We start from the raw sequence: 142514 nt of genomic DNA on the forward strand, positions 1-142514 counted from the left end.
TCAGCTCCGTGCCAATCCGTTCCTTCCACAAATAGTGGCTGCGCGTGCTAGTCAGTGTTCTAAAAGTGAAACATATGTTTTCCAATGTGCCCTATCTGTGACTATAAAAAGATGCCTGTTATAAAACTTGGGATGATTCATATTTTAGGGAGTAAGATGTAGGATTCGATAATGCATAAAAATGTATGGTGGGGCCAGAAAGCTGAGTTGCATCTTTGGCTCAGTGGGTTGCAGACTGGGTTGGTCTGTGGTGGAGCCTGTTGTGCAGAAAGAAGCCACAGTGCGGGGTGAGTGGGCAAGAACTCTCCCAGTTCCCAAGAAGTAGGTGCAGAAAGGGTCACAACTCTCTATTTGCAAACTGAAAGCACAATCTAAGTGATGAAATGTCCCTGTCAGAAACATTATTTAATATATATTATATATAATCTCATGTTTGGACATTTTTTTGTGCTGTTAGAAAAGGTAGCAGGGAATAAAGAGCCTCCTTTTCAACTCCCAGGGGATGTGGATTACCCCACTTCTAGAATTAAAAAACTTGGACTTGAATGTCACCTCCTCTGGCACGCTTCCTAATCATTGAAGATCTCGCTTCCTCCTCACCTTCTTTTAGCTGAGTTATTTTTTTTTCTAAAAATGCAAAAAACTTACAATCTGTAGGGAAAGAACCAATCCTTTTATATCTCCTTCACACCCAAAGAACCTTGAACCCCAAGAGGACACAACATGATACCCCACTTAACATCTCCCCCTTTCTTGCGTATATATACACACATACACTTTTGGGGGGCTCTAATGATGTCACACTTAGCTGTAATATTTTCTTTTAAAATCAGTTATAACTTAGACATGGTGACTCGCCTGTAAGTCTAGCATTTGCGATGTTGATGCTGCCTCACCAGTGTGAGTTTGAGGTCAACTTGGCTACATAATGAATTCAAAGCAAACTGCATCTGAGGTGAGACCCTGTTTCAAAGAACTAAAACCAAACTAAACTAAACTAAAGCAAAACAACAACAAAAAATACCCCACTCATTTACTGAGGTACAATTTAGGTGTAACTAAACATCTATTTGAGTTTGTGTAGAGCCTGATCAGTTTCAATAAACACCCATCTTGTGAAAGTAGCACCCCAACCGAGCCACCTCCACCCCATCTCCAGGCAGACATAATTCATTTTTTTGTCACCACTTTTTTTATTATTTTATTTTGGTTTTCTTCAAGACAGGGTTTCTCTGTGCAGCCCTATCTGTCCTGGAACTCACTCTGTGGGCATACACACACCTTTAATCTCAGCACTTGGGAGACAGAGGCAGGCAGATCTCTGAGTTAGGGGCCAGCCTGTTCTACAGAGTGAGTTTCAGGACAGTCAGGGCTACACAGAGAAACTCTGTCTCAAAAAAACCTAAAACCAAACCAACCCAAAAAAGTTGTTATCACCATTTAATTAGGCCTTTCTATAACAAAATTCATTAAATGGAATTTCATGTTGTATTATCTTCAGTATCTGATCTCTTTGGGTCACTGTAATTTTCTAGATTTGTTAGTCTTTTCATTTCTTTCTATTGTTGGACAATTGTATGGATACACCATGATTGAATATACACCCAACCCCCGTCAATGTCCCGTCAAGCTGGCTGCTGGGAATTTTTGTGTGAACTTCCATTTTCAGTTTTCTTCCTTGGAAAACTGCTGGTCAGTGGCTCACTGCACATCGGTTCTCTTTAGTGACCTTGCCGTTCTCAGCTGCCCCCAGCAGTGGCCAAGACCTGCAGCTGCTCCACATCTTTCCAAGCCCCCTTTGCTTAACTTGGTTTTTCAAAGAGGCATCCTACTGTCTCTAGCCACTGCCCCAAAGCATCGAGAACCTTTTCCTGTTCCAGAGTCAGTGAGCCATCTTGTGCTCCCGTGGCTGCTGTTAGCTAATTGGGTAGTTTTTTTTGTTTTGTCTCGTCTTGCTGTGTCACTTAAATTTGTGACACACGATAACCACATAACTGTTGTGACACTGGCTTAGGACGTCTATCTAGGGGTGTTGAGAAGTGGGTTTTCTTTGATTTTGCAACGATCGTGTGTTTTGCTTATACCGTGACCGCCTCTTTCGTGAACACAAATTCATGGGAGCAAAATGTGTTACCAAGTGCTTGCTTCTGCTTCACTTCCAAACTGATTTCTCTTAAATATGTCCACTTGTCTCCTAACTTGAAATATAAATTAAATTGTTTTTATTATAAAATCTATTCATTTATGTGTGAGTGTGTGTGTGTGTGTATGCAGTGTACCTGTGCATGTCACACTGAGCAGGTGGAGGTCAGAGAACAACTTGCAGGAATTGTGTATCTCCCTTGTGTGGGTTCCGTGAATTGAACTCAGGTCATCAGACTTGGCAGCAGGCCCCTTTGCCTGCTCAGCTACTTCATTGGCTCCTATTCTTTTATTTTAGAAGTGATTTCAAACTTCTGCGATTTAGAAACTGGGGCACAGAGTGAAAAACACCGTCAGTTCCTCATCCTCTCCTTTCACAGGACGGTTCCTTTTCCGCCCAGATTTGCATGCTTGCGAAGTGTTGGTTTTTATCTGAATTCAGTTTGCATATCTTCTGAGCCGCAATTAGAACAAGGTCTCACACAGCCCTAGCGGTGTATTAAGCCAAGCAGTCCTGCTCTTGAGGTTCAGGAGAAAATCCTCCAAGAAATTCTACACACATTATACCAGGAGGGTGGCCAGGCAAACCTCAGGATGCCCTAAAGGATAGGATGGCCAGAGCTTGTACTTGCCTTTCTCTTAAGTCTTAATTTGGTTTTCATTTTTCAGTTCAGTAATTTTTATTATTTTTGAGTAAGTAAGCCCAAAAAGTCCAACGTGAGCGTTAATTTTATCTTTTTCTTTTACTTCAATATTTTTGAACACCAGAGGCGAGCAATGCAAAGACTGATTCCCAGGCCTCCTCCCCAGACAGTCAGTTCCATGCCAATGCAAAAGGACTCGGAGGAAAAGAGGCCTCTGGAAGGGGCAAGAATGCTGCAGCCCAGGTGCAGACCAGCCACAGTTGATCACCTTTCCTTGTGATTGCCAGAGATACAGGTTCCTGACAGTGCCCCCTGGACTTCCCACTGAGAAGCAGACCCCAGCTTCTGAGAGCACGGCCCTGAGAGACGGGGGTTGGGGGCACACTCCTAGGTCCCATTGAGCTTCCTCTATGAGGACCTTCAGGTCTCCTCCTCTTCAGGGGACAATGATGGAGAGGGAGATGCCACCTCCGTGCTCAGACTGCCCCGATACTTCCGAATGGCGACATGATGGACTTTTCAAGTGTGAAAGAATACAGGTGGGCTCTGAAGCGTGCCCCTGAGAAGCTCTCTGCAGAAAGGTCATCTGTCATCTCCCTTGTCATTAGCAGTGACTTCAGCCGGTTCCTTCAGTGACTTCCATGTTCATAACTCTCTAGTTGTCATATTAAAATGACGCTTTCAACCTTCAGCAATAAAACTGTCCTAAAATTATGTCTATGCATGGGTGTTCTTGGCCTGAGAACATGGTATTTCACCTTTCTTATGGTCCAATAAAAACCCATGAGCCCAAGTGGCATCCATCCTCCTGCCTCAGGTGTGCCACAAATTCACCACACACATGCAGACTGCCTTTGTGTTCCTACGAACATTACTAGATGGGACAATCTGCAGGCTTCTCCTTCCAAACTACTGCTGTGTTACCGAAGCTTTGGTCTGATTGACATCCAGAAATCCAGGTACTCCCACCACAAAGGTGTGAGACTCTGGGGATTGAAGCTTGGAGTATCCTGGGGAACTTCACTGAGAGTTACCCCAAATTAGTCCTTCTTTCCCTGAGACAAGAGCATGTCAACAACACAGAGTAACAGCAGGGGTAGAGGTCCCTTCTGTCATGTTCTCCTCCTCATAGACAAAGCCCAGAGGTTTACTTCCATTTCTGAGCTCCATTGACCACTTACTGGAATCCTATAAAAGGTTTTCTCCAATGCGAGGCAATTCCCTGCCCCTAGACCTGATTTTAAACTCAGTATCCATTTATGAGTCCAGGATTGCAAATTTCTCACCCTGGCTAATGTCTTAGACCTGTTCATGTCAAGACCTATTGCAGTGCCTGCATTTTTCTGTAACTTATGTGCTTGAGACAATCTCTCACATTGACTGGGAGCTCAAAAGCTTGGATCCCCTTGTTGGCTCTCAGGCTTCAGTGATTTGCCTGTCTTGAGCTTCTTTTCTGGGTGAGGGCCATCTTTGTGTAGGATTTTGCACACAGCCAACCTCCGCTCTGGTAACTCTGTTGGGGCATCTCCTGCGGGACCCTCCTCTCTGGTAGCATATCCTCAGTTCCCCACGGGTGCTCTACGTGCTCTGTGTTCCTCTTTGGCTCCCTGTTGAAGTTATTTCCCTTAGATAAACTCTTTGTTGTTGTTGTTGTTGTGTCTAATAGCTCTCTTCTGCTCCATGCTCCGCTCCTCTCTTCACTGGCTAGTGTAAGAGTCTTCTCGTGACCTTATTTGCTATGGTCTTAGTTTCCTTGGCCTCTTCCTGCCCTCTCACAGTGCCAAGCCTCACCCATTCATGCCTTCAAAACCAGTACCACCTGGGTGGCTTACTCATTATTAAGTCCGGCTGCCAGCTAGAGGTATAACCTTGGCTGCCCCCGGAACATAGCTTTACTGTGCTCTCAGGAAACACTTCCCTGAAGATTTGACTTCGGTGATGCTGGTCTCTTCTTGATTAATCACCACTGATTTCTTAGCTCCCGCTGAGCAGCATCAAGTATGCCAGCAAAGCAAAGTTTCATTTCAGCAGTGTAATTATGATTTAATTCTGCGCGAGAGGGACTTTGGCAGCTGAGAGCTCAGGGCAGGTGAGGGACAGACAGACAAATATACCATACAGACAGAGCTTAGGTGAGGAATTCATGGAGAGAAGGGGAATGGGAGGGAAGAAATGGGCCTTGGGGACAGGAGTGGAGGAAGAGGAGAGAGAGAAAGAGAGAGAGAGAGGAGTGATTTTATCTTGTTTTAAAAGAGAGCGATTTTCACTCTTATGAGTGAACTTTTTAATTTTTTTTTTTTTTGTCTTTTGAGACAGAGTGTCTCTGCTGCACGGCCACAGCTGTTCTGGAATGTGCTCTCTAGGCCAGGCTGGCCTTGAACTCACAGAGATCCACCTGCCTCTGCCTCCTGGGTGCTGGGATTAAAGATATGCGCCACCATGCCCAGCTCGATCTTACCGTTTTTGAAATGGCCATTGTCAGTGTGACAGTCTCTGTGTCTCATGACACCCCCCACCCCACTCAGGGAGTTGTCTCAAGCTCACTCTTGCCCTGTTTCATTCCCCTACTATTTTTTTTTGAAGAGCGATGACCTATTCCTGTCCATAGGAAAGGAGAGGTTTGTGCCCATGCTTTGATTCTGCCTCCTTAAGAGTCTGGAGGATGTGTAAGAAGTAAGGATAATGGCATATATGTATGAAGTGCAACAACGAGCCCCATCACTTGGTGTGATAACTTGGGTGGGGGACCCAGGAAGCCGCCCACATCTCTCTAAGCCCGGCCCATACTTCAGCATACAGGCAGGTGCTTCTCATTTACCTTGGCTCATGGCTCAGCTTCCTAATAGCTCTTCTGGCTCCGCCCTTCCCCGACTGGTCTCAAGTCTCTCACACAGCTATATATCATAAAAGGAGTCTAGAGGCCCGAGTTACCAAGGCCCATTTTGGAGAAGAGGAAAGACATACTGGAAGAAACTTTGATTGTTTTGGGATCTTGCTGTCTAGCCTGACCTGGACTCAAGCTCAGATCTTCTTCCTACCTTCCCAAGTGCGAGACTATAGGCATGTACTATCAGCAGACATGTAGAGCATGTACTTTCCCCAGACATGTAGAGCATGTACTATCACCAGACATGTAGACATGTACTATCACCAGACATGTAGAGCATGTACTTTCCCCAGACATGTAGAGCATGTACTTTCCCCAGACATGTAGAGCATGTACTATCAGCAGACATGTAAACATGTACTATCAGCAGACATGTAGACACGTACTATCAGCAGACATGTAAACATGTACTATCACCAGACACATAGGCATGTACTATCAGCAGACATGTAGACATGTACTATTACCAGACATGCAGAGCCACAGTCTCCCCAAAACAGTCACTGTTAACACAGTTTGGCCTGTAGTATGACTTTGTCCCAGTATTAAATAGGGGCTGGAGGGAGGGCTCAGTGCTTAAGAGCGCTTGTTGTTCTTGCAGAGGACCAGGGTTCAGTTCCCAGCACCCACGTGGCACCTCTCAACCATCCATAATTCTGTTTCCAAGGGATCTGACACCTTCTGCCATCTGCAGGCAACAGGCATAAATGTGGCACACATGTATACATTTAGGCAAATCATTCAGACACAGTAAATAAAAATAATAAATCTAAAAATATTTTTAAATACATTTTATTTATTTTGTGTTGTGTATACATAATGCGTTCATGGGCACACATGGCTTGGTACACATGTGGACGTTGGAAGACAACTTGAAGGACTGTTTTTTCCTTCTACTATGTGGGTCCTGGGGAACATTGGAGGAGGGTAGGTCATCAGGTTTAGGGACAAACACCTACCGGCTAAGTCTTCTCCCCAACTCCAGCCAGCCAGGCATTTTACCAAGAATTTCTAGACCATGGTCCTGTCTTCAGTTAAAATTCCAGTGCTGGGGACTGAACCCAGAATATTTTGCATGGAAGATAAGCACTAAACTACACTCCCATCCCCTTGGTTGTATGTTTTATTTTTACTATTTCTTAGGTGAAACCTATCTTCATTGGGGGCTTTTACTAAAGAGAAGTTCAGGATAATAATGCAAATATATTGATCGAAAAATAACAAACGAATCATTTTCAGGTATAGTGGATCTGAGCTGGTGGTAAGCGTCCATGTCAAGGTAAATGACGACACGTTTACTTCATGTGAAAGGGGTAAAGGAGCCGAGGAAGAGCTTGGGAAAAGGCCAGATGACCTTAGGTTTCCCAAGTGATGGTGTGTGTGGGGGCGTGAATCAGCGGGCGAGAAGCTGCCCGGTGCCCTGCACCTGTATTGCTGGGTGCAGGCCAGAGAGGAAAGCTGGGTGCAGGCCAGAGAGAAAAGCAAGGAGAGCTATTGCAGCTGGTGGCTCTCACCACCCAACTAGGAGGAAGAGGAAGCTGTCCCTGTCAGTAGATAAGGAGGAAGAGTCTTCCCTGCCTCCAAGGAGGTATGATGAAATCACAACCTCCAGAAACCTTTAGACTAAACCGTAACTTTCTCCTGCTGTCGGTGGCATGCCGACCGGGACTTTCTGAATGCTATTGCCTGTTTGGGGCCTCCCTATCTAGGCCGGTAGTCTGCCTGCTGCTGATCTTGTAGGTTGCACGGTTCTCTCTGCTTGTGCTCCGTCAATGGGAGTTTGATGAACACCCGCGGGGTACTGCCCACTGTGGTTAGTGTGAGGTGGGCAGGGCAGGGTCTGGTGGCCGAGTCCTTGTGTCCTCCCTACCAAGGGTGCTGATTGTGGAGGCTGCCCTAACTCTCAGCAGAACAAAGCATTCAACGACAGCCTGTTTGTTGTGGGCTCCCTGATCTCTGGGTTGTGCGGCTAAGGCCTAGTTTCTCCTCTTTGAGCCCAGGTGGTTAGGTGTGGGAAGCAGAGTCTGCAGCTCTTCCCAGAGTCAGCTTCCTAAAAGACGGTTGAAATTGGGAGAGTGATGGCCGCCTGGGCTCCTTTCGGGAGGCGCTGAGCAGACACATTCAGGACTTAGGTACAGGAAGCAGAGCAGACAAGAGGATGGCTGGAATTTCCTCAGCAGAGTTGGTGTTAAGAAGGAGCAGAAGGAGAGAGAGCACGAGCAAGGAACTCAGGACCGCGAGGGGTGCACCCACACACTGAGACAATGGGGATGTTCTATCGGGAACTCACCAAGACCAGCTGGCCTGGGTATGGAAAAGCCTGGGATAAAACCGGACTCGCTGAACATAGGGGACAATGAGGACTACTGAGAACTCAAGAACAATGGCAATGAGTTTCTGATCCTACTGCACGCACTGGCTTTGTGGGAGCCTAAGCAGTTTGGATGCTCAACTTACTAGACCTGGATGGAGGTGGGGGTTCCTTGGACTTCCCACAGGACAGGGAACCCGGATTGCTTTTCGGGCTGGGGGGGGGGGGGGACTTAGTTGGGGGAGGGGGAGGGAAATGGGAGGCGGTGGCGGGGAAGAGACAGAAATCTTTAATAAATAAATTTAAAAAAAAGATTAAAAAAAAAAAGAAGTGAGCCGGCCCCTCTTTCAGAGCGCTGCAGCAAGGGCAAGGGAGCCTGTCTGTCTGGGCACAGAGTGGGAGTGGTCAAGGCGGAGCTGTGGTCCTCAGCCGCCCCTCATAGTCCTCCACCTCCAACTTCTCCCAGGTCACGTCGGCATCCCTTCTCTATGTCTCTTCATTTCCTTCAGAGAATGAGGCATTTGTAGAATGTTTTCTTGACTTTATAACTGGCCTGCAGCTACCTACCTCTGCTCCAGGAGTGAGGGCACAGGCGCCTTGTCGCGCTTGTCCCTCCTGGGGTAGTAGCGCCACCTCATACACACGGGTGCTCCTGTGTTCTGGAGCCAGACTTTCCTTTGCGCTGCAGGCTCTCAAATAACAACGCGGGGACTTATTATTAATTATGAAAACTTGGCCTTAACTTGGGCTTTTCCCCAACTAGCTCTTATAAATCTACCTGTTTCTACTCATCCACGTCTGCCACATGACCTGGTTACCTCTCCTCTGTACTGTGTGTCTGACTTCTTCAGTGTCTTGCTGGCCTCTGTTGCACACATAGAGTCATCCTGAGTTCGCCTTTACTCCCTATGTTACCTGGAACAGGTGACCTGGCTACTTTGTTTCAGTTCCCAATATGGAATCTTAAAGCAGTTTGATTTTGTCTACTTCATGTTCTTTTTAAAAGTGGCTTTGAGGTACAATTTACATACAACCAATGTGCCCAAATTAGACATATAATTTGATTGTTTTTGATAAATAGGTAATTCCATTGTAACTCCCCCTCCCCCATGCATGGCCCAGGGCATTCTCCCTCCTCCCAAAGTTGCCTACTTGTTTTGCAGTTTGTCTTTATGTCTTTATTCCCGGGTGTGAGGGGGGAGGCAGTTTTGCCTTTTCTGAGTTGCACAGTGAACTTTCCTGCATAGTCTAATATGTTTGACTCTGTATCACTGGCTTCACAACAATATTTCTGAGCCTTTATTAAAAATGTAGAATGTCATTAGATATGACTCTCCAGCAGCTAATTTGGCTAATTTTATTAATAAGAAGACTCCGAGGAGCAATACTAACTTAGTAGGCCTGCATATGAGACTGAACTATAAATTACTTTCACTGAAGGTGAAAAGCAATGGCTGCCATGAGACAGCCATCACCTTTGGAATTAACCCTGCGAGAACCACGGCTTCACCCTCAGCAATAATAATAATAATAGCCTTACTAGTGCTTTTAACAATATATGAATGTTGTCTGCCTTAATATGTCCTCCAAATCTCTTACCCATTTTGTTGTCTATGCAATACTGTGAATTTCAAATTTAAATATAAATTGAAATAACAATCAGAAACTTTGGCGTTACAGATCAAAATTGCTGCAAGAGGCAGTCAGAAATCTTGCCTACTTTAAGACAGAGTGTTTCTATGACTAAAGGAGCTTGTATTCCTGCTTAAAGAAGGACATGATCTGGGTCATGCCTGGGAGGGAAAAGCGAGAGCTATGCTGCTTCCTACAGGAAGTCAGAAATGATGCTAGGCACTACCTCTGGCCTGTTTTCTTTGCATAGCACTAGCGGACCCGGTTGTTCAGGAGGACGGCAGGACAATTTCCAGTTACTTGAGTGCTCTTGCAGGCTCCTTAGGGTGGAGTGGAGAGCAAAAGGAAAGCAGAGGGCAGCCCAACGACAGGAAGTCCCACAGGAGCTGGGCCTGCTTCCCAGAAGGACGGTGCACAGTGATCTACTTAGCAGCTGAAGACAAACCGGAGGAACTGTCCAAGGTCAGGGTCACATCCTCTCCTGCTCAGATGATTTCAGGTGTTCAGAGCAAGAACACAAACCGCTCACATATAGGAGTTCCCTTGAACTTCCTGTATAATAAATCATAGACTGCTGAAACTGTCGCTTTTCTAAAGCTTTGTTAAATACATGGCAGCAGCAAATGGATGTCCAGTCTACCTATAATTGCCTTTGTTTTTTTAAGGCTAAGACAACACCTAAGAACAACTCTTCTCCAGTGACCATTTTATGTTAAGCCTGGACAGGCTGCCTGCCTTTGAACTGGTCCCCAGAGCTCACCAGAGCCCCCACACACCAGATGCTTTAGAGACAGTCTGATGAAACTCATGTGCTCCAGGGCTCGTTTTACTATATACATTTTCTAGATGAGTTCTGAAATTATTCGAAGCTTTATACCACCAGGAAGACGAGAGAGGCCAGACTGTGTAGACCCAAACCATCAAAAGTCTCTGACGTTAAAAAAAAAAAGATTGTGTTGATGAGGTTTGTATCTAAATCCATACCTACATGCTATCAATCACTCTGCCTCTTCATCCATCTACCTAGCCTTATTGTAATCACAATTCCAATAAAAATCTGCATAGAAAAATAACCATCAGAAGACACACTGAGAAGTTCAAATAAAATGTCCTTAGCTTAAGGCATTACGAGTGAAATGTTGTTGTTTGTGAATCTTCTTGACTTGAGAGTTCATTCATGAACCATAGCTAGAATGGAAGGTAGAGACCCAGCTCCAAGCTGCCATCTCTAGTGGCCTGATGAGTTCTTTTTCTCATATATATGTAAAAAATATCAAGTATTGTGATGGCTAACATTATGTTTAAAGCTTAAATACTGTGCTTTAAAGATTTAGAAAGCATCTGGGGGGGGGGTTAATCCCAACACTTGAGGCAGATGGATCTCCATGAGTTCCAGGCCAACCTGGTCTACAAGGCAAGTCCCAGGACAGTTATGGCTATTAAACAGACAAATCCTATCTCAAAAACCAAAATAAAACAAACAAAACCAAAAAAATCTATAAAGCAAAAACTGTCTCGAGCCTGTAAAAGTTGTACGCATGAGAACAGGACCCTCCTAGCCAGCTTGCTTAAGAACAGAGGGCTTCCTGGAATGCCTTGGTTTTTTCTCACAATTGTCTGGTCTTGAACAATCCTAACTAAAATTGCTGTCCTGCAAGATACTGGTACAATGCTAACCATGTGTTTCCACTTCTGTAAACAAGCTTGCTTGCTCAAGATAACCAAAGACGTCTGTTTGCTAATTAAGTCCGTGCTCACACACAGGCAGGAATGCTTGCACGTGAGCAGGCTGTGTGCTGATACAGCCCCGAGAATGCAACTTTGTGGTCCTTCTTCTTTATAAGCCCCTGACAAATGTGATTTGGGACTGCATCTTGAGAACCCCTACTCTTGGGTGCAGCCATGGTGCTAATCTCAGTAAAACCTCATCTTTGCTAAACGAATTCATGGTTTAGCTGCTGAATCTCTGAATGAGCCCAGACCCATAGCAATATGAGTCTTTCCTAACAAATACAAAACCCGCGGGTCCAAGGACATTACCAGGGAAACCAGGGATACTCTGTGCAGACAAAGGCAAAGATGCTGTGGGCAATACCATTGAGCATACTGTATATGGGAGAATAACTAAAGAAAAAAGAAAAGAGAAAAACCAAAGACAAAGCATTACTGTGGGGCCCGGAAGAGCCTGGCCACACTGCTGCTGCGGCAGTCTTAATAAAGTCTTAATAAATACCAGCTGAAAAGTAGGTTTGGGTTTTGGTTTACTGGCAGACTTCACTGGGTTCCAGGAAAAAAACGGTAAGCTGACACCACCTAGGGAGGGCCAGCATCTAAAGGGAAGTACTTGACATTCCAATCCTTAGATAAGATTAGATAAAATCACCAGACGTTCCCTGAGCCCAGCATTCACTAGTCCCCTTTTGCCAAGATACTCCTAGGCAAATGTCAGCCAATCAGGGTCCTGAACCCTGGAAATTCCCTCTCTGTGGTGGTCTTTTGGGGGTCCTCACAATCTAGGCACAACACTTACTCCAACCAGCAGAACTAGATTTTCTGTCTATAGTAAATAGATTTTTACAGCCTAGTTAATATCTCTCTGCCTTCCCCCAGAAGGGGAAGAGATTGAACAAACTGAGGCCTCTAAGGTTCCTATATTTACTCTCTTGGAACAGAATTATGCTTTCTTTCCCTCGACACCCATTTCCTTCAGAGAACCTGGGAAACCTTCGGCATAGTCTTGTGGAAGGGGTGAAGGCAGTCTCTTGGCATGGTTAAGTCTGATTTCCTTAGACATGCGGTCCAGCAGCTGCTTTTCTAACTGGGTAAAAGTGCCACACAAGGCTGCTAAGATTTTAAATTAGGATTAGCTATTCCAACAAGTTGACTTCCAAAGGTCTTAAATTCCAACCAACATGGAAAGCCAGAGATCCATTTGATCTTAGCCCCACACTGTACTCAGAGTGGGATAAAATGGGGTCAAACAATGTCTTGTATTTGAGAACTAAGGAGAGGGTAAATCATAATCCAGACAGCAGTGCTTGGCATCCACAGTTATTATTCGTGTGGGAAGACACACAGAGTTATGGGTTGAGGATGAATTTCTTCCTCTGTTCCCTCGCTATTTCATGCCTGCCTGCTGAGGTCATGGGTACCAGCTTCTCTTATATCAATGCTAACTTAATTAGTTGTCTTTTTATTTATGTATTTTACAAGCTGGCTGAAGCTTTCCCCCCTGCCTCTTCTCTTTCCCCTTCAATCCCCCCCCCCCCAAGGTCCCCATGCTCCCAATTTACTCAGGAGATCTTGTCTTTTTCTACTGTCTACTTCCCATGTAGATTAGATCTATGTAAGTCTCTCTTAGTGTTCACATTGTTGTCTAAATTCTCTGGGATTGTGGTTTGTAGGCTAGCTTTCTTTGCTTTATGTTTAAAAACCACCTATGTGTGAGTACATGTGATAATTGTCTTTCTGTGCCTGGGTTGCCTCACTCAAAATAATGTTTTCTAGCTCCATCTATTTTCCTGCAAAATTCAAGCTGTCATTATTTTTTCTGCTGTGTAGTACTCCATTGTGTAAATGTACCATATTTTCCTTATCCATTCTTTGATCAAGGGGTATTTAAGTTGTTTTCAGGTTCTGACTATGGCAAAGCGGCTATGAACACATGTCCTTGTGGCACAATTGAGCCTCCTTTGGATATATACCCCAAAGTGGTATTACTGGGTCTTGAGGAAGGTTGTTTCCTAACTTTCTGAGAAATCACCACACTGACATCCAAAGGGGCTGTACCAGCTTGCATTCCCACCAGCAATGCAGAAGTGTTCCCCTTTTCTGTAACTCCTTGTTTACAAGAATGTGTAGACTTGATAATGATGGGAAGGACAGTTCGTAAACAATTTACTGGTAAAGAACCAGCAGAAATCATTATGCCACTAAATGCAAGTTGACTATTTGTTCCACACTGGTGATAAGCAGCAGGTAGTAGTATCATGCTACTTGGGATGTACAGATAATCAACTATCCTAAAGAATCCCTTTTAAGAATTTTTGAAGATACCCCCTGAGTATTATCTAAAATTACATTTTAAAATCCTATAGAGATCACTTTAATGCTTTTTTTTACAGATGGCTCTTCAAAAGGACGAGGAACTTATTTTTATATACAGATTCCATATTCTCCACAAAAAGATTAACCACCCTTGGTTGTACAGCTCAGCAGTCCAGACTGACTGAAATCAATCAGCTGTTATTAGATATTTCTCTGCCATTGAATAGTGTAACCAACTCTGCATATTGTGTTCATACTATTTCTTTTAGAAATTTCAAGACTAAACCCACTACTAATGTTATTTCACAATTATTTCTCTCCCTTCAGACATCTACATGACAACAAACTCACCTTTCTTTCATAACTCATATTTGTGCTCATTTAATCTGCCAGCATCTCATATTTTGCTCCTTTAATCTGTTAGCATCCACTAACACTTAAGCCGATGCAGCAGCCTTCTCTTGCCCTGGTACTTTCGTTTCAGACAGCGAGGAGGGGAGGATCTCATTAACTCCATCTTATTCTTCCTTCACACCACTGCCCTCTGCTGGCATAACGAATCCTTGAGGGTTAAAACTAATGCCATTTGGCAAACAGATATTACACATATCTCAGAATTTGCATGTTTAGAATATGTTCTTGTAATGATTGGTACATCTTTTTTAAAAATATGATTCTTGCTTCTGCTCACAGGGATCAAACAACCTTGGATGCCACTAATCATTTATTACTCACCTTCCCTTTGGGACTTCTATTACACTGAGAACCGATAATTGTCCTGCTTATACTAGTGAATGCTTTAAGGTGTTTTGCAATTTATGGAATATGAATCATTTTACTGATATCCCTTATGATACCAGTCTCTGGTACCAACGTCTGTCTTAGTTACTGTTCTATTGTGAAAGAGACATCATGACCATGTCAGACTATAGAAGAAAACATTTAACTCAGGACTTGCTTACAGTTTCAGAGGGTTAGTCCATGATCATCATGGCAGGGAGCATGAAGACAGGCAGGTAAGCATGTTCTTTAAGTAGCTGAGAGCTTAAATCCCAATCCACAGACGGGGAGAGTGTGACTGAACTGCTGTGTGCTTTTGAAGTCTCTAAGACTACCCCTGGTGACACACCTCTCACAAGTCCACACCAACAAGGTCGCACCTTTAGCCTTCCCAAACAGCTCTACTAACTGGGGACAAACATTCAAATAGATGAACCTATGGAGATGTTCTCATTCAAACATCTACAAACTTAAAAAGATTTTCCTATCTTTTCTGAACTTGGGAATTGGGGAGGGATTATAGAAAGACTAATGCAGTCAAGGAGATAAAGTAGGAGAATGATCAGAGGGAAGGTAGGAGAAGAATTTTTGAAAGATTATGGAGTTTGGGTGCCAATGAGGATCAGTCTCCAAGTCATTTAAAGTCTTAATTATTGCTCAGTTAGTAAATAAGGACAAAGAACAAGCTAAGCTATAACATGCTACGTATATACATTAAATTGTGTGTGATCACAGTGTGAAAGTGAATATATATATATATATATATATATATATATATATATATATATATATCCAGAAGATGCGGGAAGAGTTTAACACAGATTCTTTAACAAGTGGAGCTAAGTTATAGGCAGATTATAACACAGGAGCTTATAGATCATGAGTTTCAGCGTACACAAAGATGCTAATACATCAGGAACAATAGACAGAGAGTAATACAGATGCTGACTGATCATGAGCTTTGGCTATTCATCTGTGTAACACAGATGCATATAGGTCATGACAAGTCCAGCACTTCTACAGCAGCACAAGAGAATACACATGTACTAATATAGCACTGCCCATGGTTGAGCTGGTACTGCACATGGTTGTTCAAGTAACACAGCATCTATGTATATACTCTTAGAACACAGCAGATGCATATATTATACTACAAGAGTGGTGTACAAGGGTGTAGTAGTACAGAAGTGCAAAAAGATGCTTCTAGACAAGTGTGCATGGATGTAGTACTACTGCAGATACAAAGGTGGTAGGAAAGTGGTGCCCTTGGATGGGTTAGTATAGCAATGCACACAGATGGAATAGCAGAGCAGCTTTCATGAACAGTCTAGTACAACAGCAAACAGAAAAGAAAATTGACAGAAAGAAAGAAAGGAAAGTGGGAAGACAAAACAGGAAAAAAACAAAAGAAATGAGACAAAGGAAGAAAATAAATACTGAAATAAGGACAGCAAAATTAAGAAAGACAAAGATGGGTGGACAGAAAAATGGAAAGAAAGAAGAAAAGAAAGAAAAATTGAAGAGAGAGAAACACAGAAAAGGGGAAATGGAAGTAAAAAATAAAAAAGGAAGAGAGAAAAAAGAAAGAAATGAAGACAGAATATAAAGGACACAATTAAGGCAGTGAAAGAAAAAAACATAGAAGAAAGAAAGAAAAAGAATGAGTAAAAGACAGAAGGAAGAAACAGAGATAGAAAGAAAGACAAAGAATAGAAAGAAAAACAGAAATAAAAGTAGAAAGACACAGAAATGGAGAAACAAACAAAGGAAGACAGAATAGAGGAGATAGAAAAAAGAGGAAAAGAAAGCAAGAGAGAAAATAAAAAGGAAGAAACAAAGATGAAGAAAGAAAGAAAAAGGAAGAAATAAAGGGAATAATAGAACAGAATATGAAAGAAAATAAAATGTAAATTAAAAAGCAAAAAAAAGACCAGAAAGAAAAGAGAAAAGATAAAGAATAGAAGAGAAAGAAAGGAGAAGTTGAAAGAAAGACAGAGAAAAGGAATAAAGAAGGGAAGAAAGATTGAAATAAAGACAGAGATAAACAATGGCAGAAAGAGAGGTGACCGAAAGGAGAAGAAAGAGAGAGAGTACAGAAGAAAAAGGAGGAGAAAAAAGGAAGAAAAAACAAGGAACTAAATGATAAAGAAGAAAATAATAGAGAAAGAAAGGAAGTAAAGGATAAAACGAAAGAAAGAATAAAGACAGAAATAAAAACAGAAAGAAATGAAGGAAGACAGAAAGAAACAAAGAAATAATAAAAGAAAGGAGAAAAATGAAGACAGAAAGTAAAAAAAATTGAAGAAACAAAAGACTGAAAACAAAGAAGGGAGAAAGAAACGATGAATGAATGACAGAGAGAAAGAAAAAGAGAAATCAAAGATAACAAAAAGTAAAAAAAGGAAGAAAAGAGAGGCCTCTGTGTGTCTGGGTGTATATCTGGGACCACAATATATAAAGAACAAGAAATTGGTCATCCAAAGAACAAATAATCAAATAAAAAATGGAGTATAGATCTAAACAGAAAACTCTCAATAGAAAAATCTAAAATGAATGAAAGATACTTAGGGAAATGCTCAAACATCCTTAGTCATCAGAGAAATGCAAATCAAAACAACTCTGAGATTCTATTTTACACCTGTAAGAATGGCCAAGATCAAAAACACTCATAACAAGGACATGTGCTCAACTATGTTCATAGCAGCTTTGTTTGTCATAACCAGAACCTAAATGCCCCTTGAGCGAAGAATGGATAAGGAAAATGTGGTACATTTACACAATGGAGTACTACACAGTAGAAAAAAAACAACATCTTGAATTTTGCAGGAAAATTGATGGAGCTAGAAAACCTGCTCAAGGGTGGCAGCTCTCATAGTACCCTTGGCCCAGTCACATCAATCGCTCATCATAAAATGTCCCCACAGTCTTGACCACAGGCCAAGAGGCATGTTGATAGAGGCATCTTCTCACTTGAGGTTTTCTCTTCCCAAATGACCCAGCTTGTGTTAGGTTGATAGAAAACTAACCCTCACACCAATTTTATGATTTTTTTTGTGATTAAATACCACGAACAAAACAGTTTATATAAGAAAGGGTTTATTTTGGCTTATGGTTCCAGATAGCTGGAGTCCATCATGTCAAATGTCAGCCAATCAGGGTCCCGAGACCTGGAAATTCCCTCTCTGTGGTGGTCTAGGCACAACACTTACTCCATAATAACTAACATTTCTTTCTCTCTGATTCATGCACCCTGCTTAGGTTTACTTAGGGGGTACCTAGTTTCAGTTGTGAGGGTTTTGACATAAAAGAACATTTTATGATAACATTTAAGCCACACTGATTCTGCTGATATTTTAGGAGAATGTTTAATGCCATTTCCAGAATGCTCATACAATGAATAATTTCCTTAAAATACAAAAGCAGTCACAAAGAAACAATAAAAAATGACCACGACAATTTTAAGTGAGAAAAATTAGAACAATTTTCCTAGAAGAAGAAAAAAACAAAAATTATAAAACTATTCTAACTAAAGCAGCATAGTCTTGACAGAGCTAGACGTGTAGATTAATGGCTAAAGTATATCAACACAGCTCCAGACTATAGAAATTGAATATGCAATGTCAGTGTATATTGGATCACCTAATCTTGTAGGGAATAAAAGGTCTCTGCTACCTATTATACATGTACCACCAGCAACATCAGGAAAAAAGTATGTGTGTGTGTGTGTGTGTGTGTGTGTGTGTGTGTGTGTGTGTGTGTGCGTGCACACATGCATGTGTGTAACAAAATGAGAGCACAGGTTCAAAATTGAAGTTTGTTTTTGAGGTAACAAAACATATCAATGTTACCTACACAGCTGCTTTGTGTGCCCTGTTTGAGGAAAAAGATTCTCCCACGTGCTTAGAGATTAAGAAGGCCACAAAACTGTAATGGCAAAAGCATTGAATAAAGGTTCAGTGTCCATTATGAGATGGATTAATAAAATATGGCATACTGTTACAATAGAAGACCACAGAGTACTGTAAAATGAATAAAACAGCTACATGTTTCAACATTAATAAATTCAGGAGGTTATTAAGTATAAAAATGAAATAAAGTTTCAAAATGCTGTATGCAATATAATAAGTGTTGTGAAAAATAGAAGCAAAGCTACTCTATGATGTTTAAAGGCTGTGCGTATGTCATAACGGTAGAGAACCATGACTGAGAAAGAAAACCAGCAGAGGCAGGGCGATTTCTAAAAGAAATTGAAGAAGATATCAGCAAAAGGTTAATACTTTTGCAAAATGGTATAATGTGTCCAGGCATATTTTATATTGTTTTTATCCATTTTGAGATAGGAAAATATTTCTTCAAACATTCTAGTAATTTTAAGCTTTGTGTCTGCTAAAATTAAATCACACTTGCAGAAATTATACAGAGTAGTGAAAACTGGGAAACTAAGGGTTGGCCACACTCAGAGACAGCGAGCATCTGTTTCCCTTCTCATCGAATTGCCTTAGGATGGAAGCAAAGCTCATCTGAAGTTCAGCATCTCAAGGCTGGAGCATCTCTAAGGAACCCAAGTCCATCTCTGACAGTGTACAGAGGCAGCGCACCTATAGAGAAGGTGGAAGAGCGAAGGGCAGGAGTCTTGGGTCACCAACAGGTCCTTTCATCTTCTCTCCATTTGAGCTCCTTAGAGAGGGTAGGGGACAATGTGTTACCGGCCATGTGGAAGTGGGAAATGTCATTTGCTCATTTGGTTTTTCATTCATGTATTAATTCCACTACCATTTGTTGAATGCACACTAAGTGGCCAGTTCTCTCTCTCTCTCTCTTTCTCTCTCTCTCTCTCTCTCTCTCTCTCTCTCTCTCTCTCTCTCTCTCCTGAATCACTTATTAAAGTAATATCAGAAATGAAGCCTCTCTGTACTACATCTTACACCTCCTTCTGAGTCCTGGCCTCTCTTCCCTATGTACATACATCTTTCCCTCCACTTAGTATGTCCATTCTTTTCTATGTGTTTTATTGGTTGACATCATAGTAAAATTTAGCAACATGTGGGCAGACTCTTTGGAGTTTAGGTCTTGATTATTATTTCATTTTCATATCTTCAACCCTTACACCCAGAATCCTAAGGAACATTCTAGAAAATTTTCTGACTCCAGAATACTACACAGTGAACACAGTTGGGGAGCCTCTAAGAATTCCAAATGGTACTTAAGGAGGTTTACAATCTCCTCTTGAGGCTAGATATCATTTGTGGGAAGCTTTGAAGGCATATCCTGTGTGTTTATTCCGAAGTCCTTTACTACCCACGGCCATGACTGTGACCTCACTTTCTAAGAACTAAGGCCGATTTCAAACTCACCAGTCACAGACTCCACCGCTTATACATGTAGGTAGCTAGTGCACTCACCACCAGAAGTAACTTGAAGCATAGGAGGAAAGCCACAAAAATATGGATAGATTTTTCCGAACCTAAAATACACAGAGCAAAGGGGTCAACGAATGGGGTCATGTGAGTTGAAACGACTTATGTGATGTGGGTAGCCAGGAAGTTCTTTCTTTCTTTCTTTCTTTCTTTCTTTCTTTCTTTCTTTCTTTCTTTCTTTCTTTCTTTCTTATAGCCAGGAAGTTCTAAGTATTTCCCAACTCTCATTTCATCCTTGGGCTCACTGCTACAGTTAGCTCTCAGAAATAAGAGACCTGTGAATTACCTTGAATTTTTCCAGCAAACACTGCTTAAAGATCTGACATTCACCAATGTGCCAGCATGAATATAATTAATGCTTTGTCCCCATGGTCTAGTGGTCACTTATTGTAACCCTTGTTGTAATCTTAGAACATTGGCATTATCAGTAACATCTTATAGATGAAGAAATAGGATTTCTGAGAGATGGTTGACTGTGTTGCCTAAATTTACACAATTATAATGATTGGAAATTAATTAGAAAACAACTTATATAAATTCAAATAATAGTAATGGCTGGCATTTAGTATAGACAATCTGTCAATTATATAGACATTGTATATTAACATCTAGCCCTCAAAAGGATTCTATAAATTAGGAAACCCGATTCATACCCTATTGCAGATAAGTAGACTGGTGAATAAAGGTTATATGTTTGTGAAATAACTAGGTAGAATTAATTAATTATTATTAGAGTGGGCATAAGGCAGTCCACAGATATGACTGTTTAAGTATTATAGAATGGTGTACAGGCAGGCTTACCCCCATACTTCTGAGACTACTTTAAATCAGACTCTTAGTGACAAACATCTCATGGCCACTAGTGACAAACATCATGATCTCATAGATCAGCACTATGCTAAACTTTCTCTAGGGCATTTTCAACAAGGTTCAACTGGTAGAACATTCTCCCAATGGAAATGGAAGACCCATTCTGGGTGGTCACTCTAAAGGAAGCCACTGCCTATTCACGAAACTACAGACTGGACGAGACATCAATGAGTTTCATAATTCCTTGTCTTTCTAGTGTCTTCTGTAGTGCAATGAGCAAACCAAGGTGACCCCAATGTGCACAAGAGAAAAGAGACAAACTTACTTAGGCTCCCAACGGCTTTGGACGTGATATAGGATGGTGTAGAAAATATAATGCTGGCCTGGATGGGAGGTTGTGCCTCGTGTTCTACCTTGCAAGTGAGTACTTGATCAGGCCTCTGCATTGATGTGTTTATCGATTGCAAGATTTCCAGGGTGTAGGACCCATCCTTATTCCTCTTGGGTGTAGGTTGTTCCAGTCTCTTGAGCACATGGCAATCCACTAGCCAGGTGAGATACACATTCTGCGGATAGAATCTCTGCACATGGCAAGTAACAGTCACCAAACTGGAGAGAGCAGAAGACTGGGACACTCTCACTGCAGGAGGAACTGAGACAAAAATTCATATAAAGCAAATAATTACTGCAGGAAATCTACTGGAAGTCCTTTGAGGGTGGGGTCATCTGCTAGGACCAAACCCAGTGCCTGCCACAAACAAAGATTCAGGTATTGGTTAGCAGGTGCGTGAATGGAGAAATGCATGCTGGGATGAGAGTGGTAATGCAGGTTTGGATAGATGGATGGGAAGATGGGTTGATAAGACACATCCCAATATTTCTTCTTTTCATTTTAAGCTATAGAAAATGTATCAAACCCACTTAGCAAACTACAAATCAGTTGCCCTACTCTATGACTTGATAATCCCAAGATTTGGAGATTCACAGATACTAGGTGTTAGAGACCAAGATACTAAGATTTTTACGTAGTAAAAAAGAAATCTTTAGTTTGGAGAAGTTAAACAATTTGTCCAGTGTCTCATCTACTGCTATATTATAGTGATAACCAAACTATAAGTCTTCCGAAATTAGTATCTGATGGCTTCTAGAAGGGATTTGGTTGGAGTTTTCAGCATACGATACAATGTGTTCACAATGGCAGACAATGGACACAGGGTTGAAAACCCCATTATGATCCTTTACAGAAGTTTTCATGTGAAGTAGCAGCATGGTAGAAACAGAACACTAAGCAGAAGGCTGGGTGGTCTAGGTTCTGGGCCCTACACTGATGTCAAAGTCAACCAGATTTTATGTAAGCTGCTTTTGCTCTGCTTCTGAGATTTTGAAATTAAGACATTTTCTAAGGCCAAATCAACTCTCCGACGTCTAAATTAGGCAGATTTCAGCTCTTTATCTAGAGTAGATAATATAAGTCCTATGTATTACAACTTCAAGGAACTCAGGGTTTGAGGCCTGAAGTCCTGCTTTTAGACCTAAGACAACAGAAAACCTAGCTGGAGATATATGTGCTGTGTAAGAAAAGGTTGAAACGGTAGCTAGTTTGATAAGTAATCAGTTCATTTCTGAACATTTCTATGTTCTATGACTTTTCTTCCTTACACAATTGTACTAACTTCAGGGAATTGCGTAAAAAATACTTGGGTAAAGAGGCCTCCCTGAGAAATAGAAGAGGTTTTGTGGGTGGACTGGAGACGGGTGGGGATAGGGATATGAAGGATCAGGTGGGGTGGGATTGGGGGGAGAACTGAAAGAGCAGACTGGAAAGGGGGTCATTTCAGGGTCGGGTAGAAAACTGGTACAAGGGAAACTCCTAGGAATCTACAAGGAAGACCCCAACTAAGACTCCTAGCAAAAGAGGATATGTGGCCTGAACTGGCCACTTCCTGTGACCCTGCAAGACTATCAGTAAAGGCACTGGGACAGCAAGCCAACTACATAACCTTTGACTTACCTGTCTGGCCTATAGGATGTGTTGGGATATGGGTGATACAGAGACTGTGGGAGTAGCCAACCAATGATTGGTCCAGCCTGAGACCCATGCCACAAAAATGATCCCACCCCTGACACTGCCTGGAGAGCTGGGACCCAGAGTCTGGATGGCCTAGAGACCTAAGAGAGACCCAAACACAACTGGAGAAAATGCCAATGTAATGATGACCAATGATATTTTGCTATACTCATAGATTGGTCCCTAGCCTCATAGTCATCAGAGTTGTTCATTTAGCAACTTGTGAAAACAGATGCAGACCACAGTTAAACATAAAGACGAGATCAGGGACTTCTGCTGAAGAGAGAGAGAGAAGATTGTAGGCACCAGAGAGTCAAGGGAATCACAAAGAAACAGAATCTACTAACCTGGGCTTATAGGAGCTCAGAGACTGACCCAACAACTAGAGAGCCTGCACGGACTGACCTAGGCACTCTACATATATGTTACAGTTGTGTAGCTTGGTCTTGTTGTGGGTCTCCTAACAATGGAAGTAGGGGCTGTCTGACTCTGTTATCTGCTTTTGGGACCCTATTCCTCATACTAGGTCACTTTGCCCAGCCTTAATACAAGGCAAGGTGCTTAATCTTACTACAACTTGATACACCATGTTTTGTCGATATCAGTAGGAGGTCTGCTCTTTTCTGAATAGAAAAGGAATCGGAGTGGAATGGGGGGAGAGAGGAGAAGGTAGGAGAGAGACTGGGAGGAGAGGAGGGAGAAGAAACTGCATTTGGGATTTCAAACAAACAAACAAATAAATATTAGAGAAAAAAGAGGCCTCCCTGAACTATCTTTTCCTATTTGTCATCCAAACATACCAAGGCCGATAACACAAGCAACCTGAATACATAAATAGAGTTGGGCAGAGATCATTCATTCGCTCACCAGCTTTTCAGTACTGGGTGCTTTCATGTCTGAATCTTTAAGAATAAGACAAAGAGTAAAGATACCTGGATCAATTAAGTAAGGCAGGACCCCCCCCCCCCCCCGTGTGGGAGAATTGTCTGTATTCTGTCAATCACGTTTTAAATAAATGCTGATTGGCCAGACAGGAAGTATAGGTGGGTAAACCAGACAAGAAGTAGAACAGGAGAATGCTGGGAATGAGGAAGCCCATTCCTCCACATTCCAGCCCAGACCACAAAGAAGCAGGATATGATCTGCCCCATTGAAAAAGGTACTGAGCCACATGACTAACATAGATAAGAATAATAGGTTAATATAAGCTACAAGAGCTAATAAGAAGCCTGAGCTAATGGGCCAATCAGTTTTATAACTTATGGAGATCTCTGTGTGATTTTCTTTGGGGCTTGCCAGATGTGGGGTACCGGGTGGGACAGAAACCCCAACGAGCAGCCCCTCATGTTACACCCACCCCATAATGTGGTGCATCAGTTGTGAACTATGCTTTCTGGAGGTGGTGATATTAGTATTTTTGTTCATGTAAAATGATGGGTTGCTTCCATGATGATAGCATATTTATTCTATTGTGCAGATACAAAAAAATTAGAAGGAAATATTTTGTAAATTTTGAAAGTCTTATAGGCTTTAGATAGTTAATTTTTATTGATCAGTTTTGAGCCTTTAAATTTACTCCTAGGTATGAGACATCATGATCTCCCTGACTTTACAGATCTACCAAGCACTGGCGCATCCTGTGAAGATCAACGAAAGGAAAAATCAGACTCTCGTCCAGGTCGTAATGATCTCAGGACAACACAGTCCCCACACTTTAGAAGCTCACCAAGCCCTTCTAGTATTCTTTCTATAGAATAGCAATACTATAACCAAATCTCAGAGGGTAGACATTCTATCTGTTTTTCAGATGAAGAAAGTGATTCTGAGTTAATACAGGTAGTTACGACAACAGCAAATGCTACTTCTGCATAGTCAGTCTGAGCAGAGCATGGCATTAAGAACGTCACAGATTCTGTTTCTGGTGTCACCACCAAGTAAGGCCATTCCTCCACGAGTAAACTGACACCAAGAGCAGCCCACAGCCCATCTCAGCATTACCTTCTCCAGAAAGAGAAAAGTCTTACCACGGAGGTACTGGTCCAAGGTGATGACCTTCTGGAAAACCACAGACGATTTGTGCTCAACCCGGCAGAGAACTGAGGAGAGGATGTCATTACTCTCCAGGGGGACAAGCACACTGCTAGTCACATTATAGCCGTTTCCACTGGATAAGACGTTGGTCTGGGTTTGGAGAAGGCTGTGGTTGTTTTTGAGCCAGGTCACAGTAACCTGCCGCGTTGGTAACTCAGAGGATGTGTACTTCAGCTGGATGCTTGTCCCCGGTGAGTACCGCTGCAGGGGGCCTTCAAGGTGATTAGCGTAGTCTTTCCTTCCTGAAAGAAGAGATGCTCCACTTCACATCAAATTCCAGTGCCAACAGTTTCCTGGAACCCCCCTTGCAAAGTTCCATCACTTCCTCTTTCATGGAGATTTGGATATTTCCTGCTGGTAGGAGGATTCTGAAGCTGTTTGCAGATGGCAAACAATAAGACCAAAGAATACACAGCTCAGAAGACCAACACCACATAGAAAACACTCATAGCAAACAATGCCAGGCTCCCAGGCTCTTCCATGTAGCTCAGAAGACAACACCACATAGAAAACACTCATAGCAAACAATGCCAGGCTCCCAGGCTCTTCTAGAATTTGTCAAATCCCCCTCCCCCAGCAACTTTACATGTAGCTGTCAACATCCCCAGTTCACAAGCAAGAAAAGGGAGGCAGCAATGGATGGGAGAACAGGTCCAAGTTTGTAATTAGTGGCACAGCCAGGAGTTCAAAACCAGGTAGTCTAGTCCCAGGGTCTAGGCCTCTAACTTTATGCTCAGTCTTTCCTTCAGTCACTGCTACAGGGAAATTTTTCTTTTTTTTAATTAATTAATTTTTTTAAAAAAAAACTATCTTTTCTCATTTTGCATATCAACCCCAGTTCCCACCCCCTCCTCTCTTCCCGCTCCCTCCACCTTTCCCCCTATCCCACCCCATCCACTCCTCAGAAAGGGTAAGGCTTCCCACAGGGAGTCAACAAAACCTAGCACATTGCTTTGAGGCAGGACCAAGGCCCTCCCCTACTATATCTAGTCTGAGCATGGTATCCCTCCAAAGAAAATGGGTTCCAAAAAGCCAGTATAAGCAGTAGGGATAAATCCTGGTCCCACTGCAAGTGTTCCCACAGTCTGCCCCAGCCATACAACTGTCACCTACATTCAGAGGGCCTAATTTGGTCCTATCCTGGTTCCCTTGCTGTCAGGCTGGAGTTGATGGACTAAGGAAGATCTCTTAATGCCCATAGGCAGGCCTTAGACTTTGGGATCCAAACTACATCTGTAACACACACACACACACACACACACACACACACACGCCCCAACAACTTAACTTTTTATGCCTCTGACTCTTTAGCAAAGTGGGGTGAATCTTATTTCTTGGGATTAACAAGGAAGCTGATGTTGAATGTATGATGTTTGGTATCCACTTTAAAAGTGTCAACAACAACATCATAATCTCAAAGGACCACTGAGGGGTTGTTATTATCTTTAAAATAATAAACACAGGCTCATGCATTGGTTTTTCCCAAAGAGTCCCACAATTCTGCAAGTGGTGTTCCTACATTCTCAGGTCTAGTTCTGGGAGCAAGAATCACCCATTGGTTTGGATGCTCACCTTACTAGACCTGGATGGAGGTGGATGGTCCTTGGACTTCCGACAGGACAGGGAACCCTGATCGCTCTTTGGGCTGACGAGGGAGGGGGACTTGATTGGGGGAGTGGGAGGGAAATGGGAGGCAGTGGCTGGGAGGAGGCAGAAATCTTTAAGAAAGAAAGAAAGACTAGATGCCCTTCAATGGAAGACTAGATGCCCTTCAATGGAAGAATGGATGAAGAAAGTATGGAATATATACACACTAGAGTACTACGCTGCGGTAAAAAACAATGACTTCTCGAATTTTGCATGCAAATGGATGGAAATAGAAAACACTATCCTGAGTGAGGTATCCCAGGCCCAAAAAGACGAACATGGGATGTACTCACTCATAATTGGTTTCTAGCCATAAATAGGGTCCACGGAGTCTACAATAGGCGAATCTAAAGAAGCTAAGTAAGAAGGTGAACCCAAGGAAAAACATATAGTTATCCTCTTGGATAAGGGAAGTAGACAAAATTGCCGGGGGGAAAAGTGGGATCTTGGGGGTGGGGTGGGATGGGGGTTAGGGGAGATGGGGAGAGAAAAGGTAGAAGGGAAGGAGGGTGGACTTGGGGAAACAGGAGGATCGGGATAAAGGAAGGTTGGATAGGGGAGCACGGAACCACAATTCTTAGTCAAGGGACCCACTTTAGGGTGGGCAGGAGACTTGACCCTAGAGGGGCTCCCAGGTGCCCAAGCTGAGGTCCCCAGTTAGTTCCCTGGGCAGCTGAGGATAGGGAACCTGAAATGACCCTACCCTAGAGCAATACTGACGAATATATGGCATATCATCCTAGAACTTGCATCTGGCGATGGATGGAGATAGAGACAGAGACCCACACTGGAGCACTGGACTGAGCTCCCAAGGTCCCAATGAGGAGCAGAAGGAGTGAGAACATGAGCAAAGATGTCGGGACCACGAGGAGTGCACCCACCCACTGAGACAGTGGAGATGATCTACTGGGAGCTCACCAAGGCCAGCTGGACTGTTACCAGAAAAAGCATGGGATAAAACTGGACTCTCGGAACATGGCGAACAATGAGGGCTGATGAGACGCCAAGGACAATGGCACGCGGTTTTGATCCTATGCAATGTGCTGGCTTGGTGGGAGCCTAGCCAGTCTGGATGTTCACCTTCCTAGATATGGATGGAGGGGGGAGGACCTAGGACGTACCACAGGGCAGGGAACCCTGACAGCTCTTTGGACTGAAAAGGGAGGGGGAGAGGAGTGGGGGGAAGGGGAGAGGGGTGGGAGGAGGGGGAGAAGAGTGAGAGGAGGGGGAGAAGAGTGGGAGGAGGGGGAGGGAAATGGGAGGCTGGTGGGAGGAGGTGGAAATTTGTTTTTTTTTCTTTTCTTTATCCTCCTTTTATCAATAAAAAAATTAAAAAAAAAAAAAAAAAAAAAAAGAAAGAAAGGAAGGAAGGAAGGAAGGAAGGAAGGAAGGAAGAAAGAAAGAAAAAAAGAAAGAAAAAAAGAAAGAAAAAAAAGAATCACCCATTGGATTTTCCTGATGAGTTCCCCCAAGCCCATCTGCACACATGTAGCTCCAGAAGTACAGCTTTCGCAGTGGATCTTCCTAGTAAGCCTACTCAGAACCAAAACTAACCATTCCATCTCTGAACCCAAGTCTAGCTCTGGCCACACAGTTCTTGCACCATCCCAGCAGGAAGCAAGGAAGAATCATACTTCAGACACACAACCAGGGAAAGAAATCCACACGCCTAGGCCAATAGCAAAAACACAGCTATGAATGGCCAGGTTGGCATGCCCAGCCCCAACAATCACTAGTACTATAGAAACATTTCCCACTGAAGGATACCTAGATGAACCACGGGGAAAAACGTAAAAGAAAAATTATAAATTTCATTGAAAAATCCAGAGTTTAAAGAAGACACAGAGAGCCCAATGAACTTACAGGATATATCAGTAAATGCCTGAAAGATGCTCAAGAAAAGATAAAGTTCACATATAAGCTCCAAGAGCTGGGGATGGGGACATACAGGATAAAGCTGCAGACCTGGGCTCTCAGGCATCACTGAAGTTTAAGTACTTGGTTGTCGGAACTGAATGGCATAGACAGATGTGACATTTCCAGAGAAGTAAAAACCTTCCAATAAGATTTGAGAAATGATTTGTGACAAGCATAAGGTCTGTACTCTCAGGTGACAAAGAAGACAGCATAGGGAAACACCGCACCGAGCTTGTGATCTGACAGCTGCATTGTAAGCCTAGTGCTGCTGGCTGTGACTCATACCTTCCTCTGGCTGCAGCCTGCCAGTTCTCATGGTGTGAGCTGGGGCAGCGGGACCACTGCTATGCAGTGCCTGCTCTGTAGGTGACACAGAGGGAGAGCTCTGAGGGCTCTAAATAGAACAGGGTGTGAGTAGATGTGCCCAGGAGTCTTGTGCTGAGGACAGGGATCTGGGGTGCTTGGGAAGGGACAGCTCCAGAGATGTGTTAGTGCCTTGTATACAGCTCTCACCATAGTAATAAAATAGAAAAACTTTGTTAAAACATCATGCGACTTGCTTCCTATGAAAAAGCATTATTCTGGGGCGTGTCACCCAGATCTATATCAAACTGTGTGGATATTTTTCTTATTTCTACTGGGCAATGAAACAGGACCCAAAGAAATGTGGAGATCATTATCTTTGAGAATTCTTACAGCAACCAGAAAAGGGCTGGTTCTGCCACAGGACTAGATGGAAATCAGGGTGGAAGCCTGCTGTGAGAATGGGCTCTTTGGTTGCCTGGCATCTCCGCTTCTTCTCTGATAGCTACAATACACTGCAGAGAGCCCACGTGCACTGTAAGGAAAAGCCCGCAGGCTGCCGTCCCCTGGCTTGCCCGTGACTGACATTTTCTTGTATCTCTCCCTGACTGTGCACCTGCACTAACAGGTCTGCTTCAGAACAGCAGTCCCTTCTCCCAAGAGTATGAAGCATAGCTGGATAAAGAAACAAGAAAGCTCTGGATTGTAACAGCACAGCGCCCTCTTCTGGGAAAATAGTGTGAGTCTGCAAAGAATGACATGGGGAAGAAATAGAAGAAATCTGGAGCCCTGTGCATAGAAAGAAGGGAAAGGAGCAGAGAGAAGGGAGTGACGGGGATTCACACCCACGCTGTGTGACCCTTTCCCTTAGCTAAGGGAGTCAGTAATTCTGGAGCTCTTCAAAGTTGATTTCCAGAAACATCCAGCTGAATTCACATCCTGATTAATTGCTTTTCCCACACATTATTTGGAGCCCAGCTGTCCTTAATGCTGGCGATTTCTTGCAACCAAGGGTTAAGAAGAAAAAAACTTGCAACATGATGAGTGCAGCAAGGGAGACTCATTTCTTGGTGGAAATATCTGGAAGAAAGGGGGTGCAGGTGTGGGTGGGGTATGCCACAGCATTCTCACTAGGGAGGGCGTCCTTTCTCTACTTCTACCAAGGGTTTCCCCGAGTCTCTAGCCCTTCAGTCACAATGCCCTGAGAACACAGAGGAGACAAGGCACACACCTCTGCCCTTAGTGGGGTGCTGTGCTCCCAGGGTGATGTTGACCCACAGCGGAGGCTGGTCAGACTGGAACACCCAGCAGCTAAAGGTGCTCTCATCCGATGTGGCATCTTCCTGCAATGTGTGCTTTAGAGAGTATGTCCCGTCGGAGTTTCTGGTGGTCTGCAGGTGCTCGACAGTAAGCATCTTGTTATTATTCTTAGTCCAGGTGAGCTGTCTGATTGGGGGGTAGAAGTGATTCACGTGACAAGTCAAGGTGACTCTTTGATGCGCATGATCATGGATCTCTGGGGGTTCCTTGGTGATCTTCACTGTGGGGACAACTAGATAGGAACAAAAAGCAAACAGAGGTGACATTTTGGTGCTGTCTTATTTCCCTGTCCCAGGGTCTCTCGATCCTTTTGTTAAGATTTGATTGATTGGGTGATTGGCAGGCTCCCAAGAATTCTAAGATGACCTTGAACTCACTATGTAGCCAGGGATAATCTTGAGTTCCTGATCCTTCTGCCTCCACGAAGCCATCTCTTCAGCTCCTCTTTTCTTACATTCCAGTTAGTCTAATTCATGCGTTCTATATGCTCATGGCACTGGAGCATGCTTGACCTACCAGGGCCACAAACTTAAGGAAAACTCTCTCTCATTCTTTCAGAAAGCACAGGAGACCCACAGCTATGGGGCAGGGTCCATGAATCTCCATCTCATGCTGGAAGCCAAGTGGCCTGATCTCCTGCAATTCTCTTCCAGCTGCTGTGAGTTCCCAATGAAGAGAGTTCACGAGTTCACCCTTTTTAAATGAACAAGTTTTATATGTTTTTATATGTTTCATGTGAGTTAAGTCGGGATAAGTATTCATGAAACATAGCTGGAGGCACATGGATATGTAGTCTGGTCTGTGTTTTAAATATTCCACATTGTGACATATAATTATAGGAATTATTAAAGTGAATTGCCCCACAAGATCAGGGACTCTGTAATCACAACACCTACAGCAGTGTCTGGCACACAGAAGCTGTTCTACCCAATGCCAATGATTCCCCAGAACTTAGGATCTAATGCATAGAAGACAAGCACCCCACCACTGAAGGAGAAGCTCAGCCCTGTTTTTCACTTATTTCATTTTATTTCACTAAATTGTCTAGGCTGGACTTGAACTCAGTCTTAACCCCTACAGGTCTGGAAGTTGTTACATCTTTGCCTGTTTCCTAAGGAGCTGAGATTACATGCCTTATTGTTGGGATTAATGAGTCCTGGGATTAATGAGTCCTGGCCTTCAGTTGCTTTTCCCTCCTAGAACCTTCTAATATAAGTTACTAGAAGCTGTGCCGAGTTAGCGGATCAGAGGATCACCTGTTGACCATTGACTGCAGTGTATTTAAGTCTACATGGTGTTAATAAAGATGGGCTTTCTGAACCAGCGTTGGGAGCTGCGTGTGTCAGTCTGTCTCTGTGTCTGAATTTTCAACCTCCAGCTCCTTGCCCAAAGCTCGGTAACTGGGTAATAGCGCACCGAGCGCAGACACAGGGGCGCGGTGTGCAGCACCTTATCCCACAATCTCTCTCTAATAATAAATATTTAGAAATTTTAAACATTGGCAATGGTATGCATAGGGCAAATATATTTAGAGAGAGATGTTAGGTCCATACAGTAATAAGATCAAACACCCATAAACAACTTACCACGCATTAGACACAGTTCCTTCTTGGTGTTCTAGAAAAACAACGGCCTTAATCTTCAGAGGAAACTTACCAGAAAGGTGTTGGTTTTATTCTAATTTTTTAGGGAAACTGGGGCACGGACCATTGACCAATATTGTGTAGCCTATGAGATGGTACAGCTAAGATCAAAGCCCAGCTGACCAGCCCATGGAACCTGTACTTTTCATCCATATCCATCTGTTCAAGGCTGGCAAGGATCAATTTCTATTCCTCATTGTAAAACGGGGCTTTGGGCAAAGCCTCCGTGCTACCAGTGCGGTCCCACCGTGTATTTCACTGCTCACTCACCTAGGATCACGTGGGAAAGATTGATGGTCATTGTTAGGGGCTCATCGAGGTCCTCATGGGTGACTTCACAGGTGATCTGAGACAAGATATCTTGTTTGTCCAATAGCACCCACGCCTTGCTTGTGACGTAGAAAGAGTCATTGCTGATAGGCACCAGTTCTGGGGCTGAGGCTGGGAGTTCATTATTGTCCTTCAGCCAATTAAAACTGAGGTTCCTGGAGCTGAAAGGGCCAGCGGTGCAGTTAAAAGGGACTAAATCTGAAGTGCCTGTCTTTTTCCTCTCATCGGGGCCACTCAGAGAGATGAAAGGCTTCCCATCTGAAAAAACAAAAAACAAACAAACAACAAACTCCAGATGTGAGCACCTTCTCATTGTTAGAATTACCAATAATACACAAGAGTATGTAAGCCCTAACAAGGCCCGTCTCATGAGTAATAAAAATTATCCCTTTTCCTGAGGTTTAGAGCAATGGCTCACTCAAGTCAAAATGCATTTCCCTGCACCCATACTCAAGGGAGAATTTAGTACCTGTGCTATCTGACATTGAGGGGGATGCAAATGGGCCATAGCAAGCAAACAGCCAATAAAATATGATTTCTGTGAGGGAATGAGTGTCCCCCAGGAAGCCCAGCATGTGCAGAGAGAGAAAATGAGGAGTCACTCTACAAGGTGGTGACAAAGGACATCTTGAGCTGATAAAAGAAAAACTATAGTAACGGAGGAACAAATAAATCCATCTATGGGAGAGGACACGGCGATGCCATTGGGGCCTGAGGAGAGAGAGCACATGCTTGGACATATGCAAGAGTAATAGAGCTATGACCCCGCTGTACCACTCTTCGGCTGCCTCGGGCAGCAAGACTTTAGGAGGCTTCAGAAAACAGGTCCTTCCACAAGACTGCAACACTGCTTTCCACACGGGCAGGCCTAATTCTGTGGCTTGTGCAGTCTTTTCCTGCTGGTTCCAACAATGAATGGATAACAAAATATTTGGGATACACACACACACATACACACATATGTACACACACCACATGTTTGTGCTATTGGGCTTTGAAGAAAAACGTAGTCACAAAATCTGATGGAAAACGGATGGACTTCTAATGCATAATCTTAAGTGAGATCACAAAACCTCAGGTTGAAGAAAAGTGCATATTCCCTCTCATAGGTGGAATTGAACCAACCATATACACATATATGTAAACAAAGTAGAGAAGAGAACAAGAAAGGCTGTACGATAGGAAAAGAGAAAGAAATGAATGCAGGTAGTGGATATGACTTATGAAATGGGATACAATATTTAATTGCTTCAGTTTCGCCTCTGTTGTGGATTTTTTTTATTTTGATGGTAGGTGGATATATAAAATATATTCAGTATTGAAAGTGTAAAGTCCAATGAAGCTATACAACTTCCATTCAAAATGGACAGCCTAACTGTATAAAAATTCATTGATCAGTCTCCATGTTGGGTCTAGCTAACTTCGGTGTGTAATTTTTATAAGTTTTTATAATAAAGTTGGTTTAAATTTTTTAGATATCAAAGAATAAATAAAGAAAACAGTATAAAGAATCTACAAATCTGAGAGGTGATCCTTTGAGAAGATTGACAGACTGCTAGTCCAATTAGTTGAAAGAAAGGAGATAGATAGCTCAACAGAACCAGACATGATTAGGAAAACATTATAATAGACACCAAAGAGATCTAGAAGATTCTAAAGGAATACCTTTGGAATCTATACTCCATAAGAAAGTAAAATAAACAAATTTCTAGATTCTCCCAAACCACCAAAGATGAACCAAAAAGAGATAAGCAACTTAAATAAACCCAAAACAAATACAGAGATGGAAACAGTAATAAAAATAGAGATAACAAACCAAGCAAAACAAAGCAATCCAGGCTAGGACAGATTCATAGCAGAATGGTACAAGACTGTCAAAGATCTACTGTAGTTCAAATTCTAATTGGTCTTAATAATAAAAGAGCAGAGAAGTAAAGAAGCCACTAGTGAGACCTTTCACCTCTGCTGAATCCCCAGACCAAAGTGGGCATGATCCTGTCTTCATGAATCCTCAGACTGAATGTAATGACCTCCTGTCTCCTCCCGCCTTATATTTCTCGCTCCCTCGCCATATCCCTTCCTGTCTTCACCTCCCTAGTACTGGGATTAACTGTGTGTGAGTCAGGTACCTGGATTAAAGGTGTGAGACACCGCTACTTCATTCTGCTTCTCTTTCCAACTGGATCAATCTCATTGAAGCCCATGGTGGCCATGAACTCATAGAGATCCACCTGACTCTGCCTCTTGAGTGTTGAGATTAACGGTGTGTGTGACCACTGCCTGACCTCTATGGCTAACTAGTGACTAGCTCCATACTCTGATCTTCACGCGAGCTTTATTTGTTAAAGCACAAACAAGATACCACCACAATCTACCACAACACTCCTAAATTATTTTTTTTAAAAATAGAAAAAGAAGTAACACTTCCAATCTCTTCCTACAAAGCCAGTGTTACTCTACATACAAACCAGGCAAAGATACAACTATAAAGATAACTACAGGCCAATGTGCAAGGTGAACAGAGATGCAAAAGTTCTCAACAAACTAATTGCAAACTTAATATGGGTGTGCATTTAAAAAATCATCTACCACTATCAAGTTGGCTATCTCCTGGAAATGCAAGGATTGATAGGTACTCAATGCATTTAATAAATCATATGAATGTCAAGACAGAAATCATGTGCTCATCTCTATAGATGCCAAAAAGGTCTTTGACAAAAGGTCAATATGTGTTCATTATATAAATTGTAGAAGGACATCAGCAGCCACATGTGACAAGCCTATAGTCCACATCATCTTAGATGGAAAAGCACTTGAAGCACTCCTGCTAAAATCAGCAGTGACAAGAGCTGTTCACTCACCCCATTCTTGCCTTATAGTGCTTGGAGAACTAGCTACAGCAATAAAACAGGAGACACAATGAAGGGGGTTCAGTCAGAAAGGAAGTTGAATTATCCCCATTTCCAGAAGATATGTAATGATGAAATCCTTCTATGACTAGCATGATGGCACAATGAATTTTCTGCACCTATTGAGATGAGCACATGAGTTTTATCTGGATGTCCATTTATATTATTTATTACATTTATACATAACAGACCCCAAAGGTCCATCAGAAAGCTTCCAGAAATTCTCGTCAATGTCAACAAAGTAATAAAATACAAAATCAACTTACAAAAATCTATATATGCCTTTCTATATACCTATAACAAAAAAAATCTGCCTCCACATCTCTGATTTTTAATATTGTCTTGCTTTCAGTCCAGCTCTGGGACAAGCACCATGCAAACTTGGAATAATCACTGCAGAAGCTCAACTGTGCCCCAGTGTTCAGATACCATGCAGGAGCCAAGGGAAGGAATCCTTGGCATCTCTCACTGACAGATGAAACAAATTAAAAAGGAAATGTGTACCTGGAGTCACACAGGCATTGGCCACTCTGATGCCTTCAACGGCAAAGTTTACACATAAACTCCAAGGTGGGGAGGGAGACATGCAGAAGAGGGACAGGCATAATAAAGCTGCAGACCTGGGCTCTCAGACGTCACTGAAGTGTCAGCACTTGTTTGTGGGGGATGGGTGGCATAGACAGATGTGACATTTCAAGAAAAGCAAATATCTTCCCATAGGATTTGATGCTACAGGCAGCAACATTTTACAGTCATTATTCAGCTGTCTTTTTACGAGGGACTCATCAAAGTCAGGGGCTTTGGGTGAAGGTTTCAAACCCAAAAGCAGGTCTTTTGGCATTGTTGCTTAGTGAATAAAGTGGCTGGTTGTTGCTGTAGATTCTTCACTGTAGCTGGTTCCCCTTCTGCTACAAATTTGTGAATTAATTTCCATAGTTCAAAACTGTTCGATCATTTTCTATGCTCTTTCCTATGCTTTGGGGGTTTAGCGATTGTATTCTCCTAGCTACATGTAAGAACAGTTTCCCACTGCCAGGCCTTCGTTTCTCTCTCCTAGGTAAATCCAGAGACCTGCGTTCTTACAATGATCTTTACCAACAGTCCAAGTAAGAGCATTCCATTTCAGATATCCACAAACATCCAAGGACACAGAATTACTGCTTGCCCAAATCTGCTAATTCATATCTGCTCAGATGGATGGAAGAATAAGCAGGCCCTGGTTTTACCTCACTTATGGGTAAGAAATACAATGACCCCAAACTCACATTACATTAAAAGATCCCTAACTCCTTACGCTCACTTTCACCTCGGTTTTCTGATGATTTTACTGCTTGTGTTTAACACTCAAGGACAGCAGAAGAGATGATTAACCACAACCCAGAGAAAGACCTCCTTCCTGCTGGCACACAGACCCACAATGCCCACGATCAGAATGGCTGATAACAGCATACCTTAAAACTGATAATTTAGGGGCTGGAGAGATGGCTCAGCGGTTAAGAGCATTTCCTGCTCTTCCAAAGGTCCTGAGTTCAATTCCCAGCAACCACATGGTGGCTCACAACCATCTGTAATGAGGTCGGGTGCCCTCTTCTGGCCTGAAGGCATATATTGTATACTAAATATATATATACTGATACTTTAGAGACCTGGGTCTCCTCTTTGTTTCTATTGCTTGGAGCAATAGGTGCAAACTCCAGACCTGAAGGCCCATAGAAATTACACCATCTGGTGAATGTGTTATCAAACCAGGAGCCATAGCTTCTCCCTGATTATTTACATAGGTTTCTTGATTACCCAATACCCTGCATGAATGCTGGGACAAAAAAAGTGGTGTACTGATTTTAAAAAAAAATCCGTGCCCTATCTGTGATTTTACTGAAAGCTAAACATTTTAGTTTTTGCTCTAACAACCTAAAAATGTAGCAAAGTGCACTTACCTTCCCGTCTAGAATTCCCTGATGATTTAATCCATTTCTTAACTGTCTCCATTAAGGACGTGCACTAAGCCACTCCCACCTTTGAGCTGACAGCCACAGATCTCTGTGTGTAAAAACTCCTATCTGTTTTTTATGGGGATAAAGAATTCTAGCCATGGAAGCTGCTAGGGCTGAGGAATTGCTTGTTTATAAGGGTATATATTACTGGGAGCATTTGTAACACAAAAAGGAGGAGGGGGGGGAGAAGGAGGAGGAGGAGGAGGAGGAGGAGGAGGAGGAGGAGGAGGAGGAGGAGGAGGAGGAGGAGGAGGAGGAGGAAGAGGAAGAAGAAGAAGAAGAAGAAGAAGAAGAAGAAGAAGAAGAAGAAGAAGAAGAAGAAGAAGAAGAAGAAGAAGCAGCAGCAGCATAGATAGAAAGATTGTGTTGTGAGTAGTTTTCTTAGCTTTCAGATTTTAGCTCCATTTGCCTATTGTGTTGTCTTTATTTGAACTCTGAGAGGGATCCTTAAGAGTTCCCGACAATTTGAGAGGCATTTTGTGATAAACCTGAGGTCTTCATTCTAAGGTGGCAAAAAAGTGAAGCATACAGAAACACCGCACCGAGCTTGTGATCTGGCAGCTGCTCTGTAAGCCTAGTGCTGCAGGCTGTGACTCATACCTTCCTCTGGCTGCTGCCTGCCAGTTCTCATGGTGTGAGCTGGGGCAGCGGGACCACTGCTATGCAGTGCCTGCTCTGTGGGTGATGAGCGCTTGGTGCTCTGTAGGTGACACGGAGGGAGAGCTCTGAGGGCTCTAACCAGATAGAACAGGGTGTGAGTAGATGTGCGCAGGAGTCTGGTGCTGAGGACAGGGATCTGGGGGTGCGTGGGAAGGGACAGCTACAGAGATGTGTTAGTGCCTTGTATACAGCTCTCACCATAGTAATAAAATAGAAAAACTTTATTAAAACATCATGCGACTTGCTTCCCATGAAAAAGCATTATTCTGGGGTGTGTCACCCAGATCTATATATCAAACTGTGTGGATATTTTTCTTATTTCTACTGGGCAATGAAACAGGACCCAAAGAAATGTGAAGATCATTATCTTCTTACAGCAGCCAGAAAAGGGCTGGTTCTGCCACAGGACTAGATGGAAATCAGGGTGGAAGCCTGCTGTGAGAATGGGCTGTTTGGATGCCTGGCATCTCTGCTCCTTCTCTGATAGCTACCTGGGCTGCAATACACTGCAGAGAGCCCACGTGCACTGTAAGGAAAACCCCGCAGGCTGCCGTCCCCTGGCTTGCCCGTGACTGACATTTTCTTGTATCTTTCCCTGACTGTGCACCTGCACTAACAGGTCTGCTTCAGAACAGCAGTCCCTTCTCCCAAGAGTATGAAGCATAGCTGGATAAAGAAACAAGGAAGCTCTGGATTGTAGCGGCACAGCGCCCCCTTGTGGGAGAATAGTGTGAGTCTGCAAAGAGTGAAATGGGGAAGAAATAGAAGAAATCAGGAGCCCTGTGCATAGAAAGGAAGGAAAGGAGCAGAGAGAAGGGAGTGACGGGGATTCACACCCACGCTGTGTGACCCTTTCCCTAGCTAAGGGAGTCAGTAATTCTGGAGCTCTTCAAAGTTGATTTCCAGAAACATCCAGCTGAATTCACATCCTGATTAATTGCTTTCCCCACACGTTACTTGGAGCCCGCTGTCCTTAACTTTGGCCATTTCTTGCAACCAAGGGTTAAGAAGAAAAAAACTTGCAACATGATGAGTGCAGCAAGGGAGACTCATTTCTTGGTGGGAATATCTGGAAGAAAGGGGGTGCAGGTGGGGATGGCTATTCCACAGCATTCTCACTAGGGAGGGCGTCCTTTTTCTACTTTTACCAAGGGTTTCCCAGAGTCTAGCTCTTCAAGCACAATGTAAATAGCGGGGAAGCTTTTCTGTCCTGATGGCCTGGTCACAACTAAATACACAGAAGTGATATTAATTACGACGTGCTCAGCCAATAGTTTAGACTAATTATTAACTAGCTCTTACTTTTAAATTAACCCATTTCTATTAATCTATGCATCGCCTCATGGTCCGTGGCTTTATAGGGTTCTCTGGGCAGCCTGCTCATGCCTCTTTTAACTCTGTCCACCTTCATCCCAGTTCCCAGTTTGCTTGTCTGGCCTACCTTTATCCTGCCTTGCTATTGATCAGACAAATTTCTTATTAACCAATGAGAGTATTACATATTTACAGCATACAGAAGGATCATATCACAGCAACAATGGCCTGGCGGTAAAAGGAGACAAGACACACACCTCTGCCTTTACGGGGGGTCTGGTCTCCCAGGGTAATGCCAATCCTCAGTGGAGGCTGGTCTACCTGGTTCACCATGCAGATAAAGGTGCTCTCATCCGATATGGCACCTTCTTGCAGTGTGTGCTTTAGAGAGTATGTCCCATCGGAGTTCCTTGTGGCCTGAGAGAGCTTGAGAGTCAGGATCTTGTACTTATTCTTAATCCAGACAAGCTGCCCGACTGGGGGGTAGAAGTGGTTTACGTGGCAAGTCAGGTTCACTCTTTGATGCGCATGAACTTGGGTCTGCGGGGGCTCCGTGGTGATCTTCAGTGTAGGGATAACTAGACAGGAGCAGGAAGTAAACAGGTGAAAATTTGTTACTGTCTTAGTTCCCTGTCCCAGGGTCTCTGGATTGTTTTGTTAAGATGTGATTGGTTGGTTGGTTGGTTGGCAGTGGCCCAAGAATTCCAAGATGACCTTTAACTCACTATGTAGCTAGGAATGATCTTGAGTTCCTGAACCTTCTGCCTCACTAAACCAATCTTCAGCCCCTCTTTTCTTTTCTTTTTTAATTCCAGCTAGTATAGTTTTTGTTGTTTATATGCTCGTGGGTTTGGGACAATGGAGCGTGCTTGACCCAGCAGGGCCACACCCTTAAGGTAAACTCTCTCATTCTTTCAGAAAGCACAGGAGACCCACAGCTATGGGGCAGGGTCCATGAGACCTCCATCTCATGCTGGAAGCCAAGTGGCCTGATCTCCTGCAATTCTCTTCCAGCTGCTGTGAGTTCCCAATGAAGAGAGTTCACGAGTTCACCCTTTTTAAATGAACAAGTTTTATATGTTTTTATATGTTTCATGTAAGATAAGTAGGGACAAATATTCATGAAATAAATATTCATGAAACATAGCTGGAGACACGTGGATATGTAGTCTGGTCTGTGTTTTAAATATTCCATATTGTGACATAGAATCACTGGAATTATTAAAGTGAATTGCCCCACAAGATCAGGGACTCTATAATCACAAAACCTGCAACAGTGCCTGGCATATAGTAGATGTTCATTTTATGAGTGAATTATATTTTATACAATGTTAAGAATTCTCAGAACTCAGGATCTTATGCATAGAAGACAAGCACTCTGCCACTGAAGTACATCCTCAGGCCCATTTTTTACTTATTTTATTGTATTTTATTTCACAAAATGTCTAGGCTGTCCTTGCACTCAATCTTGACCCTTACAGGCCTGGAACTTGTTATATCTCTGCCTGTTTCCCAAGGAACTGAGATTACAAGCCTTATACCACCAGCTTCCACTAATAATAAGTATTTAGAAACATTTAACCATTAACAAGGATATAAATAGGAAAATATGTTTAGGGAAGGATGCTAGGATCCATACAATAGTAAGGTCAAACATTCGTAAATGACTTTCAGTGCACTGGGCACAATTCCTTCTTGATGTTCTAGAAGGAACAACAGGTTTAATCTTCAGAGGAAACTTACCAGAAAGGTGTTGGTTTTATTCTAAATTTTTAGGGAAACTGGGGCACAGAACATTTAAGACACATGACCAATATTGTGTAGCCTATGAGATGGTACGGCTAAGATCAAAGCCCAGCTGGCCAGCCCATGGAGCCTGTACTTTTGATCCATATCCATCTGTTCAAGGCTGGCAAGGATCAATTTCTATTCCCCATTGTAAAACGGGGCTTTGGGCAAAGCCTCCGTGCCACCAGTGCGGTCCCACCGTGTATTTCACTGCTCACTCACCTAGGATCACGTGGGAAAGATTGATGGTCATTGTTAGGGACTCATCAAGGTCCTCATGGGTGACTTCACAGGTGATCTGAGAAAAGATATCATGTTTGGCCAATGCCACGGATACCTTGCTTGTAACGTAGTAAACATCTTTGCTGATAGGCACCAGTTCTGGGGCTGAAGCTGGATGTTTATTATTGTCCTTCAGCCAGTTGACACTGAGGTTCCTGGAGCTGAAAAGGCCAGCGGTGCAGATGAAGGTCACTGGCTTTGCAGTGGTCATCCTCTGCTCTGGGCCCTCCAGAGAGATGAAAGGCTTCCCAGCTGAATAAACAACAAACAAACAAAAAACAAAAACCAGTTGTGACTATCTTCGCATTGTTGGAGAAACCAATCTACAACAGTATGTGACCACTAGCAAGGCCAGTCTCATGAGTAATGAAAATTTTCCCTTTTCCTGAGGTCACTTTTCCAGAGCTTTAGAGCAATGGCTCACTCAAGTCAAAATGCATTTCCCTGCACCCCTGCTCAAGGGAGAATATAGTCCCCGTGCTATCTGACTTTGAGGGGGATGCAAATGGACCACAGTATTGCAAACAGCCAATAGAATATGAGTGCTGGGGGGCGGGGAATGAGTGTCCCAGGAAGCCCAGCATGTGCAGAGAGAGAAAATGAGGAGTCACTCTACAGGGTGGTGACAAAGGACATCTTGAGCTGAAACAAACAAAACTGTGGTGGTAGTGGTCCGTGACTCTCTAATCCCAGCACTCGGGAGGCAGAGGGAGGCGGATCTCTGTGAGTTCGAGGCCAGCCTGGTCCACAGAGCTAGTTCCAGGACAGTCAGGGCTACACAGAGAAACCCTGTCTCAAAAGGATAATAAAAGAAAAATCACAATAACGGAGGAACGAATAAATCCATCTATGGGAGAGGACACGGCGATGCCATTGGGGCCTGAGGAGAGAGAGCACATGCTTGGACACACGCCCGAGAAATCGAGCTATGACCCCGCTGTACCACTATTCGGCTGCCTCGGGCAGCAAGACTTTAGGAGGCTTCAGAAAACAGGTCCTTCCACAAGACTGCAGCACTGCTTTCCACACGGGCAGGCCTAATTCTGTGGCTTGCGCAGTCTTTTCCTGCTGGTTCCAACAATGAATGGATAACGAAATATTTGGGATACACACCACCACCACCACCACCACCACCGCACACACTTCACATAGCCTTCTGGCCCCCTCTGCCCCTGTATTATGTCTACACTTGCAGGCATGTCTCTGGACACCTACCTCGCATACAGCCATTGCCTACTGTGCTCCCCTGACCCTCAATAACCCTGGACCATCTCCACATTCCCAGGCCTAATTACTGGAACTAGCTCTTGTAGACCAGGCTGTCCTTGAATTCACAGAGATCTGCCTGCAATGCCTTTTGAATGCTTGGATTAAAGGCATGCACCACCACCACCTGGCTTCCATACCTAATTCTTAATAAGATGATTATATACAAGATGTTCCCGGCCTGCCTCCTTTCATTCAGTTTCTGCCCTGACCCATTCCAATGCCACCTAGAATCTCACAACAGACACACAACCATAGAAAGAAGTCCACATGCTCAGGATACAGCATAAAAACACCCAAAGCATGAAAGAACAAGACAGTAGGTCTCGCTCCCCAAACCCACTGGTCCCATATACGCGTTCTCTATGGTGAATTATATAGTTAAACCCCAGAGCACAGAACTTGAAAGAACAATCATAAAATATATCAAATAAATCATGAACTATGAGGAAGACACAAAAACACAGCTCAATGAACTTAAAGAGAAAAATAATAAATGCACCAGAAATCATCTGTACCTGAATGAAACGAGGAACAAAATCCAAAATCCAATAAAGAGAGAAATATTGAAGAGAGCTTAAGGTGTAATAAAGATAGAATTGAGTAAACAGTAACACAATTAGAAAACTCAGGGGAAAAGCCTTGCAAATAGAATGGATTGAGTGGGAGATAAAAAAAATTATCATGTCAATCACCATAGAAGGACAAAACAAGATATTCCATGACAAAACCAGATTTAACCAATACCTAGCCACAAACCCATCCCTACACAAAATACTAGAGGGAAACTCCAACCCAAGGAAATTGGCTACATCAACAAAAACAGAATTGATGGTCTCATAGCAGCAAATCCCAAAGAAGGGAAAAAAACACACAAATTCACATCACCAACAATTAAAACTAAATTAACAGGAGATAGCAATCACTGGTCATTAATATCCTTTAATGTAAATGGACTCAATTCACCTATAAAAAGGCACAGGCTAACAGATTGGATATGAAAACAGAATCCATCCTTCTTCTGCATACAAGAAATACACCTCAACCTCAAAGACAGACATTGAATCGGAGTAAAGGGTTGGGGGGGATAATTCTAATCAAATGGACGTAAGAAACAAGCTGGTGTAGCTATCCTAATTGTAAGCCCCAGTGTCTGGCCTCCATCTTTGGAGGCCCCATCCCTGTGCCTGCCAAGTCTTGACCCCTTCCTGCAGGAGGGTCAAGACAAGCCCACCAAAATCTTGACCACGCCCTCAGTCTATTTAAACTGCTTCCCTGGAAAGTTTCCTCATGGTCTCTTTTTTCCTTCCCCCTGTGGTTGTGTTAGCAGCCTCCAGGTTCCCCCTCAGGGTCACCCGAGAGTGCAGGAATCCCATTAAACCTGGATATTTTTTAATTTGGCTTGTTGTGATTTGGCTTGATTTGGGATTTTTTACTTTGGCAGAGAGCTCGCGTTAGGAAAAATTCCCAACACTAATATCTAACAAAATAGACTTCAAGCTAAAAATCAATCAAAAGAGACAAAGAAGGATATTTTATATTAGTCACAGAAAAAATCCACCAAGAGGAAATTTCGATACTTAACAGCTATGCCCCAAATACAAGGGCACCCTCATATGTAAAAGAAACACTTCTAAAGCTTAAATCATACATTAAACCCCACACACTAATAGTGGGAGACTTCAACACTCCTCTCTCACCACTAAACATGTCAGTCAGACAAAAAAATGAACAGAGAAATAGGGGAACTAACAGATGTTATTACTCAAATGGGATTAACAGGCATCTATAGAATATTTCATCCAAACAGAAAAGAATACACCTTCTTCTCAGCACCTTGTGGAACCTTCTCAAAAACTGACCACATATTTGGTAACAACACAAACCTCAACAAATAAAAAAAAATTGGAATAACCCCATGTATCTTATCAGATCACCATGGCTTAAAACTAGAATTCAACAGCAATAATAATTCCAGAAAACCCACAAACACATGGAAATTAAACACTGCTCACCTAAATCATTAATGGGTCAAGGAAGAAATAAAGGGAGAAATTAAAGACTTCCTAAAATTTAATGAAAATGACCACACAACATACCCAAATTTATGGGACACAAAGAAAGAAGTGATAAGAGGAAAGTTCATAGCACTAAGTGCCTACATAAAGAAGCTGGGAAAATCCCACACTAGTGAATTAAGTGGATTAACAGAACATTTGAAAACTCTAGAACAAAAAGAAGCAAACTCACCCAAGAGAACTAGATGGCGGGAAATAATCAAATTGAGAGCAAATTAGAAACAAATAGAAACAAATAGCAAAATAGAAACCAGCAACATAGAAACAAAGAGAACAATAATACAAAGAATCAATGAGGCAAAGAGTTGGCTCCTTGAGAAAATCAACAAAATAGACAAACCTTTACCCAAACTAACCAAAAGGCAGAGAGAGAATATTCAAATTAACAAATTCAGAAATAAGAAGGGGCACATAACAACAGACATGGAGGAAATACAGAGAATCATTAGGTCATATTTCAAAAACCTGTACTCCACAAAAATGGAAAACTTAAAGGAAATGGACAACTTTCTGGATAAATATCACTTACCAAAATTAAATTAAGACCAGATAAACAAATTAAACAGACCTATAACTACTGAAGAAATAGAAATAGTCATCAAAAGTCTCCCAACCAAAAAAAAAAAAGCCCAGGACCAGATGATTTCAGCTCCAAATTCTGCAAGATTTTCAAAGAAGAATGAATACCAACACTCTTCAAATTGTTCCACACAATAGAAACAGAAGGAACATTGCCAAACTGTTTTTATGAGGCTATATTTACCCTGATACCCAAACCACACAAAGACATTATTAAGAAAGAAAATTACAGACCAATCTCACTCATGAACATTGATGCAAAAATACTAAATAAAATACTGGCAAATCAAATCCAAGAACACATCAGAATCATCATCCACCATGATAACTCGGCTTCAACCCAGAGATGCAGGGATGGTTCGACATCTGTCAACATAATCCACCATATAAACAAACTGAAAAATAAAAACCACATGATCATTTCATTAGATGCTGAAAAAGCTTTCGACAAAATACAACATCCCTTCATGAAAAAGGTCTTGGAGAGAGCAGGGATACAAGGAACATACCTAAACATAATAAAGACAATTTACAGCAAGCCAACAGCCATTATCAAACTAAATGTTGAGAAACTCCCAGCGAACCCATTGAAATCAAGAACAAGACAAAGTTTTCCACTCTCTCCATATCTATTCAATATAATTCTTTTTTTAAAAGATTTTATTTATTTATTTATTATGTATAGAAAGTCTGCCTCCATGTATGCCTGCAGGCCAAAGGGCGCCAGATCTCATTACAGATGGTTCTGAGCCACCATGTGGTTGCTGGGAATTGAACTCAGGTCCTCTGGAAGAACAGTCAGTGCTCTAACCGCTGAGCCATCTCTCCAGCCCTCAATATAATTCTTGAGGTCCTAGCTAGAGCAATAAGACACCAAAAGGAGATCAAGCAGATACAAATTGGAAAAGAAGAAGTCAAACTTTCATTATTTGCTGATGATAGTTTACATAAGCGACCCCAAAATTTCTTCCAAGGAACTTCAACAACTCATAAACACTTTCAGTAATGTAACAGAATACAAGATTAACTCAAAAAATCAGTAGCCCTCCTGTACACAGATGATAAATGAGCTGAGAAAGAAATCAGAGAAGCATCACCCTTTACAACAGCCATAAATAACATAAAATATCTCGGAGTAACTCTAACTAAACAAGTGGAAGACTTGTATGACAAGAACTTTAAATCTCTGAAGGAAAGAAATTGAAGAAGACACCAGAAAGTGGAAAAATCTCCCATGTTCTTGGGTAGGTAGAATTAACATAGTAAAAATGGCAATTCTACCAAAAGCAATCTACAGAGTCAATGCAATGCCTATCAAAATCCCAGCAAAATTCTACACAGACCTTGAAAGAATGGTACTCAACTTCATATGGAAAAGCAAAAAACCCAAGACAACCAAAACAATTCTATACAATAAAAGAACTTCTGGAGGCATCACAATCCTTGACTTCCAACTCTACTACAGAGCTACAGTACTGCAAACAGCCTGGTATTAGCATAAAAACAGACAGGAAGATCAATGAAACCAAATCAAAGACCCAGATATTAATCCACACACCTTCGAACACCTGATTTTTGATAAAGAAGCAAAAAAAAATCAAATGGATAAAAGAAAACATTTAACAAATGGTGCTGGTATAACTGGATATCAACATGTAGAAGAATGAAGATAGATCCATATCTATCAACATACACATAAGTCAAGTCCAAATGGATCAAAGACCTCAACATAAATCCAGACACACTGAACTTCATAGAAGAGAAACTGGGAAGTACACTTGAACACATTGGCACAGGGGACCACTTCCTAAATACAACCCCAGTAGCACAGATACTGAAAGAAACAATTAATAAATGTGGCCTCCTGAAACTGAAAAGCTTCTGTAATGCAAAGGACATAGTCAACAAGACAAAACAACAGCCTACAGAATGGGAAAAGATCTTCACCAACCCCACATCAGACAGAGGTCTGATCTCCAAAATATACAAAGGACTTAAGAAATTGGTCATCAAAAGAACAAATAATCCAATTTAAAAAATGGAGTGCAGATCTAAACAGAGAACTCTCAACAGAGGAATCTAAAATGGCTGAAAGACACTTAAGGAAATGTTCAACATCCTTAGTCATCAGAGAAATGCAAATCAAAACAACGCTGAGATTCCATCTTACACCTGTAAGAATGGCCAAGGTCAAAAACACTGATGACAACTTATGCTGGAGAGGTTGTGGGGAAAAGGGAACACTTCTGCATTGATGGTAGGAATGCAAGCTTACAGCCCCTTTGGATGTCAGTGTCACAATTTCTCAGAAAATTAGGAAACAACCTTCCTCAAGACCCAGTAATACCACTTTGGGGTATATATCCAAAGGATGTTCAATCATGCCACAAGGACGTGTGCTTAACAATGTTCATAGCAGCATTGTTTGTCATAGCCAGAACCTGGAAACAACCTAAATGCCCCTCGACCAAAGAATGGATAAGGAAAATATGGTACATTTACACAATGGAGTACTACACAGCAGAAAAAAATGACATCTTGAATTTTGCAGGAAAATGGATGGAGCTAGAAAACATTATTTTGAGTGAGGCAACCCAGATATAGAAAGACAATTATCACATGTACTCACTCATAGGTGGTTTTTAAACATAAAGCAAAGAAAGCCAGCCTACAAACCACAATCCCAGAGAACATAGACAACAATGCCGACACTAAGAGAGACTTATATAGTTATAATCTACATGGGAAGTGGACAGTAGAAAAAGACAAGATCTCCTGAGTAAATTGGGAACATGGGGACCTTGGGAGAGGGATGAAGGGGGAAGGGGAGAGGCAGGGAGGGGAGCAGAGAAAAATGTAGAGCTCAATAAATAACAAAAATTATCATGTCTTGGAGGTAAAGTTGAGGAATTAGAACACTCAGGCAAATAATAATTATAAAAAAATTTAAAGGGCAGGAAAGGAACATTCAGAAACTATGGAATGACATGAAAAAGATCAAATCTTCTATCTAATTATAGAAATAGTTGAAAGAGAAGTCAATGACAAAGACCACATCTTCAACAAGATCATAGGAGAAAACTTCCCCAAACTAAGGAAAGGTGCAAACACAGAGACACAAGAAACACACAGTACAGCAAGTAGACAAGACCAGAAACAAAACTCTCTGTGCGTGTTAGAGTTAAAACATTAAATATACTCGGCAAAGAGAGGGTACAAAAAGCAAAAAGAGAAAATTTCCCATTATAACAGCTGATTTCTCAGTTGAAAATTTAAAAGGCTGGGATAATGCTCTGCAACTTCTAAAAGACCACAGATGCCGATCTAGATTGGCATCTGTACCCAGCAAAACTATCTGCCATGGACAGAAAGCCTGTCCATCACACAAACAAGCTAAAAGAATTTATATCCTTCAAAACAGCCCCACAGAATACTGGAAGCAAGCCTCAGACAGAAGAGAGGGGTAAGTACCACCACGCAGCTATAGAAAGGAAACAAGTGAAGTGACAATTACCCTCTACCCCGACCAGAGTGACTGAGGTCAAGAACAGGCAACAAAGGCAGGTAAGGATATGAGGAAGGCAACCCCCCCCCCCCCTCGTCGCTATGGATGAGACTGCAAACTTTTGCTGTCCCTCTGAAAATCTGTGGAGAAAAAACCCTGGGGAATTCTCAAGAAGCTGAAAATAACTCTGCCACATGACCCAGCTATGCTGCTCTTGGGCATGTGCCCAAAGGATTCAACACCCTACCCCGCAGATCCTTGCTCAACCAGGTTCAGTTTTGCTCTATTCTCACGGTTAGAAAATGGAAACCATGTAAAAATGGGAGCACATTCCCTCCAAGGATGCTTCGTTCAGCCCCCTGCAGTTAAACTGGGGCAAAGCACTCACTGCTCCAGGGGCTCTCCCCTGGAGCAATAAAGGTTGTCCTTCTCCTGGGGACAGTTTTTGGAGATTCAGAGCGATGGTTTAATTGTGATGCTGTATGCATTTGCACCCCTACTCTGCTCAGATGGTGAGTCATGTTCTAGGGTCCCAGTGTCAAGTTGTAGTCCTGGAATTACAAAGACAGACAGATGGTAGAGAGTAGCCCAGGGGCTCTGACACCTTCCACATCGCACCTGATCAGTTATGAAACACTTCCAGGTGTAGGGAGGGGTTCATTTCACCCACAACCCAACTGTGAGAGGATAGGACTGTTGCCTCTACTTCCCGGGGGAGCGGAGACTCAGAGAGGTTTAGGAACTTGCTCAAAGTCACATAGTCTGTCAGTGACTAAGGAAGGTTTAGCAGGTTCACCTGACATTGGATTCAGGATTCATTGCTTACTCCAGGTTCTTTCTCTCTCCCTCCCTCCCTCTCTCTCTCCCTCCCTCCCTCTTTTCCTCCTTATCTTCCTCCTTTCCTCCCTTTTTGTCTCTCTAGCTCTCTCCCCCTCCCTTTTCTCTCCCTTCTCCTGCCCTACCTCCTCCCTTCCCTCTCTCTCTTTATATATATATAGTATATGTGTTTCATAGTTCTGAAACTGGCAGCCATGAAGTCCAAAGTTGACATCATAGACCCCAGATCCTTTCCTTGCCACCAGGCCTCCCAGCCCCCACCTCTGTGTCACATGCTCTTTCTCTGATCCCTGAAATCCCACTATCTCCCTGTCCCTAAAAGGTCTACAATATGAAGATGTTCAAACAGACCAGGAAAGTTCCCTGGGACTCAGTTCCTGTCTAGAACATGATTTTGCCACCCCTGAGTGCTGGCCTGCATGCTCTGAGGGTCTCCATGGCCAAGACTCACCTGCAAATGCCAGCAGAAATGTTGGCAGAAGAAGTCCCAGGCCCAGAGCCTTCCAAAATATAGTAGCCATGGTAAGAATGCCTGGGTGAAACTCGCAAGAGCCCAGGAGCCTCTGGCTGGTCTCTTCCCAACCTAGGCTGTCCTATAAATCTGCCCACACTTAACAGAGTCTGAGCAGAAGTTAGAGCCACACTGAAAGAAGTGGTCATTGTGGCTAAGGTCTCTGTCCATCCCTCAAGCCCACATCCAAAGAAAGTTTACCACGTTGTCTGGGTGATGATTTTGTGGAACCCCTAAACCAGACTAGGGATGAACCGAGCTCACCACCAGCTTCTAGCCACAGCGCTGGTATCTGATGTACCGAGCCCTAGATTCCCCTGTCCTGGAGGGACCATCACTGTCTCTCAGAGTCTACTCTATTACTGCCCGGGGACAACTTGTGGAAACATAGAATGGATGCTGAGTCCCAGAAAGGCAGCTACAGTGAAGCTTGTAAGTACAACAAGATATGATGAAGGTAGAACACAAACTTTAAAACCCAACCCTTGGTCTCCACTTTGGGTTCATAAATGTTGCTTCGGCATTTTCCTGTTGCTCAGAATCATGTAATACTCACCAAGCTACAGAAAAAATGAACCAAAGACACAGTAACCTGTTTCTCCTACCTGTTAGGAACAATCTCTCCCCTGGGTTTCTCTCTTCCTTACTCTGCTGTGTCTGACATCATGTTATTCACTTGAACATATAGGTCTGGTCTGCTGTTTTGAGGGCTTTGATTTGGTTTGTTTGTAGTATAGAAATGGATCTAATGATTTTATGCATATTAAGTAATTACGCCATTACCGAGATACAACTCCAACCTTAGCTGATATTTATCTTTTTTCCCTATAAAAAATAATTTGACACGAAAGGCGTTGCATGTCCTGAGTACATAGAAGGAATACCATATTAATGAGGCCCTTGGTGTGAGGTGTGTCCTCAGAAGTGATGATGAAGCAGGCCTGCCTTCTTTCCTTCTCTTGCCACATCCCACCTGCCCTCCCCAGTGTATCCACTCAGCTGATGTGGAGGGGACTGAGGACTCATCAGTCTGAGAGGGAAACTTCTATGGAAGTCTCTCCCTTTCTTCTAACTACCACCACTCAACTAAGCCAGGCACTCCAAGAAAGAGAACTCCAGAGACCCAGGAGCTCCCACGAGGAAGAGGTGGGTCCTCTCTCCTCTGGTATAGGTTTCCTGGACTGTAACCTCATGTCATGTTTATCAGAGGGAGAAAGGAGGAAGTGGGAAGACCCAACCTAGTGGGGAAATAAAATGGAAAGAAAACATCCTGTGTGTCCTCCAGGCAGAGGGATGGTGAGTGAGGGGGAGGGAGGTGGAGAAGCCTGAAAAAAGGAAGAACCTATTCTGGGGTCCTGGCTTTCTGCAAGAGGTCCCAGAAGCAAAGATTCAGCCATGGAGCTGAGTCAGATAACCTAATCCAGGCAGGATGACAAAGGACACAGATCCCTTAGGAATGAAGGTCTGGGTTAGTTCTCCAGGAAAAGAGCCATGATCTCCCACGGTGCTTGCTAAGGGTGGATGAAGTCCAGAATTGCAAGTAGAGCACGGCAATTATAAATATGAGCTAAGGCCACGTGATCGGTTGCAGAATCGAAGATTATAACTGACATGAGCGTTTCTGTCATATTATGTTAAGAATATATTTGTACAGATATTTGTTTTTTCTTTTAATTTTTTATCATATAATATAACATCAATTATTAGTGGTTGTTATATTAAGTTTGAGATACTAAAAAATGTCCTTCAGGAGATATTTTCCCCATTCTAAAATTTATAATGCATTAGTGATTGTATAAAGGATAGTTATATTAGGCATAATAATGACCTGCTATTATACATGGGATAGTTATACCATGTTATACATAATTATGATCTGGTTATTGTTATCATTTAGAAATAAAGCATGACATAAGGAGATAGATTGTGTATCAGTTTGACAAGGGGTGGATTTCTGGTAGCTATTCATGGTTGTCAACTTGACTACATCTGGAATTAACTAAAACCCAAGTGGCTGGGTACGCTTGTGAGGGGTTTTTCTTAATTAAATAATTTGAAGTGGAGAGATTCACTTTTAATCCAGATCTCTTGATGTGGGAAGATCCACCTTTAATCTTGGCCATACCTTCTGCTGGCAGTCTATATAAAGGATATGGAAGGAGGAAGCTCTCTTTGCCTGCTTGCTCTTGCGGGCAAGTCCATCCCTTCACTGGCATTGGAGCCTACTTCTTCAGAATTCCAGCACACAGCAAAGACCAGCTGAGACATCCAGTCTCGTGGACTGAATAATTACTGGATTCTTGAACCTTCTGTTGGTAGACAGAGTGTGTGTGTGTCATCTTTCTTTCTTTCTTTCTTTCTTTCTTTCTTTCTTTCTTTCTTTCTTTCTTTCTGCCCATGATTCGAACTATTTTATAATCTTAAAGACAAATGAATTTGATTATCTTGATTCACCAATTGTGAGAGGGACAGATTTGGTGACTCTGTATATAAAACTTTTGACAATTTGTCAAAAAAAAAAATAAAGAAAATCAACTTTCTCCAGAAAGGGAGCTCGCGATAGGCTGAAGTCACAATTGTACTAGTATCCAGTTTGGTGAACTAATGAGTTTTTATTGGAATTACTAACATGAGTACGGATGAGGATTCCTTACAAGATAATTCAAAAGCAGCTGCATCACTAGGAAGCCCACTCAACATGGGTGATGGCTCCCCAAACCCTGCAACCCCAGATCTGCTGTGCAGCTTGCAAGCTGTTCTACAGTACAAACATCTCTTAACCAGGTGTTACTGCCCTTTACACTGTTGGGGAGGGGCCTTCAAGGATCTTATGTTCAGCCACGACTGTTGTTTCTATCTTGTTTATGACTAGGGAGTCTTCCTTTCCCTCCCAGAGGAAATACTCATTTGTAGGGAAGCTGCAATTTCAGAGAATATAACATATAACATAGGCACAAGTCCCCTCACCCCCACCCCAAAGCACACTGCAACCAAGACCCAGGAACTAGACAGACATCATTCCTGTGACCCTCAAAGTTCTTAGGAAGAGTTCCTGAGTACTCTAATGTTTTTGCAAACCCGACATAGAAGTCAGGTACAGTTTCCCCTGGCCTTATTTTACACTGTTGTATTATTTTGGTACAGTCAGAATTTCGTGTAATAATTTTGGTGTCAGACCAGAAAGATGATTTCTTAACTCAGTACGAGCATTTTTGGCATCTGCCTCTATTTACAAAAGTCCTCAAGGGTGGAGGATTCCACTCTGCAGAGCAAAGCCTTCTTCTGCCTTACTTCCTGAAAGCAATAAGTGGATTAATTGATAAAGGCAAGAAAATCTTGGTTTATGAATTTTTTTTTTTTTTTACAAATTTCTAGTCCTTCCTAATACAGGTCAGAGAAGCCCATAATCAAAGGTTTCAGCTCACTTCTCTCCAGGGAGTAGAGACAGAATCTGAGTCCCCTCTTCCTCTTAGTTTTAGATTTAAAGGGCCTCTAATACTATTTTCCTTTTCCTATAGAATTTGGTTCGTCTTGAGAATGGCCCAAGTCTCTTTGGGAGTTGCTAGGGAGAGAGGAGCAAAGCGTGGTTGTGAAGGAGGAAGCAGAAGTTTTGTTGGAGGAGGCAAGGGGACAGAGGGATGGATGGCAGTGGAGGGTTGAGATGTGTTGAGTACTTCAACATTCGTCTTTACTTTTGACACGCTCTCTAAGACTTTCTTTCTGGTCTCTTGTTCCTCAAATATCTATTTTAAATCTGATACTGCTTTTGCTGTGGGATATCCACCAGAGACAACTCCTCTGATATGGGTTTAAGCCAATAGAAAGTCTTTATTAGCCAGTTGGCTACTATATTGGGTGTTTGGGATCCAAGTGTAGCCCCATACCTTTCTCGGATTGAGCTTTTAAGCACAAAAACAAGGTTCTGGGTTGACATACTTCAGTTAACAAGAAGAGTTAGCCAGAAGTGGAACTACACGTAGAGACTTTTTCAGAACTATGGACTTGGATGGATTAGGTCTTTGTTTTAGTTTTGGCGGGTGGTGCTGTCTATATGTTGAATTTTATGACCTGAATGGCTGCAGTCAGTTGTGCTAAGGGATGGGGTCTACTAAGGTCTGGGGCCCTGTCATATTTTCCAAACGTTCTCTATTTGTATTCTGCAAATTAACAGCTTTATTGTTTCTTCTTTTGGAGTAGTGGTTCTCAACCTTTCTGATGTTGTGACCCTTTAATACAGTTTCTCAAGTTGTGGTGACCCCAACCATAAATTATTTTTGTTGCTACTTCATAACTGTAATGTTGCTATTGTTATGGATTGTAATGTAAATATCTGTGTTTTCTGGTGGTCTTAGGCATCTTCTGACATCATATATATCACACACACACACACACACACACACACACACACACACACACATTGGTTTTTCGAGACAGGGTTTCCCTGAAACTCTGGTTATCCTGGAATTGCTCTGTAGACCAGGCTAACCATGAACTCACAGAGATGTTCCTGCCTCTGCCTCCTGAATGGTGGGATTAAAGGCACATGTGACCATTGCCTGACTTTTCTTCAATATCTTAAAATTTTTTCATACAAGCTTTTCACTTGCTTGGTTATAGTTACCCAAAAATATTTCATAGTTTTGAGGCTATTGTGAAATGTGCTATTTCCCTGATTTTTTTCTCAGTCCATTTGTCATTTTTGTATAGGAGGGCTTCTGATTTCTGCTTTAATTTTGTGTGTTGCTACTTCGCTGAAAGTGGTTATCAGCTGTAGGAATTACCTGGGAAAGATTTTAGGCTCACTGTACATTGTCACATAATTTGTAAGTCACAATGCTTTGATGCCTTCGTTTTTCTATTTGTATCCCCTTGATCTCCTTCAGTTGTCTTATTCCTCTAGATAAGACTTCAAGGTATGGAGAGAGTGGGTAATCATGTCTTGTTCCTGATTTCAGTGAAAATACTTTGAGTTTCTCTCCATTTAAGTTGGTGTTGGCTATAGGTTTGCTGTAAACTGCCTTTCTTATGTTTAGGTATGTCTCTTGCATTCCTAATCTCTCTAAGACTTTATTTATCATGAAAGGGTGTTGGATTCTGTTAAAGGCCTTTCTGCATTGAATGAGATGACCATGCAGATTTGTCATTTGGTTTGTTTATGTGGTAGGTTCTATTTATTTTTTTTAGGTGTATTGAATCGTGAAGTTCTGGGGTAAAGCCTACTTGATCATGGTGGATAATCTTTTAGATGTGTTCTTGGATTCGGTTTGCAAGTATTTTATTGAGAATTTTTGCATTTCTGTTCATAAGGGAAATTAGTCTGTAATTCTCTTTCCTTATGGTATATTTATGTGGTTTAAGAACCAGGGTAAATACTTAAATACCTGCAGCCTTGTAGAATGAATTAGGCAATTTTCTTTCTGTTCCTATTTTGTGGAATACTTTGGGAAATATTTGAAATAACTCTTTTTTGAAAGCCTGGTAGAAATCTGGTCTTGGTCTTTTTTTTTTTTTAATTGGAAGACTTAATTACTGCTTCTATTTTACTAGGGACTATAGGTCTGTTTAAACTGTTTTTTTTAAATCTTGATTTAACTTTGGTAGGTGTTGTACATCAAGAAAATTATTCATTTCTTTTAGATTTTCCAATTTTGTGGAGTACAAGTTTTTAAATTATTTCATTATGACTCTGGATTTTCTCCATGTTTGTTTTTATGCTTCCCTTTTTGTCTCTAATTTTGTTAATTTGGATCTTCTCTCTACCTTTTAGTTAAATTGGCTAAGGGTTTGTCAATATTATTGATTTTTTTCAAAGAACCAACTCTTTGTTTCATTTATTCTTTATGGTTTTTTTTGTTTGTTTGTTTCTATCTTATTGATTTCAACTCTGGGTTTGATTATTTCTTGCCATCTAGTTTTTGAGGTGTTATTACTTCATTTTATTCTAGAGATTTCAGGTGTGCTATTAAGTTACTAATATGAGACCTCTCCATTTTTTAGATGTAGGCATTTAGTGCTATATGAACTTGAATCTTAGAACTGCTTTCATTGTGCACCATAAGTTCGGGTACATTGATTTTTTTTTTATTTTCATTCAATTCTAGAAAGTTTTTCATTTCTTTCCTAATTTCTGTCTTGACCCATTTTTCATTCAGTAGTGATTTGTTCGGTTTCCATGAGTTTGTAGGCTTTCTGTTGTTTCTGTTTTTGTTGAAATCCAGCTTTAATGTGTGGTGATCAGATTGGATGCAGAGTGTTATTTCAATTATCTTGTATCTGTTGAGAATTGCTCTGTGGTCAAGTATGTGGTCAGTTTTGGAGAATGTTCCATGGGCTGCTGGGGACATATATTCTTTTATATTTGGGTGAATTGTTCTGAAAATATTTGTTAGGTCCATTTGATTTATGACATCATTTAGTTCCAGCATGTCTCTATTAATTTTTTGTCTGGATGACCTGTCTATTGCCAAGAGTGGGGTATTGGAGTCTCCCACTATCAGTGCGTGTGGTCAATATGTGATTTAAGCCTTAGTAGTCTGCCTTTCTTTCTTTCTTTCTTTCTTTCTTTCTTTCTTTCTGACTGACAACTGTTTTGTATTTATTCTTCATATCTTTTAAAACCTGCATCTCAATTACACTCATCTCCCACTCATAATGTTTCTTTTGTTCGATTGTTCTTATGTTTGGTGCATAGATATTAAGAATGCCATCTTGGTAGATTTTTCTCTTTAATGAGTATGTAGTATCCTTTCCTATATCTTCTGATGAGGGTTTTTTTTTTTTGAAGTTTCTTTTGTCAGATATTAAAACGGCTATACAAGCTTGCATCTCAGGTCTGTTAATTTTGATTATATTTTTTCATCCTTTTACCCTGATGTATGTCTGTGTGTTTCTTGGATACAGGCAAAAGTTTTCAAATCCATTCAGTTAGTCTGTGTCTTTTTTATTGGGAATTGAGACCATTGATGTTGAGCAGTATCAATAAGCAATGTTTGTTGGTTCTGTTATTTTGATGTGGTGGTGTGAATTTTCTCCCACTTCCTCTGATTTGCTGGTCTGGTCTTATTTATTCCTTTTGTTTTCTTGGGTGTGGTTAGCCTCTTCAGGTTGATGTTTTCCTTCTAGAACCTCCTGTAGGGCTGTAATTGTAGATAGTTACTGCTTAAATTTGGTTTTATTATGGAATGTGATTTTAAAGGAATCCACAGTTGAGAGGCTTTGAACTTTTAAAGAGATTTGGAATTTTACAAAGACTTTGGATTTTAAAAGAGACTGAATATTTTTAAAGGACTGAATTTTTAAGTGTTTGAATTTTTAAAGACTGTGGGACTTTTAAAAGTTGCGATGTTTATATTGTAATGTGGATATTCATGTGTGATCTTGGAAATTAACAAGAAAGGAAAAGCTATGACTTAACAGTGATTTGTTTGTGTGTTGAGCTGACAAAGGATCCATTGGGATGGTTAGTTTTAAGTCAACGCCATACAAACTAAGGCTATTGAAGAGGAAGAAATCTCAGTTGAGAAAACACCTCCATGAGATTGGGCTGTAGGCAAGCCTGCATGGAATTTTCTTAATTAGTGATTGATGTGGGAGGGCCCAGCCCATTGTGTGTGGGGCCACCCCTGAGCTTGTGATCCTGGTTCTGTTAGAAATCAGTCTGAGCAAGCCATGAAAAGCAAACCAATAAGCACCGCCCTTCCACAGTCCCTGCCCCCAGGTTCCTGTCCCTCTTGAGTTCCTGTCCTAACTTCCTTCAAGGTGAACAGTGATATGGAAACATAAGTCAAATAAACCCTCTCCTCCCCAAGTTGCTTTGGTCATGGTGTTTCATCACTGCAATAATAACCCTAACTAAGACAGAATTTCAGGATGGCATGTTTAGCAGTTAAAGTTTATTAAAATTCCAAAGGTGATAATAATCTATTCATGGTAACAAAAACTAACTTTAAAATTTTTTAGTTTTTTAAGAAACAGGTGTGCTGATGCACACCTCTAATCCCAACACTTTGGAGGCAAAGTCAGGTGGATCTCTGTTAGTTTAAGGCCAGCCTGGTCTACAGAGCGAATTCCAGGACAGCCAGGTTAACACAGAGAAACCCTGCCTTGAGAAATAAACAATCAAAAATGTGTTTAATGTAGATAATCACTTAAATTTTTGGTAACTTTGTTAAACTTTAACCACTTGGAAAACTGAGCCTTACCAAAGCTAGGACTTATGTGTTGAAAACTCTTCAGGTTGTTTGGTTCAGACTTCATCCAAATGCTGTACAGAGTTTACAGCAGAAGACCGTCAAAACTGCCCTTGAAAGCCTACGCCAAAAGGGATGAGGGCCAAAGAGAACATCCAATATTTTGACCCCTGAGATCCATGGTGACCCAGGACCCTGGGGACAATGAGACCCTGCTGATAAGTTGCCCATCCCAACAGGGGTCCAGCTTCAGTGGGGTTTGCACTTCCAGGGTAGGGGCGGGTAAATTAGAAATTTTAGGCAGGAAGAACAAAGATATAAAAGAAAAGGAACAGAGACAGAATAGGACCCGTAAGGCAATCAGTGAATACTGAATATGCCCACATTTATTTTCCATATGCTTATAAACCCCAATCCAAAAGAGGGTAAGAGGGCAAAAGACTACTTTAACATGATACAAAGAACAAACAGAGCTTCAATACCTGAAACATCAAGCAACTATATCCTGAGTTAAGCATTCTCTTGTTTAGGCAGGACATGCAATGACCACACCTTATATCAAACATTCTGTAGGCAGTCACTCCCTGGGTCAAACTTCCTGTCATATCCTTGAAGGAACAGGAATAGGCTTGAATTCTCTGACCTTTGGTCAAGGTAGAATGGTCCCACTTCTGTGGACCCCACAACATTTTTTTAAATATTTATTTATTTATTATGTATACAATATTCTTTCTGCATGTATGCCTGAAGGCCAGAAGAAGGCACCAGACCTCGTTACAGATGGTTGTGAGCCACCATGTGGTTGCTGGGAATTGAACTCAGGACCTTTGGAAGAGCAGGCAATGCTCTTAACTGCTGAGCCATCTCTCCAGCCCCCACAACATTCTTTTAATCAGAGAAACCATTGGGTCTACAGAGATTAAATTCTAGTCAAAGTACATCTTATAAGAAAGGAAGTCACTAGTGTCCTCAGTTTATACATGATAAAATATAGAAATTATATGGGGTCTACACCAGTGCTAAACAAGTATGTGAGGGATATGCAGCTTCATTGAAAAGGCATTATAAAAACTAGAATGTCTGTAGATGGCAGTGGGCTGGATTTTCAGATAGACCATGACCTCCCCCTTCCTCCCTGCTACTGCTGACAATGTGGGTAAAATTATCTGTCCCCTGCTATATGCGAAAGGGAAGCATTGCTGCTGCCTGGAGCAACCACAGAGCAGATGGAGAAACAGAACTGGCAACTTCCCCCCAAATGGGGGTGGAGTGGGGAGAAGAACTGGCATTTGTGACAAGCCGCATTCATTTACAGCCTATTAAGTAAGTGGGACCCCGATTACAACAAGAAATGACCGGTTGAGACTGAAAACGGGGACTACTGAACGTTTAAAGATGAAGAGAGAGCCATTCCCAAGGCCATTGCCCTGCGTTTGTTAAGCAGCTCCATTAGGGAACTCGAGCCAGCCAGGCAGTTCTAGAAGCCACGGTAGGCTGGCACTTTTATGTTCCCTGGCTTGCCGGAATCCCCAGTGAACTCGTAAACAATGTGACCCTGTGCCCGGAATAACCCCTGACAGTGACTTAGGGCTCTCTCCAAATATAGATTTTATTGATTATTGATTTTGGCTTTTAGAGACAGGGTTTCTAAACTGTGTAGCTCTGGGAGGTAAATACAGAATTTTAGAAAGCCCAATTGAAAAAAATTGTTGTTGGCTTTATAGAACTTCCCCAAATCAGGAGTCACAAATACTTGGTTGTCTTTGTACTCTCTCTGGCTAGATAAAAAGTCTCTTCTACTCATACAGAAAGTATGTACGCAGTAGTCCAACTTCTAGAACAAAGGGTCCTTAGGTTTGCAATTCCTGTTCTTACTGGGTCAGACAATGGGCCAGGACTTAGGGCAAACCTAACAATACCTTACTATATAAAGGGCATAGTGCTGATAGAGTTCGCTTTGGTTTTACTTCTACTGAGTATGCTGATTAGAATTAGATATAAAGAATCAAATGAAATTTAAAATACATGATGCTTGCATGTCAGGACATCCCCCGGATAGAACAGTGCTCCTTCCTCTCATGGGACACAAACCCCCCTGCAATAACAGTATTGCACATTACAGAATGAGAACACATTGGAAAACAAGGCTTGCCAGGACCTGTTGCTCCTGTCCCCGACTGTGCAGGCAGGGCCACCAAACCCCCTCCTTACCAACAGAAGTGAGCTACTCCTCAAGTCTCACACAACGGGGGGGGGGGGGATGGATTCGTTTGCCTATGGGGGACTTTGGAGGCAGGACCCACACTGTGAACATCTCAGGCAAGGGAGGGGCAGATGGTCGGTACCCTGTATTCATCCCACAAGCTGAACTATGGTAGTGCTACGGACACGGGCATGTTTTACCCAGTCTGCCACCAGACCGCTGGGACCTGCGCACTGGCTCATTGTCTGTACCATTTACCCCGGCCCTCCTTCTCCTCCTCTTAGCAAAGTTAAGCCCTGGAGTAAAAGGGCAACACCTGCATCCTTTGATGCCTATATTGTTCTCCAAAGTTGTACCACGCTTTTCAGCTGCAGCACTTTGAACACATTTTTCTGGCAGCACAATTACAAAGCCAACCCAGCTCCGTAAGCACGTAAAGCCAAGCTCTAACTCCTCAGAATACAGTACAGGATCCCTTGCACTGTGCTTAAAAACCCAGTGAGACCCCTGCTGGAAAGGCTTGCTTGTTTCTAAATCTTTCCCTATTATAATACATGTGGCAGAGAGGATTCCCTGGCCTCAACACAATAGAATGAAGCCAGCTGCTTGCCACTGGGAATGGATGCATTCCTGACCTGTCAACACCGTGTGAATTGACCATCCGGAGAGGCCAAGCTCTGATGCCAGAAGACCCCGTGAGACCAGAGAACCGTGAGATGTCTCCATCATTGCTCGGGCTTCTTGGGAAGCTACCTAGACTATGCACAGTGGAGGCATGGGGATTTGACTGCCCACAGCAAGAAGGAAATTATTTATTTCCTTATCCATTGCACTCCTTGACATTAGCTACATTTGTTTGTTTTTGACAGCATCAAATCATTTTTTCAAAAAAAACAGCATAACAAAACTCACAAATTTAAACCATATTTCCTAAATAACATTCAAGGAATCTACATTTGTTTTCATCTCTGCTGTAGGCCTGACTCTCTACAGCCTCAGCAAACAGGAAGCATGACAAAAAAAGCTTCTGTTGGCTCCTAGAGTGATAGCTGGGAAAAATTTATGTTGTTTGCGTTTTCCGTCTCCTAATAGTTTATGATTGCTCTCTCTGGAAGACGTTATAAAAGATGAGTAAATGTATATATATTTACTCATGTCTTATATATATACATATATATAATTCTTAAAAGCTTCTGTTAACATTCTTTAGTCTTTTTTCAGTGTTAATGACTGAGTCCCCTAAGCCAGTTACGATATCTTTTGATATACGTAAAACAGAATCTGACAAACCACGGGCTAAACTTGACTTAAAACAATGCTATGTTCAAACACACACACACACACACACACACACACACACACACACACACACACACAAAGAATTCTGCCCTCCAATACTTGGAGATTCCTGCTGAGTAAGTGGCAGCTCCTACGTTAGAAACCCTGTCCAGGTATGCTGATATAGTTATATTTCTCAAGGTATCTGGATGCCACTGGAGACGTGAGCTGATGCTATTTTGACCTTGTGCTGACTAGTCCTATTTCAACTTGATTTAAGTTAAAGTCATCTGCAAGGAGGGAATCTCAATTGAGAAAATGGCTCCATAAGGTAGGGCTGTAGGCAAGCCTGAAGGACATTTCCTAATTAGTGGTTGACAGAGGAGGGCCCAACCCATTGTGGGTGGGGCCACTCCTGGGCTGGTTGTCCTGGGTTCTATAAGAACACGGAAAAAAACAGTAAGCAGCACTCACTCCTCCATGGCCTCTATATCAGCTCTTGCCCAGGTTCCTGCCCTGAATTCCCTCTGTGACTTAGTGTGACCTAAGAGCTGTAAGATTAAAATAAACCCTTTTGGTCATGGCGTGTATCACAGTAGAACCCCTAGTTAAGACAGATTCTAAAAGGGATTGGAGCATAAAAAATGGCAGAAGGGTCTAAGAAGCTGAGGAAAATACACGCAGCAAGCTGGGTGGCGCCCTTGAGCTATACCACGTTACTCACCTCTCCCCTCTATACTATAAATGATTTGTGGCTGATTCTTCTGCTTGTGGAGACCGTCTGCTTATGGAGGAATTTAGCAAACGCTACTAAACAAGCTTAATATAGCCAATCAAAATATGTCACTCTGGGTTGCTATGCGGGGGTGAGGAAGCAGGCAAGGGGACAGGAGTGGTATAAAATGCTTTGTTTAACCGAACTGAAGCTCGGTTTGGGGGTCGATGTTGCCTAGGCCTGTTGTATTCATGCAATAAAACTGCCTCCTAGCTTTCAGCCCTGTGCCTGCCTCTTCCTTTGGTCATTTCCTGAAGCAGGAAAAGTCACACAAGAACACGAAAGCTCAAAGACTCTACAGATTGCATCATTTAAATGGAGGCCTGGGGAGTCAACCCGAACCTCAGGAGAGGAACACAGGGAAAAGGAGGTGAAAATCAATCTAATTGATAAATTGATTGAAAAATCAATCAATCAAGAGGGCCATCAGCATAGCTGAACACTAGGTCCCAAATAATTTTCCAAGGGCTCAACTTTGTTCTGTGATGCATGGTCAAAATTCCCACCCATGAATCTCTCCCGGTAGCTTTACAACAACCTCTGTGACCAATGGGTTGATCCCCCCCACCCCCTTCGCCTCTACGGTAACTAGAGCTGGAAATGGTAAATGAAAGGAAGACAGTATTAGGTCATTCCTTCCCATAACACATGAGCAGAGAGGCCCAGGAGGCAGAGCCTGGCCTACCTTTGTGGAACTAAAACCCTGGCTCAGTCCCAGTGGTACCCTTCATGGTGTCTCCTCACCATTAGGGGTGACTCTGTGCCAAGCTTTAGTCTCCCCTGCACCACAGACACATGTCCACCTGCCCACTTAAAAGTCACATCTTCCCCATCCAAAACTCACTCCTGATCATGCCTCAAGCATGACTCCCTCTTCAGGAAACACCAATAACCCTGTGGTTCTGTTGCGGAAATCAGTACCTAGAAGCCGTCCCTGTCTGTTCTCTCATCTCCCTCTCCAATATTTCTTATCCAGCATCCCCTTGGCCATCAGGTTCTATTGGTTTTATGATCCCAATGCAGCCTGACTACTTCCTGCCGTGTTCTGAGTTGCCAAGATGTCAGTTGGGATGACCCAATAATACCTTCTGTCTGGGGTCCTCTGCTGCTAATGGGTATATTTGTGTGTACATGGAAGATATCTTAGAACATTAAAAAAAATTATGTTGATTGTTTCTTACATTCACCAAGAAGAATTGGATCCGAATAGTTAAAGAGTACTGGGAATTAGGGTTCCTAAATGTCCCCTCGAATGGTCTTGGCACTTAGCAGAACTGGCCCGCTACTTTGTCAGCACTAGGCCATCCTGACTCTCTGCCTCACCTAGGGCCCTCCTGTTGATAGGTCTAACTTCCGGGCAAAGCCATCTTTTGTCAGCTAAAGCATTCTGAATGAGTGGGAGAGGAATGTCTTCCAACAACCAACAAGGCTGGGTCACCGTGGAGACTCCTCAAGGATGACACTCACCACTGCCTTATGCAACACAGACCCACGGCTGCCTGTTGGAAGGCATGCCGCAGCACCCAGTAGGCAGCGCAGCCTCGCTTCAGACCAGGGATGTTTGAACAAAAAAGAGCCATAGTCCTCCCATCGCTTTCAGAGAATAGCCAAAAGCTACATTCAAAGAACCCTGATGATAATGAATATGCTAATGTCGTTTCCACCAGGTCCCTACACACTTTCAAAGAAATGCTTCTGACCTTCCACATAGATTCAAAGCTTCCATTGAAGTCCAAGGGGGGTTGGGGCTTAAATGACATGAAAGTTTTTACATAAATGGATACAACTCGGGAGTTGTGAATTAAAAGCGAATTTCACATTGTCCCCAAAAGCTCTGACCTTGAATGAGACGCATTGGTCCTAATTGGTTGGCAGTGGACCTTCTGGCCAGACAGCTGTTACCTTTGGGTAGAATGAGCCATGGAGCATTAACTGGAGTCCTTTCTGCATGACAAGTGAGCTCTGGAAACGCGGGTTCAAATGCCAACTCCGCCACACATTAGCTGGCCGAGCTGATGGAGCGCCGCTTGCTTATGTGTGAAAGGCTTAGTGATTCCTTGGTGGCAATGTGCGGTCGAGAGGGGCTAGGCATCCACCCAATCACAGCGCATCCAAACTATGGAGACCCCCACCCCCACCCCACGCCCCAGTCTTCCCTGTTCCCACCTGTGCTCGCTTCCTCTAACACACACTGGGGAGGTACCCAGGATTCAGCTGTGAACAAACCAGCCGAATTGGAGCTGCCTCGGCAGTGGGAGGAACTGGAGCTAAACCAGGAGCAATGAAGAATCTCTAAGAGAGGTACATTGCGGAGAAGAGGAGAGAGTAAAGCCTTAGCCTTGCGACCTGCACTCTAATCCCATCTCCTGGCGTCCTGACTGCAGCTCTTAGGAGAGCCTTTTGATGACAGGATTCTCAAATGTTCAAAGAGACCCACACTGGCCATTCACTGAACAAATATTTATGAAGTTGTAACCCATGTCTGAATGCACTGCTCTGAATGCTACAACGCTCACAATGAACAAAACAAGCAAAAAAAAAATCCTTGCTCTTGGAAATTTAAATTCTAGAGAAGAGAAATAGACATTAAACAGTACGGCCTTCCCTTGGTAACCACGGGGGACTGGTTCTAGGAGTCTTAATATAGAAATCCTTCGGGGAGTGAGCCCCTTATGTAAAATGGCCTTGTGTGTGTATAACCTCCATGTGCTTTAAGTCATCTCTAGATTAATTACACAGATTAATGAAAAGACCTAATAACAATAAGTAATCACTATACTGTTTAGGGAATAATGACAAGAAAAACATAAGGCTTCTGGGAGGCCTGTCCTTTCCAAATGAATATGGGGGAGGATTGGGGGTGGGAGGATAGGGAGGTGGGGAAGATGGGGGGAACAGGGGGAGATGGGAGGGGGATCAGAATGTAAAATAAATGAAAAAAAATGTTATTTAAATAAAAACAAAACAAAAAAAAGAAAAGAAAAAAACATAAGGCTTCACTTTGCTCTATTTTTTGCTGTTGTTATCTTGAGACAGGGTTTCTCTGTGTAACAGCCTGGCTGTCCTGGAACTCATTTTGTAGACCACACTGGTCTCAAAGTCACAGTGCTCTGCCTGCTTCTACCTCTGGAGTGCTGAAATTAAAGGTGTGCACCACCACCTCCTTCTGCTTTGTGGTTTGGGGCCAGACTTCAGAAGGGACCAGAGACTCAAGACCACACACCTGAAGCAGCTAATGCTTGCCTGGCCCTGTGCAAGTGCTCAACAGAGGATAGCTTTTATTTATGACATTTTTCATTGTTATTAGTGCTCTTGTAGGCTCTTTGAATTGCCCACTTTTCTTCTTTCCTCTTTTCTGAGTGACAATAAGCAAGGCTAATCCCCAGATTCCGAGCTAGTAGGGCCCTCTGCCTCCAATCCCAGACAAAGCCAATAGGAATGGCTAATGTGTATGGTGGTGCAGTCACAGAAAGGGCATGTAACGAGTGAGTGTCGCTGGAGAATGATCAGTGTCTTGCATTCCATCCCTCTCTATGACCTTACAAATTAGATGCCTTGGAAAAGCTGTACCTTCATCCTGGGTGGTAGATAACATCTGCTAAATAGATGGGTCTTTTTAAAGAGCTGGTACCTAATAAAATTACCTGATTCTGGTTTGGGCAGGCAGAGCTGAATGGAAGGGGGCAGGCCAAAACCTGGCATCCACTCTTCCAAATTGAACCAACCTCCTCTCCCCCAGGATCCGTCCACCTACATGTTGAGTCAACCAACCTGCCTCCTAACAAGGCATGCTCTCTCAAGCTACCTCCTTTTCTTTATTCACCCCTCCCCGTGTCCTTCCACAACCCTGCTCAGACAGCAGCAGCTTCTCCCTGAGGCCTTTTCCAGCCTCCCAGAAACACAGGATTACCTCCCATAAGATCTTGCTTTACAAAGTACTTTACACATTACTTGGCTGGAGCATCCAGTTCATTTCGGTTTTATGAAGCCTACTGTTTCCTGAGATCCCTGTAACTGGAAATTGTTTAATGTTTTTATTAGCGCTTTAAGAATCTCATACAGTGTGTTTTGATCACAGTCCTCCCTCTCTCCCAACTTCTCCCAGATTCTCCCCAACATCCCTACCTATCCAACTCCATGTTCACTATGCCAACCCCAATCAAGTCCAGTTTGTGTTGACCTAGGAGTGAGGTTTGTTTCACAGTACGGCATTAAAGAAAACTGACTTTCCCTCTCCTAGAAGCAATCAAATGCAAGTAGTTCCTCAGCTAGGGGTGTGACTTTGTGCCCACCTACCCTCCTCTATAATAGCGTATGGTCTGACTTGGGCCTCTAGAGATCACAGGCTTGCTGTCTGTCATGTCTTAGGGTTTCTATTGCTGTGAAGAGACACCATGACCAGGGCAACTCTTACAAAGGAAACCATTCAATTGTGGTGGCTTACTTACACTTCAGAAATTCAGTCCATTATCATCAAGGTGGAGAGCATGGCAGAAAGCAGGCAGAGATGGTTCTGGCTACATCTTGATTGGAAGGCAACAGGAAGCAGACTGTAACGCTGAGAGTAGCTTGTGTAAATGGAGACTGTATGTTCGTTTCCTGGTCACTCAGACCTGAATAATCACACAAAACTATATTAATTGCAACACTGTTTGGCCAATGGCTCAGGAGTATTCCTAGCTAGCTCTTATATCTTAAATTAAATCATTTATATTAATCTGTGTATTGCCACGAGGCTGTGGTTTACTGGCAAAGTTCTGGCATCTTTCTCCTTAGGCAGCTATACGGTGTCTGTCTGACTTTACCTTCTTTCTTCCTGCATTGTTTAGGTTCCCCACCTACCTATATTCTGCCCTGCCGTAGGTCAAAGCAGTTTCTTTCTTAACCAATGGCAATAAAACATATTCATAGCATACAGAGGGGAATCCTGCATCAAGCTTGAGCATAGGAGACCTCAAGGCCCACCCCCACTGTGACACACTTCCTCCAACAAAGCCATACCTACTCCAACAAAGCCATACCCCCTAATAGTGCTACTCCTTTTGGGGGGCCATTCTCTTTCAAACCACCACACTGTCACAATTCTAAGTCTTTGATCAAGCTTATTAGAGTTTTGACTGATGAGACTTTGCCCAACCCCAGAAGCAGCAACCTCAGGTGCCAGGCACAGTGCTGCCACCAGAGGGTCTCATTCGTCTTTATATTTGCAGCTACTTCAGGAATGGGCATGTATGAAATTGCTGCAACTAAACTTTCAGAGCAACATTAGACCTTTTGTTTACTGCGGGAGGTTTCTGAGACCTCCACAGCCAGATGATTGGCAAGAAAGCATTTCGTTTCAACACAACCTTGAGAGTCTGACCCTAAGTGTTTATTTTAGCCATATTTAAACACAGCACAACTTGGTGGAAACTTTCCTGCTTACAATCAACTTAATCCCACATGCATAACAAAGCATACGTAAGACTCTTCGAGGAGCAAAGTAAACAAAACAAGGATTGGGCGGACTACATTGAAACTCTTTGAAAAGTACATGTGATGTCGTCCATAAAGATGGGTTCTGTAGTTTGAATGGGACAAATAAGTCTATGAGAAGGGTCTGGGGAAGTGTCCGATGTAGTCACCCACCACACCTGGCTAGAAAGCACATCTTTTCCCAGCCTTCTGGGTGGATAACAGGTGTAGCATTACTTCCCTTGAAGACATGACCCTGTATGCCGACATAGATAGTGCTTATCTATGAGCACAAGAACTTCCATGCTTCCCGCATCTCCCACTTTTTATTTTCAAGGAAAAAAAGTTGTGGGTACAGTAGAAGCCAAGGTGCTCTCCATTACCTGCATGGCTCCTCTAGCTATTACAAGCAAGCGCAACAGAATTATAAGAACAGCTATCAGAGGACCAAGGAAAGGAGAAAGTCATCTTAACCATGATGGCCATTCAGAGGTTCTCTGAGAGACTTTGTTTATCTTTTTTTGCAGATCATTAATTTGATCATCAATACTATGAGAAAAATCTGTCATATTAAAGCAACACAAGCCAGGAAATTGTTGACAATCAAGATTGTGCTTGAGCAACAAATAATCTATAGTAGTAGCTCTTGTAATGAGTCTTTTTCTGTCCCTCCAGCCAGCTCCCAAATAATGACACAGAGACTTACTAATTATGAAAGCTTGACCTATAGCTTAGCCTTGTTCTTATAATTTAAATTAACCCATTTATATTCATCTACATTCTATCATATGCCATTACCTCTCTTCCATGGCGCACCTCCTGTTTCCCCTCCATGTTTTCTGGCTTCTCCCGTACACCTAGATTTCTCCTGCTTGTCCTTTTGCTCTTGGAAATCCTTCCTATCCCTCCTGCCTAGCTATTGGCCATTCAGCTTTTCATTACATCAGTCACAGCAATATACCTTCCCAGTCTGTAAAACTGTGGTTCTCAGCTCACCCATTTCTTGGTTGATTTCTGCTTACATGTTTGTTGTAGTGTTAGTAGTGTTACTAATCGTGCAGGCCAGTTTTGAAACCGCTTTTGCATTCTAGTAATCATGTCTGGTACTGGTAATTTTAAAAAATCATAAAAACAGTCCTCAACATGGCAAAACAGCATTGTACTGTCTTCTATAAGGGCATACTGGCATTTGGAGTCTATAGTGACAAGCTGAGAATTAACATGTAATATAGTTAGTAAATATAACAGCATCATTTTGGGGTCAATAGTATTGTGTCCTGTTGTCTTTCCAAGGTCTTGGCTTGATGAGTTGAAGTCTTAATGTGTCCCTAAGTCAGTGCTATCCTGGTCAGATGTACTGTAGCTAGAGCCATCTGGGACCTCATCTTGGGAAAGACTTAAGCATAACCTCATGCTGATGTTAGAATAACTAAGTCATTTCCACGGATTAGTTTCTAGATATTTTCATTTAACAAATAATTTAGGTTGTATCTCCTTTAGCGCTAAATGTTTTGGGCAGCCAAAGAAGCAATATTCTTTAAAGTGCAAAACGTTAAAGTAAACCTGGCTAAATGTAGCGTGGTGTGTAGGGATTTAAGTGGGTGTATAAACCACCTTTTTAAAAATTTGCCATTCAAGTATTAGATGTTGTCATTCCACAATAGCTTGACCCTGTGTGTTGCAAGGGATTTCACTAACATGATTAATATTCCATATACTGCAAAATTCCTTAAAGCACCTGCTAGTGTAAGCAGGACCATTATCAGTTTTTAGTTGTAATGGAAATCCTAGAAAAGAAACAGTGTATAATAAATGATTGACGACATCTAAGATGGTCTCACCCTGTGAACAGAAGTAACAATCATATTAGAAAAAGTATCAACTGTTACATGCGCATATTTTAAATTTCAAATTTCTGAGATATCTGTTTGCCATAATGGCACTGGGTTTTAATCCTTGAGGATCAATTACGCCAGCAGAGGGCAGTGGGGTGAAAGAAGAAAAGATCAGACGTGAATGATGTGTTGTGCTTGTTCATGGGGTAAAGAGAATTGTACTTGTAGCGTTTTTCATTTTGATGAAGAAGTTCTTGAGATTGTTGAGTGGCCTTTAAGGAAAGTACTAGGGGCAAGGAGGCAGCCAGCGCCTCATCTTGAGCACTAGCAGATGCTAACAGACCTGGCAAATTAGAATGAGCAGGAATATGAATTATGAAAAAGGTTGAGTTCATTATCATATAGATATCTGAAGGGAGAGAAATAATTATGAAATAACATCAGTAGTGGGCTTGGGTTTAAGTCTTGAAGCTTCTAATAGAGAAACGGTTTGAGCACAATCCACAGAGTCAGTTACAATATTCAATGCCTGAGAAACATCTAATAAAAGCTGATTGATTTCTGTGAGGGAAGGCAACTGATGTGGGTACAATTTATTTTGTGGAGGATGTGGAATCTGTATATAAAACATAAACTCCTTGTCCTCTTGAAGAACCATCTGTAATAGCATTAAATGGGATCTCTGTAGGATTTATTAGTTGTAATTGTAGGTAATACTCATGAGGTATCTTCAAAAAATCCTAAAAGAGGGATCGTTGGGTTAATGATTATCTATAGATCCCGAGGAACATGATGATATTACCTGCCAATTATTATCAGTGTGAAACAAATAATCAACCTGCATTTTGTTTAATGGTACAATGATTTCTGTAGGTTCTTTACCACTAACTTGTTTAAGAAGTCTCCTTCCCACCATTATCAAGTGTGTAACTTCTTGTAAACAAGGAGTTGCAGATAATTATGACATGCATAAATTCTATAATACCATTACCTTGTTGGTCTATAATCCCAGTAGGTGATGAGGAGGAAGGATAGATAAGTCATAGATAAGGAAGTAAGATATCACTTTTATCAGCAACATTATTTAATAAACCAATAACTCCCTCTGCTTTCGAGTTTTATGTTTCTGATCAAGTATAACCGGCAATCTCTGGAAAGTAACATAAAGAACACAGCCAAATCTTTAGTAGTGATAGTGATAAGGACGTACCAAACTGATAATGACCCAAACATTTTTGTAAGTAACTAAAGGAAAATTGTTTGGGAAGTTCTAAGTAGAGGATGATGGAGGACTTGTTGTGTAATAACATCCTAAATAATCGTAAAGTGATTGCTTTTCATTTTATCTGGAAGTAGGTTTAAATTTGTTCCTTTTGCATTTACTGTGGATACGAAGCACTCATTTAAGGATCGATTAGATGAGCTGGAGAGCAAAGTGTCATCCATTTAATGAATGAACAGTGACTTGGGAAATCCCTTTTGATAAAACTTTCCACTGATATCAGGTCATTCGTCGGCTGTTGGTTGTTTAAAGCAGGAAGAGAGAATGCAAAGCATTCCTTATTATGATGTAAAGGAACAGAGAAAAGGCCATCTTTTAAGGCAAGTGTAACACTGAATATCTTGAGGAATCATAGCAGGAGCCAGGGGCCCTTGCTGGAGGGACCCACTGTTTTCATAGTAGCATTCACGCCCCTGATATCATGTAACAGTGAAAATTTATTCTTCTCCTTTTATGAATTACAAAAATAGGGGAATTCCAGGGACTGACTAAAGGTTCTATGCACTAGCTATAATTGTTCCTGCACTGGAAGTTGGGCCTGTTTTAATTTTTCCTATGAAGGGGCCATTGATCAGTCCACCCTGGGTCATCAGAGACCCATTGTATTTTTAAAGGCTGTATGACTGGCCCTTGATCAATGACCCCAATTAGGGGGTATACTTCCTTGTATTATAATTATCAGATGATTTGTTGTAGCAATGGTAAGCACTGCTTGCATTTGTTACAATATATCTGTTCCCCACAGATTATATGAGTGTCCTGGGACAATGTTAGGCTGCACAGTGCCAGAGGAAGACTCTTTGTCAATCTGATTTAAGACAGTACTTTTTAAAGAGTCCCATTGGCGGCCAACACCTTATAAAGGTGGGCCTCTAGACATTGGCAATGTGGGGGCTCTGCTCTTGATAATAATGGAATGACCTGCGCCAGTATCTAGAATACTTTTAATGGAATCATTTTCCATATGTAAGGTCAACATATGATGTCTATCCTCAGATAACTGTATTGTCCTTAAAGCAGAGGAAATTAATCCCATTGCACTGTCTCTGAATGACTGGAAACTGCTTTAGAGTCTGGTTCATCTTTGATTGTCTGGGTCAATTTTACCTTTGATTCTTGGGCCGGGGATTGCCCCCTTGGGAGTTTAAAGGCTTACCATCCTTGTCAAATTTGAATTGACATTCCTTAGCCCACTGTTTTCCTCTTTGACATCATGGGCACAGACAAGGGACTGGATTACTAGATTTTTTTTTTTGCACTAATTTTTTCAGTGTCCTTTATTTCCTCATTCAAAGCAAGGTCCCCTTTGAGCAGTTTTGTGAATAGCTGCAGCAGTGACTGATGCAGCCTGAGACGGCTGCCAACATCCTGAGTGACTGTCACCCACTTAGAAGAGTCACCGCGTCTTACTGGTGCTGTAGCAGCTCTAGCAAACTAGAGCTGCCTGGTCAGGATATCTGCAGCTTCCCCAGGAGTTACTTCCTCTTCCACAGCCTCTTAACTTGAACAGGAAACTCAGACCAAGGCTCACAGACCTTCTGTTTTAGTGGCCAGCGAGTCCGCAGTTTCTCTGTGATCAGGACCAATTCTCTGGGCTTGCAGAGCACAAAGGTGTGCTGGGTCAAAACACCGGGCCAAGCCATTCGTCTGTAGTAGAGCATCACTATATCGTCCCTCTCCTCAAAGCATGTAGAATTGATAGGGACGTCATTGCCATGGTTTCCTTCTGCCTGTTCATCACGTTCATCATACTATCTTGCTTTCCATATCAAGTACTGTCCTGGGCGGAAGCGTCACATACTTGCTTATTGTCCCAAGGAGTAACAATATCCCTGCTTAAATTTTCCCCGTAACGTATCAGTAAATAGAGCAGGCACGCCATTGGCGGCAACAGATTTTCTGAAATTCTTTGAGAACTCAGAAGTAAATCGGTACTGTTGACACATATTTGGGTCCTGAGGATTTAAAATCATAGGCATCGTAAGAACTGGCATGGTGAGAGGTTCAGTCCAATCATTTCCCGTTGATTATGTCCCTTATCTTGTATAAGTAGTCTCTGGAAGTGAGGCGGCATGGACTGAATTTCTGAATCAGACTGATGAGAATGAATATTTGCTGTACATGATTATAAAATTGAGGTGTTTGAAAGGGGAGGCGGCGCACGTATCTAAATCAGTCTCATTAAATGTAGGCACAGTACCCCCTGCTGAGATGTGTCCAGAGGATCTTCCTCTTTATGGTCCTCTTGGAAGGGATGCAGGCAGTACATCACTGCAGTCGAGACCGCAAAATAATATGACAGGAATTTTGTTCCCCTTTTCGTGGGTTCTTTTCACATTAGCTCCTATGCCTTTCCAGCTGGCAACATCCGTGGTTCCTTGTTCAGGAAACCAAGAATTTTACAGTCACTTGTGTAAGTCTTTGAATATTTTGCTAAAAGACATCTCAATAATTGTACAAAATGCTTTGCTCAGAGGACTGAGACGAGCCCATATTATTTCATTCTCTCCTACAGTTGAAACTCCTTGGATGAGACGGCTGAACTCCTACCCTCCGCGTCTATTTAGAGAAAAATTTTCTTACCTTCTCCAAGTTGTGGGGGTCTCTGCAACCTTTACATCCAGCAGAGAGGTGATCCGTGGGAGGCAGAAAGTCAGTTCTATTCAACATGAATAAGAAGCCAGTGTTGTTGGTCCAAACCTTGGGAATCTGACCCCAAGTGGTTTATTTTAAGCCATATTTAAACACAGCACAATTTGATAAAATTTTCTTGGTGATAATTAACTCAATACAGTGTTCACAAAATATATATATATATAAATCTTCTTGAGAAATAAAGTTAAATAAAGAACAGATGTGACTACATTAAACTCTTTGTAAAGCCCACGTGACACCTTCCATAAAGAGGGATTCTGTCGATTGAAAAAAACAAGCAAACAACAATACTAACATTTATGATGAGAGTCTGGGAGTGGGTGTGGCCTCCAGCCCCACAGACAGTGAGTCAGAATGTGCAATCGACCCCAGCCTTCTGGGTGAGTAGCAGGTGTAGCATTCCTTCCCTTGAAGGAACAACACGGATGAGAACTGTCTCTCTGTATGCTGTGAATATGCCTTTTTAAATTCATTTTCTAATTTCATTTTACATTCCATCCACAGTTCTCCTACTCCCCACCCAACCTTCCTGCCTACCCCCAGCCCACTCTCCACTCAGTCCTCCCAGTGGGTAAAGGTTCCCAAGAGAAGTCAACAAAGTCTGGCATATTAAGTTGGGGCAGAACCAGCTCCCCCCCCAATAAGGCTGAGCATGGCATCCCACCACATGGAATGGGCTCCAATAAGCTAGCTCATGCACCAGGGATAGATCCTGGTCCTACTGCCAGGTGCCTCACACCCAGTCCAAGCTTCACCACTGTCTCCCACATGTGGAGACCTAGTTCAGTCCCATGGAAGCTCCACAGCTGTTGGTCTGGAGTTCCTGAGTTTCCATGAGCTTGGTTCAGCTCTCTCTGTAGATTCCTTCATCATGACCTTGATCTACCATTGCTTAATAAAGAAACTGATTTGGCCAATAGCCACGCATAATAGAGTCAGGTAGGATACAGGGAGAAAAGGGGTGGAGTCAGAGAGATGCCCGCAACCTCCAGAGAAACAAGATTTGAGGTAGCAAGTCACAAGCCTTATGGTAAAATATAGAATAATAGAAATGCGTTAATTTAAGTTGTAAGAGCTAGTTAATAATAAGCCTGAGATAATAGGCCAACAATTTGTAATTAATATTAAGTTTCGGAGTGGTTCTTTGGAAACTGGCGGGCAGAGGAGAAACCACCAGTTACACAGCCCTGTGTGCCAACATTCCAGGCTCCCCAAGTGCTTCTCTGTGGACACAAGGACCCCTGTGCTGCCTGTAGTTGACTATGACACTTAGGATTGGGATAGATGGTTTTGACTGTTTTTTTTTCTTAATCTATTTTTGTAAATAGGAAATAAAAAAATGTATTTTTAAAACCTATTTCCTAGGAGTAAGGGGAAGAGGGTAGACAATGTTTCCTGGTATATTTAAACATCAATGTTCCAGTGAATCTTAGAATCTCAGGGTTACAAAGAACAGTGGAATCATAGTCTTACAACATGGGAGCCGTGAAAATCTATGTGCTACAGATCTCTAGATTCCCAGGTGTGGTGGTTTGGATGAGAGTGGTCTCCGTGGTCTCCATCTCCATATATTTGAACTCTTGGTCCTCGGTTGGTGAAACTGCTTGGGAAGGATTAGAAGATAGAGTTGTTGGAAGAGGTTTGTCACTGGGGGTAGAAATTGAAGTTTCAAAGTCCCAAAGCCTTCCCAGTTTCTCTCCCCTCTTTCCTTCCTCCCTCTCTCCCTCCCTCTCTCCCTCCCTCTCTCTACCTTATGCCTGCAGATCAGACGTGAACTTTTAGCTTCTGCTCCAGTGTTATGCTCCCACCATGGTGGTCATCAACTCCAGTCCTCTGGAGCTCTGAACTCCCAATTAAACGCCTTATTGTATAAATTGATTTGGTCATGGTGCTTTGTAACAACAGTAGAAGAGTAACTAATCTTTCCTAGACCTCTAGGATCTTTCTTAAAAGACTGAAGTCTTGCAGTCAGATCAAGTTAGACTAGAGGGCTCTCAGGAGACCTTCAATGTGTTGTCTTCTGCTTTTCTACGTTTCTGCCTTAGAGGGCTTTTCCTGACTTCTTATCCTCAATGTGCCCTGGCCACTGACACTTTCTTTTGCTTTATGCCTGTTCATTTGTTAGAACTGCTCATTACCTAGCATGTGATGTTATTTCCCCCCCCTTGTTTGTTTGCTGTCCATCTCCCATATACATTATATTAAAGTCAAGAACATTCTTAAAACAGTCCTGGCATATTACAAGAGCTAAAAACAGTTATCTGTTCATTCCACGAATATTTATTGCATACTCACTTCCTGTTGGTCTCTTGGAGATGATCTTGTCTCAGGATGGGAGAAAGGTCTCAGTTTGAAGGCCAAGCACAGCTGGTGGCAGATAAGTGGAGCACCGTGTTGAGAAGCATTCTCGGAGATCTGAGAATCCAAAGCGCTCGCGGGAACGTGATGAACAATGTCAGGCATGAAGCAATAAAAGAGAGAAGAAGCCGCGACTCCTGGGGCTCCTTGAGCTCCAGAAAGAGATGGGGAACCTGGAGTTCAGATAACATAGGGAACCCCATCATTCTCTCTGTGTCCTTTGTGGATGGAAGGCCATTAATAGGAAACCAGAAAATAGAGCCTAGTTCCAATTAAGGAATCTTCATGAACATGTTCCAGGAATCCCTAACTGCAGTCTTGAAGCGTTGCATATCACAGAGCCAAGTGCTCGATGACCCAAACCTTTGCCATCAGCCAGGGCTGTCCATATTTGCATGACCACGATTTGCGTAGACCTTATTTGCATGCCAGAGATTACGAAACTGGAAATTATGTGCGTAGCAACTCATGTTAACCTCCTAGACTGTACACCGGCCAATCTGAGCTGGATGCCCTTTCGTGTCGTGAATGACATGCTAGGCAACTACGCACAAGACGCTCGTCCTAACCGAAAGTGCTTCTCTAACATGGACACACTGCCCCCCAACATTGTGTGATAGGCAGGACTCTGTACCTCAGACTGCTGCCCTCTGGCAGTATACTCAAAAAACTATTTTCCCTATTTTATTGTAGATGGTAAAATCATTCGCCACCTGTGCCTGTCAAACCCTTGCCTGCCTGACCATAGGTTGTGTACACCTGTTCACTATGTTGTCAATCTCCTCTGTACCTCCTCCCCCGCCCCCATTAGTCTTCAGGTTCTTCCTCTTTCCTGGGCCTTTGAAGGGGTTAAAAAGATGCAGAAGTCCCTGGCCCTGAACCAAGCCTGGAACCCAATTCTGTCTGAACTCACAAACCAGTTATTTTTAAAAAATCCAAAGAGAAAAGGAAGAAAGAAAAAAAAAGAAAAAAAAAAAACCCTGACTGTTCCAGTCACTGTACCAGCCAGCTGAGAGAATAGAGATTTGAAAGGAACAAAGGGTTTCCTCAAACATGCAGATCAAGGGCTTGGCTTAGGTGGTAACCAGTAACCTACCACCGTGTGCTTTCTGACAGAACCTTCAGAATGGCAGCCTCTGTTCCTGCCCCAGTCCTGGCAGGGGGATGGGGAACCCAGGGACACTCTCCTCCCATGCCCTGAGGTCAGCAGCTTATAATCAGACTCTGAGCTCTGCAAAGTTCCTGTCTCTGTGGCACATGCAACTCCAATCCAACCTTAAGAACATTGTCATCTGCCTATGAAGTGTGAGCGCCAGCTCCCTGGGTTCTTCCTGTTACCATCCTTCCCTTTCACCCCTGGCATTGAATTTTGTCTTAGGACAGCCTTCAGAGACTGGGAACAGGTGAACTGGAGGACTTAGAAGGAGCAAACAGGAAGAAGGGATCTACCTGATATTCTTGGACACAGGACCAAGCTAGAGTCTGGGGCTCTTAAGGTATCTCAGGCTAAGTACAGGATCCTTTGTTTAAAAGTAGAGCTATGACCCTGAGCCACGGAGACTTCTGGGCCCGGGCTGCAGCTGAGGGCCATGTCGGGGTTCATGGTCCTACCGTAGCCCAGGACTGGGTTGATGTCCAGGGTTCTTATTTTCATGGAAGACAGTGCAGAAACTGGGGTCAGGAGGCCGCCATAACTGTGCAGACCTGAGTACTCTGTGTAGCAACCCAAGGCCATGGTAACACCCAGGTTGAGCTGCAGCCTGAAGCCTTGTCTGGGTGTGTGGCCCTGCTGCAGCCACGGTCTGTGTTGATATCCATGGCTCCTGATACCACCAAAGGCCAGGCACATACCAGAGATCTGGGCTGCCACCTGGGGTCACACTGTTTTCCAAGGATCACCTTGCAGCTGGGGCAATGCAGATCTGAGCTGCCTGTGCAACCTCCTAGGGCCATAGTGACATCCAGGCCAGGGATGTCACCCACAACCATGTGTAGGTCCAGAATTCTAGGGCAACCTGGCCCTATGGTGATGTTCATGATCCATGTTGCCATTGAAGATCACAAGAACACCCCCCCTCTGCCTGTAGACCACCCCCTGTAGCCATTTTGGGGTCTGAAGGACATGTTGCTGCCAGATTATGCCAACCTCAGTGGTTTGCGCTGCTACCTATGACCATGGTGTTGTCAGGGCCTGAATTGCTGCCTAGGTACATGTCTGTATCTGTGGCCCCACTAGAGTCAGGGTCTGCATTGATGTCCAAGGCTCTGGTTACCACCGAAGGCAGTGCAGATGCCCAGGCTGACACCTGAGGCCATCTTGGTGTCCTCAATCAGTGTGGTCAGCACTGCCAACCAGGGCCATTTTGATACCCATATCTGAGCTGTGGCTTGGGGCCATTTCTGAGTCAGTGGTCCTGCCACAGCCAGAGTCTGTGTTGAGGTCTCTGGCTTCCATTGCCATTGGGCCAAATGACGGCCGGAGATCTGAATTGTCACCTGGGGCTAGGGTGGCGACCAGGGACCACACTGCTGCTGGCCACATCTGGATCTGAAAGGCCTGCGCTGCTACCCGGGGCCATGGTGACATCCAGCTCCAAACTGCTGCCAGTGACCACTTCTGGGTCTGTGGTCTTGCCACAGTTGGGGTATGTGTAGACGTCTGTTGCCCATGTTACCACAGGGGGCCGTGTAAAACCTGTCAAAGTACGAAGGCTCTGCTGAGCTAGCTCCACCCCCACTGGCCCAGAGTGACCTGCTCCCCCACACTCAGGGGAGCCTGCCCTGAAACTCCCCAGACCTGGGATAATGGACCCTGAAGATTCCTGCTGCTAATAAGAGAACTGGCTCTCCACATTTGCTCATCCCCACCCCTCACCATGGGCCTGGGAGAGCCCGTTCCACCCCTCACCTGAGAGGAGTGGTCCTAGCAGTTTGAACTGACCACCTCAGCTACCACACAGGCACACATCTGTAACAGGGGAGTGCTTGTTCGCTTCCCGACCACTAAGACCGGAATAATCACACAGAAACTGTCTTAATTACAACACTGCTTGGCCAATAGCTTAGGCATATTTCTAGCTAATTCTTATATCTTAAATTAACCCATTTCTATTAATCTGTGTATCACCATGTGGCTATGGCCTACTGGTAAGGTTCCAGGGTGGCTGCCTCCTGCGACCCAGGGCGACGGCAGGATATTGGAGATGAAAGTCGGTGGGGGTCCAGTATTGATGATGTACCGAAGTCAGAGACCTTGAACCTGACCAACCGGTCATCACACAATGACCATTTGCATGTAAAGCTGTCCGGACAAAAGGGTCTACTGCATGACACACAGCAGCTCCCAGTGCCACTAAGATAAATGACAGGGGCCTGGGGCGGGGGAGGGGGGAAGGCGGAGGCGAGAAGTATTTTTCTTTCTTTTTCTTTTTGTTTATTTTTATTCTTTTTTAGCCTTTCGGTGTGTGTGTGGGGGGGGGCACTACCAGAGTGAGTTGTGGACATGGAGGAACTAGGAGATGAGTGGGATTGGGGTGCATTGTGTGAAGTTCCCCCCCCAAAAAAAAATTAGTAAAAATGGAAAAGGAAAGAAAAGAGCAGAGCTATCATAATATCATTAGGAATGTCAATAGGGAGCACTTACAATGAACAGGAACCCCGCGGATCACTTTGTGTGGCTCATCCTTACCAGGGTTTCAGGACTATTGTCACCTCTGTGGGACAGATGAGAAAACAGGTTCAGAGAAGAGCAGTGGCCTACAGGACCTCACAGTGTGAGTCAGTGGGGTCAGGACCCTTGGCCGGATAAGCTTGACTCTGGAATTCTCTGCCTATCCTCAGACACACTAAAAATGCTGACACTTCAGCATGAGAGGGAACTGACTCACCACAGGACGGAGGAACAAGTACATGCTCACATTCCTCCCTTGTGCCCCAGCTTTCTCTTTTTTTTCTCAAGGGTTTCCGTTTGAAAAGTATAGACCTCAAAGATACTGTCTCAGCCAAGCCCAGAGAAACAAAGTATCTCCTTTCCTAAGAGGGAGGGAGCCCGTGAAGCCAGAGCATTTCCCTTTCTCCCTGCCAGACTCGGTTTCCTCAGCCAGGCCTTCCTTGGCTCTCTTCCGGAAGTCGTCAGCAATCTGCCAATCTGTTGCTATTAAACGCTCAGCCTCTTAATTGTTGCCAAACGCTGCCCCTGATTCCCACACTCTGACTCTATCGCTTGCCCAGGTATCTACATAGTCTGTTCCTTGGTCTATTTGCTTCAGCTCTAGGCTTCATCAGAACAGCAACCTTGTCCCTTTTGAACAAAGCGACAAAGTCTCCTCATACCCTTCATGAGTTCTTACCCTCAACGAACAGGGGCTAAACTGCTGGTCCTGGCCCTGCTCCATCTTCTCCGCCTCCCTTACAACAGGACTCAAGACAAACCAGATTTTCTACTCCAAGCTCTTGTTCTTCTCCCGGCTTCTCTTCCTTCTTTTCTCTGCAGCTCAAATGCCACTCCTTCCCCCGTGGTCTTTTTGGATCTCATCTCTAGCCCCTCCCTCCATGAACACCACGCCAGTATGTTGTCCACATCAATGTGTTTCTAGCGTGTTGCTTCTGCCAGTTTGCTTTTGCAAACTAGAAAACTCCAAGGTCTCATTCCTCCATAGAAACATCAAACTAACACACTCAGGAGCAGGATGAATAGATGCAAAAGCTCTGGATAGCAACTAAGGTTTATAACAACCAAGTATACATCCAGTTAAGGAACAGCGGCTTTGGAAACAGTGGGAGAAGTTCTCTGGCCTCTGTTGGGCTCAGCTCCAATGTTTCCCTAGTGCAGCTGCTGTACTGGACTAGACGAGGTAGCTGTCCTGCTCCTGGTTTTCTTCCTGCAGACCTTACTCACAACACGCCAGCATGTTGTGATGCCACTTGCATGCTGCTCTCTGTTTATTTTGACTCTGATCTCTTTCAAGCAGAGACTACCCACGGGCTCTGTTAAAGAAACAGGAGCAGGACACACAATAGACCACAGATGCTGTGGCCAGACTGTGGAAGGCATACATAATAAGCCATCTGTGACCCTGGGCAGAAGCCGGGGACTTCAGGGCATGTGAAGGGACTTCAGGACTTCTGCACCGTGGCATGTGCAGTATTAAATGCACATGTATGTTCAGAACCAAAGCTTCCATGAAGTTCCACGCAACATGGGCGAACACTACCTGAAACTTCAGATTCGTTCCAATTTGGTTTTGATGCATGGCTCGTTGTTACGCATTCGGCAACCTTTTGCTGTTGCCAGATTTTCCCGCCTCCCACATTCAGCTGTAAGATCTCACATGGGGTGACGCTTACAGTTGAAGAAGTCGGGTATGTGTAATCCCTGTGAAAGTCAAGAAGAAATATCTGCAGTCTGACAGGTCATAGAACTACAGCTGTTTATAAGCATGGGTAGAACATACTTTAAAAGTCCATCAACAGGTAAGATCAGGTATGTTCAGTGTGGGGTGGCTCACCAACATGGCTACCTAAATAAGACCTGGGCAAGGACGTCACCAATAGATATGCTAACGTGGAAGACAGAGTGATCACAAAATCTCAGCCTTAGACAAAGAACTGCCTGCAACTAAGGAATGTTGAGAATAGGAGAAGTAGTCTTCCTCAGGGAGGATACAGCATTATTTATCCAAGACCAGTGGTCAGCCTGAAAACATGTGTGTGTGTGTGTGTGTGTGTGTGTGTGTATGTGTGTGTGTATACGTATATATGTACACACATATATGTGCATATATATAATTATACAGACTGATCAGATTGCATTTATATATTAAGATACGTATCGTGTGCATATGCATATATATGTAAAGCAATTAAAGCAAAAAGGACATGAATTAAAAGAGAGCAAGGGGGTTAGAGAGAAGGGGTTTAGAGGGAAGAAAGAGAAGGAAAAATGATGTAATTATACTATAATCTTAAAAAATAATAATGAATATTTTCCATCATAGGTAGTTTGTCTTTATGAGGCTATTTTAATGTAAAAGAATGAATATGTGACTGCTAACTATGTTGGTATATTATAAAAGCACACATTAGTTTATGGAGAGTCTGGGCCATACTTATATGGCCGTGTGTGGCCACTGAAACATTATGTTTCTCAGAGAGAACACTGCGGAACCTGAGGTTTTCTATAAAATAATTCAACGATGTGACCAAATCAACTCCCCTCATTTTGACAGACTGCAAAAGCCTCCTAGGAATTTTCAGTGAAATATTAACTTGAACCTTTACAGCTTTAGTCTACAATAACTGTTTTCAACTCCTGGAAAGTAGCAGTTGTGAAGGCATTTCTTGTTAGTTTAGCTTGGTCAATAGGGAGGTTTTTTTCTTCTGAGGAGGAGGCTTATTTGTTGTTCCTTGGTTACACTGTTGAGTATCCGGTTTTGGAGGCAAACAGAGATGTCTTAGAGTCCTATTAGCTACCGTTTGGTGATTGTCAGCATCGTTGTTTTACTTTAACAACTTTGCAACTACTGACTAAAAGCTAAGATGTGTGAGGGTAAGAGCTACTACCATAAATTCAATGTCTTGAAAAGACAAAGATATAAAACTAGGAGATGCTAACGGGTGACAATATGAAACAGGTGTTGTTGTGTCCCAAACAGTGAGACATGGCTGCGTCAAGCTTCGTAAGACTCTAACTGGAAACATTTAAATTATATCCTGAAAATTCCTCAGAAATCAAGGAGAGAAAAAATAGTATCTTTGATCAGGATCGATATGTGATCTATCAAAGAAAACTAAAAGACTGTGGGGCAGCCCTAGGCACCATCAGTAACACTGCCACTTGGCAGTAAACAAGCAGGGCACACAGCTGGAGTCGGCTTTGTTTTTTAAGAAAGAATAATCTTGGCTCCAAACTAAGGAAAGATCCCCAGTTCACAATTGTTTAAAAAAGAATGTGTGCATTATTGCCGGGCATGGTGGTAAGCATCAGTAACCCCAGCTCGCAGAAAGAGAGACAGGAGGATCACTGCAAGTTCTAGGCTAGCCTGGTCTACCTGGAAAGTTTCAAGCCAGCAAATTCTATAGGGTGAGACCTTGTCTCAGAGAACAAAACTGTAACATTAAAAAAAGCGGGGTTGAGGGAGTAGCGGGGGAGTGTTCTGGGAAAAAAAAAGTATCAAAATACACATAATTATTTCAAAATTATGAAAAATGAGAAGGAAATAAAAGCAGAACTACAAAAAAAATAAAAACCCAGTTAAATACAGAAGAAAGTGGTAGAGGAGGGAACGGAGGGCAAAATACTAGAAGACACGGAACGAGTAACAAAATGGCAAAAGTAAGTATCAGTAACTCAGTTAAATGTAAATGGGTAAACTTTCCAATCAAAAGGCATACACACACTGAGCTGGGAAAATGGCTCAGTGGGTAGAGCATTTGCCACACAAACACCAGGACTGGGTGAGAGTCCCAGGACCCACATAAAGCCAGGCAGTGGTGTGTTCTGTCATCCCAGTCCTGTGGCAAGACAGAGGTGCAGACCAGAGATTCTCAGGAAACTCAAGGAGCTGATCAGCCTGGTGTACACAATACCAGACAACACAAGAACACTCCCTTAAACAAAGAGGTGGTGGGGGCTGAGGCCTGACACCTGAGGCAGTCCTCTGGTTCCCATACAAACACCGCGGTGAGCATACATGTGCGTGTACACAAAAACACACATGCACACACATCATACATGCACAAAGGCATAAGCTGATGAACGGATTCCATTAAGATAAAAATTCAACTATCTGGTGTCTATAAGAGATTTTCCTCGGATCCAACAATATGCATGAAATGAAAGTGAAATGATAAAAAAGGTATTTCATGTATAGAGTGACCGAGAGAAATCTGGGGTGATTATACTGTCATATAATATGCCCTTTAAATCAATTGTGACTTTAAGAGAGACACAGAGGAACATTATATATTTATTTCTGAAATGTCAATATGCTGAGAAGATGTGAGGCTTTTACACAGACATGCAGCAAATGGCAGAGTCACCCTTTGAATGTGAGTCCTGAGGGCAGAAACGCGGTGGGGCTCATTCCCTTCTTAGATGCAGCCCCGAAACTTACTATACGTGTTTGCTCAATTCCCACCGTCCCCAGCAAGTGACCAAGAGGTAAGTTCTGCCGATTGTTGTTGGTCATCAAGAAAGAACACAGATTCTTGGACAGGTAGATCTAGCTTCCCCAGTCAAGGTTTGTGAGTACACATCAGGAGAACCCGGAAGCTCAAAAGGCTTTGCAATTGGAGCTGGTGCGTCCTAGGAGGACACTGAAACCCAGACAGGTAGGGTACCAACTGAAGGTCACACAGCAAGCTAACCGCAAAGCGAGCATTCAGACAGACTCTCCATCACCCTGCCTGTCACATGCTGTTTCTTTAGGATGCTCCCCATACTCTGTGATTCCTCTGTCACACCTCTCCGTCCACTTCCCTTGTCACTGCCCACTTTCAATGGTGCTTGGTCCTCTGCCCTCTGCCACAGAAGGCCAATGACAGCCTTTTCTGTATTCATGTTATACAAAATGACAATTTTACTCCCATGGAGGCCCTATGGAGTTAAAATAAAACTGTCAGGCCATCAAGATGACTAAGCAGGTAAAATAACTTGCCTACAAGCCTGCAAATCTGAATGGTAGTCTGGGGAACCACAGCGAAAAGAGTCAACTGACTCCTAAAATTTATCTTTTGACATGCACACCACGGCACACAAGTGCCCCCCCCCCCGTACCGTGAACATGGATAAGCAAAATGATAGGAATAAATAAAATATCTTTAAAAAGAGGTTCTTGAATCCTGTTCTTCCAGTCAGGACCTCCTCCTGCACCGTCCTGTACTGTGGGCCTCACTCGGCTTCTTGCTGTGTCTTCTCACAAGACTCAAAATCAAGCGATTCCTGGCCAAGATCCAAGAGCAAAATCGTCCTGTTCCTCAGTGGATTCGGATGAAAACTGGAAACAAAATTAGGTTCAACTCCAAGAGAAGAAACTGGAGGAGAACAAAGCTGGGTCTGTAAGAATTCACACAGTGGCACCACAAAGTTTATACTGAATCGTGGTCTTCCGTCAGTCCGATCAGATGGAGTTCAACATTTTCAACCTGGAGACTTGGTCGTGTTTAAGTTGGAGGAGTGGTTTGTCCAGTAATAAAATATAGGAACTTTAAAAAAATCCTCTTTTAGGCTACCCATTCCTCCCTGTTTCAGAGACAGCCTTGTCCCCAAGACTTGAAGGCAAAGTCAGAGTAAACGGATTTGACCATATTGGGCACCTAGGTACCAGAACTGCTACCGCGTCTGGAAAAGTGAATATTGTTGTCATCATTTACCCTTTTATTGACCTCAACTACATGTGTCCATGTTCCAGTATGACTCTACTCATGGCAAGTTCAATGGTACAGTCAAGGCTGGGAATGGGAAGCTTGTCATCAATGGGAAGGCCATTGGCATCTTCCAGGAGCAAGATGCCACCAACATCAAATGGAGGGTCGCTGGGACCCGAGTATATCATGGAGTCCACTGGTGTCTTCACCACCATGGAGAAGACAAGGGACCACTTGAAGGATGAGGTCAAAAGTGTCATAATCTCTGCCCCTTCTACTGATGCCCCCATGGTTGTTATGAGTATGAACCATGAGAGGTATGGCAACCCACTCAAGACTGTCAGCAATGCTTCCTGCACTACCAACTGCTTAGTCTCCTTGGCCAAGGTCATCCATGACAACTTTGGCATTGTAGAGGGATTCATGACCATAGTCAACAACATCACTGCCACTCAGAAGATTGTGGATGACCCTTCTGGGAAGCTATGATGTGATGGCCGTGGGGCTGCCCTACTCTCTTAAATATCATTAATAAAGTTCACTGGACCCACAAGAAAAAAAAGGAAGAAGAAGAGTTCTCTTTTAGGCCTTATTTTACAGATGAGATAACTGAACTGGAAAGCAACCAGCCAGTTGTGGTTGGGGTTTATGTCAACACGGCACAAGCTAGAGTCATCTGAGAAGAGGAAGTCTCAACTGAGAAAACGCCCCCATCAGATTGGTCAGTGGGGCAGTTTCTTGATTGGTGATTCATGTAAAAAGACCTGGCCCACTGTAGGCCGTACAGTTCCTGGGCAGGTGTTCCTGGGGTGTAGAAAAAAATTGAGCAAGCCAGTGAAAGTGAGCCAGAAGCTGTGTTCCACTGGTCTGGGCCTCCAAGTTCCTGCCCTGACTTCCCTTCATGAATGACTAGAAGCTGCAAGGTGAAGTAAATCTTCCTCCCCAAGCTTCTTTTGGCTATAGGGCTTTATCTCAGTGATAAAAACCTAAGTAAGACACCAGCCAATGAAGCTACTTGGGTCTAGAGCCAAGCCCAGCCTCCTGACTTTGAAGTCCTCATCTGCCCTCAGAAGTATCAGTACCCCTAACGACAATCTATAAATATTTGTCCTTATACCCACAGATAAATGTAGGCTTGACCCCTCAACAAGTAAGTCTCTTTGTAACAGATGGAGAAGACAACAGAAATCCACAACCAATCAAAATGCATAGTTATGGAGCCCAGTTCCAGTGGCTACATCTACAAAATACTCTTGCACCTAAGACCCAGGGAAACTGCAGGAGAGGAGCAGAAAGACTAAAAGATAGAGGATCATGGAGTTTGCTATGAGACTGTGTCTCCTAGTAATATCAGAAGATACACCCATGGAGTCTCACCAACATGACTGCCCAAATGTGTACCCAGCAAGGATGATACCAATGGACATGCCACACTGGATGGAGAAAAGCCCACGAGGGCTCAAACAAACACAAGAACTATAGGCAACGGGGAAAGCTGGGAGAGGTTGTCTGGTACCAAATGGTTAGCCCTGCAAACATACATACAAGTACATCATATGGACTCAACAGGTTATATATAGGGAAGTATATGTACATACAAAAATAAGAGGCTGTATATTGAAGTAGAGTGGGGAGGGGTATATTGGGATGGTTTGGAGGGACGAAAGGGAAGAGGAGAAGTGTTGTAGTTATAATCTCAAAAATAAGATTTAAGGAAAAAGTATCGGGATAGTTGATTTACAAAACCTCATGCTTTCTGGTCCCAGTTCCCACAGAAAAACTGCCCCAATTCTGCTCCTTTCTCCTTAGACTTTTCCTTCCATTGTAGGATGACCACGAAGCATGAATCTCATTCTCCAAGACTAGAACACATAGAAGAGCATGGAGCTACCCACGCCTGGACGGCTTTAAGCTTTCTAGGCTCAGGGTCCTTGTCAGTTGATAGGCACTGAGCCAAACATTGTGCCGGTGTGTCTCTAGTTCAGCGAGGCCACAGACATCGCATCACTATGCAGTGAAAGGTGCCGAGCCTGCCAGGAAGTGGCTTGCGCAAGAACACTGCTACGGTCTGTTTGTACCAAAGTTCAGGTTAATGGGTTAGTCCCTATCTATTGTGACCTGCTGAGATGGGATGGAGCCTCTATGAGGTGTTTGGGCCCTGCTTCCTGAAGGGATTAGAGCAGTTCCTACAAGAAAGGGCTAGTTTCTGTTAGAGCTTCCTTTGCTCTGTCACTTCTGCGCATAAATCCCCTGTCTTAGTTAGGGTGACTATTGCTAGGTAGAAACACCATGACCAAAGCAACCTGGGGAGGAAAGGGTTTACCAGCTTACAAATCCATCCAGGGGCTGAAAGAGTAACAGTCCATTTATGGGAAGTCAGAACAAGAAGTCAACAGAGCAGGAACCTGGTAGCAGGAGCTGATGCAGAGGCCATGAAATTCTGCTACTGGCTGCCTTGGTCCCCATGGCTTGCTTGACCTGCTTTCTTATGGAACCTGGAGCCACCTTTTCAGAGATGGGACCACACACAATGGGCTGGGCTCTCTCCCATCAAACACTAATTAAGAAAATGTCCGTCAGACTTGCCTGTAGTCTGATCTTTCAGAGGTGTTTTCTCTGTTGAGATTCCCTGTCTCAGATGACCCTAGCTTGTGTCAAGATGACATGAAACTAACCAATACACCACCTTTTCTCCTTTCTTCTCCATGGGTGAACCATGGAGAAGTACCCCCAAGAAGCCGAGGAGAGTTTTGTTTCACATGCTGCCCTTCCCCCACTTTTGGCACCCTAGTGTAAATTAGTTATGTATACAAATTGTCTCAAGTATTCTGTTATAACTACAAAACTGACCAAGATAAGATCTCATGGACATTAACCAGATTGTGCTTTTAGCTCCCTTGTTGTCTTGGGATTGCTTGTGCTGTTGGAAATCTGCAAACCTGAGGTGCCTAGTCATCAGAGCCTCTGGGAGTGTGTGGACCCCCAGGCTGCCTTGGCATGGCTTTGCTTTGGTTTCCAGTGAGTGAAAAGCAGCCTGAGTTGGTGTGGGGAAGACCAGGATATTTTTGCTCAAAGCACTTGCTCAAAGCCTGTTCTGAATGGGCCTGACCTGCACAGGAATGGAGAACTCAAGAGTTATAGGACCTCCCTGGGCCCTGGGGTGTGGTCCTAGGTGATCAGAGTTCAGCATCGCCTCCTACTGCTCAGCAGCAGCAGAGTCAGCAGTGGAGGCTGCAAAGGCTGTTGGGAGAGAGCTTGGATCCTGACAAGACCAGGCATGAGCAGCGGGCTTCCAGCCACCTGCCCCCCAGGCTCTCACCCATGAGGTCTGCAGTTCTCTCCACCTGGTCCGTTGATCCTCATCCTTTTTCTGTCAATGAAGATGCTATTTACTCCCAGAAAGTTCGTCGTTCCCAGGGAAGATCCATCTCCGTGGTAAAGAGCCTCCATCTCCCCTTCTCAGGAGACAAAGAGTAAGAGTCCTATACTCGGAAGGGAAGAGGACCTACAGGCGACACTGATCCACAGAAGGGAAGCGAACCTACAGGCGACACTGATCCACAGAAGGGAAGAGGACCTACAGGCGACACTGATCCACAGAAGAGAAGAAGACCTACAGGCGACACTGATCCACAGAAGGGAAGCGGATCTACAGGCGACACTGATCCACAGAAGGGAAGAGGACCTACGGGCGACACTGATCCACAGAAGGGAAGAAGACCTACAGGCGACACTGATCCACAGAAGGGAAGCGGACCTACAGGCGACACTGATCCACAGAAGGGAAGCGGACCTACAGGCGACACTGATCCACAGGAGGGAAGAGGACCTACAGGCGACACTGATCCACAGGAGGGAAGAGGACCTACAGGCGACACTGATCCACAGGAGGGAAGAGGATCTACAGGCGACACTGATCCACAGAAGGGAAGCGGACCTACAGGCGACACTGATCCACAGGAGGGAAGAGGACCTACAGGCGACACTGATCCACAGGAGGGAAGAGGACCTACAGGCGACACTGATCCACAGAAGGGAAGAGGACCTACAGGCGACACTGATCCACAGAAGGGAAGAGGACCTACAGGTGACACTGGCTAGCAAGCCCTGCTGGAATAGCAGGGACACCTAGTCCACAAAGACAAAGTTCAGAGGAGCCTTTGTCAAGACTCAGCCCAGATCTTTTCTCTGACATTCAGGCTAGGCGTCGTTCTTCCCAAACTCCCACAGTTCCGTGAGCTTCCTCTTGATTTAAGTTTACACACACCATCCTAACAAAACACACTGACACTACGTTCCAATGCAATAACATATTTTAGCATAATGCCCTAAAATCCTATTACAAACAGAATGTGCGAACACAGATTCGTGTTTTAATTCAACATTTTAAAACACAATTCTTACCAACATTCCCATCTAAAGCTCCAAGGCAACCCACCTTCTAACAGATAGCGTGACCCAGCATCTGAGCGCAGACTCTTAACACAGAGAACACAACATTTAGACTCCTAATAAAAAAAGAACAAGGTCTGTGCTATCGGAACACAGGTCTATCTCAACTCGCTGAAACGTTACTCTAAGATACCCTTTAGCGTGGATGACTCTGGATATGTGTTGAGCAAGGTGCTGTAGAATCCAAGCCATGCTCAGAGCTCATGGCTTCCTTACAGGCCATTCACCACGGTGTGTGGCCCTGGATGCCATGGTTGTGAGGCCAGAGCACTCCCTAGTTCTGACCCTCTCAAAGACCCAGGCAGCTATACCCATCTGTATAGCAGCGACAGACTTTCTAAAGCCTGACTTCCCTTCTTCTCTCCTCGTTCATTATTCCCTTCCCCAGGCTTCTGTGAGCTGGGGCTGGTTTGGGGGCAGGGTGGGTAGGAGGAGTACTGGGGATCAGCCTTTGAATACACCAGCCTAGGCCTTCCTTACCATCTGGGTTACAGCGTAAAGATAGAATGGACCTTGGGGCAGTGTGAGCTCCTTCTGGTCTTGGGGAACTATAGACCCCCTCTGGGCCTTCTGGTCCACCTGTGACTTTCCAGCAATAAATTGCCTTACTAGTAGGCACACCCAGCCCACTCTTTCGCTGCTTTGGCCCTTGCTCTCCCCATGCCCTGGGCCCATACCCCCTAATTTCCCATGGTGTATTCAGGAGCTTCTGTGGGTCCCTCCTGCTGTAGGCTCCTCACCAGTGGCCCCACGGGCTGAACTATGTTGCTGCAACCCTGTTTCTTTAAATGGATTCTCTCCCCTAGGCCAATTTTCTTTTCTAGGTGGTCATTCATTTCTTTCCTTCTTCACGCTGCAGTTCTCAGCAAAGGTGGCTCCTAGAATCACTCTGCTTAAGGTCTCATGGCCCTAGCACAAGACAGCTATCCAAAAAGTCAACATTACCTCGAAAATGATTCGGCTGTGCAACTAGAACCCAGAGCTTTGGGCCAAATATCAGCTCCCAGAGGCCAGGACCGCTTCTGTCTTGCTCCTCTGTGTCTGACAACCAGGAGAGTAGGTGTCAACAAGAGCTGTCCAGTCACTAAGCCATATAACCAAGCATGTCCGCTTGAAAATCTCCCACATAGGGCAGCGGTGGCACACACCTTTAATCCCAGCACTCAGGAGGCAGAGGCAGGTGCACCTCTTGAGTCTGAGGCCTGTCTGGTCTACAGAGTGAGTTCCAGGATAGTCAGAGCTACACAAGGTAACCCTGATTCAAAACTCAAAAGTAAAAAAAAAAAACAAAAAAAAAAACAAAAAAAAAAAACACTTCCACATAGGAAAAAAAAATAAAAACAGCATGTAAGTTTTCCCAGTGAAAGTGAATTACTTCCTGCTCTAGGTTAGGTTGTCATAAAAGGTCAAGCCCCTTAGCTGGGGTGGGGGAGGAGCATTCTCTGCAGACAGCATAGCGGTTCACAGGGCCAGGGGTATGGCCAAGATGCTAATTCTCAAACATGACGGAGATTTTCTTGCCATCTTGCCCAATTGTTAACTTGTACCATCACCTGGCAGGTGTCTTTCCTCCCCAGAGCATCCTGAGTTTCTAACTCAGCGGGATGAGCACCCTGCTTCCTGCGCAGGGGTGACATTGAAAATCAGAAGAGACACCAGATGCAAAGCGGCGTCCTGAAGCCCGAGAACCCTCTCCGCATCCAGCCTGTGTCTCGCTGTTATTAGGCTGCAGCACGTCACCGAATCTGTACTGCCGGAATTGTCCTGCAGCTATGCTCTTTCCAAAGGTAGCCGGAGGCTCAGTCAGTCCAAAGTCACCTGACCTAGAGCCGAGACCGGCTTTGCCTCTCCCAAGGCAATGGAAGAAGCAAATTAAGGCTCCTGACCTGGCAAGTCCCAGTCTGCAGGATCTGAGGATGCCCATGTCCAGGCATGCCAGGTGGCCAGGAAGGGTGAACAGCTTACTTTCATGACTGTCTCACCGCTCTCGATTGTTTGCTTACGAGAGGGGAGGAGGTGGTGGGAAGCTGGGCCATCCAGTCACACGGGGTGAGTTGTCTCACTGCCAGCCAATCCCGTCTGCCAGAGCTGGCGCTGGAAAGGCCCTGGCCCCATCTTGCCAGGACACTTTATCTTTGTCCCAGAACACAAAACGAGCCTTGTCTTGGCCCCTGCAGCACCGATTCCACATGCTCCTGACTGCCCCGGGTCCTCGGCCCCTGGAAAGGCGGACTTTGTCCAGTCAAAAGACTAACTTGTTTCTTTTTCATCAAAATGTGGTGGCTGACCTGGCTGATTTATCTTGGGAAAAATGGTGAATGGGGGAGGGGAATGAGGTGACAAGGATGGGCACAATCCAAAAAGCCACGTAGACTGTCTCACTCAGGAGTGGGCTCTTAGCTCTTACCAAGACAGAGTAATAGCTGTGTACTGAGGGCAGTTTCAGCGGCTCAAGATAGTCCTCAACCTTACTAGGAACACAGACGCCACCATCAGATAGTCTGTTTGTTCTGTTTTGTTTTAGCCTTTGAAGTTTAAAAATAAAAATTGCCTTGGAAAAGAAGCAACTTGTTATCATACCCGAGTATGAATTAGTTCTCATGAAAACAGACAGGTGAGTTAGTAGCAGGACAAAATGGGCACAAATGGAGCCATTATAGGTTAAAGATGCAAGAGTCGGAGACAGGAGGGAAGTAGGCGCCTGTGCATATGCACGCACTTGCACACAAAAAATGCACATATGTTCACTTATATGTGCACACACAGCACACACATATGCTCATATACACAAAAACACATGAAAATAGGGGCACATGCACACATTCATGCATACTTGCAAGTGCACTCACACACACAGGGTGGCATATTCATATGTGTATCTCTACACGTAGGCCCAGAGACAGCAAAGAGGCCAACATAATCAGGTTCTTACTATGTGTATGTATATGTCTGCATCTATGTGTGTATTCTTAGTTGTGTGCATGTGAGTATGTGTTTATTCATGTGTGCTCCAAACTGTATATGTTTATGCGAGGGAACATATCTATACCTATGTATGTGTTCATAAACATATTATTGATGTTTGTATGTGTGTGTGTCTATGTACATATATGCATGTCTGTGTATCCATGAATATGTGCATGTGTATGCCTGTTTTCATGAGCTTGTATGGATGTGCATGATTACATGTATGCTGTGTGTACATGTATGTGAATATGTATACATAGACATATGTGTCCATGCATGTGTGCACGTGTGAACACATGATTATGTATATGTGTGTGTGTGTAGCACAATGTAAAAAAAAGGGTCTGTGGTATTGGATGGCTCTTGGCCATGCAATTTTACAGGTGACACAGAGGCTGTAAGAGTATTCAGGAGGTGACATGATCTAGTTTGCATTTTAAGAAAGTCTCCCCTTCACTGTGATATGAATCTAGATTGTATGGAGGATGGTGGTACCATCAGGTAGGAAGAGTGTCGTTAACTGGGACAGGTAGTTCAGGGTGGGCCAGAGAGAGTGGACAGATTGAGGGAAATAAACTTCAAGTCAGGGAATGAATGAGCCCTTGCCGTGAGAAATGTAGGTCTGATCTCCATTCTCCCACCAAGTAACAGTGGAAAAATCCATCTCCCTTCGAAGGCCTCAGTTTCCCTGTCTAGGACATAAGATCTGAGGAGGTGGAGCTGCCGGTGCCAAGGTCTTCTGCAGTAGGCACAGGCAGCCCTATATTTGGGGCTTTGGCTCTCGGGCTGTGATCCAGTTACTAATCCCAGCAGGCCTGAATACCCCATGGCAGCTGCAGACCTGGGGATGATGCGGTGGCTCAGGCACAGTTGCCTGTTGTCTGCAGAAACTGGGACAACCAGAGACTGAGACTTGCCTGCCCACCCACAGGCTGGGAACGGCTGGTCTGACGTCACTGTTCAGTTGGAGGGAAAGTGCAGGCTACCAGCCCAGGGCTTCCTGAGCCCCTCAGGGGACTGATGTCCCACCCACAGCGCCCTTCCAAGTGGTTCGGTCTCAGTTCTGGGGCTGTGCACAACCCTGTGGATGACCCTCAGTGTACCGGTTCAAACTTCTTTGCTGGGTTCTTGACAAGGTAGAAATCACTACCCCTGTTTTATTGAGTAGAAAATTGAGGACCAAAAAGTAGTGGGCAGCAGAGCTAGGAGTGAACCTAGGTCAAATTGTTCTTCCATCATCCTTGGCTGCCTTTCACGGGTGCAGTGGATGTGTGAAAAAGAGAAATCGAAGCTAAATATGTTTTAATAAATATAGACATTCACACCCTCCTGCTTTGTCAGGGCTGAGGACTTCCAAACAAAAGCTCTTTCTGCAGCTGAAGTACAGCCCTTTTGTGAAGTGGATAAGCCCCCTGGTCATTGTTTACAGCTGTTTTGCTGCTCGTTTATTCCATTGTAATTGCAGCAAATTTTTTTTCCGGACATATACATGCTGGGGACTCTATGAGGCTCCAGGGAGGGGACCATAATAATTAACAGAAAATGACTGAGTTCCTGAACCCACTGGTTTGCACTGCAGTTGAAAGATGTCCTCTTCTGGATGTTATTTCTGCTCCAATCTCTGTACAAGAGAAATCCAGGGGCCTGGTGAGGGGCTGTGATTTCACCGGGGGAGAGACCTGATCAGAATTCAAACCTGGACCTTGTGGCTCAAAGCAGCAGTAGTCAAAGCGCTGCGGGAGCTGCCGGCCCTGCGTCGGGCAATTTGATTAGAGGTTAGTAGAGGGATTACTCACAAAGAAAGACAAGACTACAGGAGACCACAAAGCACAAATCAGGACCGTTAGTTCACAGTGAAAGGAAAGAGAAGCCCATCTTTGGCAGATAGATGAGGACTCCCAACAGAGCTGGGGTTTCAGTGGAGGACTTGGTGAGCACCAGTAGACTAGGAGTAAACACTCCAAGTTCATGGTCCTCTCCCCTTCCACATCCTTCCAGCGTTATCAACAGGTCAGATCATTGTCACGATTCCTGTAGAATAGATTCTGGGGGAAAGAAGAGTACAAAGGGGACCTGGGAGAAAACCATGTGGTCCTCAGCCAAAGGTGAGATGCTTCTGAATCAAGGGCACCTTGTTGGGCCAGGAAAGGTCTAGACTCAAGATCAAATGGGTTCTAAGTTTCGTGATGCTTCTTACTTCAGGCTGACGGGAATGCGAATGTGTGTGCGTTTAGACTTGTTCATGCATGTTCGTGCATGTGTGTGGTAATCACACGGTGTGTGTGTGTTTGTGTGTGTCTGTGTGTATGTGTGTGTATGTGTGTCTGTGTGTATGTGTGTGTGTCTGTGTGTCTGTGTGTATGTGTGTGTATGTGTGTCTGTGTGTATGTGTGTGTATGTCTGTGTGTCTGTGTGTGTGTCTGTGTGTATGTGTGTGTCTGTGTGTCTGTGTGTGTATGTGTGTGTCTGTGTGTGTATATGTGTGTGTGTCTGTGTGTATGTGTGTCTGTGTGTATGTGTGTGTGTCTGTGTGTATGTGTGTCTGTGTGTCTATGTATATCTGTGTGTGTGTGTGTGTCTGTGTGTGTGTAGCTGTGGGGCTGGGTGGCTCTCCTGGTCTTGCATTCTTACATTCACTCTGAATGACATAAGAAGCTGTAAGAGTGTTCAAGGGGTGGCATGGATCTAATTTGTGTTTTCAAGAAAGTCTCCTGACTATTGTATGAGAATAGATTGGATGGAGGATGGATGTGACCGTCAGGTAAGAGTGTCATCAGCTGGACCACTTAGTTCAGGACAGGATCAGAGAGAGTGGACAGATTGAGGGAAATGAGCTTCAAGTCAGGGAATGCATGAACAAATGAAGGAGCCGTTGTGAGAGAAATTTAGGTCTGGTCCCGATATGCCCCCATCATCTGCCTCCTGTGGGTGACCAGAGGACAAGTATTGATGGCTGACTGCTTTCCTGACAGCCTTAGGGTATAAACTTGGTCGACATCTATCAAAGAATGCAGGTGCTATCTGGCTTGGTGCAGACTCGCGCAGCCTCCCACACTGCTGGGGCTGTCTTGGTGCGGTGGGGAGGGCGATGGACAGACAGAACAGCAAAAACGTGGGGAGGAATGTCAGCTTTGAGGGGACAAGTAGGGGGTGAGATGGAACAGTCTGGGGCTAGCATGGGGACTTCAGTTTGTTCCAGGCTTGTTTGAGTTCACTGGAAACTAGATACCCTTGCCTGAGGTAGTTGCCTGCAGCGGATGGATGAGAGAAGTAATGGCTTTATCCCGTGAAAAGAAACCCGATTCATGGGTTTCTGAGGAATGCTGAGTTTGGGTTTTGTTTATCCACTAGCAATCTGTTCTGTTTACCTGGTCAGACTGAGCTGAGCCCTGACTGCCATTCAGGACGTTGTCAGCAGCACAGCTGCTTAGTTTCGAAGCGTGCTTTGGACCTGACCGTGCCTTCATCTGCAAATGGAATAATTACTTGTAAGGGTGAAATCAATGCTATGCACGAAGCATTTAGGTGAGCGCTTGGCACAGAGGAAGCGCTGCTATTGCTAATGGCTATTATGACTACACAGCTCTCTCAGACATCAGATCCAGCACCATGATGAGTGTACTACAGACTGGGGCTAATTTCTCACCAAAAACCTATGACATTTTGGTGTCCATTTCACAGCCGAGTTTGGCCCAGAGACTCTAACCGTTTCTCAAGGTTCCACCGCTTACAGGCAAAGAGGGGTTTGCATCCAGCTCTCAACCCACCCTGGATCTTTATACGCGTTGCTGCTTCTCCTCAGGTCTCTGCCAACGGGGACACTGAGGCCCTGAGAACTTATTCCAGAAATAAGTCCTGCTGGACCCTCTCACCAATTCAGGCAACATCACACCTGAGGGGCAGAACTATGGAGCTATTTCTGTTCGCATTCTTGGAGAGGGAAACTGAGGCTCAGAGAGACAGAGGAACTCTCCCAAGACTGCTCAACACCTGGGTAGAGGCAGCACAGGTGTCCTTTCTCCCAGAGAGACAATACAGTCTCTAGGACCCCAGCACCACCTGGCAACACCCCTCACAAAGCCCAGCAGCACCCCCACCCATCTCCCTGCTTTATGACCTGTTTTATGAGCCAGAGACCTGCCAGCTTCTGTGTTGCCATGGAAACAAACCCAGCACAGATATTCTGGTTGCTCATTCTGGGGTTGATGATTTTTGTTGTTGATTTTCTTGCCTGTGTATACGTGTGTGTGTGTGTGTGTGTGTGGTGGTGGTGGTGGTGGTGGCGGTGGTGAGGTGGAGACGCAGGTGCAGGCAGATGCATATGAAGGTCAGACAAGACCTTGATGTCTGGTCTTCTTTTCGATCCCTCCTCTCTTTATTAACTGAGGTAGGATCTCTCACTGATCCGAGAGCTTACAGACATGAGCTCGCTCTCCAGATTATCTCTGCCTCCCAGGGGCTACGATTACAGGTGGGCCATCAATTCTGCCTGGCATTTGAGTGGGATCTAGGAATCTAAATTCTGGTCCTCATACTTGTGTGGCAAGTGTTTTATCCAAAGAGTCATCTCATTACCTTACAAGATTGGCAATTTTAAGTCAGGAGCCAAACCAGGAGCCCAGTGTCGGAGCCAAGGATTGGAATTTGGGTTCCTAGGCTACATAGAGCCTGCCCGTGTCTCCTCTGCCCCAGTTCATGCTGTGCCGAAAGAGCTCAGGGTCTGCACATCTGGGCAGTCAAGGGGCTGCAAGAGGGTTGGGGGAATCCGCAACACACAGGAAAACACAATGGGTCACTAAACAAGGCTTGGGGATCCAACAGAGCTGGGCTGTCGACCCACAAGGTCCAGGATATGCAGAGACAAGAGGACAGCCCACATTAAAAGTGTCACAGTGGTTTACAAAGACACACGGATGCATACTCAGAAATAGAGGTGGGCACACAGCAGCTGCAGGGGAAGATGCCCATGAACAATACAAATTCAGAGTGGTGCCCAGGTGTCCAGGAGCACAGACTCCAAGACACACAGAGGACATCTGGATACCCACAGGTACATGTCAACACACATACACACACATGCAAGGCATACACACATACTGCTTACCAGCTGTATAACTCAGGCACCTTGCCCCACCTTCCCAAGCCTCAGTTTCATCCTCTGTCATGGGGGTAGCATGGTTGGAATTCATGAGGACAGAGAATCAGCAGAGTGCCTGTGCCTCTCAGACACCTCTGTGTAGCCACTCAACCGACATTCATTAAGTACTTTTTCTGTGCCAAGGGAGACGTGAGCTAGCAAGGATTCACTCAGCTCTGGTCGTGTCTGCTCCCTTGGGGATCCTCCAGCCCAGGGATGCAGAATCTCCTGCTCGCATCCCACAAAAACTACACCAGTCAAAAAGTGAAAGCAACATGAGATTGTGTGCGGCTTCACCAGAGCCTGCCCTGGTGAGGTGGAACAGCTTCTTGGAGCTGTCAGAATCCCCCCTGTCTTCCTGGACTTGAAGCTCAGAAAGGGTGCACAGCCAAAAGAACTCCAGGGTTCTTATCTATATCTAGAGACGCCCAGCCTCTGTGCAGAGTGGCCATGGACGAAGCTTAAGTACGGTTGCCAGGGAACTGAGCAATTTTCCAGATGGCAGGCAGTTTGCGAGGGTGCCACCTCCCCTTACTCTCTAGGTATCCTCGAGATGCTCTGGGTTTCCAGCCTGGCTGGGCTGCCTATCCACTGATAATCTGGCACAGGTGGACAGAGCTGCTTAGGATCTTTCTTTCTATGGATGCTCGGCCCTGCCTACTAGGAGAAAAACACAAGGAATGGTCACAGTGCCACCATCGTCCCCAAGGTCATGACCAAGGTAAGTCCTGGAGGATCTACCACAGCTCAGCTCAGCCAGTGACCTTGGCTGAGAGACTCTCCACTCCCCACCCCAACCCTCCATCCATGAATCAAATGTCTTTGCTTGACCTGAGGAGATTACAGGCTTCCTCCCACATGACTCTCAGGATTGGGGAGAGCCTGAATTAAGGATGAAAGCGGAAGTGTCCTGAATAATTAAAGAGGCAGGTGGGCCTCTATCTATCACCTTGAAAGGCTCCACAAGGCCGGTCAGGAATGTTGTGCGAAGCTAGCCTCGCGGATGCCACGGCATAAAACACTAAGTCAGAAAAGGACACGTGACCCAGCCACTCTGACTCTGGGTGCATGGCTGAAACAAGCAAGAGCAGCGTCCCAAGAATAGATTTGTTGGGGCTCAGTGACACGTGCTTGGTAGAGTGCTTGTCTATCACTAGTGAGGCCCGTGTTTGATCCCCTGTACCACCTAAGATGCCTATAATCCTAGCACTTGGAAGGTGGTGACAGGAAGATCAGAAATTCAAGGTCATCTTCAGCTAGATGAGGAGTTCGAGGCCAGCCTAGGATACATGAGCCCTTATCGCCAAGTGGTCATAGGAGCCAAAATGTGGAAGCAGCCTGAGTCCACTGATGAAGGAACAGATAGCATATCCTGTGCAAACATGTTTGCGGGATGGTATTCAGCCTCAAAAAAAAAGAATGAATTTCCGCCCTGTTACAATACACATAGACCTTGAGTACATTATACTAAGTGAATAAGCAAGTCATAGAAGAACAAATGCCGTGTGCTTCCATTTGCATGAGGTTTCTAGAATAGTCAAATCCATAGCAACAAAAGGAACGGTGGTTGTCGGGGCTGAGAGCCTGTGTTTAATGGATATAGAAATTCGGTTTTAAAAGGTAAGGAGGTTCTGAAGATGGACTGTAACAATGCCTGCACAACAGTATAAATATACTTACTGGGAATAGGCCATTTTAAAAACAGCTAAAATGGTAGATATTATGTGATGGAGTATTACATCTTTTTTTAAAAAAATGGCTGCAGCTGTGCACAGTGGCACACTGTACGTGTTCTATTAGACTGGCTGGATGAATGGAGGGTGACCTCAGCGATGCCCAGAATATACTCATGACATTCCTGCGGTGTGGTATCTTCAAAGATGTCAGTATGGAGAGACACCCCAGGCCAACCGTGCTGAGCCAGAGATGGGGCTGAATCATCAGCTGGCTGTGCACTCATTCACTCCGTGTTTCAGCAGACTCTTCCAGTAGAGACCTAGTTGCATGGTATCTGGTGATATTCAAAGGGAGTTCCGAGATAGAAATGTTCCCTCCATCCCTTCAAGTGCCCATGATGATTCCCTCAAACCTCCCAACAGGCCTGCAAAAGTACCTAGGACAGTGACGCTCACCCCTGCCACACATCAGGCCTGTTCTGGGCTCAGAAGACTCCCGAGGGAGCAAGCAACCCACCATCATGAAGCTTGCACTGTAGCAGAGGAGAGTAACGGCAAACAGAAAACCTAAAGGAATCTCAGGGAGGGATTCTTGGGACATGGGAATAGAGTTCTGGGGAGGAGGGGGCAAGAGCAGCGCTGGAGGATTATCACCGGGAGACCAAGAAGTCTCGCTGGGGAGCTGTGGCCAAGCAAATACCTAAAAGAGGTGTAGGAAGAAGCCATATGGATCCACTCAGGCAAAAGCAGGGACAAAGGCCTTGGGTGGGAACATCCCGACTGTGTTGGCACAACAGCCAGGAGACCACTGAAGCTGGAAGACACACTCTTTGGGAAGATCCGGGGATTAGAACAGAAAGTCATCATGGGCCTATCTGCCTGAACCGGGGCTCTTGGATCAATGAATAGACTTTTGGTATCAGACATGGTAGGAATCGCAGGAGAGCACCTGTCCTCCCGGGGCTGCCACTGAATCCGCGTGTGGGAGCAGTCTCAGAACATGTGCGCACATGAGTGTGTCTACCTCTGAGTGCAGAGGTGCCTAAGTACATGTAATCATTATGTCCTGACTCCCATGAAGTAAACAGTGATCTCTTAGACACCCCCACTGTAAGTGTGGGTATCCTTGCCCCCCTTGTGCATCTACAGAAAGGTCTTCATGTCCATCAGGGGACAACATCTACTTCCAAATGTCAACAGCTGAGCAAATGTCAGCACACATATACACCGTGGTCACACAGTTTCCAGAGTTCTGTCCAGGTAGTGTAATTCCCTATAGGTCTGTCACTGGCATGATATAACCATGGGCAAATTTAACACCCCTCTTTGTCTTATCTTCCATATCGGTAAAATGAGAATAGAATTTTAAAAAAACTGTCTTATGAAGTTGTTACATACAGAGATTATATACGACCCACAAATTCCAATTCTGGAATCATATCAATTAATTATGTAAAATAAATCCTGGGCACAATGTGGGGGCTGTTCTTACATGGAGTTCTGTCTGTCTGTCTGCCTGTCTGGTTCTCTGTCCTCCTGAGCACTCCATTCCTTTGGAAGCAATTGTCTTTATTCAGGCAAACCCTCATGTCTATCATTTGTAGCCTGTCTCTGGTGACAAAGATCGAATGTGGCTGGCGTGGGGACAAGGGGAGGGATGGCAGAGGAAATCACGCTACAGCTTGGCCAGCTGGACTCTGACCCGAGCAGCCAAGCAGCTAAATAGGCAGGCAAGCAAAGGGAGGCCCAGCTTGGGGTCTGGGCCATCTCTAGCTTTGACCATAGGAATTCCTTTCACATTCCTCTTGCATCTCAGCTGGAAGGGGTATCCCAGAGAAGTGTTGGGTCCCTGCCACCACTGGGTCACAGCTGCCTTTCTTGAGATAGCTGATCTATATTGACCCTTGGTCTAGCTTGCTGAGTCTTCATGTGGACTTCCTGAGATCGCTCCCTCATTAGTTCCCCTTTACAAATGGACAAAGACACACAGAGACATGTTGTTCATATAAGCCGTGCAACTGGCTCAAAGACTAGAGCTCAACCACGTCATGCATGTGCTAAGTGAGGAAGTAGGCCCCGTGAATGAGAGTGGAGTGAGATTGGAGGCGGGATAAGGAGACAGAAAGCCATGGGGACTGGTGTGGCATCCTCCTGGCAAAGGCTGGGACCAGCTTGGCACCCTGCTGGAGAGGCTCTGGGGAGAGGAAGGGAGTGGCAGATGGGGCCAGATGGCGGGGGCTAGAAGGCAATGGAGGTGCTTGAATTTAAGCCACACTAAGGTACCATGGGGATGAGCCACCTGGATCCTTTGGTCTGGATAAATTGGTGAGCTGAGTGAAGGTCTTCAGAACAGCAACTAGCTGGCAACGGCCCAGCAGCCCAGGAGAGCCAATTATAACAAAGGCTCTGCGGTTAGTCTGCCAGAGGGCTGGGACACTTTTGGCCAGACAAATAACCTATAGTTACTGAGCCTCAATTTTCTCACCTAAATCCCTGGTTGAAAAGATTGAAATTATTGTTTCATCGCTTGGCTTGTGATACTCAATAAATAGCCATCAATTATTGAGTTTAAACTCCTGGTTTATGTTACATTCGGTATGCATGCACACGGCATACATGCATACGCAATGCAAGTCATCACAAAGTGATTAAAGGACCTGGTAGACAAGATGGGCAGAATGCACAAACAGACAGGAAGTTCCCAAAGAGGAAAAGCTGGCTGGCCCAGTAACCCCATGCTCATGAGGCATGATGCCAGAGAGGAAGAACTCTGCAGATGCCATTAGAATCGGAGTGGATACAGCAGAACGCGACAACAACCTGGTGATGGCTTCGCAGGAAACCTCTGAAACAGAAACCCCCAGCTGCAGCACCAGCTCTCCGGATGTTACAAAGGTTGGTGCACAGCCCCAGGTGCACAGTGCCTGGTGATGTGGCGCCCACGTCATTCAGCAAACATGTGACATAATGTCACATGTTTGGTCGCATCCCCACCTGTGCCAACTTTTCTCAATACCAAGACTTTCAACAGTGATCAGGACAGAAACTCGGTCCCCAGGAAACGGGACAGCTGCCTATTTGCTCTGAGCTGCTCTCCGTCCGGCCCTCAGGAGCTCACAAGCTAACGGGGCAGAGGGTCTGGGGTTGGACTGATAGATAAATAAAATGTTCTCTTAGATGGTGGCATAGTCGGTGAAGAAAGACACAGAAGGGAACAGGAGGAAGAGAGCTGAGGATGCATTTTATTTTTTTATTTAAATAACATTTTTTTCATTTATTTTACATACCAACCAGTTTCCCCTCCCTCCTCTTCTCCTACCCCCTCTCTCCCCTTTACCATCTAAAACCCCCTCCCCATCTGCTCCTCCTCCATCTCATTTCAGAAAGGGACAGGCCTTCCATTGGCTTGCACAAAGCACTTGTGCATCAAGTTGAGGCAGCACCAAGCTCCTCCCCTACATCAAGGCAGGACTAGGTAATCCAGCATGAGTAACAGGTTATCAAAAGCTAGCTAAGCACCAGGGAGAGGTCCTGCTCTCACTGTTAGACTCCTTACTAAGAGACCAAGCTTCATGATTGTTGCATACATGCAGATGACCTAGGTCGGTCCCATTTAGGCTCCCTGACTGTGGGTCCAGTGTCCATGAGCTCCTGCGTGCTCAGGTCAGCTGTCTCTGTTGGTTCCCCTATCATGACCCCCCTGGCTGGTACAATCCCTCCTCCCTTTCTTCCACAAGACTCTCAGAGCTCAGCATAGTACTTGTTTGTGGCTCTCTGCCTCTGCTTCCGTCAGTTACTGGAAAGAGTGAAGATGCATTTTTAAATAAGATGCTTGGGCAGAGTCTGAATAATAAGGTAGCATTTGAACAGCCATCAAAACCGGGTAGTGTGTGGTAAGAAAGGGTAAGTTGAGGAGACATGGATAGAAAGAGGAGCTTCTCAGTCCAGAGCCTCCATGATGCCTCTCACAACTGAGAATCGAGAATTCCAGCGCTATTAACAGTAGTTGTGAAGGTTACTGACATAGGAAGAACATTTCTTCTATACAGACATCTTCAAGTAGGAATGTGAAAACAGCATCAAACCAGACTTGAGGTCTCGGCATTTATGATCTCAAGTAGAGTCCTCCTCCTCTTGTGCACGTTCTGGGAAGCTCAAAACCGATACCCTGAATATTTGTTTACAGTAAAGATACCCTAACTCTCTAGACCCTTGTGTTCTAGAATTTTGCCTGGAATCCCATATGGTTTATCTCATGAACTGTTGTGATTTCATTTCAATTTCTTAGCACGGGCTGGAGAAATGCCCCAATAGTTAAAGGACTCTTTGGAGATAATAACTTTACAACTCACCAAAATCTATATATACAGATATATATAAAATGTATGTAATATATATATAACTTATAATGATACATGTATCTATATGTGTATACAAACATATACGTATGGCTATTGTAAAGATAGAAAACTTCCCAAAAGAATAATGGCTATTGTCTTTGCTTTTGGTATCCCACCAAGACTAGATCCTACTGCTGTAACCACATACTTTGGTTACAGGATGTAGAAAAACCAAACTGGAATTGAGCTGAAAACTTCCTCTCTGCTGGTTATATACATAGTGCTAAAACCTGCTTAGCAGGCTGCTTGGGGTAGTGGGGTGGGGGTGATCACCAATGGTGGCATCCACTCTAGAACATGCTTACTACAATACCTACTCCTAACTGGTGGAATAGTGACATGGTTACGCTGGGGGAAACCAGCCTGCATACGAGGCCCATTCTATAGGAGGGAGTCCACATTCACTACTATAAACCTGGCTGAAAGCCTGTGACGGGGTGAGTCATGAGCCCAAAGCAGAACTTGCTTACTGTTGCTTCCCTAAATGGACATGTTGTCACACTTCCTTCTAAGTATTTATATTTATAAACATGTATTTGCGCCCCTCTTAGCTTGGGGAAGGCTTCCATTCCTCCCCAAGGAGCTATTGAGTGTTTATAATTGCTATAAGAGATGTCATGTTCTTCTGTGGTGTATCCGTTGAAGGTGTAGCTGGGAAGAAGGAGTTCAGAGTGAAAGATGGGGGTGACCGAGTAGAAAGGGAAAAATGTAATCACAATACACTGTGTCTGTGTACGTACCATCAGAAATAAATAAATAAATATATATAGTACATGGATTTCTTTAAGGGCAATGAAGGGTGACTCTACCTTGAAAAGCTCATATCCATGCTTGGGGACATCTTATCCCTTCCCGGAGCACCTCTTTTGCTGATCCCCATGCATTAAATCCATCTTTAAAAATCTCTTTTAAAAAGAGGCCATGATTTGAAAGAGCAAGGTGGAATTTAAGGGAGGGTTCGGAAAGAGGAAAGTCAAGGGGGAAATGATGTGATTGTATTATAAACTTGAAGATATATTTCCAAATCTCCTTTAATAAACCAAAACTCTGTGTCATACTGACTCGTGAAATTCCTTTCTGTGGCAGTCATAGATTTTGGCTTTACTTGAGTGTTGCTCCATACGGAGTAAAGGAACTCCCCAGGGTGCTGCAGCATAGAAACTGTATTTCCTTCCCTGCCATCACCGACAGCTAAGGGAACCATGTGACTGTCTTGGGAGTTTCCATGCCAGTCAATGGAAAGCACAGAGGAGCGAGGCCGAAGTAGGGAAGGGTAGGAAGTCTGGTGACAGGGTTAGGGAAGCAGGGACTGGGCCCCCGGATGAAGCAGATAACATATCTTGGCTTTACCCCTGCATGCCACAGGTACCCACCAGCTTCCTACTGTGAGCTGAGATCTGCACTAATAAATTCTTCAAGAACAGCTTGTAGGAGAGCAGGAGGGCCACTGGAACTTAGGGCACCTGGGCCAGAGGTGGTGGATGGAACACAGGGTTTAGATTTGGGGTACACTCTGAAGGATCAACTGATAACAGGGTGGGGGCCTTGTTGTTCTTAGTGTTGTCCTAGCTTGGTATTGCTGTGATGAAACACCATGGACAAAAGCAGCTGGAGGAGGACAAGGTTTATTTGGCTGACATTTCTACATCACAGTCATCATTGAAGGAAGAGGAGGGAGACCGTTAGCCAGTTTTTATACAAATCAGGACTACCTGCCCAGGGGTGGCATGACCCACAGTGAGCTGGACCCTCCGACATCAGTCATTAATCAATAAAATCCCCCTACAGGCCACTATGATGGAGGCATTTTCTCTATTGAGTTTCCCTCTTTCCAGATGATCCTAGCCTGTGTCAGGTGACAAAATCTAGCCAACACAGTGTTGTTATAAAGCCCGACAAGGACCCCAAGACCTTTCCTTGAGTACCCCCGTTCCAACCTTCCAAAGACACCTTGTTGATCTTGTTGGAGGACTATTGTCAAGGGCCCTTCTCCCAGAACTTGACCCTGAAGACTTTGAGCTCCCATACAGCTGAGCCATTCCAGCTCCATAATAGCAGGATTTGAGTTGATTTTTTTTACTCAAAAATCAGCAAACGTGACTGAAAACTCATCAGAGAAACTAGTCCTTGCAGCCACAAGCGGCCCTGTGCCCCTGTGGAAAGGACAGGGGTCAGACTCTCCAGACACCAGCCCACACCTGCTTCTTTGTCCTTCTCCACAGTTCTGAGCAGCCTGATCTCCTCTCTTTCCTTTGACCTACCCACAGAAGCAGGAGAGAAGAGTTTCTCAACAGTGTAAATACATCATTCATTATCTAAACTCTGCTGTAGCTCCCAAGCTCAGTACAGGATCTAGAACCCTCCAGGTCCTGTCTGATCTGTCCCCTTTTTTTTCTCTTCGACCTCCACATGCATCCCCTACCAGACAGAAGAAGCTTTGCCTGGAGCACACACACACACAGAGGTTCATACACTTGTTCCTCCCATGGAGAGTCGTCACATGACTTGGGGGTCTCCTCTCTCTCTCTCTCTCTCTCTCTCTCTCTCTCTCACTCACTCACACACACACACACACACACACACACACACACACACACGGCGCTCCTTTCACCCCACATCCATTTACCCTTCATCCAACTCACACATACATCAAGAATGTGGGCACTATAGGCAGCCGTGGGCCCATTGACAACAATGACACTTCTCAGCCAGCGGACCAGTTTCCCACCGAGCCTGACATTGTCTCAAGACCAGGGCATTCTCACCCCCTCCCAATCCCTGTGGCCTGTCAGTCACATGTAGACTAGCACCACGTGTGCCTTCACACACTGGTGCTCCGGGAGGGCCGGGCTAAGCGTCATTCATCTCTCTCTCGCAGGCCACCGCAGTCTGGTCCTGAGGAAGTACTCATAAATCCAGTGCTGGCTGTGACCTGGAGACAATGGTCAATTTGGCTCTGGCCATGCATTTCTAACACGAGACAACTGAGCTCCAGCAGCCGAAGCCGGAACAGGAGCAGGCCAGGCACGTGCTATCTGCCCTTCCCACTTCTCACCTCTTCACATCAGGGCTACCCAGGCTCTCTGGAGCTTGCTGGGCTTTCTACTTCTCATCAGCTGCCAACCTTGCCGGCTGACACAAGGCCTCCCACAGGAGGAAGCTCAGAAGCCGCTGGGAAAGTATTTGAGGAACCAAAACATCGCTCCCCCACACCGCCTCGTGTCTTCTCTGGCCTCTGTCCGTGGGAACCCTAGGTCTGACCTTGATGCAGGTCCGAAGCTCACAGGGCAAGTGTCAGGCTGGCCAGTAGTCTATCCCCTGATGAGAAGGTTCTGGAACACTCTGTGTCTCTCTCTGCTGCACCAGCATATCACATTCCATACCGTCATGTCAGATCAAGTCACGCCAAAAAGTGTGGTCCCACTCAGCCCAACACACGTCTTCAAAAGGACATCATTCTTCTGCAGCCCTTTTGCTGACTTCCTGCTTGTAATTCTGCTCTGCGTTCTTCTGGTTACCCGATAAACTCATTTGCACAACTCTGAGAATGTGTTAGCTAACATTATTATCTGCAAAAAAGTCCAGAAGTCCGGTTGCCACAGCTATCTGTCAATCAAGGTCTTGGCTCCAAGTCTGTGCCATCATCTGCGCACAGGTCCTCAGTCTGGATAGAGGCAACATAGGTCCACCAATCCAGTGCCTTCAATTCACACTGCACGCTGCACTCACTGTGCAATGTTAGGAATTCCCTAGCCCTGGTTAGTTACTCTTTGGGCCAAAAGAATGGGTACCAGCCAACAAAAGCATCCTTCTGGGCAAAATGATCCCATCTTCCATGAAAGTCTATGGCAATGTCTTCTTCCTGGCGAGCTCCTTCTCATTAGCCCCACCCCATTCTTCCTGGTTAGTCCTCTCTTTCTGTTTTAATCTCCAGTCACAAAGGCGGCCATCACTGAGTTCTGGATGCGGATCTTGATAACACTGTTTCTCTTCACTAACAACTTGTTTAGGAATGGCCATGCAACTTGTTTCTGGCTTATGGAAATGCAAGCAAAAAAACCTTCTGTGTAGGCTGATCAAGGAAAGCTTTGGTCTTCCTGACGTAGAAAACAGGCTCGATGATGAAGTCATTTGGTCCCTTGATTTTCCTTTATCTTCATACCCTGGATAAGAACCTGATACACAGAGGTGTGGCAATCACGATGGGGTCATTTGGCAACAAGTATGGAAAACAAATGCCCCTTCTAAGGGATGGCAGTAAAGGAAGATGTAACCCAAGGGCTAGGTAGCGTCATTGGACAGCTGCACATTCCCTGGATAGCTAGCTCTTGGAATGCTGTAATGTGAGTTCGAGGCCAGCCTGGTCTACAGAGCTAGTTTCAGGACAGGAACCAAAAGCTACAGAGAAACCCTGTCTCGAAAATAAAAAAAAATGCTGTAATTAGAAGAAAGAGGAAGAAGAAGGAGGAGGAGGAGGAGGAGGAGGAGGAGGAGGAAGAGGAGGAGAAGGGAGGAGGAAAGGGGGAAGGGAGGAGGAAGAGGAAGAAGAAGGAAAGGAAAAGAAAATAGCAATGCTTACTTGTTTAAGTTAAAGCTATTTCTGGTTGACATGAAGTCTTTTTTTGTTGTTTTGACAAAGTAAGACGTGTGAGAATTAGAGACAGCTAAAGCTTCCTTGAATCTCCGTTGCATGTTGTGCACCAAGGATGTTTGCAAAAAAGCCTATCATTCAAGCATCCAACAAAGGAGCAAGCATGCTGACTGAGTGGAGGCCCCAGACCTGAGGAGCATGCTGCAGGAGCATGTCTCATCTCCTGGGATCAAAGGCGCTTCGTGGCTTATTGATTGAAGAGGCCTATGGTGACGACGGCCCAAAAGCACATTCTGAAATCCAGAAACGGCTGCCACAAAGTCTTTTCAGAGCCTTCATCTTGATGCCTTCTCCCATCCTGTAACCAAAATTCAATGAAAAAAAAAAAAGCCAGGAGTGCCTACATCAAAGCCACAAACACCTCAATGAAACCCGGTACCATCTAAACACCCTATGACGGGCACGTTAAGAACTTCCTATACTGAGGGTTGCTACATAGTTTTGAAAAATGATGTTGGCAATTTTGTAATAGCATAGCGAAAAAATAAACATATACATGTATATATAATATATATAATACATATACATATATATATATATATATACACAAAAACACACTAGTGTTTGTGGGGGGCTGTGGGTGTATTAGAGTGTCAGCTCTAAGAAAACATTGCAGGGAAATCAATCAGTAAAGAAGTGCATTGTTGTTAAGAGCACTGTTGGCTCAGGTTGTTCTAAGGACTTTGTTGCGAATTTTTCCCATTGTTCTATGCGTTTTCCTTGTCTCTATGTGCTACCGTTGTGAGCAGAAAGAATACAGGTGACTTTTCCTTGGACGATTCCAGGCCCCTCCACTGTCTGAGCTCATTGCCGTGTCTCCTTCCAGGAAAGCAGGGAATCAAGGGCTTCATGAAGGACAGCCCCTCCTGCAAAAGAGCCCCAAAGCCAAACAGCTTCCACACCAGAATAGCGGATTAATTCTTGAAATCCTTTAAAAGAGCAAAGGGAGTGGTTGGAGAAAAGGAAGACCAATTTTTAAATGATAGCCCGTACTTACAGGAACTAACAGCAGAAAAGGGATGCAACATTTGAGGTTTTGTGTACATTTATTCAAATGGAACACAGGCCCTGGCACAACGAAAATTCTAGTTGGAGCCTCACCTGGAGCCAAGCCTCAGGAGGCTGTTCACCTAGCACCTATTAAGTGGCCAGCTTGTAAAACATTTACAGCCAGGTGTGGTTCTGATTCTCATTCTACCAGGAGGTAAAGCTGAGACTATCATCCTTCAGACATGTCAATCAAACCAGGTTCAGAGAATTAAAATGGTCAGTGCAGCTGGCCACCTCTAAAACTGCTCATGTCTGGTAGCCAGGTTAAACAGACTTGTAGCCTAAGAATATATGCTTTTGGTGGGGCTAGTGCTTCTAAAGTCCAAAGGTCTGAACTCCCGAAGGCCTTGAGAGGATGAGCAACATGAGATGCCCAGCTGGGGTACCTTGCACAGACCTGGGCCTACCATTCCTAGGGCACCCTCCCCACAAATACATCCTAGCTTTTCCTAAGGCCTAGTGAGCTCTTTCTCCGGTGGACACCTTGTCATAGGTGGAGTTTCTGCACCCCATAAGCCTCTCCACCAACGCAATAATCCAAATCAGAACAAATCAGACCAAACTAGAAAATGACCAGGTTTAATGGATACAAATGCTCCCAGATGACTTTTCCAGGAGATGGAAAAGGAAGATCAGAAAACCACGTGTTTGTTCTCTGACGGGGCGGGGGGGGGGGCTGTTTAAGTACCCTGTGAGGGTGGTCTTGAGCATCTCTGGGGAGGGGTCATTGTTTGGCAGGCTTTCTCGGGAGTGGAGTATAGACTGAGGCAACTCCCAGGGGAGGGGACTTGGGGTGGAACTTCCACCGGAACATTCCAGGAGCTGGTGCAGGTGCTAGCGTTATCTACAGGGCCCTCTGTAAGTTGGTCTTGGCCCAGGCAGGAGGAGAGGAGTGAATCTGCAAAATCTGCTTGAAAATGGGTGGGGTCAAAATAGGCTCTGGAGACTGTTAGTTTTTACCAGACCAGATTTCTTGATACAACACAACTTCCCCCAAGAACCTGCAGGTATCTGTAAGACAGATGGAACAGATTTACATCTTGGTGTCATAGCAAAAGGCTCTGACTTTAAGTTAATAGGCATGAACATTTTAAAAGACAAAGGAAACTGAAAAATTTTGAAACTCTGAAGATATATCTGAAACATGTTAATTCTGGACTATGAAGCCTGTGAGAGAGGCACACCTGTCTGTATTTTTAGCAGGAAACTTAATAAAGTAATGAGCTACTAGTACCTTAAGTCATCAAACGCCATCAGACAGATCTGAGAGAGGTAAGTAATGAGCAGAAACAAGACAGCTTTTCCAGCTCCCCAGGCAAATCCCAAGTCTCTCTGGGGTCTTTGGCGAACACCAATCTTAGGAGCAGTACTCGCCTTTAGCTGATGAGCCCAGGAGGCCTGACAGATCTTCCTGTAGGGGTAGGGTTCAGTCTGCCTGTCTTGGTAGGATGCGAGGATTCCCACCCCTCACCAGTGTCAATCCGTCCTGGCAGGGTTCAGCAGCTGATGAGGTAAAAAGCAGCTTTTTGGTGTGTGGTTGGATTTGCCATATCCAAAGGCAAGCCTCCAGGAAGAAGGTCTTTTGCAACCATGCATCTTTTTGGAGGAGTTATGGAATGCTGCAGGAGCTGGCATGTCTCTCTGTCAACAGGGACATCAACTGACTCTGGTCCCTAAGAAAACATCTATTTCCTGGCCCGTTTAGTTCCTCCTTGTCACATGTCACACTTCTCTGGAGTCTTGTAAATGCATGTCCCTTTTGCTAAGAGATCCCCCACCTCCAATTGATGCAACCATCCTGCACTCCCATGAGAAAACAGATTTGTGGCTGATGCATCTGCCTCTGTGTTTCCCACACCTGGGATGTTCTTGGCGATCAAGATAATTGTGTGTAATGAACTGATAAATGAATGTCACCTAGTCACATCATGGTGGGTGATCACCTAGTAACAATAGTAACCACATGCTAAGTTACATTGTTTATGTTACCAACACTTCTGAGCATATATTTCTATATCAGTTTTCTCAACTGTTTCTCTGGTCAGCTGAGACATGATACATAATTATTCCCATGAGACAGTTTCAGAAAAATAGGCAGCTCTTCCATGTATAGTTACAGACTCAGGCCTTGAATCCAGCATGTCTAATTCTAGAACCTGCTTTCTAACCCATCACATGATGCCCTGGGTTGATTCTCTCCAAGTGAGTGGGTACCACTTTGCCTTACTCACTCCGTGTCCCCAGGACCAAGTATCTTCTAGCTCTCTCTGTATTCACAGCAAATAGAGCAGTGGTTCTCAGGGAGTGGCGCCTGGGCATCCAGCATCAGCACCACTTGGGCATTTGCCAAAGGAGTGAGTCTTGAGTTCCACTGCCATCCACTTCATCGCACCAAGACACCCTAGACTATAACTCCTCGCCCCGGAACACATGGGTGAAAGTCTCCAGTCCCTGCTGCAGAACTAATATCATCTGTGGGGTCATAGGGTAAAACAAGAAGGTCATCCGGTGCTGGCACCATCGGGAGTTTAAGCTGTCATGATTTCTTCCCTCGAGTTGTTGGAGGCAATGTTTTCAGTTGCAATTTCAGGCCTTTGATTTTGGTCTCATCTGGTAGGGAAGATCCAGCCTGTCAGAGGGAGCAGGAGTTGGAGCAGGGGAATCTATTATTAATTACCATGTAACATTGATGAAGAGCCCACGGGGCACCACAGCTGCAGGAGCAGCGGAGAGGCTGGCTCCTGCCTGCAGGGGAAAGTGATTAGCAACATTATAAAAGGAAATATTCATCCTGGGGTGGCCCTGAGCAAACACCTCCAGGGAATGGGTGGTGCTTCTTCTAGATCCTTCCTCCTGCCTGAGCTGGCACAGCTGCCTCCAGATCCAGGATATGGAGGAAAGGAGAGTCTGGAGCAAAAGGGCTGGACGAGCAGGTCTCTGTATTGAGTCCAGCCAGTATTGGCTGCAAAGAGGTTGGCAGAGCAGAGTGCAGCTCTGGGGGCCAGAGATGCCCAACTTCACTTCTCAAGAAAGCAAAATGACCAAAGTGTTCTTTCTTTTTTTCTTTCTTTCTTTCTTTCTTTCTTTCTTTCTTTCTTTCTTTCTTTTTTGAGAGAAAGAGAGAGAGAGAGAGAGAGAGAGAATATCTGGGTTTGATATCACACTGACTAATTTTTAAATATAGTTCTTAGTTGGCAACATTTCCAGCTACTTAACTGTCCATGTCACCTTTAAGTCTCGCAACAGTCTTAGCTCTGTCTTCCACACGAAGAGACAGAGGCTCACAGTGGCCACATACACAGGATAGTTGGGATCGGGCCACCGGCACTTCTTGAGTCCTTGCTTTCTCCAAGGAGTCACCCAACTATGGTCACATTCCTGCACTTATGTCCACAGACACAAAAGGCAATCTCTCATGTTCCGTGTCTCAGAACTAAGCATGGGCATGCCTCATGGAACACACAGCTGAGCTTTAGGTGGAACACTGTGTGGCCCCATAATGGTGAGCTCTAGGAAACTTGGTGCCGAGGAGCCAACATCCTCCCAAGGGCCTGTTTTAGATCCTGGACCTCACATTTCCTAAGCTAGCCCATGGGACTGGTTAATTACCTTTCCCTTGGGGGCTGGAGAGATGGCTCAGAGGTTAAGAGCACTGGCTGCTCTTCCAGAGGTCCTGAGTTCAATTCCCAGCAACCACATGGTGGCTCACAACCATCTGTAGTGAGATCTGGCGCCCTCCTCTGGCGCGCGGGCATACACTGAGGCAGAATGTTGTATACATAATAAATAAGTAAATCTTTTTAAAAAATTACCTTTCCCTTTGCCCCACAGACCTATTATTTTAGGCCACCACCTAACTTAAATGCCTAAATTTCTCCTCTTCCCTGAGACTCTGCTTTCCCATATGCCAAACAGGATAGTTTGGAGTTAAGGGTGAACATCCTGATCTCATTTGCTGTATGATCAAGCCGTTGACCAAGTCAGAAATACTAGCCTGAGACAATGGATCTCAACAGGGGATAATGCGGAAGTCCCAGGAACGTCACTATCTAGCTCCATCCGGCACCTCTCGTGGCTTCTGCTCTACCCTCACAACAGCTCTGGGAAGAAGCTGGCCTTATGAAGGCCATGTAACAAATCAGGCCGATGCTCAGTCCTGTGACTTGGAACTGTCCCCCGAGAAGTATAATCTATAATTCCCTCTCCCAGTAGCAGGAGTCCGGGCCAAATGCTTGCATCACGCAAGTGCCACCTCCTGTATGGACTAATGAGATGGCACATCTTGAAACATGAATTCCATCGAGGCTCCCATCTATCTGTCTGCCTGCCTATCATCTGTGTGCACACGGACATGCTCTTCTTTGGCCTTCTTCCTTCTGCCATGGCAGCAAGAAGACATGCAGCAGAGGCCTGTTCCCTGATCTTGGTCTTCAGAGCCCTCTAAAGCAGTGGTTCTCAACCTTCTTATGCTGCGACCCGTTAGTAATACAGCTCCTCATATGTGGTGACCCACGACCATTAAATCATTTCCATGGTTACTTTTATAACTGTAATTTTGCTACTGTTAAGAATCCTAATGTAAATATCTGCTATGCAACCCCCAAAGGGATCTTGACCCACAGGTTGAGAACTGCTGTCCTTCTGGTCGTGCTGAAGATGATACCCGGGGCCACTGTGTTTCATCTACAACCCTTAGTTTTTTCAGACTAGCCTTTCCTATGGAGCCTCAAACTCCCCATCCTCCTGCCTCTACTCCTGATTGCTGAGATTCCAGCTGCCACCACAATGGCTCCAAACAAACTTCTCTGTTTCTGAATCACCCAGTCTACAGTACTCTCGACGGAGGCACACAACAGACTAAGCTCAAGGTGGGAACACTCCCACAATAAGCCCCAACCTCTGGGTCCACAACATGTCCTCTCTCCCGTGGTAACAAACGTGAGGTTTTTGGCTCTTTCTAAATTTCTTCACTTGTAATCCAGACCACACCATGTCCCCGGGGGCTGAGCAAGCTGCTCTGTTTCCCAGGAAACCACTCTGAGTCTTGAAGACTTATTAAGCACTCCACAAACTTGAGGGAGTGTTTTCATACTGATGCAGCCAGAGCTCCATCCCCAGGGAGGTAGTGAGCTCTCCGTCCCTGCAGGTGTACAAGCTGAAGCCAAGCAAAGAATTCCAAGAGAATGCTGCAAGAGAGATTCCAACATCAGAAAAGCTGAGCTAACTCCCCTCCCCCTCCAAAACAAACAACAGTATTCAGAGCCAAGTGAACTGTTCTCAGATTCCCCAATCTGCTGAACTGCCATGGGTAAGTTACTCAATTGCTCGCTACTCGATTTTAAACTATTAATAGTGCTTTCCTCACTGCATTACTGGGAGATTACATCATAAATTAATACGTGTGAAACATTTTAGCAAAACGCCTGACACATGGTAAATCTATACCCACTAGTTACTGCTGTCAGCCTTTGTGTTTTAACTTTGGAGTTAAAATGCTGTGTTGAAAACTTCAGTCGACGCCGTGTAAGAAATAGTCAAAGGCCAGCTGCCCTGCCTGGTGCCATAGGGCTGGGATCACTGAAGCCCTGTCAACTCTGTCCCCTTCCTGTAGCACAGCAGCAGCGCAGCCGCGAAGGTTGCTGTGAGGACACCTGTCTTTCAGGTGCTGCCTTGAGACTTGGAAATGTGCCTCGTCATCAAAAGACAGTCTCTCAGCGCTTCAGTTGGACAGATAGGGAGATTGAGGCATAGAAAGGAATGAGAGCTTGCTGAGATCACCAGAAGTTAGGAGACACAACCTTTCTAGAGGACAGAGGGGTCTTCTAGCCACCCTTCCAGAAAACACCTTCCTCCCTCCCTCCTGGCGCTCCTCCCAGTACAGATTCTGTGGGCATTGGCCCAGAGGGACCGTTCCCCAAGGCATGACCTCTGCCACAGGAAGCAGGCTGGAAAGTGTCTGGGGAGAAAAAAACAGGGAGAAGAAGCCAGGAACCAGATACAGGAACGAGGTGTCTGAGCTTAGAGGGGCCTCAGCCCGTGAGGAAGAGGCCTAGCAAGCCATTAGAGGAATGCCTCCAACTTTGCCGCAACCTTCCTTCCTCCCAGCTCAGGTTGGCTGCCCTCCACACAAGGCTCAGGACAGAGTTTGGGGATTAAGTATACCTGAAACCTTTCAGGACACTTGTGGGACCAGTTTCTTTCCCTACAGAGGGAGCACCTGGTTGCCAACAGAGCTTGTCTAACGTTACCAACTGGTCAGCTGGGCCATGCCTTAGGACTCCAGGCCTTGTTTCTACCCACAGAAAAACCTCACAGTGGTGGCCACAGTCACAATAATAACAACAGTGATCTTTCTCTTTCGTCTCGCCGCGGGAGTCACGCTCGCAGGGGTGATAACAATAGTGATTGTGTTGAGTTTTCTCTGATGCCCAAGAAAGGTCAGGCATGATTCAACATTCTTCCCAGGACCATTTGTGTTTCATTCTGGTAAACCCCTTCCTTTTGGGAACAACAAGCTCCATTTAACGGTGGATCAAGGAAGGCACAGAGAAGATACAGGAGCTGTCTGGGACACACAGCTGGCACTCGGCCGGGTGGGACTAGATCCTGTAGCCTAGCTACACTACCGTGTCACGTACATATGTTATTAGAGATAAGTGGGCTTTCTTTGCAGAAGTGCAAATTATCGGTGTTCATAGACAAAGAGGATTTCTAAGTTCGGGGAGCTACCATGTGTGCACAGCTGCCTTCCACATAGCTAACAACTCCTCTCATAGTGGCTACAGAGGAGCCAAGTGTTCACTTTCCCCTTTGACTAGGAGTGGCCCATGACACGGATCAAACCAATAAGATTTATGTATATTCACCATGCCTCCCAAAGCTCCCTCGGTGGTAGCTATTGCTCCCCCCTCTTTCCCGCACAGTTGGAGGCAGAACAAATGGCAGAGCTTCAGTCCCCGTGGCTAACTTAGACTTCCTTGCCTCACAGGGTGAATAGATTATAGCCCAGCAGAACATAGTAATAGTAATAGTTGATACTGCTTATAATTTCATTGCATTCATTCCTAAGTTTCCCAAGAGTGAGGCCTACATAGTACCTAAGAACTTCTTGACCCCCAACACACAATCGCATTGCACACATGTGTGTGAGATCTCCTCTCCTCTCCAGATGTAACTGCTTCAGGCCTTTGCTTGGACCAGGCTCATAAAAGGCACCTAGGCCATCGTTCTTCAGGCCGCATAGTGGTCAGCCACCAGAAGGGTCTATGTGAACAAACCCAAGGATCTTGAAGAGTGAAGTACGGGTCTTGCCCCACACCCCCCTGCTGTGAAATGTCCAAGGTCCAGGGAATCCGTCCTACAGGCTTTGAGCAAACACCCAGCTTAGCTTACAGTTCCCATCATCCCATCCTTCCTGCGCTGCCTAGGCAAGCACTGAGGGACACAACGCCAAATTCCCAGAGCTGACAGGTGAAAAAAGTCAGCAGTGTGGGGAGCAGGTGGAGCGCTAAGGGACTGTGTATTGTTGACAAGAGCACAGTCAGGTCAAGGACCCCCATGCTCCAGCCCCATGGGAACGGCACGGCTTTCCCCTGGTCTGTGTGCAGATGTTGTCAGTGTGTCTGAAATGTCAGCAGCAGCTTCCTCCTGCTGGATGTTTACAGCCTGAGACTGGTCCCCTATAGAGACCTCCTGCCAAGATTAACTAAATCTGTGTTTTTATTCCTCTACCTACCGTAAGCCCACTTCCTTGTTCAGCTGTATAAATAAATAAATACACTAAGTTTCTGGACTGCTACTTGTGCGTTTCCATAAGGGCATAGAGCCCACCTGACCCAGCTTTTCTTGAGGCATGTCATGTGTCTGTCCTTTCTTCGTTCCTCCATCACTCCAGTCAGGTAAATTCCTAAAGCCTCGCAGATCTCAGCACAGCAGAGGACCTATCGCCAGAGCTCATAGCCTAGAGCAAAGCAGACAATGATGATGGGACTAAGGGATCCATTCCTGACAGTGCCCTGCCTTTCCAACGCAGGGCATTACTGGTCCAAATCTCCTCCTCAACGTGGAGCCCAAGACCTCATTACACAGAAGAGATAAGGAATGGGAAGAAGCTAAGAATAGCCTCTTACGGTCACCCCTTGTCCGGAACTCGATTTGTGCCTGGTTTATCTGGAAGCACGAGCTCCCCAATCCTGTCTCTGTTCTCTGCAATGGCCTTAAAGGCTCCTCAATCGGTGCTACCAAATCAGTTGCCAGAAACAACAGACCCTCTCCAAAACTGGAGTCAAGCTGGGACACCATGTTGTCAGCTCCACGGCACCCTCTGCACTAAGCTGTTGGCACCGGTAGCTAGTTAATTAATTATTCATCCTCCAATGAGCGTACAAGCCCAGGCAGGGTTTGAGCCATGATTCTTGAAGCACATTCATGTGGGGAACCTTGGTGACGAGTCCAGACCTGTCAAGAAGTTTGGATACGTCTGCCCACAGGATGTTCCCTGGTCCTCCCACTTCATCCCAGTCACAGTGGAGGATGACAACAGCTAAGATGCTTCAAAGACACAAGGGCCAGGCCGTGTCTGCTGTTGATAGGAAAAGCCTCTCCTGGCTGCTGGTCCACCTAGCCCAAAGTTGTTCAGATTTAGCTCCATGCTGCCAGGCCAGTTGTGATGATGGATGAGAGGTGGGGGATGGGGAGCCATTTCTTCAGGGTCTGAGGTGACTCAAAGAAGTCAACGTGTCGGGGAGAGGTCTCCTTTGCCACCATGGACAGATCCAAACAGCCTTGGCTCTTTGTTCTTAGACAAAACACCATTCTGTCATTGAAAATGACACGGAGACTCATTTGTCTATAAACGTCTATAAATTGTCCCCAGTGTCCCTCCTGGACACTGGGGACCTAACAGGAAAATAATAATAGTGATCTCACAGGGCTAGAAGAGTCAGTTCACTTACCTAAAACACTGTCTGCTGATAACGAATACTCAGTACAGAGTGGCTTTAGTCATCTTGTTGTTTAGCCTTTACACCAGACAGGATCAGTGACACCGCTGTAGTCAAGTCCCTCAGACCTTCTTATGCATGCACATGCATCAGCTGCATAGACCTTCCCATGCTTACATATGCTACAGCTACATAGACTTTCCCATGCATGCACAGGCCACGGCTACATAGACTTTCCCATGCTTACATATGCTACAGCTACATAGACTTTCCCATGCTTACATATGCTACAGCTACATAGACCTTCCCATGCTTACATATGCTACAGCTACATAGACTTTCCCATGCACGCACAGGCCACGGCTGCATAGACTTTCCCATGCTTGCACGGGTCTCGGCTGCATAGACCTTCCCATGCTTGCACGGGCCTCGGCTGCATAGACCTTTCTATACACTTGAAGCTGTTTTAAGGAAGTGGTTTCTTCCTTTACAGTTGCCTTTGGCATCCATTTCCCTGCCTATGAGGCTTTTTGCGGGGGTCCCACTTCTTTCCCCTCATTTCCAGCCCATCTTAGCTTATCCCCACCTGGTCTAGCATAATGTGAGAAATGAGAAATGTTTTCTCCATTCTGTCCCTCATTCATTTATTTACTCAAAAAGCATTAACTAAGTCCTATGCTATGTAGACTGTAGACCCTGCTCTGGACTTAGAGGGTAAAGTTGTGACCAAGCCAGAGCATCTCTGTTGTTGATGCAGACAACAAGGAGGCAGGAGGACGATACACTACAGTAGTCACCCTTGTCCTTTCAGGATGACTGAAAGTTCCAAACCCTGTGTATGTGCACCTTTTCCTGCACATACATGTAAACTTATGCTGAAGTTTAGATTGGGCACAGTAAACGATCAGTAGCAACAGTTACAAACAATAACTTCAGCAACACATGGCTGGGGGAAGCTTTAGTCCAGCAAGAAGAGGGCTGCCTGGTAGCGACCTGATGATGGTAAGAGGGCACAGAACCCAAACTGTGCATCAGGATCTGGATAGCCCAGCCAGGATGGGTACCAGAGAGGAAAGCAGAGGTCAGCGGGTTATGGAAAAGCCCTGGGTGAGACATAGGAGGAAGACCTGGGAACATGAGAAAAGAGATCCCTACGGATGGGAGACACCCAGGTCAGAAGCCTGAGACAGGAGGAAGGCGAGGGGACTCTCAGGGAAGCCCACCCTGAGATCCCAGCCTTTTTCTTTGGGTGATGAGGAGGAAATAAGAATGCCTGGTGACTCTTGAGACTTCTAGGATGGATTTAGGGAATACCGAAGACTCCAACTGCTCCCTTCAGAAGTGGGTGAATGGGATTAAAAAGAAGAGTCATTTTCATAAGCACATGAAGCCTGAGTGTCTGGGCTGGACCCAGGTCCCATATCTCCCAGCTCCAAATAGTGTCACCTCCACTAAAGCACAAGCATTGTCTTTCTGGGAATATGATTCAAAGGTTCAAACGGCCTGGGTGATGCTGAGGGTTTCACAGGATGGGGTACAGACTGGAGAGAGAGGATCTCAAAGCCTCTTTCCAGGAGTCACACTCATCTTCCTGGTCAGAGTCACTAGAACCGCGAGCAGCCTCCAGCCAGGCTCTGTATCTGGGAGCCATGGTTACGGCTGCTGCTTGATTGGCAGGGGTTCCAGATGCTTGCCAGTCCTACGCTGATGCCTAGAGGTTGCCTTAGAAGCAGAGGCAAAGGCCAGGGGACATACCAGAGGTCACCAGTTGCCACTGGATACTAACCGTTAATCTTTCTCTCCCAAGTGATTCATTTCTGCATGGCATATCAATGCAAAATCCTTTTTAGAGCTCTGAATTAAAAATAAATTTGCAAGCACGTAACCAGATGTTACATGGGGAAAAGATAAATAACTCAGCCTGTCAAGGAACTGCCTCATCTCAGTCAACCCTCTCTCTTTCACAAGGTTTTAATTTTTAATTTCACAGCGGTAACTATAGCAACCTGCAAAAATAATATATTCCATAGCAAAACAACTTTCTTGGCTCAGGCTTGGCATCTCCGTGTTCCTGCATTCTCTCCCCTCTACCATCTTCATGCAGCCTGCGCCCAGTGTTGGGCATTCTCAGCTTTGGTTTCCCATCCATCCATGCATCCATCCATGCATCCATGCATCCATCCATCCAGTCATTCCCAAGTATCATTGCCACTCAAAGCCACGTAACCGCTGACTCTGGGTACCATGGTGCTGGGCAGCAGATTCAGTCTCCTTAGAGGTGCTACCCTGTCCCGACCTCATTGCCTCTTAGGCTTTGAGTACTCAGGAGAGTTTGCCTGTACTATCAGGGGCGGGGGCAGTTTATCCCACGATCAGTGCTGGGTACTGGAGTGAAGAAGAAGAGGACTAAAGCCAAGGATCCAGGTTCAAATGGAGGTGACCCCAGAGCAGAGTGTTCCAGTCTGGAAAGGGGATGAGATACTGTTAACAAACCAGCTACCACCCTAGGCAACCGGAGTCTTACCACACTGGGAGTTCTGAAGCCAGTTCCTGTCATGCCCCAGAGCTGGAGTGACATGTCTTCACTGGTCAGAAGCTGCTCTTAGGGGATGTTAGTTCTCAGGGGGTCTTGGGATCAGAGCAGCTTCCAATGCCAGAGAGTCCTCGCAGAGATTCTCGTTACCCCTCTGAATCAAAAGCAGGCTACTTATTACATGTTGTAAAGGGCTTGGGTTCCTTAAGCTTGTTACTTCTTTATTATAATGTGACATATTAGACTGTGTGGGGATTACATGGCTCTCTCTCTGTCATACTGTGAGAATTGGAACTTCGAGAACCAATGTAAAAGCACTGATAATGTGGATATAAAAAGCCTAGACTTCATTTATAGGGAAAAACACAAACAAAAAAAAAAACAGAAAGACTTGCAGATGGGCATCTGGACATAGACCCTGTAATAGGAAAGAAAGGCCAAATAGGGGTAGGGGGGAGTCACAATAGCATTGAGCCTACTGGCTTCTTGCTGCTCAAATTCTTTCCCTGGGGGAGATGTAACCGATGTCTACCCCTCCTCCATAGGTCCCAAAGCAGGCCAAGATATGGTTCCACCCAAGTTCACTCTTAGCCAGACATACAGCGCAGTGGGCGGGAGGTTACAGGCAGGAGCACAGATCTTAAAGCGGCAGCACTAGCTCTGAACCCAGCAGGGAGGATGACTCTCTCACACCTATGTAACTGAGGTTCCCCTCTAGTCTACCCCACCCGCACACTTTAGCCCAGTGGCTCTTACCCTTCCTAATGCTATGACCCTTTAATACAGTTTCTCATGTTGTGATGACCCCATCCATAAAATTATTTGCGCCGCTACTCTATAACTGCAATTTTGCTACTATGATGAGCCACAATGTAAATATCGTATATGCAGGATGTCTGATGTGCAGTCCCCGTGGGGTCGTGACTCACAGGCTAAGAACAACTACAGCACTTCATGCAACCTCATGGCCACATGCAATTAAAGCAAAACTGCATACAGCTGGCTTGGAAGAGGGGTTGGCTACTGAGGTGACCATCTCATAACCCTCATCACCTCCCCTTCCTTCTAGGAAGGAATGTCAAGAGTCAACAAGCCCAGCTATGATAATCTTCTGTGAGCAGGTCCAGCCCACCTGAAGATGGCAGTTGTGTTGATTGGAGGATAGTCTTGTACAATTCTGAGGGACAGGAAGTGGTCTTGGTGGAAGCCTGACATCTGTGATACAAACAGATGCCCTGGCAGCCAGTTGATAAAGGCTTGACCAAGCCAACATGGCCCAAGCAAAGGCAGACCCGAGGCCATTCTGGATCCACACTGTTAAAGGACTCCTGGGGCAGTGACCAATCCAGGACGCCCTCCTAAGTCCTGCCGAGAGTAGGAACAGAGCCATCCCCTCTGTCTCTGATGAAAACAGAAATGTCGCAAGCAAATGTGTCGAGTGGGGAAATGCTCTTAAACTCTCATGTGACGATGTAACACTGTGGTGTCGGCGAGGAGGCACTGAGTCATCTCTCTGGGCCTCAGTTTCCTCTTCTGCAAGACGTGCTTCACAGAAGTGACTGCTGCACTTACTTTGTTGAACTTACTTATGGTAAGGATGCAATTAAGTGATATGCTTTGACACCTACTACTTGCCTAATTACCTATGACTATTATAATTTTTCAGTACACGGCATAGGTGCTCAGCCATGGGGATCAGCAATGGTCAAACAGGCATGAGTCCTTTCTTTGTGTTGCTTGCAGGCTCATGGGCATGCTCAAATGCTTCTTATACAGAAATCTGAAAAAAAAAACAGATAAAAACTTATTAAGTACACCCTCATTCATTCAAACACTCAGAAGGCTGAAGGAATGCACACCAACACAGCATGCTAGTTAGGGTGAGGTCACACATTGGAGGTGGCTTGCATTTTTGCAGTGATTGTATGCGTATGTGTGTGTGTGTTTATATTTGCACTGGATTGTGATGTTTCGCATCATCATTTTTGAAAAAGAAGGAAAATGAGTATATTCCTGTCTCTGCCCCCCCCATCACAAATTCCACTAGCTTCCCCAGAAAAGAACACCACCACACACTGAGGGGCCACCAGCTTGTACCTCTGATGGGTCACTTCAAAGCATCGTTGAGGAAAGGGAGGTCTCCACCAGGGCCATGTCGTGGACCAACTGGTGAGAGTGGAGGAAGAGTTTCACCCTCTCCTCAACTGGGGCAGGAACCTGAAGACAACCCTGCCAAGCTTTAGGGGAGACCTGCGCTTAGCAGTGTCTGCAGAGATAAGGCTGTGGTTTCTGCACCACGGGAGTCAGCTCTGGGTGTCTGCCTGCCCAAGCCATGTTCTCCAAGCTGCTGACTGTGACACGCTGGCACTTTGTTCTTCTCTGGGCTCCTGTGACTGACTATTCCGAATACAAGCCAGGGAAGGAAACAAAGACTGTTAACGCTGTAAAATCGCATGGTCCGCCTCTGTCTTCTTTTAGAAGTTTTTAAGTGGCCCTTAATAAAAATATGTTAGCCACCTATGCTTGTCATGTCATCTATCCCCTTCTGACTTCTAGGACCATGTGGTAGGCCAGCTGTTCTTAATTCTCACATGGTGCCCACTGCGGGCTCGATAATTGCTGCCTTACAGACTTTTCCTAGGGAGACTCAACACACACACATCTAGTCACTAAAGTCCAACTTAGTGAACCACTGAGTTTTATTGGGGTTACTTAGGAATATGAGTGAGGGACTGCTTACAAGAGCAGATAAGATCCAAAGACAGCTACACCACCAAAGCCCAGCCAACGTGGGTGACAGTCCACAAGAGTTGGAAGAGTGTACGGCATAGCCTGTAGCAGCTCAACAGGTAGGATCATATCCTTTCCAGGCAGCTCAGGTTGGTCTGATCCTCTTCCAGGCAGCTCTGCTGGCCTCTGCTTCCTCCAGGCCTCTCTGGGTCTTGTCTGAGATCTTTTTTTGCTGACTCTCAATGGTCTTTACCATTTATATGCTCTTGTGGGAGAGTTCTTGTGAATCTGATCATCTTCAGGGACTTCCTGAAACTATTTTGAGTGGTTGGCTTCGGATATTAAACTTAAACGAGCTTTCCTGCAGCATGTCACTTCCCCTTAGGACCTGCTGTCTTAAGAAGTTTCTCTCCAAAATGGAAAGTCTTAACCGCAGAGAGAAGTGCTACATGGCAACAGTCTGCTTGAGACTCTGGGGGGAAGTGTACTTTCGACACTATAGGGGCTTTTGTCAAGATACACAAATGGAAGCGGTGTAGACACAACGTGCTTTTTCTGGAACTGAAAACTGGACAGACACATGGACACATGCTCACTGTGTGGGAGGGAGGAAACATCCCTCCTGGCATGCTTGATATCTTGGAGCGCACAAGTTTGGAGCAACCTGTTCGTGGTCATCCTCTCTTCTCGATGCTGGAAGTTTGCACGCAGGATAAAAGCGAGCAGAGATGATGGCCCTGTGCGATCCCTCTATCTAGTCACTCCTAAAACCACCTCTCAAGAACAAAAGCAACCCTTCAAAGTCTGCTCTTTCTCAACGATGAGTTGGGTTTGTCAGCAGAAGCTGCAAAAATGGTGATCAGCACATTGCACTGGGCACCTGCTGGATGGAGGTTTGTAGCCATCTGGAACCCAGGCCAGCTTCATAAGCACATTCCTACCCTCCTTGTTTAAGACTTAGCATCGCTTTCCTCTGCTAAATGCATTTGAGGAATTGTGGGTACTGATACCCCTTTGCCTCACTCCACATCACAACCTGTGTCCCCACCGGACAGAGAAGTCAGCACTGAGGCTCTTCCAAGCAGCCCTAAAATATCTCCCATGTTCTTCCATGTCCTGCCTCTCCTTCTCTCTTTGGGAGGGATACAGAAAATCTAGAAAAGAACTCACTCACTACCCTATAAGATGTCAGAGACTATGAGGAGCTGACCACAGCTGTTTCCTTCTTCCACAGATATAATATGGCAACACCTTGGACTCTAGCCTAGAGCTCTCAGCATGAGGAAGTCGCAGCTTTAATGACTGTAGGTGTTTATTGAGCTTCGAGCCTATGCTTGCCTCGTCCTCACCCCGGGGCTCTCTTCATCTTGCACTGCCCATGATGGCCTCTCTCCTCATCTGTCTTCTCTGTATCATCATGAATATCCCAAAAGACAGGTCCTTATCTGTCTTCGCCTCTGCACTGGGCTCCAGGTATCCAGTTAATTTCTGGGTACACTGTCAGTGCTTAGGAAATGTTGACAGACTGAATTCGCAAATGACCAGTTGCTCAGAGTTGCTCTGAGGCTTACCTATGGCTCTGAGGGAGAAGGTACACGGCACACGGGAGGTCTTCTGCAAATATTCACAGCTGGGAAAGACAAATGTGGGCTGGGCAAGGCTTTCACGGGAGGGCTTATTCCAGCGACGTTTTATCCTACCTCAGACTCTTCAAAGAACTCATTTCTTCCTGCTCTTTCTGGGTGATCACAGACTCTGCAAAGGAGCCTCCATCCAGAGGCTCTGGGCTGCGGCAAGGGTGCCGCATCACTTCAAGAAATAACTCGTGGAAGGCTCGTGCTGTAAGAGCAGACTTCTCACCCTTGCCTGGGTGTGGGATGCCTGGTGTGCCTTTAGGGAAAGAAATCTTTTCTCAGTTGCAAGTTTTATCTTGAGAAAGGTTAACTCTTTGTGCCCTGTCCTTGTTCCAGACAGGCTACAGAGACTTAGCTCAAGCCTGCAGAAGAATGTTCCAATGGCCACTCAAGCAGGAAAGAGATGGCTGCACCACATCTGTGGTAAGCAGGGCTTACCATCAACTTGAAAACCTGTGGGGGGTTGTTTGGATTAGGTTAGCCTCTGGGCATGCTTGTGAGAGATTATCTTGATCAGGTACACTGAGATGAGAAGATCCACCTGAAATGCAGGAAGCATCATTCCCAAGGCACGGGTACTAGACTGCAGAAATAGGAGAAGGTTTGGCTGGGTGCAAACATTCATTATTTTCCTTTATCCTGTCAGCAGAGGCAGTGTGCCCAGCTGTTTCAAGTCTTGACACCTTGATTTCTGCATCATGATGAACTATGCCCTCAAACTATGAGCCAAAATAAACCTTTCCTTCCTTTGGTCAGGGTACTTTATCATAGCAATGGGAAAAGCAACAAAGATAGTGCCCAAGTAACATAAAAAGTAGTTCACGGCTTGAGCCCTGGAATCAAGCTGCCTATAGTCGATCCTGGCTTCATGAGACCTGGGACGACTCAGCATCACTAATCTTGATTTCTCACCTATAAAAGAGGATGATGATATTAATAATACCCATCCTAGAGGGTTGTTACAAAGGTAACTCCGTTGTTTGGATGACTAATGAAATGTTTCTGCATGCCTCTGTTTTCGTTACTAGTATGGGAGCTTCAGAAGATAAACTCATATAAACAAAAACTGTTTGTTTTGTTCTCGTTAATTTTTAAAAGATCATAAAAGGTCCCTAAAACCCAAATGTTGGAAACCATCCTCTCTTCAATAAGGATGATCACTCCAACCATGTCGATCCTTTAGTCCGTAAGAATAACACTTGCCCAACAATGGGGACAGATGTCAAAGTGTCTAGGTCACTTCTAGGAAATCCCCCACTTCCCACTAGATCATACATTGCCCTGCTTTGTGTTTCACACAAACCTGAACTGTACAACCTTAGGCAAGTTACTTCCCCACCTCGAGCCTGCTTCCTCATCTGCAAACCAGGACATTAGAATATTTACCTTGTAGTTCACACAAGAATTGGATGGGCTAATGCATCTGCATTATTAATACACACAATTAATACACCACAGAGTCCCACAGGTGGCTGCAGCGACAGAAATCTATCTTCTCAACAGTTCTGGAGGGTGGAGTCCAAGATCAAACTGTTAGCAGAATTAGTTCCTGTGGGGTTCTCTTCCCTTGGCTTACAGAAGGCCATCTGCTCCCTGTGGCTTCATAGGTCACCCCTCAGTGAATGTCTATGTCTGGACCTGCTCTTCAAATAAAGACATCATGGTATGAATTAAGGGTCTCCCATTTTCTCATTTTAACTTAATTTCCTCTTTAAAGACCCTGTCTCCAAATACAACCACATCCTAAAATACTAAGATGTAGGAATGGGGAAAAAGAAGTGGGAAAGCCCACAGTTCGGTTTATTAAAGCATCCAAAACCTTCTTCCCTGGGGCCTCAACTGTACTTCTTTCTCCTCCATCAACCTAGAGCTATAGCCATTAGTTTGGACCATTAAACCCTGCCATTGGGTGCCTCGGGAGAGGGAATGATCTCAGACAAGGCTGTTCTCTACTGGACAGCACCAAAGGGAGCTCTCTGCTGACATGCTGAGCACTGACCAAACACACAGGCTTACAGACCTTGGCCTTTTCCGAGCCTCAATTTCCCAAACTGCAAAACTGGAGAACGTGACTTGTATGAAAGCAGTGAACTTCAGCCTCGGCTGTCATCTTTATTTGTGCAGGGACCACATACGCTAAGTACATATTAGGAGGGACGTGCGGTGCTAGGGATGCTGTGAAAATCCTGTCCCTGCTGGAGCTGATGCTGTCCTGGGGACTGGAGACAGCCAGGCACTAAACAAACACGCAAGGGAAATGCATAGCATGTCAACAGTGATTAAGTACTGTGAAGAAGCAGCAATTAAAGCGAAGAAGGGGAGGGGGGAGTGTGCCAAGTGTGGTAGTGTGTGCACTTGGAGCAAGGAAGTCCTCTCTGCGGATTCGGCACGGTAAGGGTGTCTTGGCATCTCATGGCTATCTCTGGGCAGTGCCTTACAGGCAGAAGGATCGTGAACGTGCCCTGCACACCCACAAAAGTGTTGCTCGAGCTGAATGAGTAAGGAGTGCCCTGACCAAAGGAGAAGTAAGAGAACCAGCTCCATTCGGCCAGGACAGAACTTCCCAGACCACCAAAAGGACCTGGCTTTTCCTGGGTGCCCAACGGAGAGCACAGGAGTATCCTGGGAGCAGCAGGGAGTGTAACCCTTATCAGAGTGTAACCAGATGACAAGATGAGATTGCATCAGATTCCCAGCTCCAGACGTCCGCTCCAGCCCTCCAATCCTGCACGGTGCCACCCAGCTACCTGTTGCTGTAGCTTACACCCACAGTCATGCTCCTAGCCTGCCAGCCTTTCTCCTGGTCCCTCAGACCTCCCTCTACCCCTTACTTCTCTGGGAAGCCATCGTAGAGCCCTAACTCTGCTCTCACCACCACCCCCCATTTCAGGGAACCAAGAGATAATTAGGAAGTAGGTCTGAGAACCCAGGTGTGGGGTTGAAATTCTCTCTCTCTCTCTCTCTCTCTCTCTCTCTCTCTCTCTCTACTTAGAGTCTCTGGGGCCCATCTCTGAACATGTGAGCAAATGACAATGCTAGACCCAGGGTAAACTGAGTCCCAGATAGCTAGTTCTGTAAAATGCAGCACAGTCCAGTCAGGAGTTAACAGACATCAGCACTTTTAGCCGGTCTGTATTTGGCAATAGTAAAACCAAGAAACTGTTGCCACCAAGAGAAAAATCTATGATCACAAGGTTTGTTTGTTCACTGGCGGCCCCACCCCCCTCCCAAGTCCACTCATTTTCAAGAACTGAGACAGAGGAATATAGCTGCTCATTACCATCCAAACTCCGCTGTCCCCCTGCCCCCACAGTTGTGTCATGAAAAGAAAGAGCTCATCCAGGATACAACCTTGGGAATGTGTCTGGAGTATCCAGTACACATAGCTGTGACCCCAGCAGCCATGTCACACGGGTGGGGTAACCTGGCAGATGCCCGATAGTCACAGCAATGCTCTTGGTGAGTTGCAGCCACCTCTATGCCTGAGAGACTTGGGAATGAACTCCTGTGAGTCTCAAGAAGGAGAATTCTCTTAGAAGTCCGGCGGCTTACATCAGCAGATAGGAACACGAGTTGATCCCTGGTTCTGTCCCGTGCATGATTCTGCTTAGCAGAATCCACTGGCTGCCTCTCCTCCCCCTTGACCCAGTCATTCAGTCGAGGGCAAAAAGTAATAAGAGCCCCTCCCCCATCTAGGTAGTAAGTGCTAGAGCCAAGATTTGAAGGCGAGTCTAAGCCCCTGAGCTTTTTCCCTCAAAGGCAGCCTAGTGATTCAAGTCAGAGCCCCTCCGGAGCAGTCACGAGGGTTCAAAAGAATCTCTTCCCTCTTCAATATCAACATCCAGAAAATCTTCGGACCTCCTTTGAGAAACTGCTTTGGGGATTAAGAAGGAGCCATGTTTGGAGTGACAGGCATCCATCTTCTCTGAAAGCTTGCTCTAATCATCCCACATGCCCCTCCTCTTGGCCCAGAGCATCTCTGCCCATGGTCTCTGCTTCTCCTTCTCCCTTACATTTTTTGCTTGTTGCCATCTTTTCAGGGGTATATGCCTCACTTTAAAAATCCTCTCGTGGTCAATTTCTTCCCTTTCTTGCCCCTGTCTGGGCACTAAACCCTAACCCTACGTTTTCCTGCTGCATAAACCCAAGTTGAGCCCAGGACAGCCATTCTAACCTGCGCTATTTCCAAATGTAGCCTTTTAGAATGTTTTCCTGGAGAACTCCCTAAGTGCAGTGTGGTTCTACTCAAGAGCATAGAATTCTGTAGGCCAAAGTGTGGTCAGGGAATCTGCATTTTTAACCAGACCTTCAAAGGGAAGAGAGACTGGATTTTGGGTTGTACTCTGGGAAGCACCCATTTTCCTCAGTTTCCTCATTTGTAAGAGGAATTTCACTCTCAAGTGAAATGATTTATCTATAAACATCCTTTATCCTGGCTCAGTTTCTGTATAATTGCTTTTTGTCTGCCCTTCCCATTCTGTTTCTGTTGGGTCGGATTCTTTTTCTCAGTCCCTTCTCTTTACCTGAAGCAGACCCAACAACCAGAGTGGAAATGGAAAATCCGAGCAAGGCGAAGAGTCGGGTGGGGAGCCGGGTGGGGTTTCTGTGAGGGCTGGAGACTCCCAAACCACCTAAGTGGCCCTTCTCACTCCTGGAAGCCTGCACCCAGCAGTCCCTCACGATGGAGCATCCCGCCCCTGCAGCCTCCACAGCCAGGAAGCCCAGGGAAGAGGAGGAATCTATTGTGCAGGAATGGCCTGCTGCTATGGAAACCAGCGCTCAGGAAACTCTGCAAAGATCCATTCTGGGGAGCCCGGTTGCCTTGGGGGAGGGGAAGAGGCCAAACTGCGTCTCGGACTTTGCCCTCCCATTACCCATCCTGTGATGCTGGGCAAGTCACTTAACCTCTCTGAGCCCTCCTTTCCCTCACCGGCCTGGGAGCCGCAGCCCCCATTAGCAGCGGATAATCCCAGCCACCGATGACTGAATGTCGCGCTGCGGCTTTCAAGACTGAAGATGGACCAAATTGCTGTGAGCTTGCTTTCATTACCGCAAGCTCAAAATATTCCAGTGCCAGCTTGCTGCGCGACCCTGTGCCACGGAGGGCCGGCAACGATTGCCATGATTGAATTCCCTCTCTCAGAGGCACTGGGTCCACCCTTAACACACACACTGCCATACACACGCAGACGCAGCATGCACACAGGTGCTGAGCTAGGCTGCCCACAAGAAAGCTCCGTGTCTGCAGGGAGCTCTCGCTCTCAGTATCTCTGCCATCTGCAGCGCCATGGTCAGGACGGTCTGAGGGCTTCCATAGACTGCGCGCTTCAGGAGGCCTAAATTCAAGCCCAAAAGCCTGACCTTGGAGGCCCTTAGCATCTCTGCCCTGCCCCTCCCTCTTCCATACATCGTCTCTGGATTTATGAGACCCTTTTCCAAGAGGCAAGAATCATATCTACAAATCACCCAGCACCTGGCCTACTTAGTTCCCTGTGAGGCTAGCAAAGGCAGAGGCCAAGGGCACAGACACTCAAGTGGTGGAAACTGCCACCACCCACCCAAGGAACATCACTGTAAATGTTACCCTCTGTGCCTCGACTTCCTAGCACACACTTCCCTGTCCACAGTAATAGGTCACAGACTTGAACTCAACACATATAGCCATAGCACATACAGATCCCACCATGCACTGCGAGCTCCCATTTGACCAATGTCGGTGATGTGGGAGTCCCCGCTGTGTGCTATGATTACCATTAATGATAAAGAAACTGCCTTGGCCTGTTGATAGGGCAGAACTTAGGTAGGCAGGGAAGACAAAACTGAATGCTGGGAGGAAGAGGGGCAGAGTCAGAGGAACACCATAGAGCCGCCAGAGACAGATGCTGGGAATTTACCTGGTAAGCCACTGCCACGTGGCCATATACAGATTAATAAAAATGGGTTAAATTAATGTAAGAGTTAGCCAATAAGAAGCTAGAGCTAATGGACCAAGCAGTGATTTAACGAATAGTTTCTATGTGGTTATTTTGGTTTTGGGTGGTGGGGACAAACAAGTGGCCCTTCCAGCTACATGTCGGGACGGACTCTCCAAAACTGCTGTGTACCTTGCTTGCTACCTCCTTGACTTGGTTGATATGCTTCCCTTCCCCACAAAACCCTGCTGCATGGGTTTCTCCAGTACTCCTGAGATCCGCTAGCACCGCTAATGGCCCTCAATTTACAGAGAACTTGAGCCCAAGATCACACTGGGTATGTGGCCAGCGAGTCTGCTTCAGAACATACAGCCTCCAGGAGACACGGGGTCCGGCAGCGCCAAAGAACATCCATGTATGCACTCCTTCCACCAGCCCGGCTGTTTGTTTTTTTTTTTTAACAAACATGCTCCAGGGGGCTGGAGAGATGGCTCAGATGTTAAGAGCATTACCTGTTCTTCCAAAGGTCTTGAGTTCAATTCCCAGCAACCACATGGAGGCTCACAACCATCTGTAATGGAGTCTGGTGCCCTCTTCAGGCCTCCAGGCATACACACAGACAGAATATTGTACACATAATTAATAAATAAATAAATATTTTTTAAAAAAATATGCTCCAGGCAGATGGCTCAGTGCTGAGGACCCAGGAACGAGCAAGGCCAGCTGAGATAAGAGCCTGCAGCCAAGAGGAGCGGACAGATGTTAAACAAGGGATTACAAGCAAGGTGGGTGCTGCAAGGACCTCCAGGAGTGACTGAGAGGGACACCAGCACTTCCCATTCCTATGATGTTCTGTAGCCCTAAGGTTGGTCTTCTGGGGCCTCTGGGCCAGCACAGAACCATCTCAAAAGGTCCCAGGTCCACAGACTCGGTGCCAGGGGGGCAGAGGGCACCCTGGGGTCTCAGAGAAGCACAGTAGAGACCTGAGTTGTAGGGTGATGCTTTCCAATCACTGATCCAATCTCTGGCAGGCTCCTTCTCCCAGCCAGCCACCTGATGGTTCACAGATAAGTAAAACTGAGGCCTGGAAGAGTCGAGCGACCACCTGCTAAATATGCATACAGGTAACAGGGGAAACAATCAGCACCCAGCAGGCTGGTCTTACCCAGGATCCTTCACTTTATGACAGCATTTAGCAACAGAGGACTGGTGACCCTGACCATCGCGCTGACTGGGTGTCCAACGAGGCAGCTCCAGTTACCAGCTCTGAGGCCTTCCACCATTTGTCTAACTCGTCTGCGTTGTTTCCCATCTGGAGTTCTGTCAGGATGGCACTTCTGAAGGGTTTTTCTGCTGAGCCTGTCTCCTCTCCCTCTCCATCCCTCTGCTCAACCCGCCAGGCTCTGGGGCTCTTCGAACAGGCAGGACCTAACCCTTCTCAGCAGTTAGTGCAGGCTGCTCCCTCAGCCTGGAAGCCTTTCCTCCCCGTAGCTCTGCTCAGAGACCTCCTTGGCATCCTGGCAGAAACTGGTCCTATGCCACCACCCTGGATGCCACTCAGCCTGTGTTTTTCTCCCTTACACGCCCACCAGCTCCCACTCCCAGCCTCTTGCAGCAGAGGGGGAGGCTTTGTTTCATTCACTGTTGTTTCCCAGCCAAGGCACTTGACTAAGGCCACCCCGAGTTAGCGAGCCCATAGAAGCCCATGCCAGACCTCTGCGCTTCCATGGCCTATGCATACCCTTGGCAGCTCAGAACGGGAGCCCTGTCTCTCTAGCCATCTGGTGGCCGGATTGGTTCTAAGCATACCTGCTCCCCAGTCAACCAGACAGCAAGGCCAAGGCAGATTGTATTCACAGCTATACAAACAGGCTGCAGGCAACCTTCCTCCTATACAGCGAATTCTGAAGAAGGGCACTGGATTCCATGGGCCCTTTTCTCCAGCACCCTGGAGCTGACAGGCAATGGGAAACCAGGCCTAGGCTTGGCAAAACCTTGCAGGGGCTCCAAGCCGAGTGCCAGGTCCCTGCCAGCTTCATTCTCCCAAACAGCCTCCAATTGTCCCAGTGGCTCCCAAGTTCCCTGAAGTCCTTCCAGAAGCCACTCTCTCATGGGGACACACTCTCTCAAAGGGACCCCAGGCAGGCTGCTTCCTGCTGGACAGGCATGGTGGTCCCAGCCTCATAGGAGTCCCAGGATTTGCACACCCCGTTGAGAACTCACAACCCAGGGCTTGGCAAGAACAGAGAGCCAGAGCGGGCCACTGCTCTTGGCATTTGTATGCAGGTGCTGGCCCCAAACAAGAGCTAGACTCCATCAGCGCAAAATTAAGCCCTCATGGAAATCAACCTTAAGAAGACAAATCCAGGCAAAAGGAACCACCTGCACCCTCTGGCTGGTTGAGAATTCTCCATTGTTAAGCCACATCCCAACCATCATCTGTAGGGGTTCCTCGGGGCTCAGATTGCTAGGCAAAGATTCATTTATCACCCATGGTGGTGCTCTACACCCAGGGATGGAGGGAGCATCTGTATCAGAATACAGTACCAAAAGCTTTCTAAAAGGCTCAGCCCAGTGCTATCCTAATGGACTTGGTTTGTACATTAGTTACTTTTCTGTTGCTCTGACAAAAGTAGTTTAAGGAAGGGGGTGGTTGTTTTGGCTACGATCTTCCACGGCAGGAAAATAGTGGTGGCGGAAGCCGGAGGATGACTGGTCACATTGTATCCACAGTTAGGACAGAGAGAGGGGAAGTTAACCCGCAGCTGGGTTCCCCTTTTACTCATTCTGAAACTCTAACCCGTAGGATGGTGCTGCCCACTGTTGGAATGGTTCTCATCTCAATTAATCCCCTCCAAGGACTCCCTCACAGATGTCCCCAGAGGTCTGTCTCCTCCTGAAGTATTCTAGATCCTGTCTAGGACACCCCAGTCTGCATTCTTTTGACATGGTCCTGGCTGGTTCTGAAACATACCCGAGTGTGAGAATCACTTAAGAGACGGGTTGTGACATAGCAGAAGGAACTTGTCATTGGTTAAGTAAACAGGCCCTTAGTGGGGGCCGTCCATGTGAGATCTCGCGGCAGCGATAAAAATGTGCTTAGTCTGCATGGACATTGTGCTACGATTTCTCTGACGTTTTCACACCCATCACCTTCTTGCTACAACTCCTCGCAGATGAGAACCGCTGCATGAAGTCGCTCAGCGGGAAGGTGGCAGAGCCAGGTTGTGAACCCAGGTGAAGGCCCCAGAGCCTGTCCCTTTACTGCCCTACCACTTCATCTTGAAGCCCACAGCCTGATGAGAAAAGAAGAAACATTGTTGATATTCAAGGGAACGTGTCCCCTGTGTGGGCTGGGGAGGAACAAGGGGTCCCTAGCCAATAGCAAGGAACCTGATGGGGCTTGGGAACCCACTCCATAGAGCACTTAGTATTCTTGCAGAGGACCTGGGTTGTGTTCACAGCCCCCCTATCATAGCTCACAAACATTTTAACTCTAGTTCCAGGGGTCACAAGGCCTTCTTCTGACCTCTGTAGACACCAAACACATATGCGATATGGATACATACAAGCAAGCAAAAACATACATAAAATGAATATAAGTCTAAAAGAAAGGAAGGAGGGAAGGAAGAGAGAAGGAGAGAAAGAGGAAGAAAGAGGAGTCTGATGAAATTCTTCTTTAAATAAGGACCCCGAGAGTTGGTCTCAGACAGGTAAGAGCGAGCTGAGCAGATGTGACAGGAATGGCATTCTCTGCAAAGGGAAGAGCCCCACAAAGATGGACAGTTCTGTTCCCTGAAATGCCATGTGACAGTCACACAGATTCAGGGTACATCCTGGTGACATGGAGGCTGAAGGGATGGTTTGCAGCCCCAAAACAACAGAGGAGCTATTGAGGTTTGGAGGACACGGTCTTGAGACTAGGAAAACCACCTGGGTACAGCCTAGCTCCACTGGAGCAGAGACCGAAGGGGGAAAGATCCAGGTTCCAGAGGCTGGCAGGACCCAGCTGAGCAGTGACGGTGAGGGGCACTGCTGGGGCAGAATGGGCAGGAGTTGCCCAGAAGTAAGCTGGCAGATAGGTTTGGGGAAATCCTGGAGACACGCAGGAGTAGGCAGGGGGAGCTGAGTCTGGGCCTGGGGTGGGTATAGAGGAGCAAGTCTTGCTAGGAGTGTGTGTGGGTGCCCGGATGGAAGTCAAGTGGGACCTTTAAGGCTAGGGACAACACAGTAACTTTGTGGCAGGCCCCAGTACCAGCTTTGGCCCCCATTGGATGGCCACATTGCTTATCACCATTATGCCCATCTTCTCTCCTCCCTGCATCTGTGAGAGGGAAGTGGGGGAGGAGCCGTCAACCCTGCTGGTCTCTAAGAACCACACAGTTATGGGAGAAGTGCCCACTTTCTGGGTGATTGATACCATACCTATCAGATACAGGTTCAGGGCTCTAAAGGCACACTATTTCAGTTGGAGTTTGGCACTGTGGAATCCTAGGACAGTCACTTGCAGAGAGTCACCTTCACCCCCACACAATAGAAGCCTTCCCGAGCTCCCTATGATGTGTTTCCATTCATACCTACTGATAGGAAATTTTGGAGAAATAGAGGCTCAGTGGGACATAAGGACGAAGTGTCAGGATGCCCATTGGAAATGCATGTGGCCCCAGACCCAAACTGGATCCCCACTCGGAGGTTCCCTAGCGGCAGGGGCCTCCTACCTCTGCCTCTGCGCAGTGGAATCAACACTGATGTGATCATGTGGCAGTTAAACACGCCAGTGGCTGTGCTCAGTGAACCTCAGCCCCGTGGACCCGGGTGCTTCCTCCATGTCTCGGTGTGAGACCTGGGGTCACTCCTTACCCATCTCTGTGCGGCAGCGCACCTCTGACCCCTGCAGAACGGATGGGGGATGGATGTGAGGAAGATGAGGAGGTGGAAGGCCCTACCCCTGCTGGAACCTAGAGGAGGAGCAGGAGAGCCTGGGACATTTGCAACATCAGAGCTGTCGAGTTAGCCTGGCGACAAAAGATATTACTACCAGATAACAGGTAAAGTGCCTTGTTATTTCATCAACTGTGTCAAAGACGGCCTCTGAGAGTGGCCCACATCCACCATAGGTGCTGATTATGCCAAGAGTAGCCGCCATGGGACAGAGAGAGGTGACGCTGATGTGGGGCTCCATCCTAGACTCCCAGGCCCAGCCCCAGGACAGGGACCCAAGATGTACACCCTAGGGATCACACATGCTAATTCCAGCATGTCCCCTGGTGGAGCTTTTAAAAATTAATTAATAGATTTTAATTTATACATATATATATATATATTACAATTATATACCTATGTGCAATGAGTCACAATCTCGTTCACCTTCACTACCCCGCCTGCCCCCGCTGACCCTTTCTCTTCCTAACTGGTTCCCCTCCTACTCCCCTGTCTTTCTTGGTGTGTGCAGGTCTTGTGGTGGTGACCAGAGCTTCTGTGTGTTCCGGACTGCAATGGTTCTGTTATACCCAGTAGATAGCACTCCCCTGAACTCCTTGCCATTCTCCGGGTTTTATAATCCTCCTGCTCCCCCTCCCATGATGTTACCTCGGCTTTGGTGGGGGTGATACGAAGAGATGAATCATGGTTCGGGCACTGAGCCACACAGACAAGGGCTGGAGATGACGTCATTCTTTTTGAGGTGGTAAGTTACACTTCGCTTTGCCAGACTTTCTGTAAATTGGGATAATCCCATATCATCTATTCCTAGGCCACATTCACAGTCCTTTAACAAACTCCATACGCTCGCAGCAATGTGCCAGGCACTTTCTAGGTCCTGAGGATCCAACAGCAAACATTGTGACCTGAAGTTCCAATCTAAGTGATGTTTACATGGGGTTGGCACATAAATAAATAAACAGAAAGAAAACTACCAGAAGGTGACAGGAGCTATAAAATTTGGAGCCAGGCAAGAAGCTGGGAGCCAGGAAAGGGTGTTTTACAGAATAAGGAGGGACATTGGAACAGAGGCTCAAGGGACCCGCAGTAGTCACGGGAAGGACCTGTGCTGGCCTCTATAGGCTCTTTTGAGGAGAGAAGGACCAATGTGGCTGAAGCAAATTGGGAATGGAAGATTATACAATGCAGTTGAGGATGGAGGAGAGGGGCCTCCTTTGAAGCACTGTTGGCTGTGGAATCTGGGCTTAGTTTTAAAAGCAGGGGAAGGACATGATATAATCACTTGTTCTAAGCCCTCCTGGCTGCTAGTGAAGCGTGGACTGGAGGGGTCAGGATAGAGGCAGAAGAGCCAAGAGGAAGCCAGTGGTGGTTGAGGAAGGTGGTGGCTCAGGGGGAGGTGTGAATGGTGAGCAGGGCAGCATCCTAAAGGCACCACCCATATCTGGGAATGAGGCCAGAACAAGGGAAAAGGAGGGGCTAGGATGGTCAAGACTTTAGGAGATGTGTGTGGTCCATTGCTCACCTAGCATGCACCTTACGTATTAAAAGTGCTTGGTAAGTATCACCCATCCCTGGAGTTTACAGGCACCACCCTGTAAAGACACCAACCTGGCAGCTCGCCAAAAGTGCATTTCTGGTCCTTACCAAGATACGGGTTCTGAAATCTGTTGGACCAGTTGACCTATGAGTGGGGAACAGAAGCAAACAGAGGAGTTTGTCAGAGAGGGCTGGTCCGTGAGGCTGCCTGATACCCAGAAGCAGCATGCAGGCCAGGGAGTCTCCCCAGACCAGTGGGCTTGTTCGGAGAGAGCAAGAAGCAGGAACTGAGCCTCCGGAGCCTGTGAGGTTCTCCCTGGGATAAGGGGAGCTGTGTTCCCAGGGGTGAATTCCAGCAGCACCTCCTTCCATATCCGCAGAGAAGTCTGTTTCCTGACCCTGGGGACCCCTGGGGGACAATAACAGAGACTGATGCTCTTACTTCCTGAACCTTCCCAACACTACACAGGTCATCTGGACCCTCTCCATCTTGACCTAACAAATTCTGCAGAGTTTAGACTGCTGAGCTGACTCCAGCATTCCCAAGCCTTGTGGGTGTGGGTGTTGTTGGGGGAGGGTGGCTTGGTCATCAAAGAGCATTACCACGGCCTTTGTCCTTCTGTGGAAGAATCCAGGGTAAGCTGGCATGGCAACCTGAACCCAACTCCTCCATGGCATTGATGGATCCACACAAACAAGTTCTGGTTACCGGTGGCCAAGCCACACAGGACAGAACCACCTTTCCTGTTGGGAAATAGCCCAGGCGGGATCCCCCTTGCCCCCTTATCCACTTAGGATATGAGTCAGGGAAGGTCCCATTAGCGCTTTTCCTCTTTTCTCCTCCCTGCCCAAATGAACCTGTGGTACAAGGGGAGAGGCGGGGCCATCTGGAGCTGCCCCACCTCCCTCCAGCCTGTAAAGTCACCCAGGACCATTGAAACCATAGGCAGTCCTCGACCAGCACCTGATGGTCCAGGCCTATGCTGGCGCCAGATTTAGGATACTGACTTTATGCTTAATCTCAAAGCAGTCCAGGCCTCACTTAAAGCCAAGTTCAGATAAAAGGTAATCAGGTCCGTAAATGGCTTCCAGCGAAGGCCAGCTGTCTGCTTATTAAATATTAAGCAGCGAGAACCTGGGAACATGCAATTGCAAGTTAGACTCTGAAGCAGATGCTGCCAAAGGGGTTGGCCTGGCGCTCACAGTTGAGACCAACAGGGGACTACAAGTCACCATGCTGAGCTGCTGGCAATTGCCTGCATTTCCCGGGTGCCAGACTCTGGGTGACCTTACCAGATAAAGAAATGTGGGCCCTAACTGCATGGCACAGGTAGGAAGGTTGATCTGTCTAGGGTCAGCCACATGGTGTTCATGCCTGCCAAGATTCCCACCCACAGATGCTCCTAGGGACAGGGTGACCTGGGAAAACACCTGCAAGGGCTTATGGGACTGAGACTGCAAAGGAAAAATGAAGAGAATTTAATGGACACAATCAGTCAGTCATTCAACAAACATTTATTCGATGCCTCCTGTGTAGCAAATGTTGAAAACTCTGGGAAATTGCAAATTAAATACATTGAACTCTTTCTCTCATGGTACTTAGAGTTAACTGGGAGCTTTCACCCCGCTAATGAATAAGGGTTTGCAGCATGAAAAGACAACAAAGGATCCAGGTAAAGGAAGGACTGGACACGGTGGTAGAAGCTAGCAGTTAGAGTCCAATGGGCCACCGAGCTGAAGGACTTGGGTAAGTCCTGGGGATTTCAAAGGCTAGAGCAGTGACTGGTCTCAGGGATGATCCCCAGGCTCCCAGGGGAAGGACACAGTCTGGTCCTGTAAGCTGCCATCTGCCATCAGGCGAAACAGTAAGGAAGGAAGATCTTGGGATATGGCTCAGTTGGTAGAATATTTACCTATCATGCGAACGGCCCTGGGGTCTATCTTTAGCAACACATAAAATCTGGTGTAGTGATGCACACCTGTAATCCCAGCTCCTGGGAGGTGGCGGCAGGAGAATTAAAAGTGCAAGATCATTCTTGGCTCTGTGATGAGCTTGAAGTTAGCCTAAGCTACATGAGACTGTTTTTCAATAAAAGGAGAAGGAGGGAGGGACGGAGGGATGGCGGGAGAGATGGAGGAAGGGAGAGAGAGAGAGCCTCCCCTACTGGATATTCTGGTGAATGTGTCTGCCTGCTTAGCTGGCCCTTGGCCCTCAGGTTGGGTTACTCAGCCTCCATTATGGATGGCTATCTCCTCCTTTATTGTCTATACACCTGCAGCGGCTAAGCCACTGCAAACATATTCTGGGAACGCAAGCACCCTCATGCTGGCTGGAAGCACAGTCTGTGACTACGAGTCGGCAGACCATCCAGGTGAGAAGCCGCATTCAGTGCAGAAGGACTCCAGTCTGCCAGCCGCAGAAACGTGCCAGCCAGCTGAACTTCTCCAAAGCCTTGTGTGAGCCAGGGGCTGAGCCTCATGAACCGCCCCCCCCCCCCCGAGGTCACTCCCTGACCACTTGCATTCAAAGAAAGGCTGAACCAAGAAGGAAGGGAAGAATGCAGCCGAAGATGCCACCAATTGCGTAAGAGTTCCATCCTTGAATGTGGTTCTGGAAATCTAGAATCACACTGGCCCAAGATGCTACAATTCCACAGACCTAAAACGCCTAACCAGTCTATAACCCTGTGGTGTCGAAACGTCATATAATTAGGGAAAGGAAAATACCATAGCTATTCCTTCCCCTTGGTAAAAGCCATCCTTCAGGAAAAAAACCCGTACCCACAGCACCCAAAAGCAAGCAGGCCTATTCTACTTCTAAATTTACTTTGTCCCCCCCCACCTCTCTCTCTCTCTCTCTCTCTCTCTCTCTCTCTCTCTCTCTCTCTCTCCTGCCTTTTTTCCAGCCCTCTGCTTGTGCTCTCTCTCCCTTTCTCTCTCCCTCCCTCCCTCTCTCTCCCTCCCCTTCCTCTCTAGCTTTGTGTATATGTGTTTGCTCATCTGCACACCCCCTCCACCATCCCTCCTCTAGTCCTGGAAGCCACACATTTGCCATCTGTATATAACCCAGTGATTAGCACCTCTAGCTGGAGGGGCGGGGTGTGGAACCCTTCTTCCTGCCTGCCAGGTAACCCTAAGTCAGAATATGCTACAGGGATACTCCAGCTCCCCCAGGAGAGGCCAGGATGGGGAAGAAGGCAGAAGCACACATAGCAAGATACATCAAAGAATGCCCCAGACATGCAGATACACAGACACAGAAAGGCATGCATGCAGCACACAGATGCCACAGACAGCACAAATGCATATGTGCACAGTCCTCACACATCTGCAAACAATCACATCCAGACACACAACCCACAGTGACATGCAAAGACAGAGACAAGCTCAGCACGTTTGGATATTTGCGAATAGATGTATGTGTCTACACACCCATGGGCAAACACATAACTGCACACTCAGAATCACACACACACACACACACACACACACACACACACACACACGGCAATTGCACTGCACTGTCCTCAAGTCCTCTAGATGGCAGATGGCAAAAGAGCCACTCTTTTCATCCGCAAGCCCCATTTATTCACAAGACATTATTTTACAACCACCATGCGCACTGCCTGACACTGAACCCTCGGGAGACTCCAGGGTGGTGACATAGTGGAGAGGTGGGGAGCAGTTTCAGTCAGGCCCTGGGAACGCAGAAGCAGCTGGAACACAGGCAGGCCTAGGATTTCTTGGAGCTATGAAAATGGATTGCCCCATGCTAGGTGGTGGCGCACACCTTTAATCCCAGCACTCAAAGGCAGAGGCAGACAGATCTCTGTGAGTTCGAGTCCAGGCTGATCAACAGAGCTAGTTCTAGGAGAGCCAAGGGTACACAAAGAAACGCAGTCTTTGGGGGTGAGGGAAGGACTGCCCCTGAACAGGTAGTGAGGTCTTTATAGGAGCAGCTCAGCCTCCCCCACTGTCCTGGTAAGGACAGCCCCTGCTTTCTTTGTGGTGAGCACAGCAATGGGGTTGGGGGTGGGGTGGTGGAATCTCAGGTGTGATGGCCAGCTGGGAGTGGACGGTAAGAGTGGAGAGTCTAGTAGGAATGAGAGGTGGAGACCATGCCCAAAAGATCAAGGTCTGGTCTTAATGCCAGCCCAGTGGGATGTCTGGGCAGCCTCATGCAGCCTGTTAGCTCAGTGAGCAGTGGGCACAGAAGAGCCTGGCCTTGACCCAGTGTAGTGAAGGTTCCTGTTGATATACATATTCAGTGAGACTGTCGGCTCCAAGAGCAATGGCACTATACAGGCCTGGTGTGGCTCTTGTTCCTCAAAAGCCATTGCCGAGGGCTCATCAGAAACTAAGCAGAGGAAGTGGTGTTTTGTCAGGCTTTCCCTCACAGTCCAGCAGGCCCCATAGAAGGGACGATACTCTATCTATAAAACAGGAATGACGCCAGAGGGAGGGGGACTCCCTGTCTGGGAAGGCAGCAGGAGCCGGACAAAAACACCTGTTCCTTGAGACAAGCCAGGCCAAACCAGGCCCTCCGCATAGAGCAACCTCAGCCCCTCTGAGAAGCTGCCAGCGCCCTTACAGGCAGAGCTTCCTGCTTCCTGCTTAATTCCTTTCATTGCCCTCAGTTACTTCTTGAGGCCTTACTGTGTACAGGCTCAGTTCAGGCACTTGGGAATAAAGGAAGAGTCTCCATGGAGCGCCCAAATGAGTGGAGAGTCGCCCCAGCCCATAATATGGAACATTTACAAGCCATCAGGAAACATCAGTGCACTCAAGAAAAAAAAAGAGGAAGGAGGTGGAGGAAAGCAAGAGCACAGTTATAGACAGTGTGGTG

The 142514-nt window shown here is 45.3% G+C and overlaps 1 gene segment (V, D, J or C); it reads right to left on the bottom strand.

Annotated features, from left to right (window-relative positions):
- Positions 1–17639: 17639 nt before the first annotated feature.
- LOC142845066 (immunoglobulin heavy constant epsilon-like) lies at positions 17640–66764 on the bottom strand. The segment is given in 9 exon segments: positions 17640–19120; positions 19798–19907; positions 20996–21322; positions 24763–25071; positions 29928–30248; positions 31930–32247; positions 39124–39444; positions 40877–41188; positions 66606–66764. Coding segments are annotated over 7 exon segments (1974 nt in total).
- Between the last annotated feature and the right edge of the window lie 75750 nt (positions 66765–142514).

The sequence above is a fragment of the Microtus pennsylvanicus genome, chromosome 2 (genome assembly GCF_037038515.1).
Source record: "Microtus pennsylvanicus isolate mMicPen1 chromosome 2, mMicPen1.hap1, whole genome shotgun sequence".
NCBI classification, from domain to species: Eukaryota; Metazoa; Chordata; class Mammalia; order Rodentia; family Cricetidae; genus Microtus; species Microtus pennsylvanicus.